Source organism: Pipistrellus hanaki (assembly GCF_964339955.1).
Source record: "Pipistrellus hanaki genome assembly, chromosome: 3".
In the NCBI taxonomy this organism is placed as follows: domain Eukaryota; kingdom Metazoa; phylum Chordata; class Mammalia; order Chiroptera; family Vespertilionidae; genus Pipistrellus; species Pipistrellus hanaki.
In genome coordinates, this window is record NC_140505.1 from 87,821,418 (window position 1) to 87,931,699 (window position 110,282).

At 40.4% G+C, this 110,282-nt stretch overlaps 1 protein-coding gene across 8 annotated transcripts; it reads right to left on the reverse strand.

Moving 5' to 3' along the window:
• Nucleotides 1-10,198: 10,198 nt before the first annotated feature.
• SPART (spartin) lies at nt 10,199-83,264 on the reverse strand. Of its 8 annotated transcripts, XR_014794674.1 has the most exons (10): nt 83,090-83,264; nt 64,656-65,467; nt 58,337-58,534; nt 47,143-47,310; nt 45,170-45,293; nt 38,616-38,810; nt 36,926-37,084; nt 36,754-36,844; nt 10,363-12,643; nt 10,199-10,321 (listed from the first exon to the last, which is right to left on the reverse strand). XR_014794674.1 is itself a non-coding variant. In XM_084879556.1 (9 exons), the coding sequence occupies exons 2-9, from the start codon at nt 65,463-65,465 to the stop codon at nt 12,370-12,372; spliced, it is 2,019 nt and encodes a 672-aa protein (XP_084735682.1). In that variant the 5' UTR covers nt 65,466-65,467; nt 83,090-83,264; the 3' UTR covers nt 10,199-12,369. The 8 variants fall into 8 exon arrangements, 7 of the variants coding, with proteins under 7 accessions (XP_084735682.1, XP_084735686.1, XP_084735683.1 ...); XM_084879556.1 differs by having other exon boundaries at nt 10,199-12,643; XM_084879560.1 differs by lacking the exon at nt 83,090-83,264 and adding an exon at nt 82,904-83,055 and having other exon boundaries at nt 10,199-12,643.
• Between the last annotated feature and the right edge of the window lie 27,018 nt (nt 83,265-110,282).

Here is a 110,282-nt window from a genome sequence, read left to right on the forward strand (position 1 = left end):
GCTGGACGGCTAGCTGAGAGGAGGCTCTGCAATCTGGGAAGGAGAGAGAAGGCACGCTGAACCTCAGGAACTGTGAAGGTACGGAGAACTGTGTGCCCGAAAAAACGCTGGCTTACTCCTGGCGCAGGGAGAGGAAGAGCCGGACCAAGATAGCCGCTGGCTGACTCCCGGTGCTCGGAGAGAGTGGGCCGGGCTGAGTTCGCTACTGGCTTACTCCCGGCACACGGAGAGGGCGGACAGCAAATGAGCGGCTGGTTTTCTAGTTTGAGAGGAACACAGAATCACCCTATTGCTCTGATAGACGGCCCCAGACAGGGAGAGGCCAGACTGTCAGGCAGTGGGCAGAGATCTCTCAGAGGTGTGTGAAACCAGAGGCCATTACTGCGGGACTTGGGGAGGAGCTGAAGGGAAAACAAAGCTTGTCTGCACCAACCCGAGACTCCACCCCATCCAAGCTGAGCACAGAAGCTCTCCCAGAGGCTGGCTTTCTCTAAGGAGAGACTGGCCGGAATCCAAAGCTTGTCTGTGCCTTTACCAAAGAGGTGCACGCGCCTGCAACCAATCTTCCAAAACTCTCTGCGAACAGGACTTTTCTAAGGCGAGACTGACAGGGAACCAAAGATTGTCTGTGCCACACCGAGACCCTGCCCCATCCAAGTGGAGTACAGAAGCCCTCCTAGTTGAGACACTGCTGATCCTCACAGCCCATTGGCTTGGAGATGAACGCTTCCCAGTGATACCAAAAATAAGCAAGGCTTAACAACAAGAATGCACACACAGCCCACAAAGGGCTATACCAAGACTGTCCACCACTGGTAACTGGGAAGGCTGTGCTACTGGGCTCTACCAGAACACCTAGCACACAAAGCTATTCCATCAAATCAGGGAAACAACTAAAATGCAGACAAGAGGAAAGGACTCAAAGGAAGGAGATGGAGGAAAAGAAAAGATTGGACATTGAGTTCAAAATTACAGTTATAAGGTTATTCAACAATATCCTTAAAAAGGCCGATAAAATAAATGAGACCTATGAAGTTATGAAAAGGGAGCAACTAGTAATAATAAGGGATCAGCTAAATAGAAATGAAGAAAACATTGTCTGAAATAAAAGATATTATACAAAGTCCTAAAAACAGACTGGAAGATCGCAAGAATCAAGACAAAGATTTAGAACACAAAGAGCCAGAGGATACTCCTCTGCAGAAGCTAAGATAAGAGAATCCAGAAAGTTGAAGATAGTGTAAGAAACCTCTGGGACAATTTTAAGCGAACCAATATCAGAATTATGGGGATTCCAGAAGAAGAGAGAGAGCAAGATACCCAAAGAATACTGGAAGAAATAGTGACAGAAAACTTCCCCCACCTGGGGAAAGAAATAGACTTACGAGTCCAGGAAGCCCGCAGAACCCCAAACAAAAGGAATCAAAAGAGGACCACACCAAGACACATCATAATTAAAATTCCAAGAGCAAAAGACAAAGAGAGAATATTAAAAGCAGCAAGAGAAAAGCAGGTACTTACCTATAAATTCACATAAGATTGTCAGCTGATTTCTCAACAGAAACCATGCAGGCCAGATGGGAATGGCAAGAAATATTCAAGGTGATGAAGAGAAAGAATCTACAGCCAAAAATACTCTACCCGGCAAAGCTATCACTCAGAATCAAAGGCCAGATAAAGAGCTTCACAAATAAAAAGAAAAGCTAAAGAAGTTCATCACCGCCAAACCAGAATTATATGAATTGCTGAAGGGGGTTCTTTAGGAAGAGGAAGAAGATGAAGATAAAAATTATGAACAACAAATAAGGAACTATCAACAAGTGAATCTAAAAACCAAGGGAATTAAAAAATCTGATGAACAATATTAACTGGTGAATACAATAGAATCAGAGGTATGGAAGGGGAGTGGACTGACGATTCTTGGGGGAAAGGAGAGTGGGAGTGTGGGAAGAGACTGATCAAAAACTGTGCACCTATGGATGAGGACAATGGGGGATGGGGAAAGGACAGAGGGTAGGGTGGGAACCTGGTGGAGGAGAGAAATTTAGGGGGGGAAGAGGAACACATTTGTAATAATCTGAACAATAAAGATTTATTTAAAAAAATAAAATAAAATAAAAAAATAAACTGTAAAAAAAGAAAGAAAGAAAGAAAGAAAGAAAGAAAGAAAGAAAGAAAGAAAGAAAGAAAAGCATTTTAGAATGGATAGTCATGTCCTAGGCCAGTATCTTCCCAGACAAAGATCAACTTCAGAGGGGGGGGCAATGTTAAAATATGTACACAGATAATAATTTAATAAAAAATAAAAAAATAAAATAAAATAAAACAAAAAAACAAACAAAAAACAAACTAACAAAAAAAGTTCAACTTCAATCAGTACTGTGCATCTAAGATAACATATATCGTATTTTTCGGACCATAAGACGCACCGGACCATAAGACGCACCAGTTTTTAGAGAAGGGAAATGAAGAAAAAAAGATTCTGAAACAAACAGTGTCCTAAAATATTTTATGTGCATTAAAACCCAACATCACAGTCATAAACACATGTAATCAACCCTGTAAAGTAAACAGCAGCATTTAGAACCATTTTAGAGCCGGGCAAGCACACAGAGACCACACAGAGCCGGGCAAGTAAAAGTATATGTGTAGGCTATATTTGGACCATAAGACGCAGGGACTTTTTCCCCCCACTTCTGGGGGAAAAAAAGTGCGTCTTATGGTCCGAAAAATACGGTACCTGTGGATTGTCAGGGTAAGTCCCTTTTCTGGGCCCTTCAGGGCACAAACCACAAATTCCTTTATTGTCAGTTATCTTGTCAATTGTTGACTTTTAACTATCCTGTTACCCACCCAAGTAAAATAAATGTGTCTATCATTTTACTTTTTATCCAATCTGAGAGGTTTCCTCAGTTTGCTTACTTCTGCCTTCCTAATATATCACCAATGAATTTCATGTAACCCATTTATACTTCTCCTTTGGTTTTAATGTATAAAACAAAGTGAAAAACCATCATTCTCCAGAGCACTATCTCCATAGTTTGAGATCCTGTTTCCCAGCAATTGTCAATCAACAGTTTGGCTCAAATAAATTCACAAAAATTCTTTATAGGTTTCAATGTTTTTTGTTTTTGTTTTATATGTTGACAAAAGCAACATTTTGGAAATATTGGAACATTTGAAAAAGCCTAATGAGAAAGTAAAAAGTATCTGTAATTCCACCTCTCAGGAATAAACACTACCAACACAACACCTTGGTATAGATCTTTTAAGTATGGGCAATTTTTATAATGCAGCATCCTTGTCACCAATGCTCGTGGATCCACTCCGTCTGATTACTGGGATTACAGTAGCATTCAGTCTCTAGATTTTTAAAATACCTGATTTCTATTTGCAATCTACCCCAGGCTAAACCCTTAATTAGTAGCAATTGGTGCTCAAGTGCTTCAAGCCAATGGCTTCTACATTTTGTTATTTATGTCACGCTATCACCTGGAGCAGCACTGACACTCACAGGAGGGGCTGATACTCTCACCTGGCAATCATTAGCCTCCATTTTCCCCAGGAGTCAAGGGCTTAAACCAGTGTTTCCCAAACTTCTCTCATGATGAGAATCACCTGGTGGAGTTGTTAAAACACAGATTCCTGAATCCCAACTAAGAAGTGCTAAACTAGAATTTTTGGGAACATATAGGTAAAATTATATACTTAACTAGTGCTCTAAGACAGATGTTATATACAGAGCACTAAGTTAGGTATGCAATTTTACCTATATGTTCTCAAAAATTCTAGTTTAGCACTTCTTAGTTGGGATTCAGGAATCTGTGTTTTAACAACTCCACCAGGTGATTCTCATCATGAGAGAAGTTTGGGAAACACTGCCTTAAACATTTAGCTCTATGTGGAGAGACTAAATTGCTCTTCAAACAAAGGGTTCATTTGAGGCTTCGGACTGTCTTAAAGGTAGAAAACCACAATTATCTATTTACTACTAATCCGACATTTTATTCAGAATTCCATTTTGTGCACCACAAAATACTATTTTCCTTTTTGTTTTAGTAGGTGCCTCCATTTTGAAATAATTAAGAAACCCAATTAAACTGATCCACTTCCAAAAGGTCATAATTCCAGTTCAGAAAGCTTGTTCCTAAGGAATAAGTTCCTAAGGAATGTAGGTCATTTTAAGAGGTAACAAAACTTCACACAGCCCAAAAGGTTTCCCTCTCATATGGGAAATAAGAAAGCCAACACTATTTGCCCTACTTGCTGGGACGGGTGAGGTTTTGTTTACTCCTTCCTATTGGGCTAATAATCACCCTTCATTTTTATCTAAAACAGCTACACAAGTGATTGTGTGGTTCTGCTACTGGACGATAAGGCAGTTTCAAAGAGGCCTGTGGGCTTTTGAACTTCCATGGAGGGTGCGAAGAAGTGTGAGGAGAGTAGCGGCTTTGGTTTCCACACAAACCTGCCCTTGTGCATGCGCTGAGGAAGGCTGCACGGTCACTTGGAGGCGCCATGCCAGAAAGTAAACTAAAGAAGAGCATCCAAGTTGTGCCCAGACAACAGCACTTTCCTACATTACAGAAACTTTCCTATATTCAAGCTAAAAATGTCATTCACATTTTCTAGGCCACCAGCCCCACTACTAACTTTTGCTCCTATACCAGTCGTCTCCTGCCTGAAAAATGCTTTTAAGTTTGGCAGGTGCCAGGGCTAGAAGGAGGTTTCTTTGTAAAACACTCTTCTCCTTCCCGCTCGTTTCCTGGGAGGATACAGCTGGTCCTAACCTCGAGTGGGGTAAGTGCCCAGCGTGGGACTCCAGGACCTTGGGCCTGGACAGCCTCAGGAGCCCTGCCTACCCTCTGCCCTAGGCTCGCTCCCGCCCTTGAAAGACGCCCTTCCTGCCCCTGACCTCCTGAGATGAGGCAATGAGAGACGCCTGTGCAAGGCTGTGCAGCCCAGGGGCCACCGCTGCCCCGGACCAGCGGCAGTTACGGACGCAGCTGCCTCCCCTTCCTCCTCCTCTGCCTCTTGCCTCTTACCTGACTAGAGATTTGGCCAGGCTCCTGGCGGATAATTGAGGCCTCCATGGCCCGTTGTCCACGTGCCTGGTGCTGGGACAGCCTCCCCGCGGGAGGAGATCAGCTCCCCCGGGCGACCAGCCGGCTAATGGTTCTGGGCCAGCAGCTGCGGCACGTAAGCCCGGCAGCCCTTAAAGTGGCCTTGCCCTCAGGCCTGGCGCCTGGGGAAGCAGCAGGAGGCTCTGAGGTCGAGGAGGGAAGGACTGCGGGAAGCGGGTAGGAGGACGTGGGTTGAGGGCAGGCGGCAGGGCTGCCTGAGAGGAGCTGCCCAAGGTGCCCTGGAGGGCCTTAGGGGACAGGACCCTGGGACTGGCCCATTCCCTGGGAGATGGATTACACAGACCTTAGAACTGCCGCTCCTCTGCCTCAGGCCTGACTACTAAATATCATATGAGTATCTTTCAAGTTTTAATGTTAGGTATCAGCAAACAGGCTTATTTTCTTTTCCTGGACAAACGTATGTGAGGACAGAGAATGCGGGTGCTGCGCTCTTTCCCACCCTTAGAAAAGTTGAAAATTGTAGAGGCATCTCATTTTGTCCCATGATTCAACAAATATTGTCCCTAAGTGGGAAAGTGAACCAATAAGAAGTCTCCTAGAAGTGCTGCTATGTAACCCAATTTATTCAGCTTTCACTAGACATTTTTTAAATATATATTTTATTGATTTCTTAGAGGAAGAGTGAGGGCTAGAGAGTTAGAAACATCGATGAGAGAGAATCATCGATCTTGCACACCCCCTACTGGGGATGTGCCCGCAACCAAGGTACTTGCCCTTGACCGGAATCGAACCTGGGACCTTTTAGTCCGCAGGCCGACGCTCTATCCACAGAGCCAAAACGTTTTTGGCATTAGACATTTTATTGAAGTCTGTTGAGTGCCAGAATCTTTTGTAGGTCTTTACTGCTGCTCCTGATTTTCCCATTGCTAGAATGGAGGAGGTATGTGTGTGTGTGTGTGTGTGTGTGTGTGTGTGTGTCGGGGGGGGGGGGTTGGGAAGGGAGAGAATGATATCTGATAGTGTTTGTCAGTTTGGATTGCCTAAACTCTTGATCTCACTTGAACCATCAATACCCTCTGTCTCAGGGCAAACTCCTGTATGTACTGAGCGGGTCCTGGTGTGTTTGGGGGGCATGATTTAGATCTTGAGGACATGCAAAATTATTATTGTAGTTCTTCATTATTTTAATGGGTAAGGGTGCAGATAAATTTCTGATGAGATCATTCTGCATTATTTTTGAAAGTAAATGTACACGTTTTAATTAATATTGTTAACGAAGAAACCATTGAAACCTGTAAAGAAATTTTGTGAGTTTATTTGAGCCAAACTATCGACATATGCTGGGAAGCAGAACCTCAACAAATTGAGAAAATGCTCCGAAGAATGGCGGGTTATGTTTCTATATTTATACATTGCAATCAAAGGAAAGGGACATAGGTGAGTTACATGAAATTCATTGGTGATAGATTAGGGAGGTGGGACAGAGCTAAGCGGGGAAACCTCTGGGATAGGGCAAAAGGTTAAATGATGGACATGTGAGCTTCTTTTACAGAGATGGATACAGGATACTCTAATGTAATTAACAGTTGACAATTAATTTGATAACAATAACAATGAGGAAATGTCTCAGAGTCATTTGTTGTGCCCTGAGGGGTCCGGGGTAAAAAGGAAGTGACAAGTTACCCAGACATCTCACAGATATGTTATCTTAGAGGCAGGAAGGCAAATGGGCTCAGTAAAGTAGATCAAAGTTGATCTTTGTCAGATGAAATATCGGTCTAGGACATGACTGCCCACTACAACCTATTTGTAGTTAGATATTTAATTTTCAAACCATCTTTTGTGGTTATTTTAGGTCTCTGAGTTTGCAAGACTGCCACGCAGGCCTCCCCTGAGCTTGTCAGGTTAGCATGTGGCTCTTTTCATTCATATATGTCTTGCCTACCACCTCACCTTTCAATTCAAAACTCTCATCACTTTAATTTCCACTCCAATTCCACAGCTTTATTCTCAATACTGTATTTAGAGTAGCTTCAGCTCAGAAATATTTAATTTAAAAACCACTGTCTATATGAAAGGGTTAAAGAGAATAAAACAGGGCAGAGAAAGACGTACAGTGCTTAGCAGATATCTTGCAGAAATCTTGCAGCCTTGAGTCCAGCATAGCTCAGATAACCAGAAGACATCTGGCATGGGAAGAACCAAGGATGGACCAGACCTTTACGTCAGCAGAGCAGCTTGCAGCCAGCAAGGATTAATAAAAACCTCCCTCTCCCTGCTCTCTTTGCTGATGCCTTTCTCAGTCTCAGCCTAGGTAGAGGAATAACATTATGGCCTCATGTCATAGATGTGTGGCCCTGGCCCACTCTGAACCTTTCATTACCAAAGCCCTACTTTATAAAATACGATGTTGTCTGTGCAACAAGCAAAGGACGGCTGGGACCCCTGTCTGTTATGTCAGAGATGTTCTTTGATAGCACTCTAGCAATTTGCTCTTTAGCTAGTTTCCAAATTTGTCTTCTAAGTTTAAACAGAACAGACTGGGAAGGGGGTGGGAGTGTCCAGAGAACACTTTACTAGTCACCCTTTCCTCCAGTTAATAATCTCTAAGGTGACCAAACTATTTCTTTCTTTTTTTGTTTTTATTTCAGAGAGGGAGAGACAAAAAATTCAATGAAGGAAAATCATTGATCAGCTGCCTCCTGCGTGTTCCCCACCACGGATCGTGCCTGCAATCTGGGTATGTGCCCAGATGGGGAATTGAACTGTGACCTCCTAGCTCATGGGTCAACGCTCCACCACTGAGCCACACTGGCTGGGCAAAACTGCTTCTTCACATGACAACTTTCTGCATTTAAAGACATTATTTTTTGTTTTTAAATTTGATCTATGTTCTTAAAACATATTTTTAGTTCTAGCTGGTTTGGCTCAGTGAATAGTGTTGGCCTGCAATATGAAGACTCCCAGATTTGATTCCAGTTGGTGGCACATGCCCAGGTTTCGGGCTTGATCCCCAGTGTGGGATGTGCAGGAAGCAGCTGATTCTCTCTCATCATTAATATCTTTTCCCCTTTCCCTTCATCTCTGAAATCATTTAAAATATATTTTAAAACATTTTTTTTAATCTTTCTGGATCTGTAAAATATATTGTGATTAGAAGAAAAATTTGGAAGGAAGCTACTTAAAAATAATGAAATGTTTTCTTTTAAGCATTTCTGTTGCTAAACTGAATGCAAAATGGAAAAATTCATTAGGAAATCCATTTTTTAAAAAGCCTAGACTTGAATTTGCCAAGAAGAGTCCAGAAAACTGGTTTCATATATATATATATATATATATGCGCCAGATTATGATTTCTGAACGCATAATAATCTGGCCACTCAGTGTATATCCTATATAATAAAAGACTAACATGTAACTTGTCCCCTTGATCAAGAGTTCGACCAGCAGGCAGGCAGGCCGGCCAACTGCCTATGTCCCCTCCCCCTGGCCAGGCTGGCTGGACTCCACCCAAGCGCAAATTCATGCACTGGGCCTCTAATATACATATATATACACTGAGTGGCCAGATTATTATGCATTCAGAGATCATAATAATCTGGCCACTCAGTGAGTGTGTGTGTGTGTGTGTGTGTGTGTGTGTGTAATGGAAGAGATAATAGAAGAGAGATGGAAAGACAGAAATACTGATGTGAAACACATCAATTTGTTGCCTCTTGCATGCACCCTCACCAGGGCCCTGGCTGAGGAGGAGCCTGCAACTGAGGTACATGCCCTTGACCTGACTCGGACCTAGGACCCTTTGGTCCACAGGCCAATGTTCTACCCACTGAGAAAAACCAGCTAGGGCCATTTTCTGGCTTTTAGCTAACAACTCCTAAGGCTGGCTTAGGCATATAGACAGAAAGACAATAGCTCATTTTATCATCAAAACCTAGCACTTACGATCTATCGATCTATTTGCTATCATCTTGGGATATTTTCTATCATCAAGCCAATGGAACTATAATTAAAAATACTCATATTAGGAGCTGGAATCAGAGGAAATCTATAAAGATCATTTATCCTTCCCTACCTCTGTTTAGGAAGGACAAGACAGAGTCTGGCCTAACAACTACTCTCCTGTGTACAGTCCTTCCTTTTTGAGGCTAGTGTGTGACCTCTTCTTTCATACTATTCTCTTCCATCTTGCGAGTTACTTAACTTCTCTACAGCTCAGTGCACTATTCTATAAAATAAAGATTATAATAGTATACATAGTATATACCTCATAGGAATGTGAGAGGTTAAAATTAATTGATATAAAAGCACTTGGAACATTATTGATTCATAGTAGTGAGAGGAATTAGAAACAGGGTTAGAAAGACAGGGTAAAGGTTGAAAGGAGGGAGAAAATATGGATGTTAACTGTTGGAGCCAGCTAAAACCACAAGAATGCTAGTTTTGTAGGAAAACAGGATGCCACAAGAATGCTTATAAGGACAGGAGGTTACAAGAGATGGGGAGGAAGAGGAAAAAGAGGAGGGGGGCATGAGATGGATTTTAAAATTGTTACTGGACAAAGAAGATAGAAGGAACCAATCAGAGAATGACATAGACAAAGTATGGGTCCATAGCAAATAAAAACCCTTAGACAAATAAGCTTCGATGACAACCCATTCTCAGGTCTTCCCCTCATGTGGGGAGTTTGTTATTTGCTTATAATAAATTTCCATACTTTTGCTTAAAACTTCTGCTTTACTGCTTTAGCTAGAATGTTTGTTTTCAGCCTTGGGACTCAGTCTGCAAGGGGTTCTTCTTGGGTCTCTAGCCTGCTAACATTCAAAATGGAACTGACACCTTGGCTCTTCTGGTTCTCAGACCTTCAGACTTGGACTGGAACAAACATATCAGCTCTCCTAGCTCTTCAGCTCACTGACTGCACATCCTTCAGATATCTCAGCCTCCATAGTTATTGGGTGTTATAGTAAATCAATGTGTGAGTGTGAGTTTATGTGTACAAAAGAAATATCAAAATATCCAAACCTGTAGAGAGATTTTGAGTTTATTTGAGCCAACTGATGACAATTGCAGGAAAAAAATTTCAACGGATTGAGAAAATACTCTGGAGAATAGCAATTTTACTGCTTATTTAATACATCAGAATACAAGGAGAAGACATTAAGGGAGGGTTATATAAAATGCATTGGTGGTAGATTAGGGAGGCAGGAAAAGACAAAGCAAGGAAATCTCTGGAACTGGATGAAAAGTAAAATGGAGAGAGACATACCTCTTTTACATTGGTGGGTAGATAACAATTCACATTTATAGCACATAGATGGTATTAGGGGAAGAAGATAACAATGAGGGGTTCTGTGGTCTCAGGTTATGGTGGGCAACAGTACCCTGAGAGATCTAGAATATAGGAGATTACTCTGACATTCCAAAGGCATGTTATCCTAAATGCAAAAAGGCAATAGACAGGCTCAATGAAGGTGAAGACGGAGCTTTGTCAAGGAAGATACTGGTCTAGGACTAACTCTCCACCATGACTCGCTTTTAGTTAAGAATTTTTATGTTCAAACCATCCTTTGTGGTTACTTTCTGTCTCTGAGTTTATAATGCTCACCATGTAAGCCTTTCCTGGGCTTGTCAGGTTTAGTATGTGGCCCCTTATTCATTATACACACACACACACACACACACACACACACACACACACACACACAAGTACACATGTACATATATATTCTGTTGAGCTCTAATATAGAAGCTGTTCTTATCCAAATTTTGTCTAGCTATTACTCTGAAAAGGCAAACTACAACCAACTTAACAGTAATGAGGTAAAACAATCATCTAGATACTTGCTGACAAAACCAATTTTGCTGACCTCTGGTCTAAGGTTACTTTTTAAACTTTAAGCTCCACTATCTGTCATTCCATTTCTTAAACAAGGCAGAGACTGACTGAAAGCTATTTACCAATTCAATTCCTTGGCCTTAGGGACAGACTCCACCAATTCTATGTGTTTCCAAAATACAAACCAATGAATATATTTGAGACTAAGTAATTCAGGGACAGTTTGTTCAAAAAGTGCATTATTTAGACAGTTTCAAATAAGGTCTAATAAATTAAAGGCCATTAGAGGTTCAAAAAATATTAGAATGGATGATAGCTATAAAAACCAATGGCAATCTTTCAAAATCAATAAACAAAAATAAAATGCTATTATTTACCTACATATCTGTAGCTTATATGTCTGTGAATATCTTGTCTTCTGCCAAAGCAGAAACTGTGATGCCCACTCACCACAGATTAAGCCTAATGTCTTCACATTTATTACATTAATTATAAAAGCTTTTCTTTCTAATAATTTAATTTATTGGCTTTTTAATATATAAAATTCCAATGACTGAATTCCAAAATAAAAATATATTTATCATCCATAAACTCAATACTGTTTATATTTGTTTTTATAAAAGTTTAGCCTTTTGGAAAAACTTAAAGAAATAGATATGGCAAAATAATTTCTTAAAGTATTTTTTTTTTTTGCCCAAATTAAGCTGATTAATAATCACTGCAAATTTTAATGCAATACTAATCATACCCCCAAATTTCCCAGGTTCTTACTTCTTGAAATCCAGAAGACTTATGTTTCTATCTGTATTCATTTTAAGTCTAAAAGACTTCATTTGCTAATGAAGAGTAAGCTACTAAATAATTTCATAAACCTTTTTTTTTCTCCATTGGTCTGTACCCTGTTTTGAAAAAGTCTTTTTAAATGTTATCTGAGAATTATTTTAGTTTAGGAATATAGTTTTTGTTTAGCTTACATACTGGAAATACTGAAGAAAGAAATGCACAATTAGTGTAAAAAGAGAAAATAATATTTTAAGTCATTCCTTCCCAGTACAAATAAAATTAAGGTTATTAAATGCCAAATTTTATATAAATATATAATAATATCCTACTTTGCTTTCTGAAGGATAGCAAATACAAAAATAGTTTAACATTAGGTTTAATGAGGGCACATGAATTATTAGTTTTAACTGCAAGAATATTAGCCACATTTAGAAAAAAATAAACTATAAGAATATAACTATATTTCTAAAAGCCAGATGAAAGAATACTAATTATTTTCCTTATAAGTAGAATACATGCCATAAAACTTATTAAACAGTCAATCTGTAGAAATGAATACATTTAAAAACTACTGGTTAATCTATGGGGAATTTCACATTTGCCTATCAACACAACTGCATCCATCTTGTAAGTATTTGGTATAGGTGATTCATAGCATATCCGTCATTTATCTTTCTTCTTTGCTTCATTCTTCTCGAGTTCCTCTGTCTGATCATCCTTCGCCCCCTTCATGTTTACATTTGCTCCCCCTGTTTGGTTTCCCTCCTTTGAATTATCAACTATTTTATAGTCCTCAAGGATTGTATGTCCAGTTTGTTTAGCAGTTTTCTTTACCATTGCTTTGATGCCAATGTTATCAATATTATAGGCAGTTAAACCAACATTGATGGCAGAATCTACTGCATTGTGTGTAGCTTCTCCTGCAGTATGTCCATATCTTTAAAAGAAAGATTAGAGAAAGTACAATGAAATTATAAATATAAATTAAAGTCTTCTGAATAGTCACACGATTAGCATTTTATCACTGAAAGTAAAATCAAAGGTTAGGTTTCAATTTAATTAATAACTTAAAACATAGGAAAGAATAAAATCATACTGTATAAGGCTGTATTTCCTCCTTTAGCAAAAATTGTGTGTGAAAACAAATTCTAGATTAACTGAAATTACTGTAATATTGTTTATGTCTTAGCTAGTTTGGCTGAGTGGATAGAGCATTGGCCTGTGGACTGAAGGGTCCCAGGTTCTATTTTGGTTAAGAACACATGCCCAGGTTGCAGGCTCCATCCCTAGTGGAGGAGCATGCAAGAGGCAGCCAATCAATGATTCTCATCATTGATGTTTCTCTTTCTCTCTCTCTCTCTCTCTCTCTCTCTCTCTCTCTCTCTCTCTCTCTCTCTCTCTCCCTTTCCCTTCCTCTCTGAACTCAATAAAAAAATTTTTTTAAATAATTTTAAAAAAGATTGTTTATGTTGAAAATAAAATCTCTATATATAAAAGGCTAAGTGTCCATCTGACCAGTAGCAATGACACGTACTGACCACCAGAGCCCAGATGCTCAATGCAGGAGCTGTCACTATGCACAATGAACATTTAAAAATAAATGGCACCACAGACCTGGTGTCAACAAACCAACACTCAGCTTCCCCCAAGTGGGACACAGGCCCCGCCACCACCCCACCCAGAGTGACACACCATCAAATCGCAGCCAACACTCCCAAGACTCCATGGCGCAAAATACCTGGGTGCCGGGTAATGACATCACGTAGGAACACCCAGCTTCCTCTCCCTAGCAACTAGCCTCCTTGGAGTTTCTTCAACCCAGGAACCCAACTTGCTTTATAGCCAGGTGCAAACATTTTACAGTTTAACCAAATGTCTGTGAAGCATTTTCACGTGCCTCATCCCATTTGATCCTCTCAGAAGTCCTGGAATAGGTAGATAGGAGACTCAGTAGAATCCTGTTTTCTTTTCATTAGCCAGAAAACAGAGATTTAGAAAGTTTAGAAACTTGACCTGACTGAAAAGAAGAAATGCAGAAACGAAGATGGCAGCATAGATAAACACCTAAACTGCTGCCTCCCGTAACAATTTCAAAACTAAAACTAAACGACAGAATGAACATCATCCAGAACCACAGGAAAGCTGGCTGAGTGGAAATTCTATAACTAGAAACAAAGAGGAAAGCTCACAGAGATCAGAACTGCAAAGGACTGAGGTAGGGAGACGTGCATGTGGAGAGGAAGGACAGCTGAGTGCCTGGATGATGTACTTTGGTGGGAGAGGGAAGAAAGCCCCTGACTGCACTGAACCCCAGTTCCAACTGCATTGAACCCCAGTTTTTGGTGAAAGGCCAGGCTCATACGGGGGGAATATGGACTGTCAGGTAGAGAGAGAGAGGCACACGGAGACTTGGAGAGGAAGCCGGGGCGGGCAAGGGTCTGGAGGTGCTCACGTATGAGCGCACGCATGACTGGCTGCTGAGGTTGCTGCTAGCTCTCCCTAGTGGAAGGGAGTCAGAAGCTCCTGACTACACTGAATCCCAGTTCCGACTGCACTGAACCCCAGTTCCGTGTGAGCCTGGGGGAATCTGGACTGTCAGACGGAAACTCAGGGAAGCCTGGAAGGCAGAAGTCTGAAGGCGCAAGCCCAAGGGCAAGGCTGACGGGAAGCCACAACCTTCTACACAGCTCTGAGACTCTGCCCCATCCAAGCTGAGCACAGAGGCTTTTGCAATTTTGCAAGTCTGGTCCTATCAAGCTATGTCCAGCACAGGTCTCCTGACATAGACACAGCTGATACATATAGCCAATTGTCCTGGAGGTCAATTCCTCCCATAGATACCAACAACAATCAAAACTTAACTACAACAAGGCTGTACACACAGACCACAAAGTGGTGTATCAAGAGTGTCGACCTCAGGTGACTGGGAAGGCTGACCCACTGGGCCATATATAAGGTGACCAGACGTCCCGCTTTTGGAGGGACAGTCCCAATTTTTAACAATTTGTCCCACGTCCCACGGTGTTTTTAAAAAGTCCCAATTTTTGGAAAGATTAAAATCAGGACTTATTTATTTTTAATATATTTTACTGATTTTTTTATAGAGAGGAAGAGAGAGGGATAGAGAGCTAGAAACATTGATGAGAAAGAAACATCGACCAGCTGCCTCCTGCACACCCCTTTGGGGATGCGCCTGCAACCAATGTACATGCCCTTGACCGGAATCAAACCTGGGACCTTTCAGTCTGCAGACTGACACTCTATCCACTGAGCCAAACCAGTTTTGGCAAAATCGGGACTTTTTTAAAACACTGCGGGACATGGGACAAATTGTTAAAAAGAGGGACTGTCCTGCCAAAGGCGGGATGTCTGGTCACCTTAGCCATATAGGAAACCTACCACACAAAGCTACCCTACCAACTCAGGGAAGCAGTGAAAATATGGAGACAAAGTAACAGATCACAATCGAAAGAAATGGGGGAAAATAAACAACTGGATATAGAATTCAAAACCACTGTTATAAGGTTTTTCAAGAATCCCCTAGAAAAGGCTGATAAACTTAGCCAGGATATGAAAAAGGACCAACTAGAAATTAAATATATACTGACTGAAATAAAAAATATTATTCAGAGACCCAACAGCAGAGTAGAGGAACACATGAATCAAGTCAAAGATTTGAGATACAAAGAAGCAAAAAAGACTCAACCGGAAAAGCTAAAAGAAAAAAGAATCTGCCGAAACCGGTTTGGCTCAGTGGATAGACCATCGGTCTGTGGACTGAAAGGTCCCAGGTTCAATTCTGGTCAAGGGCATGTACATTGGTTGCACGCACATCCCCGGTAGGGGGTGTGCAGGAGGCAGCTGGTCGATGATTCTTTCTCATCGATGTTTCTAGCTATCTATCCCTCTCTGTGAAAAATCAATAAAAATAAAATAAAAAAATGTTAAAAGCCTATGTGTTAAAAAAAAAGAAAGAAAAAGAAAAAGAAAAAAGAATCCAAAAAGTTGGAAGATAGTGTAAGAAGCCTCTGGGACAACTTCAAGCATACCAACATCCAAATTATGGGGGTGCCAGAAGAAGAGAGCAAGATACTGAAAACCTATTTGAAGAAATAATGACTGAAAACTCCTCTTCTCTCCTCCTCGCCCCCCCCCCCCCAATGAAAGAAATAGACTTACAAGTCCAGAAGTGCACAGAACCCCAAACAAAAGGAATCCAAAGAGGACCACACCAAGACACATCATAATTAAAATGCCAAGGGCAAAAGACAAAGAGAAAATATTAAAAGCAGCAAGAGAAAAGCAGGTAGTTACCTATAAAGGAGCACCTATATGATTGTCAGCTGATTTCTCAACAGAAACCATGCAGGCCAGACGGGAATGGCAAGAAATATTCAAAGTGATGAATAGTAAGAACCTACAGCCAAGATTACTCTACCCGGCAACGTTATCATTCAGAATAGAAGGCCAGACAAAGAGCTTCACAGATAAGGAAAAGCTAAAGGAGTTCATCACCACCAAAACCAGTATTGTATGAAATGCTGAAAGGTATTCTTTAAGAAGAGGAAGAAGAAAAAAGTAAAGATAAAAATTATGAACAACAAATACATATCTATCAACAAATTAATCCAAAAATCGAGTGAATTAAAAATACGAGGAACAGAATAAACTGGGGAATATAATAGAATAAGGGGCATAGAAAAGGAGTGGACTCATAATTCTCAGGAAGAGACTGGACAAAAATTGTACACCTATGATGAGGACAGTGCAGGGGTGGTAAGGTCAGAGGGTAGGGTGGAACTGGGTGGAGGGGAGTTATGGGGGGGAAAGGAGAAACTATTGTAATAATCTGAACAATAAACATTTATTCAATTAAAAAAAACTATTGAAAAGGAGGAGAAAATGGGAGATATCTGTAATTTAGCAACATTAAAAAATAAAATAAAAATAAACAAAAACCTTCAAAGATTAAAAAAAAGAAGAAGAAATGTTGGAACTTGAAAATGACTTCAGGTTTTCTCACTGCATAGAATATAGTCAAATACTGCTGTAGTTAAATATTTTACCCTTTTTCCTCCCTGCATGTGATCTACAATAATAATCTGCTGCATGTTGATACTTACTGCTGTGTTGCTAACAATTACCTGAAAGAGAAGTTGGGATGCTTCACTGGGCTGGAAAAAGTTTAGCTAAATCAGAAAGCAGGTATAATTAAGCAAGTTTATTATATATAATAATATATATATGACTAAGCTGACTCGCCCATGCATGATAAAGTTCTCGCCAATTGCATGCGTTTCGATATTTCGTTGTTAATTGTGAATTGGTTGACACTTCTTTTATAGATAAAGGGCGAATAGCAATATTAAAATATTTCTTCTAATTAATTTTCTTTCAATGTGCACGAATCTGTGCACCGGAACACTAGTATGAATTATAATAAAAATTGTGCATTAGTCATTATTTCCTCTTTTTTTTTTTTTTTTTTTTTTTTTTTTTTTTTTAAGCTGTCCCTTCTGGAGATATAAGGCATTTCCATTGAAGCAACTGTAGGACATCTGGAGTCATGATATATGTTTTGAGTTCCACCTTAACTAGATTGGTTAAAACATTTATTTATTTTTAATTGATTTCAGAGAGAAGGATAGAAACATTAATGATTAGAATCATCGATTGGCTGCCTCTTGCACACCCCCTACTAGGAATCAAGGTGGCAACCTGGTGATGTGACCTAAATGGTAATTGAACCATGACCTTCTGGTTTGTGGGTTGATGATCAGCCAGTGAGCCAGACCAGCCTGGCAAGACTGGTTAAGTCTTTTAAACAATCAGAGTTTGTCTTTAAGCAAAGATTCTACATTACTGTCTCTCCCTCATTCCAGTCCACTGCAACTCACTGGCCTTTCTGCTGTTCTTTCAATCTACTAAGTGCCCCTGTGCCACCTTAGGACTTATGTACTGCCTGGTATTTGCCAAGCCTATTCTCATCCCAGGTATTCAACATGGCTAACTGCCACACCTTCAAGTAAGCTATTATCTTCTCAGTATCAATTTTAAATCTATTTGAAATCGCTATATCCCACTGTCAGCCAATCACCCCCTTAAACTGCTCTTTGTTCTTTTATAACTTAGCATCTGCTATATATTATAGAATTTATTTATGCCCATTCTTTTTATTGTCTTACTAGAGTATAAACTCCACTAAAAAAGAGATTCTTTGCTTTTTTCATTAATGTATCCTAAGCACTTAGAACAGCATCTGACATTCAATATTTGTTGAATGAAATGAGCACGTCCTGCCCTATCCATATCACAGTTTCTTGAGCATTAAATGTATAGCAAAGTGCTTGGGAAATTATAAAGCACTGCTATACAAATGTAGTTATTACTGTAATAATAAAAATCTGTTGTATAAAACCATTTCTATGAGAAAATAATATTTGAGATCCTATACAAGGATATGAAAACTTACCCTGTTTTATTTTACCATTTACCTTTTTTAAATACCAGACTGTTAAAGCCTTTCTTATTCAGGGGTTTCCCCAGGTAAAGGGTTGCTTAACAAAAAATAACAATAAAAAGACCAAATTATATAATTTTCTCTACAATTGAAGTGCTTTGTGACCTGTATCTGGACATTTTTTACTAATGCCAGGTCTGTCCTTTGAACTAACAAAGTCTGGCCTAGAACCGGTGCTTTGTGATCCTACTGGCTTGTTCATGCTTGTTTCAACCTCAGGACTAGGAAAGGGAAATAATCTACCATGCTCCTGAAAGATTCTATTTTGTCCTTAGCCTAATGTTAATTCTAGGAGAATCTACAGTCTGTCAAACTTTACATCTATAACAGTCTTGATTAGGGCTTTCTCTCTTTAGGGGTGTCGAACTCAATCAGAGAAGGGGCCAAAATCTAAAATCCAGCCTAAATCGCGGGCTGAATGGTTTACTGAACAGTCATAAACTGACAATGTCATAAACTGACAGCGGAGTGCAGTGATGACAGTGCAGTGCGGGCCACATTGCAAGGCCTGGCGGGCTGGATTTGGCCCGCGGGCCTTGTGTTTGACACATGTGCTCTAGATACTGGACTACAGAAAAGCTTCTCGAAATGCTTTCTGCCAGTCCCTGTTGCTTTGCAACCCCATAGAATTCCACAGGATTTGCTGATCTTGCAGAACACATGAGAACTCTCATAATCAACCAAGCCTCAGTCACAATACTAACATCAGATGGCAATGTCTAAGGATAAATGAGAACAAAGGGGCAGTGGCAGTTTTAGCAATAGAAGAGTGACCACCAACAACTCTTGGTTAAGCAGCTTTCTCTTAGGGCAGATCTCTCCATGACTATGAGCTACAATGAACTGACATGATAACTTAAACTTTTGAATATTTGGAATGTTCCCTATTCTACCCAATTAGTTTCATACCTCTAAATTCCTGTTCATTTGGAAAAAAAGTGCCAAACTAAGAGTCAGAAAACTAGATTCTAATACTAACTAACCATATGACCTTAGTTAAGTCTTGACCTTTATACACTTTATAAATTTCCTCTTTTTCATAAATGAAATTTGTAAATTTAACATTTAAAATTTCCAGAATACTAAGTATTTAATTATTTTTAAAGACTTTGTAAAGTAGTTCAACAGCTGTGTTTATATTTTAAAAATACATTCTCACCAATCACTTCTCCTTCCCAATAAGCCTCAAAATCAGTATTGCTGGCAGGCATCTATTCTTCTTTTCCTTGATAAATAACTGTTCAATGCTTTTCTTCATTTAGATTCAAACTATAATGCTAAAAACTTCAAGAAAACCTATCTCTGAAAAAATATATAGCTTATTTTTGAAACGTTACTTTTTAAAAAGTTAATTTTAATTAGAGCTTTTAAAATAGATTTTATATACAGAGTACCAGTACCATACCAATTGAAGAACAATAAAAATATATATATATATATAAATATGCTCTAAATAACTCAATGAGGTTCAATTTATAATTCAAGTGAGATTTTTCTGAACTTTTTCCAGTGCATTCAGTAATGCCTCCAAAGAGCACATTGTCAATAATTGTAAATTTCACTATAACAAAATTTTAGTCATAAAAACTTCCAAATAAATCAGCCTAAAATTCAATTTGCATACAAACTTCAAAATTATTCTCAGAAATATTAACAACCTTAAATAATTAGAAAGTAAATAGCTTCATATTAGGCTATTCACCAAATAAACTAATGGCAGGTGGGTTGTGGCCAATTTATGAAGAACCTTGTAAGTGAAGTTGAAGAATTTAAACTCTATCTTGAAATCAATGAAAATGGCATGACCAAAGTTAAGTTTTGAAAAAATATAACTCAGGTTACATTGTGAATTGTAAGGATTTAAGGAAACAAGCTGTGAACTAGATGAGGTATATTCTAAGGTAGTGGTAATGAGGCTGGAGAAAAGGGATGGATACAAAAAACAACAACAAAAAAGGTTCTGGTGACTGAATGGCTGTAGTGGATATTTTATTGGGACATATAAACCTGAAGACTAAGAGAAAAAGCTAATAAGGACAGAATTGAGAGTTGCTGGCATATAGGTGGTAACTACAGTCATAGGTATAGGTAATATCCAGGAAAAGTATAAAGGATAGGGCATAGAGTAAAACTTAGAACACATATTTAATGAATGAATGTGGAAAACAACAACCCTGGAAAGTAGTTTGATAAGACAAAACTGAAAGGTGAGTGACATGAGAATATACTATTAGGAGATTTGTAAACACCAATCTTAGAAAGCATTAAATGGAGAAAAATCAACTAGGAGAACAGGTTATAGTAAACATGTGATTATATCTTATCCATGAAAAGTTGTGAGGGGGAAATCCAAGATGTAAAAAAGACATGTCTTTCAAATCTACAGAGAACACAAAATGAAGGTTAATATGACAGACACACATCAAAATCTGAAGCTAAAATGAAGAACAGACTTAATGATGAGTCAAAATTAATGAAGTGGAATTAAGCAAGTGTAAATCTTCATATTCTAAATTTTAGGTACAAATATCAACTGTCCAAAAAATAAGATGAAGATTTAAATTTTAGGAAAAGGAAAACCAAGATGGCGGCCTAGGGTAGACACCCGAATGCAGCCTACCACAACAAATTTGAATTTAGAACTGGAAAACTGGGGAGGCATTGCCCTAAAGCACCAGACAGCTAGCTGAGAGGAGGCTCTGCCATCTGGGAAGGAGAGAGAAGGGACGCTAAACCTCAGGAACTGTGAAGGTAAGGAGAACTGTGTGCAAGAACAGGCGCTGGCTTACTCCCGGCACGCGGAGAGAGGAAGGGCCGGACCGAGATTGCTGCTGGCTGACTCCCGGCATGTGGAGAGGGCGGACAGCTAACGAGCGGCTGGCTTTCTTGTTTGAGAGGAAAACAGAATCACCCTATTTCTCTGATAGACAGCCCCAGACAGGGAGAGGCCAGACTGTCAGCCAGCAGGCAGAGATCTCTCAGAGGTGTGTGAAACCAGAGGCCATTACTGCGGGACTTGGGGAGGAGCTGAAGGGAAAACAAAGCTTGTCTGCACCAACCCGAGACTCCGCCCCATCCAAGCTGAGCACAGAAGCTCTCCCAGAGTCTGGCTTTCTCTAAGGAGTGACTGGCCGGAATCCAAAGTTAGTCTGCGCCATTACCAAAGAGGTGCGCGTGCCTGCCACCAATTTTCCGAAACTCACTGCGAACAGGACTTTTCCAAGGCGAGACTGACAGGGAACCAAAGATTGTCTGCGCCACCCCGAGACCCCACCCCATCCAAGCGGAGTACAGAAGCCCTCCTAGCTGAGACACTGCTGATCCTCACAGCCAATTGGCTTGGAGATCAACACTTCCCAGTGATACCAAAAATAAGCAAGGCTTAACAACAAGACTGCACACGCAGCCTGCACACACAAAGGGCTACACCAAGACTGTCCACCACAGGTAACTGGGAAGGCTGTGCTACTGGGCTCTACCAGAACACCTAGCACAAAAAACTATTCCATCAAATCAGGGAAACAACTAAAATGCAGACAAGAGGAAAGGACTCAAAGGAAGGAGATGGAGGAAAAGAAAAGATTGGACACTGAGTTCAAAACTACAGTTATAAGATTATTCAACAATATCCTGAAAAAAAAAAAAAGGCCGATAAAATAAATGAGACCTATGAGAATATGAAAAGGGCGCAACTAGAAATAATAAGGAATCAACTATAAATGAAGAAAACATTGTCTGAAATAAAAAATATTACACAGAGTCCTAAAAACAGACTGGAAGATCGCAAGAATCAAGACAAAGATTTAGAACACAAAGAGCCAGAGGACACTCCTCCACAGAAGCAAGAAGATAGGCCGAAACTGGTTTGGATCAGCGGTAGAGCATCGGTCTGCAGACTGAAAGGTCCCAGGTTTGATTCCGGTCAAGGGCATGTACATTGGTTGCAGGCACATCCCCGGTGGGGGGTGTGCAAGAGGCAGCTGGTCGATGTTTCTTTCTCGTCAACGTTTCTAGCTCTCTCTCTCCCTTCCTCTCTGTAAAAAATCATATAAAAAAAAGAAAAAGAAAGAAAAAAAGAAGCAAGAAGATAAGAGAATCCAGAAAGTTGAGGATAGTGTAAGAAACCTCTGGGAAAATTTCAAGTGAACCAACATCAGAATTATGGGGATCCCAGAAGAAGAGAGAGAGCAAGATACCGAAAATATACTGAAAGAAATAGTGACAGAAAACTTCCCCCACCTGGGGAAAGAAATAGACTTACAAGTCCAGGAAGCCCGCAGAACACCAAACAAAAGGAATCCAAAGAGGACCACACCAAGACACATCATAATTAAAATTCCAAGAGCAAAAGACAAAGAGAGAATATTAAAAGCAGCAAGAGAGAAACAGGTAGTTACCTATAAAGGAGCACCCATACGATTGTCAGCTGATTTCTCAACAGAAACTATGCAGGCCAGATGGGAATGGCAAGAAATATTCAAGGTGATGAATAGCAAGAACCTACAGCCAAAAATACTCTACCCAGCAAAGCTATCACTCAGAATCGAAGGCCAGATAAAGAGCTTCACTAATAAAAAAAGCTAAAGGAGTTCATCACCGCCAAACCAGAATTATATGAATTGCTGAAGGGAGTTATTTAGGAAGAGGAAGAAGATAAAGATAAAAATTATGAACAACAAATACGTAACTATCAACAAGTGAATCTAAAAACCAAGGGAATTAAAAAATCTGATGAACAATATTAACTGGTGAATATAGTAGAATCAGAGGTATGGAAGGAGAGTGAACTGACGATTCTCGGGGAAAAGGGAAGTGGGGTGCGGGAAGAGACTGAACAAAAACTGTGCACCTATGGATGAGGACAATGGGGGATGGGGAAAGGGCAGAGGGTGGGATGGGAACCTGGTGGAAGGGAGCAATTGAGGGGAGGGGGAAGGAACATATTTGTAATAATCTGAACAATAAAGATTTATTTTTTAATAAATCAATGAAAACATATCCTCCGGTGAGGATAAAAAAACATTAAAAAAAAAAAAAGATTTAGATTTTAAATAAAAGGATCATTTAAAAAACATCAACTTTGATATGGGTCAATAAATAGCTACTAAAAACATATATTCTTTGTCTTGTGTGCTGCATTTATTAAATGCCAAATATGACCAAAACGAGGGTGACAAATCCGACTGTATTAATCTGGAATATTAGATTCAATTCTGGTTCCATATTTTGAAAAAAATGCCCATGAATAAATGACCTGGAAATCATACTATATATAGAATTATTAAAGGAACTGAGAGTATTTCAAAAAGAAAAATAAGTGAAGGATATAATGATAGTGTTTAAAAATTTGTATAGTTACCAATAGAAAAGAGAAGACTGCTCCTATATAACACGCCAGAGTATATAATATACTAAAGGCCTGGTGCACAAATTCGTGCATTGGTGGGACCCCTCTGGGTGGCCTGCGGGGATCTGGCCAAAAGCTGAAGTCCAACACTACCTGCAGCTCCTACCTGCTGCTCCCACTCATTCCAGTCCCACTGAGCTTGCTGTGGGCTTGCACCCAATCAGTCCCAATCAGCAGAGGCTCGTGCTGCCCCAGTAGCACTGGTGAGCCATGTGTGTCCTGTGATAGCGCTCTTCTGAGGTGAGTGGCCTGCAGGATGAGGCTAAAACTGGCGCTCTGACATTCCCCGAGGGGTCCCGGATTGTGAGAGGGAGCAGGCCAGGACTAGGGAGCCCACCAGTACATAATCAGGCTGCAAAGGGACTACGGGAGGGCTCCAGGGCATGTCTGGCCCATCCCACTCAGTCCTGGTTGAATGGATCCCAGCAGCAAGCTAACTTACCGGTCGGAGCACCTGCCCCCCAGTGGTCAGTGCACATCATAGCAACTGGCCAACCAGTTGACTGATCCCTCGTCGTTAGTGCATGTCATAGCAAGCAGTTGAGCAGCCTTAGCATATCATTAACATTATTACACTCTGATTGATTTAACAGTTGACCAGTCACCAGACGACTGGATACTTAGCATATTAGGCTTTTATTATGTAGGATACAACTGGTTTTGAATCATTTGATATTTGCCAAAAGAGTTACCCACAAGGGATTTAAATTTGCACCATTACCAAGTGCAAATCTAAGGGGAATTTTAATTAAAATTCACTAAACTAATAAAATATTATACCTTAAAAATGTAACAAATTCTTTATAGGAAAATATTTTTGCTAAGCTTATTCTTCACAAATGTGTGTTTTATGACAAAATATTATTGAGGGATAAGCAAAAATGAACCTAACTTACTTAAATTATTTTCCTCTAAACAATTTAAAGTGGGGAAAAAGGTGCTAATGTGAATTCAGAAGTTATGTAGAACAGTGATGAATTATTTAGTAGATATTATACTGAAATTAAGTACAGCAGTTTTGAAATTACTTATTGCTTTTCATTGCTCCTGCAGGTCTTCAGGTTCCTAAATCTAAAATAAGACAAGCCGAAACCGGTTTGGCTCAGTGGTAGAGCGTCGGTCTGTGGACTGAAAGGTCCCAGGTTCAATTCCGGTCAAGGGCATGTACATTGGTTGCGGGCACATCCCCTGTAGGGGGTATGCAAGAGGCAGCTGGTCAATGTTTCTCTCTCATCGATGTTTCTAGCTCTCTATCTCTCTCCCTTCCTCTCTGTAAAAAATCAATAAAATATATTTAAAATAAATAAATAAATAAATAAATAAATAATTAAGACAAGCCGAAACCGGTTTGGCTCAGTGGTAGAGCGTCGGCCTGCGGACTGAAAGGTCCCGGGTTCGATTCCGGTCAACGGCATGTACGTTGGTTGCGGGCGCATCCCCGGTGGGGAGTGTGCAAGAGGCAGCTGGTCGATGTTTCTCTCTCATCGACGTTTCTAGCTCTCTATCTCTCCCCCTTCCTCTCTGTAAAAAATCAATAAAATATATTAAAAAAAATAAGACCAAAGTATTAATGTAACTGACAAAAATAAATAATTTTAATAGTTCCTATACATTTACCAACAAATTTTAAGAGTATAATTAACTATATAGATCCTCAGGTAAATAAACCATTCATAATCAATGAACATGGTCCTGAATCATAATCAAAAGGATAAAAGACATAGAAAATATACTTATCTTAACACAATCTGCTTCTAAATATGTCTAAATGATGCCGAAACCAGTTTGGCTCAGTGGATAGAGTGTCGGTCTGAGGACTGAGAGGTCCCGGGTTAGATTCCGGTCAAGGGCATGTTTCTTGGTTGTGGGCACATCCCCAGTGGCGGGTGTGCAGGAGGCAGCTGGTCAATGACTCTCTCTCATCGATGTCTCTGACTCTCTATCCCTCTCTCTTCCTCTCTGTGAAAAATCAATAATATATATATATTTTTTAAAAATAAATATGTCTAAATGAAACTGATAATCCTCTGTATTGACTTATACCACCAAAAATCAGATTAAGAAAATTAATATAAGACATTTGTTTTTCTCTTAAGTATAAGAAATAGAATTAAGGAAAATTTAAAATAACTACTGGGAGAGTAATTTATTATAGGTAATAAAAATACAAATTTTCTTTTTTATACCATCATCAGTTGGATTAGAGTACAAAAACACAGATGCTCACTCTACAAATACTTTTTCATAGTGTAAATTAATAAAAATTCATAAATGTAAATAAATATCAATTACATTTATATTCATACACGTTAATAACTATCAATTTATATAAATAAATGAGGACAAAATTAAATGAGAGAAAAACTAGCTCTTCCAATTCTTCAGTGATAAATATACGGTTTAATATTTGCAGTGATAAATATCTGGTTTAAAATTTAAAAAGAAAATTTCACCCATACAGCGTGGCTCAGTGATTGAGCACTGACCTATGAACTAGGACAGTGGTCAGCAAACTCATTATTCAATAGAGCCAAATATCAACAGTACAATGATTAAATTTCTTTTGAGAGCCAAATTTTTTAAACTTAAACTTCTTCTAACACCACTTCTTCAAAATAGACTCGCCCAGGCCGTGGTATTTTTTGGAGAGCCAAACTCAAAGGGCCAAAGAGCCTCATGTGGCTCTCGAGCCGCAGTTTGCCGACCACGGAACTAGGAGATCTTGGTTCAATTCCTGGTTCAACATACCCAGGTTGTGGCATACAGGAGACAGCTAATCAATGGATCTCTCTCATTATTGATGTTTCTCTCTCTCACATTTCCCTTCCTCTCTGAAATCAATAAAATATATTTTTTTAAAAACAAATGCCTACTTCTGGGCCAGATTATTGAGTGATAAAATAGTATTCCTTGGATAAAACTCTTTATTCCTTATTTCCCCTCCCATCTTTGCAAGTTTCTATTTAAATCACTAATCTGGTTTATCTTCAGGTCGTATAAATCTTTCACCTTTTACTGCTAAGATTAAAGTACCCTTATAGTTAAAAATACAAATCTATCTAACTACAATATATGCCCATTTATCTACTTTTTTTCATTCCACAAGTCTTTGGAGGAAAAGGATTAAAAGAATAGCAATGCACATCATAACAGAAATAAATTAGTTCAGAGCCACTGCTAAATATCTTATTCATCGTATTAAATTCTCCTCACATTGCCGAAACCGGTTCGGCTCAGTGGTAGAGCGTCGTTCTGCGGACTGAAAGGTCCCGGGTTCGATTCCAGTCAAGGGCACATACATTGGTTTCAGGCACATCCCTGGTAGGGGGTGTGCAAGAGGCAGCTGGTCAATGTTTCTCTCTCATCGACGTTTCTAGCTCTCTATCCCTCTCTCCTCCTCTCTAAAAAAATCAATAAAATATAAAAAATAAAAAAACAAAAAAAATAAATTCTCCTAAGAACCAAAAACACAAAACCAACACCAAAACCTATACTTCCTTAGTTTCGAGAATCCCAAAGCTTTAAGAAGGCTCTACTTAATGGTACTTAGGTAAGCTTTTTTTTTTTTCTATTAAAGTAGGAAATGGACAAAATCAATAAAGTACTTCCTACTTTCTAATATGACTGACTAAATATGTTCTAACAAATGATACTGTTAATCTAAAAATAATTCACTTTGGACCTAAAAGCACTTCTTACCTTCTCATGGTCTTGCAACAAAAGAAGAAACTATTTTCTAATTAGAGCTGGTCCATCAAAGTAATCTCAGAGGTATAACACAGAGTATTAGTCAAAAGTCAATGCCAGAAGTAGCAAGAAGTGAGCAGGGAGACTTGAGTTTTATACTTTCATCTAAAGAGTCTCAGATCTGCTTTGTATTTTCTTTTCCAATTTTGATAAAACTGACAGTCCGAGAAGATGTGCCAACTTGCTTTATTTCAAAGGTATGCATGTCTCAGAATGAACAAATCAAATCAACTTAGGAAATTAAGTTAGTATTTCCTAAGCCAGTGGTAATGTACTGTTGTGGGAAGGAATCTAAAATACATGCTAGGCATCCCAGCCAGTTTGGGTCAGTGGATAAAGCATTGGTCTGTAGACTGAAGGGCTGTGGGTTCAATTCCATTCAAGGACATGTACCTTGGTTGCAGGCTCGATCCCCTGGCCATGTGTGAGAGGTAACCAATCAATGTGTCACTCACATTGATCTTTCTCTTTCTCTCCCCCTCCTTTCAACACTCTCTAAAAATCAATGAAAAAATGTCCTCAGGTGAGGATTAACAAACAAGCAAAAATATCCTATGTAATCCTATATAATAAAAGGCTAATAGGAAAATTGTCCCCTTGGGAGTTCAACTGACCAGGAGTTTGATCACTCTCTCTGAGGTGTGTTGACCATCACGGGGTGACACAGAATGAAGGAAGGCCCCGGCCTACAGCTGGCAGCCAGGGGAAGGAAGGTCTCTATTGGCCTGGATTGCTGGCCTGGTCTAGGGACCCTAAACGTGCACAAATTTTGTGCACTGGACCTCTAATATATAAATAATAATGACAATAAATACATTGTAGGCAATGGTGAAAAATAACTCTTAAATACTAAACTTGCATAGATGTCCCACCAAGGACAATGGTACCCTAATGCCATTCTCTGACACAGCATGACAAAGAACACCTGGCTACATCCCAGCTCTACTACTTACTGGGGGTATAATTTTTAACAAGGTATTTAACAGCTCTATGCTTTGGTTTCCTCATCTGTAAAATGGAGATAATAGCATTAAATAATACAGAAAGATTAAATAATACAGTACACATGAAAAGCACTAAGCACAATGTCTGTTACAAAACTATGAATTCGAATGTTGTCAGTGAATAGATAACTACACAAGTAACTAAGAGTTGAGAACACCATTATTATTTTTTTTTCTTTAAAAAACATTAAATATTAAGATCTAAACTAATTCAAAACCAAGAAAGCCATTGAGGTCTTTTAGACTAGATTTAATTTTTAGTTGATCTTGTACTTATAAAGAATAAAAAGGCAAAATCAGAATATCTTGTTTTAAGTCTCATTTTTAACAAAATCACTAATCAGTTGAGCTTGCAAATCATTAACTTCTGTCTATTCATCCTTTATAATAAAAGGCTAATATGCAAATAGATCCAACAGTGGAACAACCAAAAAACCGAACAACCAAACAACTGGTCGCTATAATATGTACCGACCACCAGGGGGCGTGCAGGGACCATGGCTTGCATTGGCAGCAAGCGGCAGAGTGGGAACATGGCAGGAGTCAGCAGCAGTTGGATGGTGGAGTAGGTGAGCGGGGGCACCAGAACAAGGCAGAGCACGGGTTGCTGTCATTGGGGCATGCCTCTGGTGGTTACTGAAAATTCTTTGCTGCTGTGCACCACAGTCCTGCCCGGTGCTTGCACCTGCTGCCAGCATCAGCCCCATTTGCACCTGCTGCTGGTGCCCAAGCCGCTACACTACTTGTACCCGCTGCCAGCACCTGGCACCGGCCCTGATATCTCGGCACCGTCAGTGGGTGCAAGTGGCAGTTGCTGGCCCCAATTGCCTCTCAGGGCTTCTCCACCTCCCCCTGATCCTAAGGGGCAAGTGGGGCTGGCGGCTGCCTCTAGCACCTGCTGCCAGCGCTGGCCTCACTTGCACCCACAGCTGGCACCAGAGCTGCCACTCACACCCACTACTAGCTCCTGGCGCCGATCCTGATTGCTTGGCGCCATCAGTGGGTACAAGTGGCAGCTGCTGCCTCAATTACCCCTGAGGGCTTCTCCACCTCCCCCTGATACTAAGGGGCAATTGGGGCAGCAGCCACCACTTGCACCTGCTGCCAGCGCTGGCCTCACTTGCACCCACAGCTGGCACCAGAGCTGCCACTCACACCCACTACTAGCTCCTGGCGCCGATCCTGATTGCTTGGTGCCATCAGCGGGTACAAGTGGCAGCTGCTGCCTCAATTACTCCTGAGGGCTTCTCCACCTCCCCCTGATTCTAAGGGGCAATTGGGGCAGCAGCCACCACTTGCACCCACTGACAGCACCAGCCCCACTTGCACCCACTGCTGGCGTTGGCCTCAATCGCTCCATATCACCAGGGGTATGAACAGGGCTAGCACCATCGGTGCATGGGAGTGGCAGCAGTGGGAACAGGGCTGCCAACAGACAAGGGACTAGGGGCCGCGGCAGGAGGGGCCAGGCAGGGGTACAGAGGATGGGCCAAGACCTGCCCCAGTGCCCACCACAGCCTCGCGGCCCACAGTTCCTTTAAAGATGTACAAATTTGTGCACTGGGCCCCTAGTTAATATATGAACCAGAAGACATACAATCTGTCCATTCCAATACAAATGTACAATGGAAGATTCAAATAAGATATACATAAAGAGCTAATATTTACAAGGCATAATAGCTTAATTATAATTTAATTTGCCTATCAAAACTACAGACAAATATCACCCATCAAGAACATGCAGTTAATAAGATATACAAAAACTCCAGGCTTTATAAAAATAATCTATTTTTTTTTTTTGCATTAATGATGAACAGATATATTTATATAAAAATTAGTAATGTGCAGCAAAAATCACAGTAATTCTATGATTTGCTAAAAGTATTCTTCTCAAGAAAAATAACAAGTGAAAAAAAAAGGTCTCATATACTTACTAAAAAGAACTACATAATATTTTAACTGTGCAGGATTTTACAAATGCTATAAGAGATTTAGTCATTAAAATGATAAAATTAGGCCTGGCTGGTGTGCTCAGTGGATGAGCATCTACCTAAAAACAGGAGATAACAATCTGATTCCTGCTCAGGCCATATGTCTGGGTTATAGGCTCAATCCTTGGGTGTGAGGTGTGCAGACAGCAGTCAATCAATGATGCTCTCTCATCATTGATGTTTATATATCTCTCTCCCTCTTCCTTCCTCTCTGAAATAAATACAAATTAGAAATAAACTTATAAAATTCAACTTATGAAGTTAATATGGCAACCGGCAGAAAAGTAGGGAGGGAGAGAGTGTGAGAAAGTGAGAGTGCGATAGAGGAGTCTGTGGACCTGTGTGTGTGTGTGTGTGTGTGTGTGTGTGTGTGTGTGAGAGAGAGAGAGAGAGAGAGAGAGAGAGAGAGAGAGAGGGAGGGAGGGAGGGAGGGAAGGAGGGAGGGAGGGAGGGAGAGAGAGAGAGAGAGAGAGAGAGAGAGAGAGAGAGAGAGAGAGAGAGAGTGCGAGCGAGCTAGGGACAGATTCTGAAGGTCTTCCAAGGGGCTGCCAAACCAGGCAGTCTTAGACGGCGGAGCTCCGCTCCCACCGCGGACACTCCAGGGCGGCCAGTGTGGGCACAGAGACCATGCCATCTTGAGAAACAGCTGCTTGAGACTAGGATCCTGGCTTCAGATGCAAACCCAATCTGGTCTCAGATGCAAACCAGGACCCCGGCAGCCACTGGGGACAGAGACCTGCAACCACAGCTGCAGACCCACAGACACCAAGAATCCAAACATCCCGGCCGCAGATTTCTGTGAGTCACAGACCCTACACCCCTCCCTGCAGAATCTCGGGCAGCACCATAGTCACTGATAGATCTGCCCCTCACACGGGCCACAGCGCCTCTACAGGAATTTGAGCCTGGGAGCCCACGGACACAGAGAATCTATTCCCCACAATACAATTGGGCAACCAAACCTAAAGCCCACGCAGGGTGGCAGTGCCACCTGACTTCTGTTTTCCACAGGGCAGAAGTGGACCTCCTGCCAAAACAGTGTTTCTGTGCAACCCAGTCCCCCAAGCTGACAGGGACCCTAATTCTCCAGGCGGGAGGCAGCACTGAGCACCAGTGACTTCACATAAGGACCAGCGACTCCAATTCTTGGTACATGCACAATAGGGACCTTGATTCTTAGTGAGAGGTCACATGAAGCAACAGAGACTCTGATACTCAATTCTTGGTGCAGGCACAGGGGAACTCTGAATCCTGGCATGCACTAGAGGATTCTGATTTTCAGTATATGCCAGTGGGGTCTCTTAAGCGTGGTGCAGGTGGGGTTCCTGATTCTAGGTGCGTACACAAGACCACACTGAGCGCTGGTAATGCTGACCCTGGGCAGGCCTGGTTCCCACCAACACACAATAGCCACACATTTTAGTGTTGGAGCTCTTCAGGGACACTCACTGCACATGGCACAGGCCCATGCAACTCGACAACTGAGACAACACAATCCCCAGAGGGAAAAAAAATGAGGAGTTGCCAAGAAAGGAAATTAGTGAAAATGAAGCATGCAACATGACAGAAAAAGAACTCAGAGTAATGGTCATATAATTTATATACTAGATGAATGAGAAAATCAACAACGTAGGCAAAAATCAGGAAGAAATAAAAAATGATATAGCTACAATCAAAAACACCATGGAAGGTTTCAACAGTAGACTCAAAGAAACAGAAGACCAAATAAGTGAATTAGAAGATAAGGTAGAGAAACAAGCTCAATCTGAACAGCAACTAGAGAAAAAAATTAAAAAGCATGAGGAGAGTCTAAAGGAGCTTTGGGACAACATAAAACGAAGTAACATAAATATAATAGAGCTGCCAGAAGAACAAGAAGAGCAGCAAGGATTAGAAAATCTATTTGAATAAATAATGACAGAAAATTTCCTGGATATGGGGAAGAAAAAAACTATACAAGTACAGAGTCCCAAGCAAGATGAATCGCAAAAGACCCACACCAAGACATGTCATAATTACAATGGCAAATGTTAACAACAAAGAAAGAATCTTAAAGGCTTCAAGAGAAAGACATAGAGTTACCTATAAAGGATCCCCCATCAGATTATCAAATGATTTCTCGTCAGAACCACATCAAGCTAGAAGGGAATGAAAGGAGGTATATAAAGTCTTGCAAAGCAAAGGACTGAATCCATATCAAAATTGAAGAGGAAATCAGGAGCTTTGCAGACAAAAAAAAGGCTAAGGGAGTTTATCACTACCAAGCCAGCAATGCAAGAAATGCTAAAGGGAATGCTGAAAAAAGAAGAAATAAAAAGTTAAGAAGTAACACAGGAACAAAAATAGAAATGACTATTATACAAACAAGTACCTTTCAATAATAACTTTAAATGTAAACAGACTAAATGCTCCAATCAAAAGACATCGAGTGGTTGAATGGATAAAAAAAAAACCCGACCCATATATATGCTGTGTACAAGAGACCCACCTCAGAACAAGGGACTCACATATACTGAAAGTGAAGGGATGGAAAAATATATTTCAGGCAATCAGAAATGAAAAAAAAAAAGCTGGGGTAGCAATATTTATATATGACAAAATAGACATCAAAGTGAAAGCTATAACAAGAGATAAGGGCGGCCACTTCATAATACTAAAGGGATTGATACAACAAGAGGTTATAACCCTGATAAACATATATGCACCCAATGCAGGAGCACCCAAATACATTAAAAAAAATCCTGGAAGATATCAAGGGAGAGATCGACAACAATACAACCATAATAGGATACTTTTAATACCTCACTATCACCATTGGACAAATCATATAAACAAAAAATCAGCAAAGAAACATCAATCCTAAATGACTCACTAGACCAGATGGAATTGACATCTTCAGAACATTTCACTCCAAAACCAAGGAATATACATTCTTCTGAAATGCACAAGGGACATTTTAAAAAATAGACCATATATTGGGTCATAAGCAAAGTTTCCCCAAATTCAAGTATCTTCTCAGGCCATAATGGCACAATATTAGAAATAAACTACAATAAAAACAAACCAAAAAACTCAAACACTTGAAAGCTGAATAGCATACTATTGAATAATGATTGGGTTACCAATGAGATCGAAGAAGAAATTAAAAACATCATGGAAACTAGTGACAATAAAAACACAACCATCCAAAATCTATGGGACACAATGAAAACAGTCCTGAGAGAAAATTTATAGCTCTACAGGCCTACCTCAAAAAACAGGAAAAAATGGTAGTAAATCATCTAATGCTACAACTCCAAGAATTAGAAAGAGGGCAACAAGAAAAGCCCAGAGTGAGGAGAAGGAAGAAGATAATAAAGATCAGAGAAGAAATAAATCACACACACACACACACACACACACAAAAGATCAATGAAACCAAGAGCTGTTCTTTGAAAGGATAAACAAGATTGATGAACCTCTAGCTAGGCTCACTAAGAAGCCAAGAGAGAGGACCCAAATGAACAAAATAAGAAATGAAAGAGGCTAAATAACAACAGACCCTATAGAAACACAAACGATGGTTAAAAATACTATGAACAACTCTACTCCAACAAACTAGACAACCTGGAGGAAATAGACATATTCCTAGAAAAATACAACCTTCCAAAACTCATTCAGAAAGATTCTAAAAATCTCAATAGACCAAAAACTATGGAAGAAACTGAAGCAGTCATCAAAGAACTTCTAGCAAACAAAAGTCCAGGACCAGACAGCTTCACAGGGGAGTTATACCAACCACTAAGGAAGAACTAAAACTTATATTCTTCAGACTATTCCAAAAAATTGCAGAGGAAGGAACACTTCCAAGCTCATTCTATGAAGCCAGGATTACCTTACAGATAAAGATAACACAATGAAATAGAGAATTACATGAACATAGATGCCAAAATCCTCAAAATTCTAGCAAATCAGATCCAGCAGTACATCAGAAAGATCATACACCATGACCAAGTAGGATTTATCCCAGGGATGCAAGGATTGTACAATATCTGCAAATCAATAAACATGATACATTACATAAACAAATTGAGGGATAAAAATCACATAATCATATCAATTGATGGAGAAAAGCATTTCACAAAATCACAACACTCGTTCTTAATAAAAACTCTCAGCAAGGTGGGAACAGAAGGATCATACCTCAATATAATAAAAGCCATATATGACAAACACACAGCCAACATCATATTCAATGGACAAAAACTAAAACCATTTTCCCTAAGAACTGTAACAAGACAAGGATGTCCATTCTCACCGCTCCTGTACCACATAATACTGGAAGTACTAGCCATTGTGATCAGACAAGAAGAAGAAATAAAAGGCATCCAATTGGAAAAGAAGTAAAACTGTCCTTATTGACAGATGACATGATACTGTACATAGAAAACCCTAAAGACTCCATCAAAAAATTATTAGACTTAATAAATTCAATGCAGCAGGATACAAAATTAATGCCAAGAAATCTATAGCATTTTTTTCACCAATAGTGAACTTACAGAAAAAGAGACTAAAAAAGCAATCCCATTTACCATTGCACCAAAAAAATTAAAAGATACCTAGGAATAAACTTAACTAAGAAGGTAAAAGACCTATATGTGAAAAACTATAGGACACTCAAAAAAGAGATAGAGGAAGACATAAACAGATGGAAGAACATACTGTGTTCATGGACTGGTAGAATCAAAATCATCAAAATGTCCATATTACCCAAAGCAATCTATAGACTCAATGCATTTCCCATTAAAATACCATTGACATATTTCACAGACCTAGAACAAATTATCCAAAACTTCATGTGGAATAAAAAAAGATTCCGAATAGCTGCAGCAATCCCGAAAAAAAAGAACAAAGTAAGTGGGATCTCAATACCACATATCAAGCTGTATTACAAAGCCACTGTTTTCAAAAGAGCCTGGTATTGGCACAAGAACAAACATATAGATCAATGAAATAGAATGAATAATCCAGAAATTGATCCAAACCACTATGCCCAATTAATATTCGACAAAGGAGGCATGAACATACAATGGAGTCAAGACAGTCTCTTTAATAAACGTGTTGGGAAAATTAGACAGATACTTCCAAAAAAAATGAAACTAGACCACCAACTTACACCATACACAAAAATAAACTCAAAATGGATAAAGGACTTAAACGTAAGGCAAGAAACCATAAAAATATCAAAGGAATCCACAGGCAGTGAAATCTCGGACATATGCCGAAGCAATTTCTTCACTGATACTGCTAGGACAATGGAAACTAAAGAGAAAATAAACAAATGGGAATACATCAAAATAAAAAGCTTTTGCACAGAAAAGGAAACCATCAACAAAACAACAAGAAAACCCACTGCATGGAAGAACATATTTGCCAATGTTATCACCCATAGGGTTTAATCTCCAACATTTACAGGGAACTCATACAACTTAACAAAAGGAAGATAAACAATTCAATCAAAAAATGGGCAAGGGACCTAAGTAGAAACTTTTTGAAAGAAGAAAGAAGGAAGGCCAAGAGACATATGAAAACATGTTCAAAGTCACTAATTATCTAAGAGATGCAAATCAAAACGACAATGTGGTATCATCTCACACCTGTTAGAATGGCTATTATCAACAAATCAACAAATGACAAGTGTTGGCGAGGATGCAGAGAAAAAGAAATCCTTTTGCACTGCTGGTGGGAATGCAGACTGGTGCATCCACTATAGAGAACAGTATGGAGTTTCCTCAAAAAACTAAAAATGGAACTCCCATTTGACCCCATGATTCCACTACTAGGAATATATCCCAAGAAACCAGAAACACCAATCAGAAAGGATATATGCACCCATATGTTCATAGCAGCACAATTCACCATCACTAAGATTTGGAAACAGCCTAAGTACCCATCAGCAGAGGAGTGGATTAGAACACTATGGTATATCTATACAATGGGATAAAAGAAGGAATTCTTACCATTTGCAACAGCATGGATAAAACTGAAGAGCATTATGCTAAGTAAAATAAGCCAGTCAAAGAAAGATAAATATCACATGATCTCACTCATTTATGGAATATAATGAACAATATAAACTGATGAACAAAAGCAGATCCAGAGAAGCATAGATCAAACTGTCAAACCTCAGAAGAAACGTAGGGGAGGGGAAGGGTAAAGGGGAGAGATCAACCAAAGAACTTGTATGCATACATATAAGCCTAAGTAATGGACAGACAGCACGGGGGTGAGGGCATGAGTGGGAGGGAGTTGGAGGGGGGTAATGGAGGGATGAGGACACATATGGAATACTTTATTCAATAAAGAAATTAAAATGAAATAAAATAAAATTCAACTTACTTGTATCTGACAGTTTGTACTGTTTCTGCTGAAACATTGTTAACAATGCATTTAGCAGCACATTCCAATCCCTGCCAGACAGTTGAAAATCCTGCAAATATATTTAAAAGTAAGTAAAAGTAACCCATAGCAAATAGACCTTCCTAGTTTAAATTTCTGGCCTTTATGTTACCTTGAACACTACTTGCTGCTACGACCATAGCACCATCCAGGGGAGACTTCCCATCTCTGTCTTTTTTAAGAGATTCTGGAACAAGTTTGCTTCCATGCTTCTTGACATGTGGAGCTAGTTCCTTCCCAACACAATTTGCTACAGTGCAAACTCCATCAACTATATAATCATAAAAATAAAAACTTTTGAAAAAAATGTATTCTTCCCTTAATTTTACCACTCTTACTTAACAAAATTCTTACACAGGCATCTAAAGTTGTTTTACTGCATGTTACCATTTTTGTTTAAGGATAAGAACCAAGACTGGCTATTTTTTAAACAAAGTCTATTGTTTGGTGTAAGGATGTGTCTGCAGAGTCTACTGATGTTTTAAATCCTGCTTCAAATATATGTTCTTTTTGGCAATTTGCTTAAAAGAGAAGGACCTGCCCTAGCTGGCTTGGTTCAGTAGATAGAGTGTTGGCCTGTGGACTGAAGGGTCTCAGGTTCGATTCCAAGGTACATGCCTGGATTGCAGGCTCTATTCCCAATGGGGGACGTGCAGGAGGCAGCCAATCAATGATTCTCTCTCATCATTGAAGTTTCTATCTCTTTCTCCCTCTCCCTGCCTCTCTAAAATCAATAAAAATATATTAAAATAAAAAGAGACAGAGAGAAGGATCTACCTTTTCTATCTGATTGCTACAATGCAAGACGGTAGATCCAAACTTTTATGTTTTCCAGCTAAGGGTATTTGTATTTTCTCTCCATATCCACAAGTATCTCACTGAAATAGTAGTAAAGTATTTAAATCTACAAAAGTAAACAAACCAAAATCTGATTCAAAAGAAAATTAGATAACAAAAAGATAGTCTTTCAATATTTATAATCTGTAAGAAGCTATCTAACCATCTTAAAATACTAAACTTTAGAGCTATCAAAGAAGGAAAGGTAGAAGCATATTTCTTGGGAAGGCTGACACCAGAATCACTAAATCAGCTTTTTCAAATAATATATCCCTTTCTCTTGACCCTCAACTACCATGCAGTGAACAGTCCTTAAAAGAATGTGTCATATTTGCCTAGTGGCTCAGTGGTTGAGCATAAACCTGTCGACCAGGAAGTCACGGTTTGATTCCTGGTCAGGGCACATGCCTGGGTTTCAGGCTCAATTCCCAGTGGGAGTTGTGCAGGAGGCAGCTGATTAATGCTTGATGTTTGTATCTCTCTCTGTGCCTTCCTCCCTGAATCAATTTTTTAGAAATCTATAAAAAATAGAAAGTAAAGTCAATAAAAAATAGTTTTTAAAAGGATATTTAAAGGATATTATATATAATGTCATATTCTAGGATATTAAATACATATTCAAGACCATTCCTTTTCAAAGATACAGATGTTCTCTTCTTTAACTTGATCAAAACAACCCTTTAACCAGTGTTTCTCGAACTTTTTATACGCAAGTAAAAAATCACCTAAGGAGCTCATAAAAATGTAGATTCTGAATCCGTATGTCAATTTCAGAAATATTGTTAAGGCTCTGATAGGTTGATGTTGCTGGTCTATAGATTCTACTATGAACTGAAAGATGAAACTGCTTTGTTCTAATTCTTTACTCTTCAAGATAAACTAAATTGAGCATTCATATTAACTTGAATTAAGAGATTACTTGTCATTTAACTGAAAAGAAGTAAAGCCATCTAAAATCATCTTACCCAGGAACTGACTGACTTTCGCTGCTCCTCCGGTAGCCTGCTTTGCTATATGAAGTCCCCTGGTCACAGCTGGACTAACTTCCACTGGTTTTTCTTCTGGTTGAATCCGTTCTCGGAGTTTAGAAGCACCTTTCTGGATTGCTTTGCCAGTAAATTCAGCACCTTTGACTAAACCCCAACTTACCCAGGAGGCACCTTTTAAAAGATAATTTTAAAATGCATAATATTATAAGGTGATTATGCCTTTAAACCCTTTAATAACTAACTAATCAGTAGGAAAAAATCCAAGAAGTTCAAATATCAGATTCCAAACATGCCATAAACTTTCCAACCAAATTTTTGCATTTACAGTTTTCTGTCTGGAATATACACATTTTCTAAGTAAACTCATCTTTAATAGTTATATCACTCAATAAGAGTTCTGTACTACTCTTTGCTGCCACTACAGCTTATATATGCATACCACAATATACTATTGTTAGGGACTAATTTGGGCAGTGGTGCCATTAAAATAGTATTTGGCTAAAGACTCAGGTATCATTGTTCTTTGTGCCTTAGTCCAAGCATCCTGTTCTCCTCATGGAGTCCTCTAAGGTAATAGACACACAGTGTCTATGCTAACCGGAAACCGAGGAATTGACATCTAAAACACAAAGAATTCTTGCTTGCTTGCTTTAGTCTAAAGGCAAAAGACAGGGGGCCCTGTTGCTCCTTCAATCTTAAACCCAAACTTCTGAGTCTCAGCACTTTTTACCTTGCAACATAAACCTAAATGACAAAGACATGAGATTGCCAAAGGAATTCATGAGGAGAAAAAACCTAGAGAAGAAAATTGAGAGACCTCGTTGGTGTAACCATTTCTCATGAGAGTAGGCTCTAGTTCTTTGATTTGCTTGGGCTTCTTGCAGCATGAATGAAGAGACTGTCAGAGGGAAAGCAGGATGGCAGAGACTTCTCTGGTGAATAGGCCCCCAAGGTGGAATGTGGGGGAAGAAGTGGGAAGGAAATGAGAGAAGAAAAAATACACAAGGAGAAAGGTTCCTCCTAAGAGGGGTAGGAAAGTGTTAACCTGCCCTGGAGAGAGCTTATAATTTTAACTATATCCTTTTTGACAATACCCTGAATCTAGTTTTTAAAACTGGACATATTAGATACTTATGTTCTGCCTACTACTGTAGCATGATTCTTACTACTTCAGCCTATGAGTGAACAATTATCCAGTGATCATATGAAAACCATAACTATTTTAAAATGCTAGCAACAAAAAGTGCCAAGTATAACTGATTAGAAAAACTGATGTATTTATTTTCCTGTTTCAGTAAACATGTCTACTTTCAGTTCTAACTTTGCCACCAGTGTCCTACCCTTGAGAGAGAATCAGATTTCGAACTCAGGCAAACAGGTTCCATCCATGAGTTCCCATAACAATAAAGGGATTGAAGATGTCCAGTAAAACAACAACAAAAAAAGTGTGTGTGTGTGTTTCTAGAATTAAGTTGTAGGTTGAAAAGTTTTAAGAAATAAAAACCAACTGAACTTGAGAGAGGAAGAGAGAGATACCATAAAATAAATGACAATGAAACAAAGGAGAGCTCAAGTAGACCAAACAACTACAAAAAAAACAAGGAAAAAAGTCCATTAATGAATGAGAAAAATAAATTGAAGTGAGATAAATGAAAAGTCATGGGACTAATGAGAAATACTAGATGCAAATTATAAACAAACCATCACCATGGAAAAGCATAATAGAGGTAATAAATACATTCAAACTGTAGACACTGCAATAGAAGATAAGGAATACAGCATTCACTAGTAGCCATTAAGAGCTTTTAAGTTACAGTGGGAAGTTTAGGGAGAGGTGGGGGAGATAGATCAACCGAAGGACTTGTATGCATGCATATAAGCATAACCAATAGATGCAAAACTCTGGGGGGTGAAGGCATGTATGGGGTAGGGGGGATGCAATTGTAAGATATGTACACATATACCGGTAATACCTTAATAAAAAAAAAATGAAAAAAGAGCTTTTAAATGGCATGTATAATGCCAGATATAGATTTATTCTATCCATATTTGCATCCTATGCATCCAGTTAATGCTGAGATATATCAGGCCACGAATATTTGCTGAATAAATGAGAGGTTGGCAGATGACTTAAAATGATGTAACTCAAATCAGTCTATTATCACCTATCCTCTACCTCCTCCCAAATTAGTTTACTAGACTACTCCATCTAAAATATTTGACAGCTGCCTTTTTAAAATGTAAGTCTAGACTTCTCAAGCCAATATTCTACACAGGTAAATTTTAAGCAGTTATTTAATTTTTTTCACCTTTTACATTTTTAAAACAAGACTATAAATTTTACTAATTTTACTTATCCTTTGACAAGTGAACTGAAATCAATCTTGGGCTATGATGAATGAGCTCAATTTGGATACTTGGTTACTCCTCTTTGTACAGAATCTGCATGAGTCAGGTAGAAATAGTCTCTTGACAAACCAGATAATTTTCTCTAGAGTAAATCTTCAGTCTTTTCTGCATCTTTCTTTGTCATTTGTGCCTTAAGTATTTGGTGAGCTAATGGCATTTCATCCACTTATTAAAAGCACATAAGGAGACATATATTCTGATCGGCATTTAAATAGTTTTAATGTCACCAACTGTAGGGGTATTCCTAGATCTCTAGTCCTAAGGGTATAATATGAAATGAATAGTATAGTATAGCCTGAAGACACTGAGAGTTCTTCTGAAAAAGCTCTAAAGAGATCTCTCCCCAGGATTAGATGCTTCTAAAGATGATTCACTTCCCTGAGTAGAACTAGCCTGTAGAATCTGTAGGATATTTTCTAAAGATGTCCAAAATCAGTATCTCTTATTCCACATTTTCTTTCAACATAATCTTGACATTCTTCCCATTAAGAAGTGGGATCTATGTCACAGCCCCTTGAATCTAGACAGGTTTGTTATTTGCTTGTAATGAGTGACGTTGGAAATTTCCAAGAAAATGTCAGAAAGGGAAATGCAGCTTCTGCCTGCTGGCAGGACCATTCATGCTTGAAACTCTGAGCTACCACAGAGAAGCCAGACTAGCTTAAGGCCTTCATGCTGAAGTCAAGCTGCATGGAAAAGCTATGTGTAGAAACTATATTTGGCAGTCCTAGATTTTGAGTTCTCCCAAACTGGATGCCAGATGTGTGAGTGAAGGAGCTTCAGGTGTGATGTCAGTCCCTCAGTTATTGAGATACTAATCAGCCTCAGTCTTCCTAGCAGATATGCTGTGACCTTTTGGAATACCTGGCCCACAGAATTCCTAAGCAAAAAGAAATGTTTGTCATTTCATGAGATTAGATGTGGTATGATTTGTTATACAGTGATAGTAAATGGACAATCTTATAGCAGTATAAACTCAAAAAACTTAAGAAAATGACCTTTGAATTTAATTATCTACATAAGTGTGGATACAGGCACACATGAATACTGACCTAGTAACAGCTTAGCAGCCTATAAAGGTAAGGGACAAATAGTAAAGGTTTTTCTTTACAACTTCTTTGAAAATCTCTTTCAAGGGTCAATTTTAACTGTTAGAATTATATATTTTTTTATTTTTATTTTTTTAATAAACCTTTATTGTTCATAATATTACAAAAGTTCCTCATTTTTTCCCCCTCCACCAGGTTCCTACCCCACCCTCTGCCCTTTCCCCATCCCCCATTGTCCTCATCCATAGGTGCACAGTTTATGTTCAGTCTCTTCCTGCACCCCCACACTTCTCTTTTCCCTGAGAATCATCAGTCCATTCCCCTTCCATACCTCTGATTCTATTATATTCAACAGATAATATTGTTCATCAGGTTTTTTAATTCCCTTGGTTTTTAGATTCACTTGCTGATAGTTACGTATTTGTTGTTCATAATTTTTATCTTTATTTTCTTTTTCTTCCGAAAGAACCCCCTTCAGCAATTCATATAATTCTGGTTTGACAGTGATGAACTTCTTTAGCTTTTTTTTTTTTTATTAGTGAAGCTCTTTATCTGGCCTTCGATTCTGAGTGATAGCTTTGCTGGGTAGATTATTTTTGGCTGTAGGTTCTTGCTATTCATCACCTTGAATATTTCTTGCCATTCTCATCTGGCTTGCATGGTTTCTGTTGAGAAATCAGCTGACAATCGTATGGGTGCTCCTTTATAGGTAACTACCTGTTTCTCTCTTGCTGCTTTTAATATTCTCTCTTTGTCTTTTGCTCTTGGAATTTTAATTATGATGTGTCTTGGTGTGGTCCTCTTTGGATTCCTTTTGTTTGGGGATCTGTGCGCTTCCTGGACTTGTAGGTCTAATTCTTTCACCAGGTGGGGGAAGTTTTCTGTCACTATTTCTTTCAGTGTGTTTTTGATATCTTGCTCTCTCTCCTTCTTCTGGGGCCCCCATAATTCTGATGTTGATTCGCTTGAAGTTGTCCCAGAGGTTTCTTACATTATCTTCAACTTTCTGGATTCTCTTGTCTTCTTGCTCCTGCAGAGGAGTATCTTCTGGCACTTTATGTTCCAAATCTTTGATTTGATTCTTGCGATCTTCCATTCTGTTTTTAGGACTTTGTATAATATTTTTTATTTCAAAGAATGTATTCTTTATTTCTTGTTGATCCCTTATTATTTCTTGTTGATCCCTTATTATTTCTAGTTGATCCCTTTTCATATCCTCATAGGTCTTATCGACCTTTTCTAGGAAATTCTTGAAAAATCTTATGAGTGTGGTTTTGAACTCTATATCCAGTCGCTTTTTGTCCTCCATTTCTTTCATTTGTGATCTGTTTCCTTGTCTCAGCATTTTCGCAGCTTCCCTGAGTTGGTAGCCTTAAAAGTCTACCAGCTTGGATGGGGCAGAGTTTCAGGGTGGAGCCTACAGTCTTGGCTTCTGTCAGCCACGCCCTATGAGGCTCCTGAGTCTCAGTATTCCTCAGGGTCCTTCAGTACTCGTTGCAAGCACCTCTGAGAGAAAGGCGCCCTCGAGTTTCGCCTGCTACCAAACAGTCTGGGCTCTCCCCCAATGAGCCCGGAACTGGGGTTCAGTGCAGTTGAAAGTGGGGTTGGAAGTGGAGTTCAGAGCAGTCTGGAGCCCCTGTCTCCCTCCCGCCAGGGCAGTCCAGCAGCACAGTCAACCGCCCATACTCTGCGTGCAATGTGCGCACCTCCAGGACTTCCTTTTGCCGCTCCCCTGGGTTTCCGCCTTACAGCCCAGGCTCCCTCTGTATGAGCCTGAGTCCCCAGGGTCTGGCCTAGAACTGGGGTTCAGTGCAGTCAGAACTGGGGCTCAACACAGTCTGGAGCTTTTCTCTCCTTCCTGCTAGGGAATGCCAGCCAGGTACTCAGCCTCCCCCTCCTCTCCGGCTCCATCCTCTCCACGCGCACAATGTGTTTCAGTACCTTAGGCTTTTACAGCTCCTCTGATTTTCCTTCTGGTTTTCTCTTTCCTTCTCGTTGTAGAATTTCCAGTCAGTCGACTTTCCTGTAGTTCTGGGTAATGTGCATTTTATATTTTAGTTGTATTTTATTGAAATTATTGTGTGAGGCTGCAGTTAGGTGTTACCTATGCCGCTATCTTGGATTCTCCCAGACCACTTCTTAAACACTCCAGGCTCCATCCACCCTCTGTGCCTTTGCACTGGCTGTTCCTGTTACAATTATATTTTTAAAAATTAGCTTTACTTTTTTTTCTTGACTCAAGCAGCATTTTGAAACTTGGCAAAATAATTTGTTAGCTCCCAACTAATGGTTATTTTTCACTTATTTTAGTTTGGTGGTTTTTTCATGTTGGTGATTTCCTACACCTTTATTAGTTTAATGAATTTTTACTACAAGATGGAAAAGACTATCCATACTCTTTTAAATTACTGGTGAAGATCCCATTATTGAGTCATGAATTTGGCTTACTGAATAGTGACTGGCAATGTTTTTTAAAACTAAAATAGGTGGTCTAAATTTGAGAGCTATTACAGTTGAAAGGCTCAAATAGTAACTAATTAAAGATATATGTCAGCAATGGCCATTCTGGTTTTAATATAATTGGTCTGAAGCTCATTTTAACCATAATTAAATAGTAGGGACTACTTCCCTAACGGCTTCGCTGTAATCCTTAGATCTTCTCATGCTTGCATGTCTGTGTGGTTAGGGAATGCCACTTTGCTTCTCAAGACAGATGAATATCTTACCATTTGTTGGTTGTGGAGAGAAAAGAAGGGGGGAGGAGGGGAAAGGATATAAAAGGATTAAGAGGAAATTTCAAAGGGAAATGGAAAATAACTAATTTTATGTTCAGAACTATTTGAGAGTTTGGCGATTCCTGAAGCTTTTCACTATCAATTTTTCCAACAATAAAAAATAATAGACGAAAAAGAACCTACATCTATATGTCAATATGTTCTTTCAATTTTTGTTATAACTGTTTACAAACTTATCATTTAGAACCAAAATATAAAACATTATCTTCCTAAATGCTTTCTTATGAATCCCAAAGGTTTCACATTCAAGGGGGAAAAGTTACCATTACTGTAATACCTGACAAAATGTTTTGAGCCACTTTCTCACTCCATTCAGGTAATTCCTTTACTTTTTCTTCTGCAACTGGCTCATATGGTACCATGTGACTCAGATTGACTTCTTCACTTGAAGTACCTTTACCCTAAATAGTAAACATGTTTCAAATGTGAAACAGGTAAAGTACTAAGAGGGGAAAATTTTTAGCCTTATGTAATAAAATATTAAACCAACAAATATTAGATATAATTAATGAAATTCCTCCAGTCAAACTAGTTATCAGTACATTTTTATAATATAAAGTGCAATACCATAACTGTCATGAAGTTAAAAACTTTCTGGTCTTTTATTTAATCCCAGTGGTAAGATTGATTTAAAAACCAACGTACCTCCAATACAGCATTTATCAAATCATATTTAAAATGACATTTTTCTTTTCTTGACTAACTATGAGTTCCTTCATTCTGCTATCAACCCTTAGATATTAATATGTATATGGTACTCAGTAAGGTTAGAAGATTTCTGTTAAATGACTCAATCAGTGAGGAAGGATGTATCCAAATAAACTGGTTTTGACAGAAATCAAGAAAAAGCAAATAAAAATATATAAACACAAACAACCTACCATTAAATTTGAATAAAAATGGGAACACAGAAATACCTGTACTTTGATAATTCAACAGTTATGAGAACAAGAGCCAACACTCAAAATTTCAAAGCTAAATTTATTCATTCTATGAACTTAGAAGCAGGATAACTCAGATCTTATAACTTAAAAATCAAACTTCTCAACAGAAATAAAAAGAGAACTTCATTTAAAATAAAAACTTCTACACGGGCAAAAAGCCACTCATAAGTAAAAACTCCCAACTGCTTCACACATCAGCAATATGCCCACACTTATTTCTGAGGCCAGGTTGTACATTTGAGAGAAAGTACAACTTAGCTTTCTATACAATTTATGTACCTTCATCTAATAATCACATTAGACAGAAATGATCTCTTTGCTAACTAAATGGTCAATTACTTGAGATGAGAAATTTAAACTTTTCCAGTATGCTCAACATTCTAGCACTTAATATTTACTAACTTTAATCCTGATGTACCACTTACAGCACAGTAGAGGCCCAGTGCACGAATTCATGCACCATGGGGTCCCTCAGCCTAGTCTGTGGGAACAAGCCAAAATCGGCTCTCTGATATCCCCCAAGGGGTCCCAGATTGCAAGAGGGAATAGGGCAGGCAGAAGGACCCCACTGGTGCATGATCGGGGCCAGGGAGGGAGGCGGGAGGTTGGCCAGCCAGGAAGGGACCGTGGGAGGACTCTAGGGCATGTCCAGCCCGTCTTGCTTAGTCATGATTGGCTGGACCCCAGCACAAGCTAACCTACCAGTTGGAGCATCTGCCCCCTAGTGGTCAATGCACATCATAGCAAGCAGTTGAAGGGCCTAAACATATCATTAGCATATTATGCTTTTATTATATAGGATCATATACTTAGAATCTAAGAAATTAAAGAAGAAATCACTAAATAACTACAAAATATGTTAAATAACCCATCCTCTGTCTTGTTGACCATCCATGAATAAATAAGGAACTGAATAAAAATGGCAGTCTAAGAAAAAGCATACCTAGCTCCAAGATCTCGGTGTATATAGGAAGGTGGAAAACAACACAAAACAAAAAAAGTATGTGCAGCATTAAGGTAAACATAAAAATCTTTCATAGTTGAAAAAAACACACCTATCCCTCAAAACATAGAATATCTTTTAAAGCATTTTAAGTAACAAACACTTGGAAAGGGAAATATTAAAACTGCTAATAATGTTTACTAATAATCACTTTGTAACTCTACAAGTTGTGTTTTTTGTTTGTTTGTTTGTTTGTTTTTAGTAAATGGGGATAAGATCTTATAAATAATTGAAACTGGTTAAAGGTACCTTTGATTAGAACACATAAACAGACTTCACTGCTCTTTTACTTAATTTACTTACCTTTTTACCCCGTTTTCCTTTATGACGTACATCCTTAATACCTTGGTCCAAAGAAGGATCCAACTGTCCCACATCAAAGCCACTGGCTTCTTTTAGTTGGTCAGAGGGGCATCTTACTCTGCCAGGGATTTGGAATTCATTTTCTCCTTCAGCCTGGTTCCAGTTTGCCTAGGAAGTAAAGGACTAAGGTTAGCTCAAATCCTACTTTTTCTAGATGACTTCCCTCTGAGATATGGTAGTACAACATGGTCTAAAAATACAACTGGTCAGATGTCAGTGTTTGACAGTCTTATTTTAAATACAATTATTTCTGTTTGTCTTTCCCCTATACTTCAGTTTTATCTCATTACCAAACCTCAAACCTTTCTTTTATAAATATATTTTATTGATTTTTTTACAGAGAGGAAGGGAGAGAGTTAGAGAGTCAGAAACATCGATGAGAGAGAAACATCAATCAGCTGCTCCTGTACAGTCCCTACTCTGGATATCCCGCAACCAAGGTACATGCCCTTGACCGGAATCAAACCTGAGACCCTTCAGTCCACAGGCCGACACTTTACCCACTGAGCCAAACCAGTGAGGGCAAACCTCAAACCTTTGAGTTTGTTAGTTCATAGCATATGACCTAAGTCAAATTTCAAAAGACCAAGAATAAAATATTTACATCAGTTTGTTGGTATAAGCTATCATAAAGTCAGATGCAACTACATGTGAATTTAATTACATAACTAATATGTTTTAGGAAACATATATAAGACTAAATAAGTTTAAAGCCAATTAACAAAACTCATGTCCAGTTTAACTGAGTTGTTAGAAAGCTAATTGCTGATTTTAAAAAAAGGGGGTGTTTTATTTTGTTTTGTTTTTTTTGTGTGTGTGTGTTTTTTTTTGCACTAAAGATATTCTGCTAGCATACATTTTGCTGAATGAATACTTAAAGACTGAAAAAGACAGGTCAAAATTATTGCTGGTAACTAACTTCTATTTACAGTTGGAGTTTTGGGACAACAGAGAAAACAAACCACATGCAACCAAAAATTAAAACTCAAGCCGGAACCGGTTTGGCTCAGTGGTAGAGCGTCGGTCTGTGGACTGAAAGGTCCCAGGTTCAATTCCGGTCAGGGGCATATACGTTGGTTGAGGGCACATCCCTGGTGGGGGGTGTGCAAGAGGCAGCTGGTCGATGTTTCTCTCTCATCGACATTTCTAGCTCTCTATCTCTCTCCCTTTCTCTCTGTAAAAAAATCAATAAAACATATTTAAAAAAAAAAATTAAAACTCAACAGAGATAAATATGTAACCTAAAAGTCAATTTAATTTCTTTTCTAAAGCCCCAGTAATATAGAGCCTATGAATGTAAGGGTGAAGAGAAAAACAGCTCCATCACTGGTCTGGAATACTAAATATTGTCATTTAATTCTGCTAGTAAACAATAAAGCTAAGACACTCATATACATTTCACCATGTTCCTGCCTTTGTAAACTCCTCTCAATGGCACACAGTCTATCCACACTTCTATGGGGATCATGTTTCGTTAATATAGATTAAATGTTTAGCATTGACTATGATAAAGTATATGTTGATCACCAGGTCATTTACATTTACACAACTTAATGATGAGATGACTCTCTACCCTTTTACTTAGCTGGTGAACTGCTCCCATTATCTTTGATATTTTAAATATAGGTATAATAATAATTTTAAAAAATGTGTTCTACTTCCTAAGAAAACAGGAACAAATCTTTCAAAAGTTAAACAAAAGTGAACTATAGTTGACCTTTGAACAACACAGGTTTCAACTGGTAAGTTACTTTAATGTGCATTTTTGTCAATAAATACTGTAAATGAACTTCTGGCCAAGATGGTGAAGTAAACACTGTGTTCATCTCCACTGTGTTCATCTCCACTCTTGCCCACATCAAAATCATAACTAAATTGCCCTGGTCAGTATTCTCAGTGGTTAGAGCATCGGCCCATGCACCAAGGGCCTCAGGTTCAGTTCCTAGTCAAGGGCACATACCTGGGTTGCAGATTTGATCCCCAGCCCCAGTCAAGGCCCATGTTGGAGACAACCAATCAATGTGACTCTCTCACATCAGTGTTTCTCTCTCTCTCTCTCTCTCTCTCTCTCTCTCTCTCTCTCTCAACTCTAATTCTCTCTGAAAATCAATGGGGGAAATATCCTCAGGTGAGGATTTTAAAAATAAAGTTACAACTAAATTATAGAACAGCAACCCTGAGAATCACCTGAAGACTAGCTGAACAAAATGCCTATAACTAAGGATATAAAAAAGACATGTCGAGACTGGCAGGAGGGATACAGATTCAAAATGGGCTGGTCCCACACCCACATGTGGAGGTTGAGAATCAGGAGAAGTATCTCAGGTGTGGAGGCTACTCCTGAGAAGCAAGAGGTTCCCACAATAGCTGGTTGTGAAAATCAGTGAAGATTAGACCCAGGCATGTTCTTAAACAGCCTGGGTACAGATAGACAAACATTCGCCCTAAGCTCCAACAAAGGGGCAGCAGCTTGAAAAACACCAGGAACATACCGGGAAGAATTGAATTGTCTGGCTTCAGAACAAGGGCTATCTCCCAGACAGAAGTGCTGGCATTGTTACCATTGTTCCTTAGTTTAGCCCTCCCCCACAGTAGACACCATATCTGTCTCTAATAAGCCGAATAACACCTTTCTTCTTCATGCCTCTCTGAGATCCTGCCCCACCCAAATCTTGCACCTCTTGAGGTTCTTTCAGCAATTGCTCTTCAAAAGCGGCTAGCCTCTGCCTGTACTGCAGATTTCCTTAAAATCTCTCAAAGGTCCATAAGCCCCAAATAAGTAGCAGATGGCCTCAGTGGCCCTGTACCTCTTGCTAAGTGGCCCCAAGCCTGGCCACTGGTGGCAACTAGCCTGGGGTTGCAGCATAGCCTTTCATAGGCCCCTCCCAAGCCCAGCACAAGCAGTTACCAACAACAGAAAACTGTCTTCCTCCTACTAGATAGCCCTGGACTAAGCACAAGCAGCAGCTGACTTTGGAAATTACCAGTGTCCCCTGGAAAAGGCCCCAGAACCAACAAATCTGGTGGTTGGCTTCAAAACAAACCAGAGCAATACCCAATTAGCATTACAAACAATACACCTATAGACTGAACTCTGCAGACACCAGAGGTCAGATACAGCAAATTCTGCTCTGTAGGATCACATTCCAGCACAAAAGCTGGCCAACTATAGTCATGGCCAGTCCTCACAAACAGCCAGCCTCAGGGTCAATCTGAATCACTGGGTTAATAGCAATCAAGGCTCAACTATAACTGGAGAGTACACAACATACAAAAATGACAACCCCATTGGCTCAAGAAAACAGAGAGGCTGTGCAACTGGGACCCAGAGGACAACTGGTACTACAAAAGGTGACTCTACAAGACTGGATGACACAGATATACCTAACTTACAGAAGCAAACACAAGAATGAGGAGACAAACAAACATGTCTCAAATTACAGAAAAGGACAAAACTAGAAAAAGAGCTAAACAAAATGGAGGTGAGATAGGAACCAAGATGATGGAATAGGTAAATGCCTGTACTTGCCATCTCCCACAACCATATCAAAATGACAATTAAAATACAGAACCACCACCATTCAGAACTGCCTGAAAACTGGCTGAATGGAAGTCTCACAACTATAGAAGTAAATAGAAAGCACATTGAGACTGGTAGGAGGAAAAGAGGTGCAGGATGGGCTGGTCCAGCACCCATGTGTGAGGTTTTTTAACTGGAAGAGAGATCATCTCTGCAGAGGCTACTCTTGAGGAGCAAGGGGTCCCAGTCCCACACCAGACCCCCAGCCCAGGGTTCCAGAGCTAGGAAGACAAGTCCAGGTGTAAAAATCAGTGGGACTTATGGTTGGTGGACATGGAGGCTGCAAGAGACCCATGTGTCCCTCTGAAAGGGCCAGCACATGAACTCACTCAGATTTGAACCCTCTGAGCCAAGAGGCATTGGGAGACCCAGACACATACAGGGAGAAACTGGATTGTCTGGCATCAGGGCAAGAACTTGAGGGTGGTTTTCTCATAGACAAGAGTGCTCACAGGGGTCATTATTCCTGGCCTGGGATCTCTTCCGCAGCACTGTTGACTGGCAGCCATATATGAGTATCCATCAGCCCGTAGCATACTGATTCCTCCACCCTGGTAACTCCCTGAGACCTTACCCCATCAAATTTGCAGCCCCACCCAAGCTGTTTGCAGTAACTTTTCCGTATGAATGGACTGTCCTGGCTCAGGCTCTAGACTTTGCTAAAATCTCTCAAACAAGCCGCAACTCATATCAGCATGACCCAACCCTATCAATAAAAAGCACAAGAACCAGCACTAGTACCAGTGTGCCTTGCTTCACAGGTGGGCCTCAATGATAGCTATCTGTAGATCCCTCAAAGTCAGTGGCTGACTTTGTACCTCCCTGGAGGTCCTAGAGCCCATTAACCTGGTGGACAGCTTCAAACCATATCAGATTACACTTCATACATACACAAGTGACACACTCAAGGCAGACTCAATGAGCACCAAAGCTCTACTGAAGCAAGTCCCGCTCCATAAAGGTGTTTCCTGCACAACAACTCTACCACTGCAGTTGCAGCTGGTCCTTACAGCCAGTTGGCTTGGAGGTCAATTCCTCCCAATGACACAAACAGCAATCACAGCTCAACTACAAGACTGTGCACACAGCACACACAGGGGTGCACCTAGAGTACCCAAGTAGGTGATTAGGGAGGCTGAGCCAATGAGCCCTGGAGGACACATACTACCCAAGGTCACCCTACCAATTCCAGGAGATATAGCAGCTCTACCTAATACATAGAAACAGAGGGAAGCAGCCAAAATACAAAGACAAACATGTCACAAATGAAAGAAACAGAAAAAGCAAACTACTGGATACAGAGTTCAAAACTACAGCTATAAAGTTATTCAAGGATCTTCATAAGTGCTTCAAGGGACTTAGTGAGACTTTCAAGTATGTTAGTGAGAATGTCAAAAATATAAAAAAGGGCACGTCAGAAATTAAGCATACACTAACTGAAATAAAGAATAATTTATAGGGATTCAACAGTAGAGTAGAGCAGTGGTCACTAACCTTTCGAACCTCGTGGACCACTGGAGTAAAAAATTCTGAGAAATCAACAATTTGAAATATGAGGATGCAAAAAAACATCCAATCAAAAAAGAAAAAACAAAACAAAACAAAAAGCTCAAAATATAAAGATAGTGTAAGGAACCTCTGGGGCAATTTTAGGAATACTAACACCACAGTAGGAGTGCCAGAAGGAGGAGAGAGAGAACAAATATTGAAAACCTATTTAAAGAAATGATGACAGAAAACCTGTATCACCATGACCCAACCCTATCAATAAAAAGCACAAGAACCAGCACTAGTACCAGTGTGCCCACCTGGGGATAGAAAGAGACACACAAATCCAGGAAGCACAGACAGTCCCAAACAAGAGGAACCCAAAGAGGACCACCCAAAGACAGATTATAATTAAAGTGCCACAGATTAAAGACAAAGAGAGAATCTTAAAAACAGCAAAAGAAAAGCAGTTAGTTACCTACAAGGGAGCTCCCATATGACTGTCAGGTGATTTTTTAACAGAAACTTTGTAGGCTAGAAGGGAGTGGCAAAAATATTGAAAGTGGTGAATAGCAAGGACCTACAACCAAGATTATTCTACCCAGCAAAGCTATCATTTAGAATTGTAGGTCAGATAAAGAACTTTACAGACAAGAAAAAGCTAAAGGAGTTCACCACCACCAAACAGAGGAGGAGAAGGGGGAGAGGAGGAAGGGAGGGAGGGATAGAGGGAGTGAGGGAGGGAGGAAGAAGAAGAAGGGAGAAAGGAGGAAGAAGGAAAAAGAACGTGAACAATAAAATGGCAATAAATACATATCTATCAATAACTGAATCTAAAAATACAAATAAGTGAGCAAGAAATCTAATGAACAAAATAAACTGATGAATAAAATAGAATCAGAGATATGGAAACATGAAATGGACTGAGGAATCTTAGAGGGAAGAGAGGTTGGGGGGCCAGAAGATGCTCAATGAATTAAGAGATGAACTGATGATCTTAGTAAGAACCTCAACAAGACAGGAAACAGCCAAAACCAGTTTGGCTCAGTGGATAGAGCGTCGGCCTGTGGACTGATAGGTCCCGGGTTCGGGCACATCCCCGGTAGGGGGCGCGCAGGATGCAGCTGGTCGATGATTCTCTCTCTATCCCTCTCCCTTCCTCTCAGTAAAAAGTCAATAAAATATATATTTTTTTAAAAAGACAGGAAACAGAAATAATAAAAAAAGAACCAGTCAGAAATGAAGAATGTATTAGATAGAATCAACAGTTAGATTAGCTGAAGCAGAGAAACCAAATCAGAGATTTGAATGACAAGGTAATAAAAAGCACTTAATCAGAACAGCAAATAGAAAAAAATAAATCCAAAATAATGAGGATAGTTTAAGGGATCTCAAGCATAACAATATTTGCATCATATGGGAAACGGAAGAAGAAGAGAAATAACAAGGGAATAAGAAGCTATGTGAAGAAATAATGACAGAATACTTCCCTAACTTGGTGAAGAAAACAGACATACAAGACCAAAAAGCACAGAGAATCCCATATAAGATGAACCCAAAGAGGACAACACCAAGATACAACATAATTAAAATGGCATAAAGACAGAGAATCTTAAAAGCAAGAGGAAAAAAAGCCATACAAAGGAGCTCCTATAAGTCACTATCAGCTGATTCTCAATAGACATTCTGCAGGCTAGAGGAACTGGCATAAAATATTCAAAGTGATAAAAAAAGCAAGGACCTACACCCAAGACTCCTCCACCCAGCAAGGCTATCATTTAGAATCAAAAGAGAGATAAAGAGTTTCCCAGACAAGAAAAAGCTGAAGAAATTTATCACCACCAAACCAGTATTATAAGAAATGTTAAAAGAAAAAATGTTAAGAAGAAAAAATTTAGCCCTAGCTAATTTGGCTCAGTGGATAGAGCATCAGCCTGCAGACTGAAGGGTTCTGGATTTGATTCCAGTCAAGGGCACATGCCCAGGTTGCAGGCTCAATCCCCAATGGGGATTGTGCAGAAGGCAGCCAACCAATGATTCTCTTTCATCATTGATGTTTCTATTTATCTTTCCCTCTCCCTTATTATCTGAAAAATCAATAAAATATATTTAATAAAAAGAAAAAAAATTAAAATATGAGTAAGAAGATATCACAAAGAAAAAAATTCTCATTGACAAAGGCAAACACATTATAAAAGCAGTGGATCAGGCCCCAGGCGGCAGCAGCCACACCCGGAGCAGCTGGTTGTGGAGTGGACCGGACTGGAGCAACAAAGGCCAGGCCCCGGAACAGCTCGCTCCTCAAGCCCCAGGGCTGCTTCTCAGACATGGCTGGAAACTTTTGGGGGAACTTGAAGGTCTGCTGAATCAGGTGATGAAGGCTTGGATCTGGATGTGTTGAGTTGTTGTAGCACTGGGGTGTTGATCTGTGGGTGCTTTGTGTGGTGTCTGGATGAGGTTGGTTGATCTATTTGGAAGTGTCTTTTGTGTGAAGTGTATCCTTGGGCATGTGGAGGTATTATTGATTTGAGAAAATGCTAAGTAATTGATTTACTACCTAAAAAATTTAAAGTTCTGAAAGTTTAAGGTCTCTTGCTAAAAAGAGGTTTTAAAACTAACACCTTAATTTTAATGGAGAAGGGAGGACAAGCCCTTCCCACACAGAACAGGTAATCCAATTCCAGCCAGCAGCTATCTTTAAACAATGTGTTCATTTACATTTGAATGGCTACGCCTTTTGATAGCCTAAGGGCAAGTTTACATGTAAACAAGTTTGCTTCTCAGTTCCCAGGGCAGAAAAAACAAGGTTTAAAATTATTAGATTTTAAAATTTATTCTTAAAAATATAAAAGTTTATTAATTAAAAAAAAGGAAATTAAAAAACCTGATGAACAATATTAACTGTTGATTATAATAGAATCAGAGATACGGGAGGGGAGTGGACTGACATTTGGGGGGGGAGGGGGGAGAGGTGGATGCGGGAAGAGACTGAACATAAACTGTGCACCTATTATGGGTGAGGACAATGGGGGGTGGGGAAAGGGCAGAGGGTGGGGTGGGAGCCTGGTGGAGGGGGGAAGAAATGAGGAACTTTTGTAATAATATGAACAATAAAGATTGATTTTAAAAATAAAATAAAATTAAATTAAAATTTTAAAAAAAGCAGTGGATCAACTAAAATAAAGGCAAATGTAGGAAGATCATATGTAATTATAACAGTAAATTAAGGGACATATACAAGCACATACATACACACAAAAGACATACAAAACAATGATGAAAACATAAACATGGAGGGACTAAATAAAAATGATAGTGATTTTAAAATATGTTTGAATTTAAGTGGCCTTCAACTTAAAATAGACTGCTATAAACAAGCTTGGTATATATGAAGGACATGATAACCACAAACCAAAAATCTACAAGACATATACAAGAAATAAAGAGAAAAAAAATCCAAGCATAACACTATAGAAAATCATCAACATACAAGAGAAGAAAGCAAGAGAATAAGAAAGGAATACAGAAGAACTACAAAAACAATCAAATGGCAATAACTACATACCTACTAATTACTGTAAATATAAATGGATTACCTGCTCCAATCAAAAGATGGATGGATAGTGAAGAGGTGGCTCATATATACAATGGAATATTATTGTAACATAAAAATGAAATCTTACCATTTGTGACAATATGCATGTAGAGATTATTATACTAAGTGAAGTAAGTCAAACTGATAAAGACAAATACCATATCATTTCACTTACATGGAGGATCTAAAAAACAAAACAATCGAACAAACAAAAACAGGAACAATTTGGAAAACAATCATTTTTCCCTGATATTTATAAAAGATTTCAGAGTTACAGAGGGCAATTATCAGCCCGGGGTTTGTATTTTTTGGTCAAACCTCACTCAAGTGTGTATTTTTTGGAGTTTTTTTTTTTTTTCTTTTCTTTGTCAATCCTCATCCAAGGTTACTTTTTCCATTGATTTGTAGAGAGTGGGAAGGAGGGAGAGAGACAGAAAAAGAAACATTGATGTGAGACCTATATTGGTTGCCTCCTGCATGCTGGGGATTGAGCCTGCAACCGGGATATATGCCCTTGACCAGAATCAAATCCACAACCCTTAAGTCTGCAGGCCAATACTCTAATCAATGAGCCTAACCAGGTAGGGCCAGCCAGTGATTTTGATAGGAGGAGGTAGGTTGTCATTGATGAAGGTTTGCTCATTCTTTGTCAGGCAACCTTCTGTGACCCCACACCTGGGTTGATGCTCTCTGAATTCTCGTTACCCAGATGCATATCTTTATCTTGCACTTAGTAGATTGTTTTGGGATTATCATTTCACATACGTGTACCTTTGGTTGAATTGCAAGCATTTAATAAAAACCAAAAAAACAAAAAAAACATTTTATTGATTTTTTAGAGAGGGAGAGAGATAGATAGTTAGAAACATCGATGAGAGAGAAACATCGATCAGCTGCCTCTTGCACACCCCTACTGAGGATATGCCTGCAACCAAGGTACATGCCCTTGACTGGAATCAAACCAGGGGCCTTTCAGTCCGCAGGCCAATGCTCTATTCACTAAGCCAAACCAGTTTCAGCTACAAGCATCTTAAGCAATAGATATGACCCCAAGCTGACTGAGTGCTACATCCTAGGTACCCAGCACAGAGCCCACAAAGTAGTGGACAATTAATACATGTTTGATAAATGAATGAATGGATAATAGATATAGACTCTAAAATCTTGATTAATTGCTGCAATAAAGCAGGATGTAAAATTCAGTGTGTGGCTTCATGTCACCTTGTGATCTGAGATGCAAGCCAAGCCAAATGAATTGTAAGATCATGGTTTGCCTTTATAAATGGCCTCTCAGCCAACCTCACATAGAGTAGGTCTCTCAGCAATCTTTTAACATGAGTTCATACACCATCACTGAACCAATGGGTCACCTTCAAGTTTTAACATTACCTTCTCAATGAGGCCCACTCTGATCACCCTATTTACAGTTGCACCTGCCCCACCTACACCAGAACTCCTTTGTTTCCTGTTACCCTACTCTCCATTTTTTTCCATAGCTCTTTAACTCATTCTAATGTGTTATATACTAACTAGAGGCCCGGTGCACGAAATTCATGCATGGGGCTGGCAAGGGGGTGGGGGAGGGAGGGTGTCCCTCTCCAATCTGGGACCCTTCAGAGGATGTACAACTGCCAGTTTAGGGGATCGGGCCTAAACTGACAGTGGGACATCTCTCTCACAATCCGGGGACCACTGGCTCCTAACCACTTGCCTGCCTGCCAGCCCGATTACCCCCTAACACAGTGTTTTTCAACCTTTTTTGGGCAAAGGCTCACTTGTTTCATGAAAAAAATCACGAGGCACACCACCATTAGAAAATGTTAAAAAATTTAACTCTGTGCCTATATTGACTATATATAAAGTAATTCTCTTGAATAGGAATCAAATAAACACAAAGAAAGTATTTTATAATTACTTTATTATGAAATATTAAGTAAACAAAATAGTGAAAAATTATAAAATTCTTGTCTTGTCTGCACCTACGGCACACCAGGCAACATCTCGCGGCACACTAGTGTGCCGCGGAACAGCGGTTGAAAAACGCTGCCCTAACACTTTCCTGCTGGCCTGATTGATGCCTAACTGCTCCCCTGACAGCCTGATCACCCATAACTGCCCTTCCCTACCAGCCTGATTGCCCCCAACTGCCCTCCTCTGCTGGCCTGATTGCCCACAACTACCCTCCCCTGCTGGCCTGATCACCCACAACTGTCTCCTCCTTGCCACGCAGAACTGCAGGACCCCCAGGCCCCACCTCCACTATGCATGTGGCCATCTTGTGATGGCCATCTTTTGATGACATGAGGGTGTGACGCCACCTAGGCTATTATTAGTATAGATTTGCTTGTGTGTTCACAAATACAAGTTTGGAATTTACTGTAAATAGTGACTAAGATTGTGAATTCTAGAGTAAAACTGCCTACGCTTATGTTAAAGTAGATTTTCATCCTGAAGACAATCATACAAGTTACCTGAAGCCGAAGGTCAGACATTTGTCTTAACAGATCTTCAAAGAGTTCTCTATCATCTTCTGGTAATTCAGAAGACAAGACGACCCCCACAAAGCATCCTGATGCTTGTAACATTGTATCAGGAAACATGTAGGCTCCTACAGTACATTTAAGAACTGGAGATCTATCCGGAACTAGAGGGTACAACCAGTCACAAACCTGAAAGGATTAGTTAAAAAGAAAAAAATCAATGAACAGAACTAGGTTTTCACCAAGGTTTTAAAATTGTTATACCGGAAAGCAAACATTTCAAAGTTTGAAATGCATCTTTATAGAATCATCAGCATCAACAAGTCCCCAATAAAAATTAGCCATTTATTAGTCTGATCTTCTGGCAAACTATTCACAAGAACTATACTAAAAATGTTACTACTACGCTCTTTATATAATCTTAAAACTGGTGGCTTTAAATAACCCACTGTTAACCAATCATGAGTCTAACTTTAAATAAATAATGGTCAAAGTAAATTAATGTTTTCTTTATCATATAAATTAGATATTCCTTTGTAGAAATAAATAAAATCAAACTGTTTTCAAGTACTCTACTTGTACTTACGGATTTACTCCTCACACCAATTCCATTAAGTTGGTTAGTATTGGTTAACTAGAAATAATTATTTTAATTAGAAACTCAGCATTCTAAGAGAACCTAACATGACAGAGACTAAACAAAACACTTGAGTTATGTTTATTGGATTTACTACTGGGAACCATGAGAAAGAAGATACCTACTACAGAGGGCTCCTGGTGGCTAACTAGGCTCAAATTAAAAAAAAAAAAAAAAAAAAAAAAAAGCCAAGCAGCCATTTCTGTACAGGCCTCTCATGCAAACTGTAATTTAGGGAGAAACAGCCTGCCTGCACTCTTGCACTAAATTGCCTGCCTGCACTCTGTTCCTGGCATAGTCTGACAGGTCTTATAAAGGAGTTCCTGGAATTCTATTTCAACCAGTACTACTGAGGCTTTCTCCATCCAATAGGAGCTGTGCAGCTATAGCCCTTCAATTTCCTTACCAACCAATCAGAGCGGTTCCATTCTAACCAAAGCAGGGCAGTGTTTTCTGGTCCAACCAAACTTAAAGGTTGGAATCATCATTTGCTTGAGTACAAACCAGAGGCAGGAACTTTGATGTTAGGCAGCTACCCTCTGGCTCTAGGAATGCTTTGTTTTCCACCAAAGACTAAAAGGTGGAGCAGACCACCAGAGGGCAGAGCAGAGCTATCTAGCTTGAGAGGGGCCTGGCTCTAGGCCACCTAATAGCATTGCTGTTTTCAAAGCCCTTGCTGGGTCAAAACTGAGCTACTTGAACTGAATAAATTTCCTTCTTTACTGCATCCCAAACTAGGGATTCCTGTTCATTTGACACTATCTATTGTGAAGTAAAATTAAAATGACACAAAGCTGCCCTGCAAAGTCAGATTGTCAGTACACTGATATTTGAGACTTAAGCTCTAAATTCAAAAGAGACTATTTTAATTTGGAATAACCAAATTTATTCATTTCCATTGAGATACATTATTTGAGTGACCAGAATATAATTGTGCCCCTCACCCAGGACATGGCTCTAACATTAAAAAAAAGAAACTTGCTAGAACAATCTATTAAATGTGATGAACATAAGTCAAAGAGCACAAAAGATTTCATATAAACAAATGGAAAATTCTAGCACACTATCACCATTTCTGACCAACAGAATATAAACAAACAGGGATTCAAGTACTCAGATCTGACTCTTTCCTGGAAAGTACTGAATAAACATGTTCAAAATCTTTTTCTTTATTTTTCTTTTTTAAATACACTGAGAGGCCATATTATTATGATCTCTGAACACATAACAATCTGGCCACTCAGTGTATATCCTATATAACTATATAATAAAAGGTTAATATGCAAATTGTCCCCTCGACCAGGAGTCAGCAGGCAGTCCAGCCAAATGCCCATGTCCCCTCCTCCTGGCCAAGATGGCTGGACCCCACCCATGCCCAAATTCATGCACCGGGCCATGCACAGAGTGGGGGTTCCCTCAGCCCAGCTGCTCCCTCTTCACAAGACTGGGAGCCCTCATGGGTAGCGAGCCTAACCCATAGTCTGGCCACCCTCTGTGGGAGGTGACTGGTCTGATCAAGGGAAGGAACCAGCCCCATTACCCCACTGCTACAGCCACTGCCAGCCACTGCAGCCACCAAAGTGTTTTCATCAACACGGACTCTAGTCCCTTCACTGTGAAAAAATGACAACTTTCTTTAGGCATTTTCAAGATGTGTCTTTCATAGAATATGATACTTTTCTTTTTTATCCTCACCTGAGGGTATTTTTCCATTGATTTTTAGAGAGGGGGAGAGAGAGAAACATCAATGTGAGAGAGACACTTTGATTGGCTGCCTCCTGCGTGAGCCCTAACCTGGGCCCTGGCTAGGGAGGAGCCTGTTACCTAGGTACATGCCCTTGATCAGAATCGACGTGGACCCTGCGGTCGGAAGGCAGAGGCTCTATCCACTGCGCCAAACCGACTAGGGCAGGATATGATATTTCTTAGCCCTTCCAGCATCAGACCTTTTTTTTTCCTCCAGGAGTGAGGTGGAAAAACCCTAGATCACCTTCTTGGATTCTTATTACCCAAGTTTCCAAGAACACTGCAAGTGGGAGCTTAGCCAATGAGCTGTCAGAAAAGATATTTACTCTCAAACTGGTTTGGCTCAGTGAATAGACCGTGGGCCTGCAGACTGAAGGGTCCCAGATTTGATTACTGTTAAGAGCATGTACCTTGGTTGGACGCATATCCCCAGTGGCGAGTGTGCAGGAGGCAGCTAACCTATCTTTCTCTATCATTGATGTTTCCGACTATCTATTCCTCTCCCCTCGTCTCTGTTAAAAAAAAAAAAAAAAAAAAATCAATAAAAAAAATATATATTTTTTTAAAAAGTGTTTCCTCTGTAGCTCATGGGGCAGAGGATCCTGTACGTTGTGTCCACTGGGCTCGGGGCATGTCCCCACCACCCGGGAGTGGGGTGGGGTGGGGTGGGGAGGCATGCTCCTGAGGCTGGCAGCCAGCCCCACGTCTTGGGTCTTGGATGCTGGGCTGGGGGATCTGTGGAGACCCCGGGCCATGCGGCACCAGCCGCCGAGGCCTCCACACGCCCCCAAGGCCAGCATTCAGCCCTGCTTAGTGGGCGCTGGGCAGGGGGGCGTGTGGGGACCCCTGGGCCTCCTGCGACAGTGGCCACCGGGGTCTCCACACACCCAGAGGCCAGCAGTCAGCCCCCCATAGTGGGCACTGAGCTGAGGCGAGTGAAGCTGAACCACTGCTTGGGACCAGCGCACGTGCAAGCAACTGGGGGCAGGAATATCCCTGTCTCTACATGCCTGCGCCGTGGGTGCCAGGCTGGAGGGCATGTGGGGACACCTGGGCCACACACTGCAGGGTCTCCGCATGCACCAGAAGCCAGCAGCAAGCACCCTGTTGTGGATACCAAGCTAGGGGCATGGACCCGAACCGCAGCTTGGTGCCGGTGCACACCCAAGCGGCTGCACCCATAGGCCCAGAGCAGTGGGGGGGCATTGTGGGACTTCTCCTGCTCAGGACCTAAGCACAGACCTACAGGCCAGGAGCGGCCTGGGGTCCTAGGATGTTCTAGGGGCCCAGGTGGCTTGGCACCTGCATATGCAAATTAACCACCATCTTTGTTGTGTTAATTTGCATATTCATTTCAGATTGGATGGTGAGCGTAGCAGAGGTAAGGTCAATTTACATGCTTTTCTTTTATTATATAGGATGTATACACTGAGAGGACAGATTATTATGCATTCAGAAATCATAATAACCTGGCCATTCAGTGTATGTTTTTATTGATTTCAGAGAGAGGGAGTGGGAGGGAAACATCAATGATGATAGAGAATCAATGATCAGCTGCCTCCTGCATGCCTCCTGTTGGTGATCAAGCTTGCAAACTGGGCATGTTCCCTGACCAGAAATTCAATGGTGACTGCCTGTTTTATAGGTTGATGCTCAAGCACTGAGCCACACCAGCTGGGCGAATTCTTTTTCTTTTAAGGAATCTCTGTTTTTTCTCTAGTTGTCTCAAAGTCACTGTCCATCTTTTATAAAAGTCAAACTTCAGGCAAGTTACAATAAAACTGATTTTTCCAAAGTACCTACACTAATAAAAGAGAAATATGTAAACTGTCATTTCGTGACACCCACCAGCCTATCAGGAGTGAATATGCAAATCAGCAGGACAAAGATGGCAGCAGCCATGGAGCCAGCCAGAGCGAGCAGGAGGCTTGGGTCGCTCCTGGCAATGGAGGAAGCCACGCTTCCTGCCCACCTCAGCCGGCCATCGAAGGAGGGGCCTGTGGGCAGTGCCATGGAGATAGCCTGAGTGTGTGGAGGCTTGTGTCACCATCACCGAAGCCGGCCACCGAGGGAGGGGCCTGCAAACGCCCTCAGCCCCTCACCCAGGCTGGCCATGCCACCATCAGGGTGAGGGTCCCTGCTGGGGGGCATGGCCAGCCTGCAAATAGCCATCAGCCCCTCATCCAGGCTGGCCACACACTCCCAGTGGGGACTCTCACCCCATGAGAGTGTGGCTAGCCTGAAAACTGCCCCAGCCCTTCGCCCAGGCCAGCACTGTCCCCAGTGGGAACCCTCACCCCAATGGGGGCATGGCCAGCCTACAAACCACCACAGTCCCCTTGCCTAGGCCACCCTGCTCCCCATCCTGATCCGGAACATCCTTCAGGGCAAACCAGCCAGCCCCCACCCGTGCACCAGGCCTCTATCTATACTAATAAAAGGGTAATATGCTAATTAGACTGGAGACCTTCCAGGAGACCTTCTGGACATTCTTCTACACAGAGCCACGGTGGTGGGGCCAAGGTAGAGGCAGTTAGGAACCAAAAGAGGAGGGCAGCTGTGGGTGATCAGGCCAGTGGGGGGGGGGGGGGTTCATTGGGGGTAAGCAGGCCAGCACGGGGGCAGTTGGGGGTGAGCAGGCCAGTGGGGAGGGCAAATGTGGACAAGCAGGCTGGTGGGGGAGTCAGTTGAAGGCAAGCAGACCAGCAAGCAAAGTGGTTAGGGGCAATCAGGCAGGTAGGCAGGTAAGCGGTTAGGAGCCAGCAGTCCCAGATTGGAGAGGGTGCAGGCAGGGCTAAGGGACACCGTCCCCGTAAATGAATTTCATGCACTGGACCACTAGTGATATATAACCATCTATGGCATATGAAACGACTGCAAGTAATACACAAATTATTTAAATGAGTTATTATGCATTTTAATATGTATTAGGAAAAAATACAACTTTCCCTCAATTTCATAGTTCTTATTGTTTAAGACAAAATTAACAAATAAGATATCCAAATAAAATATTAAAGTAATAGCAGAGATATGTATTTGACCAATAAAACAGTAAAGATTATACTTAAATGACTAAAGTTTGAATGTTTGGGTTTCTTACTATACCATGATATTCCTCTAATATTAACTACATTCTCATCACCTTGATTCAACTTGAGCATTCCCAAATCTTCTCAAATAAAGCATTGCATACATTTCTCAGGGTAAATTATTATGGATTGATTAGCCCTAACAATAATATCACCAGTCTTTGCTCTTGGGCCAAGAGTATCCTGGTAAATTTATCTGCTTGTAATATTAGAATTATATCCTAAGTTATCATTAGTCTCTTCTTCTAGATCAGGTTTCTCAACCTTGGCATGATTGATGTTTTAGGTTGGATAATTTTGTTATTGATAGGAGATGCTCTGTTTAAATGTGAATAGTACCCCTAGCCTCTACCTATTACTCCCCCTTTTCAATTATGACAATGAAAATTATTTACTATAGACATTGTCAGAATATCCCAGGGAAGGGGGAAGGGAGATCACCCCTGGTTAAGATCCATTGTTCTATCTAGACAATGGGCGAAGGTTCAATCCAGCTCAGCCCCTCAGCTGGAGCTTGGTCTCATTAGTAAAAATTTACTATTATACATCCACGTGTTACACAAATTCCTTTTTAAATTAAAGTTATTAGGTTTCTTCTTCAGATAAAGAATTAAAAATTTAATACCTGTTATAAATTTAATACTAAAATAAAACTATGTTAAAATAAAAAAAGAAAAAGGCTATCATTCAAAGCTCAAAATTTTCATAAATATATTTAAAAGGAACTATAACTTATAATTATCTTTTTGCACTTACTGTCTTAGACACATTATAAATATTAACAAAAATGATGTACTTTACACATATTTCAAATTGTTTACATTTTTCTTTGGCTTACCTGAAGAAACCCAGGAGGACGGTTGAGAACTGTATCAAGAGAATTATCCAAGAATCTCACAATTCGAAGATATCCAGGATATGAAGGTGCACTAACCTCCCCTGCAGGATTTACAAAAAAAATCTGTACTCCATTTGGTATCAAAATCAACTCATCTGCATCTAGCCCTAAAGTCTCAAGAGGAGGTGGCTGAGAATGATTTCTGTAGAAGTCTTCTCCAACTGATGAAAATTCCCCAGATTCTGTCCCATATGATACAGTATAGTGACCCTCAGCAGCTTGAGGAGTATAAGCAGGAGGTGCTTCTGCTGGATGACTTTGAGATGGTAAGGATAGAGAACTAGGTGCAAGAACTGACTCTGTATTGGTAGCTGAAGTGTTTCCATTTACCTCAGTGGGCTGAGGAGGTGAACTAAAAGACTGAGGTGCCAGTGACTTTTCAGATATGTCTTTAGGTGGAAATTCTGGATATAACTTGGGCACCTCCTGAAGATCATTCTGTAGAGAAGTGGCAAGACCCTTCTCTAGAATTTCCAACCTGGTACGTACATTCTGTAGTGTTTCTTTCATTTTCTGTTGCATCTGCCTAGCAGATTCCCACTCAGGACCTGTATGCTTAGGGTCTGTTGATGAAATGCTGATTCCTCTGAGCAGGTGTCCTATTCCTTGCTTATAGCAGTTCTTTGCTTCTTCCTTCTGACCTAATTCATCTGTATTCAGTCCTTTATCAACAAATAAAAAGGCTTTTTTGTATGATTCCTTGATGATCTTTATTTCAGCAGGTTCTCCATTTTGTGCCTCTTGCTCCATTTCTGCAAAACAGGAAATTATCTTTAATTATCTTTGGTACTTGTTTACAACTTATATCTTACCTGAATATATACTGAGTTGCCAGATTATTATGATCTCTGAACGCATAATAACCTGGCCACTCAGTGTATATCCTATATATTAAAAGGCTAATATGCAAATTGTCCCTCCACCAGGAGTTCAACCAACAGGCAGGCCAGCCAACTGCCTATGTCCCCACCCCGGGCCAGGCTGGCTAGACTCCACCAATGTACAAATTCATGCACTGGGCCTCTAGTACATATACTCTGAGTGGCCAGATTATTATGCGTTCAGAGATCATAATAATCTGGCCACTCAGTGTATTTCAAGAGAACAGGAGCTTTACTGTCTTGTTTGCTATTGTATTCCCTAAACCTACTAGTAAATTTGACATAAAGAAAACACTCAATATGTGTTTAATGGATAAATAAAGAATGCTCTTGGTCCTAAATATCATTTTAATTAAAAACAAAAGAATAAGACAGACTAAAATTACTGAATAATTTTCTTGTTCCAGTTTCTTAGAAGACATAAAAATTTCCTATATCATATCTTTAATATTAGAATCAAAAAGTGTCATTCTATTATAAAATTCATTATAATATAAATACAAACTATGTCCAACTAACTTAAAATGAAGTTGAATCATACATTGGAGATTGCAAAAATGAGAAAAAAAATATCTGGATGAAGCTTGAAAGTTACCTCACTTCCATTTAAAGGTGGCAGGTTACTCACATGCAGTTAAACCCTACTATCTCCCAAAAGTCCATTAAAATAACTCTAACATAACCATTCTTTTTAATGAGAAAAAGGAATGAATAGGTACTTCATAAAAGAACATATTTAAATGGCATATTTAAAAGGTAATTCTATGAAAAGGTAATTCAACATATTATTCCTTCATGGAAATTAAACTAAAATCCACAGCAGTATGACTACACACTTAGCAGATGGCTAAGTTGAAAAGACTGACTAATGTTAGAGAAGACAGCAACTGGAACTCTCATACTTTGCTGATGTAAGTAAAAAATGGCGCAGACACTTTGGAAAACTGGTCATTTCTATTAAAACCAAATATTTACTCTACAATCCAGCAATTTCCCATCAGTATATAACTAAAATAAATTAATAAATACACACACCCAAAACATGAACAATGATATTCATAGCGGCTTTATTCACAAAAGCCAAAAACTTGAAAGAACTCAAATGTCCACTCACGAGAGAAGGGATAAATAGTGGTATATTTATATAATGCAGAAACTAAAAAGTAAACCGACAAATTTCACTAACATCATAATTAAAATGTCAAAATTTCAAGACAAAGAGAGAATCTTAAATGCAGCAAGAGAAAATGAAACTGTTACCTACAAAGGAGCTCACATAAGGCTGTCATCTGATTTGTCATAAGAAACTGTACAGGCCAGAAAGGAATGGCATGAAGTATTCAAGGTAATAGAAAACAAGGATCTGAAACCAAGATTACTATATCCAGCAAGGCTATCATTCAAAATAGATAGTAAGATAAAGAGCATTCCAGACAAGAAAAGTTTAAAGGAGTTCATCACTACTAAAACAGTATAACAAGAAATGCTACAGGGACTACTATAATGAGAAGAAAAAAATACAGCAAGAAACCTAGGTATACAGAATTAAAATGGCAATAAACAAGTACCTCTCAATAATAACCACAAATGTAAATGGTTTAAATGCTCCAATCAAAAGGCATAGGGTAGCTGAATGGATACAAAAACATAACCCAACTATATACTGTCTACAAGAGACCTACCTCAGGTCAAAGGACTCACATAGGATGAGAGTGAAGAGATGGAAAAAAACTTTTCCATGAAAGTGAAAAAGAGAAAAAAGCTGGGGTAGCAACACCCATATGGAGTCACTACATAATACTAAAGGAATCGATCCAACAAGAGAATGTAACCCTGGTAAACATATATGCACCCAATATAAGAAAACCCAAATATTTTTTAAAACTTGTAGAGGAATTTAAGGAAGAGATTAACAATATAGTCATAGTAGGGATTTTAACTTCCAGTGAAGTAGATGACTTCACTGGATAGATATTTCAGACAAAAAATTAACAAGTAAACAGTGACTCTAAAGGACACACTGGATCAGATGAATTTAACTGATATAGAACAATTCACCCCAAGTCTGCAGAATACATATTCTTCTGAAATACACATGATCATTCACAAAGATAGATCACATGTTAGGACCCAAAATGTTCAAGAAAATTGAAATCATATAGAACATCTTCTCAAATCACAGTGGAATGAAATTAGAAATCAACTACAGTAAAAACACCCAAAAATATTCAAATACATGGTGGCTAAATATCATGTTATTAAACAATGAATGGGCTACCAATGAGGTCAAGAAATTAAAAACTTCCTGGAAATAAATGAAAATTAAAACACAACCACCCAAAATCTCTGGGGCACAGTGAAAGCAGTCCTGAGAGAAACTTCATAACACAGGCCTAAACTTCATAACACAGGCCTACCTAATAAAAAAAGAAAGAAAAATTAGTAATAAACTAGTTAACTCTACAACTTAAACTACAAAAAGAACAACAATTAAAGCCCATAGTAAGTAGAAGGAAATAATAAAGATTATCGCAGAAAGAAATGACATAGAGAATAAAAAACAATACAAAAAAAATGAAAACAAGAGCTGGATCTTTGAAAGGACAAACAAGATTTATGACTAATAACTAGACTCATAAGAGAGAACATGTCAGAGGAAACCAATACGGCAGCGTAGGTAAACAACTGGTCTGCCGCTCACACAACAATTTAAAAAATTAAAACTAATACAAAGACATCTATCATCTAAAACCACAGGAAGGCTGGCTGAAAGAGAAAGGAGTGCAAGCGCTGAAAAGCTGAGGAGCCCAGGTATGGAGGCACGCGAATCGGGCTGGTGGCGGGCAACTGGGCGCACGGCGCAGCTTTTCTTTTCAACCTGAAAGGAAACAAGCTCCCTATCGCTTTGAAATCCAGTTGCTGGGGTCACATGGGGGACCTAGACTCCTACGAGGAGAAGCTGGTCTGTCGGGCCTCGGGTCCGAAGTGAGGGCGACTCTTCCAGAGGTGTGAACAGCAATCATTGTTTACTGCGCTGGATAATAGGAAAGCGGGGACTTTGAAACACGGAAGGGCAGGGATGGCTGATGGCAGCCATCGCTGTTAGCCACACCCCAACCTAGTGACGCCCTGAAATCCCGCCCCACCCTGAGGCCCCGCCCTGCCCTGAGGCCCCACCCGCAGATTCTACAGACCTGCCCAGGCACCACACAGCTGCTTTTACATATGAATGGCCTGTATTGAGGCAGCTTAACCAGATATAAACTGCAGCTCCAGCAATAAAACCAAGTCCCAAGCAAACAGGAGAAAACTGTAGTTCTCGCTGTAGCTCCTGCAGGGTGGCTTCAGACAGTAACTGAACTGAATCCCATTGGATATCCAGAAGTCAGTGTTCCTAGTGGTCAATTTCAACCACTCACATCCATTAAGTGACACATTTGGGAGACGGACTCAGTGAGCACTTAAGCCCCACTGAAACAAACCATGACTTCAGCGCAGCCGTTCTTTATAGACAGAGCAGGTCCTCACAGACAATTGGCCTGGAGATCAATTCCTACCAGAGTACCAACAGCAAACAAGGCTTAATTACACCAAGACTTTGCACTCAGCCCACAAAGGGATATACCAAAAGGTGATTGGGGAAGCTGATAGGTCACCTACCACACAAAGCCACTCCATCAACACAGGGAGGAGACACAGAAACATGTCAAGAATGGGAGAGATGGAGGAAAGTAAACTACTGGACGACAGAGTTCAGAATCACATTTATAAGATTACTCAAGAATCTTCTAATAACCTTTGAGAAACTTGATGAAACCTCCAAGAAGCTTGGTGAGACCTTCAAGGACCTTAAAGAGAATACCAAAAAAATGGGAAAGGACAAGTCAGAAATTAAGCATACAATCTCTGAAATAAAGAATATACAGAAACTCAACTATAGATCAATGTACCCCAAGAATCAAACCAAAGATCTGGAATATAAGGAAGAAAAAATCACACAACCAGAGAGGCAGAAAGAAAGAAGAATCCAAAAGTGTGAGCATAGTGTAAGGAGCCTCCAGGACTGCTTAAAACGTACCAACATCCGGATTTTTGGGGTGCCAGAGGAGAGCGAGCAGGATATTGAAGGACTATTGAAAGAAATAATGATAGAAAACTTACCCTACCTGGTAAAAGAAATAGACTTACAAGTTCAGGAAGCATACAGAACCCCACACAAGAGGAATCCAAAGAGGAACACACCAAGACACATCATAATTAAAATGCCAAGGGCAAAAGACAAAGAGAGAATCTTACAAGCAGCAAGAGAAAAACAGCTAGTTACCTATAAGGGAGTACCTATAAGACTGTCAGCTGATTTCTCAACAGAAACTATGCAGGCCAGAAGGGAGTGGCAAGAAATATTCAAAATGATGAACAATAAGAACCTACAACCAAGATTACTCTACTCAGCAAAGCTATCATTCAGAATTGAAGGTCAGATAAAGAGCTTCACAGACAAGAAAAAATTAAAGGAATTCATCAATACCAAACCAGGATTACATGAAATGCTGAAGGGCATTCTATAAGGAGAGGAAGAAGAAGAAGAAAAGTAAAGGTAAAAATTACAAACAACAAAAAGACATAAAATACATACCTACCAACAAGTGAATCTAAAAATCAAGTGAATAAAAAATCTGAAGAACAAAATGGACTGGTGAACATAACAGAATCAGGGACATAGAAAGGGATTGGACTAACAATTCTCAGGGGGAAGGGAGTCTGAGGGGTGAGGGAAGAGATTGGACAAAAATCTTAAACCTATGGATGAAGGCAGGGGCAGGGGTAAGGGCATGGGGTGGAGTTGGGAATCAGGTGGAGGGGAGCTATGGGGGAAGAGGAGGAAAAGAGGAACAACTGTAATAATCTGAACAATAAAGATTTATTATAAAAAAAAAAAAAAGAAGAGAGAAGACCCACATCAGAAACTAAAGCAGAGAAGTAACCACTGACACTACAGAAATACAAATGATTTTAAGAAAATACTATTAACTACTATATGCCAACAAGCAGGACAAAGTGTATAAAATAGAAATATTCCTAAAAAAAATATATAATCTCCAAAGACTAACTCTAGAAGTAAAATAATACTTGATTAGGTCTATAACAAAGGATGAAAAAGAAACAGTATTCAAAAAACTCCCAGCAAACAAAAGCCTAGATCTAGACAACTACATACTGGGTAGTTTTACCAAGCATTCAGAGTACTACCACCTATCCTCAAACTATTCCAAAAATTCCAAGAGAAAGGCACACTTCCAAACTCTTTTTATGAGGACAGCATTACCCTAATTCCAAAACCAGATAAAGACACTACAAAGAAAGAGAGTTACAGGCCAGTATCCCTGATGAACTTAGATACTACAACCTTCAAAAAATATTAGTAAATCAAATGCAGCAATATATTAAAAAGATCTTACACCATGACTAAGAGATTTATTCCAGGGATGAAAGGCTGGTACAATATTCACAAATCTATAAATGTGATACATCACATAAACAAACTGAAAGACAAAAATCGCATGATCATATCAATAGATACAGAAAAAGCATTCAACAAAATCCAATATCCTTTTTTGATAAAAACTCTTAGCAAAGTGGGAATAGAAGGGACATATCTTAACATGATAAAAGCCATTTATGACAAGTTTACAGTGATCATCATACTCGATGGGCAAAAAACAAATCATTTCCCCTAAGAACAGGAAGATAGGGACGTCTGCTTTCACCACTCTTATTCAACATAGTACTGAAAGCCCTAGCCACAGCAATCAGATAAGAAGAATAAAAGGCATCCATATTAGAAACGAGTAAGTAAAACTCTCATTATTTGCAGATGACATGATATTGTACATAGAAAACCCTAAAGACTCCATCAATAAACTACTGCTTTTAATGAATGAATTCAATAAAGTAGTAGGATACAAAATCAACACCCAAAAATCAATGGCTTTTATATATACCAACTAGAAGCCCACTGCATAAATTTGTGCACCATTGGGGGTCCCTTGGCCTGGCCTGCAGGATCAGGCTGAAACTGGATTTCCGATATCCCTGGGTCCAGGATTGTGAGAGGGCACAGACCAGGCCAAGGGACCCCACTGGTGCATGATTGGGGCCAGGGAAGGACCCCAGGAGGGATCCAGGGCATGTCCAGCCCATCTCACTCAGTCCCAATCAGCTGGACCCCAGCAGCAAGCTAACCTACCAGTTGGAGCATCTGCCCCCTGGTGGTCAGTGCACATCATAGCAAGCAGTTGAGCGGCCTTAGCATGTCATTAGCATATTACATTTTGATTGGTTGAACAGCTGACTGGTTGACTGGACACTTAGCATATTAGGCTTTTTATAAGATAATAAATTTTAGAAAGGGAAACTAAACAAACAATCCCATTTACCACTGCAACAAAAATTAAGATACTTAGGAATAAATTTAATCAAGAAGACAAAAGACCTGTACTTGGAAAACTACAAGACAATGAAAAAAGACATAGAAGATATAAACAAGTAGAAGAATACACCATGTTCATAGATTGATAGAATCAACATTATTAAAATGTCCATACTCCCCAAGGCAATTTATAGATTCAATGCAGTCCCTATTAAAATACCAACAGAATATTCCACAGATATAGAATAAATACTCTATAAATTTTTATGGAACTGTTGTATTGTCAATCAGCAAGCTAGACAAGATGATTTAATGAGCCAATTAGTTTAGGAGTCATCTTTATTGTGCACAGGTTCAGAGCAGATTACCTCTGTCAAATTCTGAACACCTAAAGGAAGAAGCATTCTCTTTTTATATCTTTTCAGGTCCTTGTGTAAGTTATTTTTACAGACAACTTGTAACGTTGAGTATATATCATATCTAACAAACACTTGTCATATCTATACAGACACCTGGAATTAGTATCAGCATATCAGCCCCTTAAGCTAGATGGCAAGTTCAGACAGTTAAGTTAATGTTTTCTATTATTCAAACTAAAAAACAAAGTTATATTTTACAGAATAGGAGACTATCTAAAAATAACAGAGTAGTTCAAACAGCAGTTTTCCAAAAGAGGGACCACCATGCTTTAGAGACCCTGAAGAGCTATAGCAAGAAGACCCTGAATAACTGCAGCAATCTTGAGAAAAAAGAACAAAGTTGGAGGAATCACAATATCAGATTCAAGTTATACTACAAGGCCACTATAATCAAAACAGCCTGGCCTTGCCACAAAAACATGTATATAGGTCAATGCAATAGAACACAGACCCCAGAAATCGACCCAAGCTATTACACTCAATTAATATTTGGAAGTGGCAAGAGCATTCAGTAAAATCAAGAGAGTCTCTTCAATAAATGGTGTTTGGAAATTGGACACATACAAAAAAAAAAAAAATGAAATTAGACCACTAATTTATACTACACACACAAATATATTCAAAATGGGTAAAAGACTTAAATGTAAGTTGAGAAACCATAAAAATCATTAAAAAAAAAACAAAAAAAACATTGGCAGCAAAGTCTCAGATGTCTCTCATAGCAATATGTTTACAGATACATCTCCATGGGCAAAGGAAACTAAGGAGAAAATAAACATATGGGACTACATCAAAATAAAAAGCTTCTGCACAGAAAAAGAAACAATCAACAAATGAAAAGGGAGCCATTGCCAAATATCTTCTCCCATTGTATGGGAGAAGATATTTGGCAATGATACATCTGATAAAGGTTTATATATAAGAAACTCCTACAATTTAAAAAAAAAAAGGGGGGGGGGGGGGAGAAATAATCCAATTAAAAAATGGGCAAAGGACCTAAATAGACACTTCTTGAAAATGGGCATACCAATGGTCAAGAGACAAATGGAAAAATGCTAAAAGTTACTGAATATCAGAGAGATGCAAATTAAAACAACTATTGAGTATCACCTCACATCTGTGAGAATGGCTACCATCAACAAATCAACAAATGACAAGTGCTGGGGAGGATGTGGAGAAAAGGAAACCCTAGTGCACTGCTGGTGGGAATGCAGACTGGTGTAGCCATTATGGAAAAGATTATGGTATTTCCTCAAACACTTAAGTATGGAACTGCCATTTGACCTAGTGATCCCACTTCTAGGAATATATCATAAGAAACCTGAAACACTGATCAGAAAGAATGTATGCACCCCTATGTTCATAGTAGTACAATTTACAATAGTTAATATCTGGAAACAGCCCAAGTGCCCATCAGTACATGAGTGTATAAAAAAGCTGTGATACATTTACGGTATATCATGGAATACTATGCAGCAGTAAAAAAAAGAATCTCTTATCCTTTGAGACAGCATGGAGGAACTTGGAAAGTATCATACTAAGTGAAATAAGTAAGTCAGAGAAAGAAGTATCACACTATCTCACTCATGTGGAATCTATTAAAATGAATGGATGAACGGAGTTGATCCAGAGACATGAAAGCATGAAAGAGAGTAGGGAATCTCGGAGGGATGGCTGGGGAGGTTAGATGGGTGGGTGGGAGGTAATCAACCAAAGACCTTATATGCATTCTAGAGGCCTGGTGGACAAAATTCGTGCACAGGGGGAAGGAATGTCCCTCAGCTCAGCCTGCACCCTCTCTAATCTGGGATCCCTAGAGGGATGTCCGACTGCCCACTTAGGCCTGTGGGAACGGGCCTATACTGCAGTGGGACAACTCCTCTCACAATCCAGGACTGCTTGCTCTCAACTGCTTGCCTGCCAAACTGCCTGCCTTATTGCCCCTAACCACTTCTGCCTGCCAGTCTGACCAGCCCTTAACCACTCCCCTGCAAGCCTGATTAATGTCTAACTGCTCCCCTGCCAGTCCGAATGCTCCTAAATGCCCTCCCTGCAGGCATGACCACCCATAATGCCCTCCCCTACCAGCATGATCACTCCCAATTGCCCTCCCCTGCAGGCCTGGTCACCCCCAACTGCCCTTCCCTGCAGGCCAGGTCCTCCCAAATGCCAGCCCAGTCACCCCTAACTGCCCTCCCTGACAGCCTAGTCACCCCTAAGTGCTCTCCCATGCTGGCCTGGTTCCCCCCAACTGCCCTCCCTTGCCAGCCTGGTCCCCCTAACTGCCTTCCCCTACAGGCCTGGTCCCCCCCTAATGCCCTCCCCTACTGGCCTTGTTTCCCCCAAGTGCCCTCCCTGCAGTCCTGGTAACCCTTAACTGCCCTCCCCTGAAGGCCTGGTTGCCAACTGCCCTACCCTGCAGGCCTGGTCCTCCCCCCAACTGCCCTCCTCTGCTGGCCAAGTTGCCTCCAACTGCCCTCCCCTGCAAGTCTGGTTCCCCCCAACTGCCTTTCCCTACTTACACAGTCACCTCTAACTGCCCTCCCTTGCCAGTCTGGTCCCCCCAACTGCCAACCCCAGCAGGCCTGGTCTCCCCCAACTGCCCTCTCCTCAGGCCTTGTCACCCACTACTGCCCTCCCCTGTAGGCCTGGTCTCCCCCAACTGCCCTCCCCTCAGGCCTTGTCACCCACTACTGCCCTCCCCTGTAGGCCTGGTTTCCCCCAATTGCCCTCCCCTGCTGACCTGCTCGCCCCTAACTGGTCTCCCCTGCTGGCCTGGTCCCCCACCTCAACTTCCCTCCTCTACAGGCCTGGGTCACCCCCTAACTGCCCTTCCCTGCAGGCCTGGTCTCTCCCAACTGCCCTTCCCTGCTGGCCTGAACGCCCACAACTGCCCTTCCCTGCTGGCATCTTGTGATGACCATCTTTGACCACATGGGGGCAGCCATCTTGTTCATTGGAGTGATGGTCAATTTGCAAATTACTCTTTTATTAGATTATTAGGTAGGATATGCATAACACATGGACAAAGACAACAGGGTGGTGTAAGCGTGGGGCAGAGGCTGCCTGGAGGAGTCAATGCATGGGGGTGAGGGAGGCAGAAGGGCGGGGACATATGCAATACTTTCAAAAATTAAAATAACACCTCCTACCCCTCAAAAAAAAAAAAAGAATCAATCAATTGATTATAAAAAATTTTTTTAAATTAAAAAAAAAAAAAAGTTCTGGCAGTTTGGTACCTCTCCAGACAGAAGACTGGAAGTGTCTTCTCTGAGGCATTTGATCATCACCCAAAATTAATAACAAAAAATAATGATACTATCTCCCCCCCTCCACCTCCAAAGAAAACTCTTCAGGCAACAACCTCCCAAACGAAGCCACAGTTCCTATATTCTACCCCAGAGAGTCTCCAATTAGCTTTCTAGTGCTCCAATCTTACATATAAGTAAATAGCTAAGGATCACAAAATATTTGAGAAAAATATCTAGAAATCCAGAAAAAAATAAGAGCAATGCAATTTGGTTATAATACGGACAATATGTAAGGCAAAGAAACTTAAAAAAAAAAAAAAAAAAGCCTATCATCTATATAACATAAAGGAAATACTGCACTCTTAAAACAAAAACAGTATACACACACACACACATACACACACACACACGACATTCAAATAAATACAGGAGGCTTAATAAACTATAAAATAGATGGAAACGCAATAGAGAGATGTGAAGGTGATAAATTACAAAAAATGCCTGGAAAGCAAAGGGGGAAAAAAACAAAGACAAGGATGAAAAATAGGAAAGAATAGATAAGTTAGAGAGAACCCAGTCTAGGAGATCCAACATCTGATTAAGGAAACCTTAAAAAAACAGAATAGATTAAAAAAATAAAAGAGTTGAGGAAACAATACAAAGAATAGCCCAGAACTAGAAAACAGAATTCCCAGATTTAAAAGGATTGTTTGTCAAAGGATAAAAAAAGATTCATACCAAAAAATGCACCATAAATTTCAGAACACTATACTCAAAGGGCCCCTCTTTTAAAAAATGAGAAATAAGATTACTAAGAAACTCCTTAAAAACATTGAAGTTAGAATAAAATAGTACAATTCAAAATTCTGACTGAAAATAATTTTCAAATAATTGCTCAGATATTACTGAAAGAGTTAATCAAGAAACAGGGCTAACTTAGCAGGGGCTAACAAAAGAAAGCATGTTCTGCAAGCCTAAGCCTTGCACAAACATGTTCCCTTTGAGTGATTATTTACAGAAATTTCTGAAGACTATAACTCCTGCACAGCCCCCAAGAAGGATGTCTGATGCCAGCAGAAGGCCAAAGAGCAAGAGTAAACTATGACCAAGAAGGGGGGGGGGGGGGGGGGTGTAGAGACACAGTCCTGATACATGTCAAGCTAAAAACCCATCTGTAGCTCTCCCTGAGCACATAAAAAGCCTGCCCCCCCGCCCCCTTCGCCACTGATTTCTTTTTTGGAATCAGTCCACCTGCACCCAGTGCCTTGAATAAATATCATTTTGATTACATTGAGCCTTGAGTCTGTTTGCCCCAAACCCAAACCTTTCAATTACATCTTCTATTTTAGATTCCATGTTTGGTGAAAGGAATCCCAATGCTAATAATGACAGGAGTTCCCAAGATGACAATGATGCAACCAGTTCACACTGGAGTAGAAGAAAGAACTCCAGAGATTTCTTTAAGAAAATAAAATTAATTGATAGACTATCTAATGTGTTTCTAACTGTGAGGACTCAAGAGTTTAATCAGTGATCAATCAATTAAAAGGTGTAAAACTAAGAAAATAACTAGGGAAAACAAGATGCTCAGCTAGAAAGAAAAAGGTAATCATAATATAACTCATGTTTCAGTTTCAATTTATGTCATAATAATGTAAATAATGAATCTTGATATAGGCAAAATTATGATACAACCATATTGGGAAGGTGGATGGATACAAAGTTTGTACACATATGGTACAGGATGAAACTAAAATTTCACCTTTCCTAGTAGGAAGTTACTGGACAATGCCTAAAACTGAAAAATAAAAACTGGTAATAGAAACATCCTGTTTGAAGATATAAACAGAAAGACCAAAAAATTGGGTAAGAAAATTGATGTAATCTGCTTTTGGGAGGAAAGGGGCAAGTCTGGGTGGCGGAACCTCTGGTTTTCCTTGAAAGCCTTATAAAAACATTTAATTTTTAGTACAATGTGCATAATTTTTAAAAAATTATGAATTTTAAAAATAGATGGTTTAGGGCAGCCTAGTCTATTCATATATAAGGCTAATATTCAACTTGACCAAATAGCGGAATAAGCAGTTGCTATGACGAAAACTGACCACCAAGGGGCAGATGCTCAGTGCAGGAGCTGCCTCCTGGTGGTCAGTGCACTCCCACAGGGAGAGCGCTGCTTAGCCAGAAGCCGAGCTCACAGCTCTCAAGGGCAGCAGCAATGGCAGGAGCCTCTCCCACCTCCGCAGCAGCACTAAGGATGTCCGACTGACAGCTTAAGTCTGCTCCCCAGGGAGTGGGGACATTCCCCAGTGGCTCCTGGACTGCAAGAGGGAGTGATAGGTGATCAGGCTGGCAGGCAGACACGATTAGGAGCAATCTGGTAGGCAGGCAGGCCAACGGTTGGGAGCCAGCAGTCCTGGATTGTGAGAGGGATATCCGACTGTCCGTTTAGGCCGGATCCCACTGGAATCGGGCCTAAACAAGCAATCAAACATCCCTCATGGATTCCCAAACTGGAGAGGGTGCCAGCTGGGCTCAGGGACACACACACCTCCCATGCACGAATTTCATGCACTGGCCTCTAATGTATGTCGGGCCTACACAGGCAGTTGGACATCCCTCTCACAATCCAGGACTGTTGGCTCCCAACTGCTCGCCTGCCTGCCTTCCTAATTGCCCCTAACTGCTTCTGCCTGCCAGCCTGATCACCTCCTACCACTCCCCTACCAGCCTGATTGATGCCTAACTGCTCCCCTGCCAGACCAATTGCCCCTAACTGCCTTCCCCTGCAGGTATAGTCACCCCTAACTGTCCTTCTCTGCAGGTATGGTCAATCTTAACTGCCCTCCCCTGTAGGCCTAGTCTCCCCCCTCCCCCCAACTGCTCTCCCCTGCAGGTCTGGATTCTCTCCCAAGTGCCCTCCCCTGCTGGCCTGATCACCCACAACTGCCCTCCCTTGCAGGCCTGCTCCCTCCCAATTGTCCTCCCACATGGGGCAGCCATCTTTGACCACATGGGGGCAGCTATCTTGTGTGTTGGAGTGGTGAATTTGCATATTACTCTTTTATTAGATAGGATAGAGTCCTGGTGCACGAGTGGGGGCCAGCTGATATGCCTGAAGGGTGTCCCAGATCAAGGTGGGAGAGGGTCCTGTGGTGGTTTGCAGGCTGGCCACACTCCCCGCCTCGGTGACTCAAGTGGAGGTCCTGGGATTTATTTATCTTCTATAATTTAAACTTTGTAATCTTGAATGGAGTCCAAAGCCCACTAGGGTGTGCAGAAAGCTTTGCTTCCTCCATCGCCAGGAGAAACTCAAGCCTCCTGCTCTCCAGCTCCGTGGCTGCCATCATTTTTGTTGGGATTTATTTATCTTCTATAATTGAAACTTTGTAGCCTTGAATGGAATCCAAAGCCGGCCAGGGTGTACAGAAAGATTGGCTTTCTCCATTGCCAGGGAAACCCAAACCTCCTGCTTGCTCCGTGGCTGTAGCCATCTTGGTTGGGTTACTTTGCATACTTGCTCCTGATTGGCTGGTGGGTGTGACTTGTGGGTGTAGCAGAGATATGGTAAATTTTGCATATTACTCTTGTATTTGAGACCTAGCCTTTCCCCTGGATAATCAGCCAGCCCTCCGAAAGCAGAAGGCACCATGAAGTAGAAGACTAAGGGTCACATGGTCACAACCTCTGTAAAGGTAATATCTTTATCTAAATTATTAGAGGCTTGGTGCACGAATTTGTGCACTTGCAGGGGGTGGTCCTTCAGCCTTGCCTGAACCCTCTCCCAGTCCATGAGCCCTCAGGGGATGTCCAACTGACGGAATAGGCCCGTTCCCCTATGCCAGCAGATGGACATCCTTAGTGCTGCCGCTGTCGGGAGAGGCTCTCACCATTGCCCTTGCGCTCGCCAGCTGCCAGTCATAGCAACCAGTAGTTCTACCATTCGGTCAATTTGCATATTAGCCTTTAATTATATAAGATGTTTAAGCTTGTATGCCCTGATGTAGATGGTATATCCCCTGGCTACTTTGCCATGAAAACAGATAAAGGGATGTCAGAAATATCCTCAAGACCTGAAAAAATGACTCCTCACCCTTACCTTACCTATGATCAATCAGCTCCCAGCACAACTTCCATCCTCTAATCTACTGTGTCTTGTGATTTTGCCCTAAATAATCTATAATGTACAAACCATTGGAGAGTTCTAACTTTTGAGCACTAGCTTCCATCCTCCTGGGTGACACCATCTTTATATACAAAAGCCTAAGTGAACATTACAACTGAACAACCGGAACAACCAGTCGACCAGTTGCTATGACGTGCACTGACCACCAGGGGGCAGACGCTAAACACAGGAGCTGCCCCCTGGTGCTTAGAGCGCTCCCACAGCAAGAGCACCACTCAGCTGACAGACCTGTCCCAGTGCCCCACCAGCCTGGCAGCAGCCATTCCCTCCTTCAGTAGATCTACAAATCCAATCTCCAAGCACGATGCCAACAAGTCCAATCTCCTGGAAGTCAGCCTTGGGTACTATGGCCACTTCCTCTCCCTAGACGCTCCACAAGAAAGAAAGGATATAAAAGTGGCCACCAGTTGGCTCCTGACAATGGGCACCAATGTTAGCCTGATAGATCCGGATCCGGGGCCTGCACGGGCATCCCAACCCTGCCCAGAGGGCTGATCACATCCCATGTCACCCCTCTCCCCCTGGGGACCTCACCATGCACAAATCCATGCACTGGGCCTCTAGTTCATAATAAAATAACCAACCTTCTCATTATTTAGTGTTTGACTCTGCTAGTGCCAGGTAAACAAACCCTGTTTAATAACAGTGTCAATTTTCATTTAGGCACTCCAAGTATCCATGTCAATAAGACAATTAACACTAAACTTTTACTTTTCATATTTAATTATCAAAATCCATCAGGCATATACTTTTCTGAGCAACTATTACCACTTCTAATAACTCCATCCAGAAGAAAAACAACTCCTAAAGTTAAAAAGTTGTAAGAAACTTTAAAAACTAGTTTCACTTATATAAATATTTTTATTAAAGGCACATATGACAGAGAATAAAAAGCTTTCAAGCATAAATAAAATATTATGTATTTTTAAAATTGATGGTGATGGATATAAAAGTGCAATATTATACTCCTTTGGATACAATTAAGAGTGATGTACCAACTTTATATTATATAAATGTTAGTATGTGGGAAAATGCATTCTTTGCAACCACCTAAAAGTATGATATAAAATCTTATAAATGAACCTAAACATGTGCAAAAGGGCAATTTTACAAAAATTATTTTGGGGTTCAAAAGCAAATTAAAAGCACTGCTCTAAAACAATTCACTACTATACATTGCAATCATAAAATGCACATAATCTCTGGCCTTTAGAAGCACCATACTTTACTACCTTTTATTGAACTCTTTGGATGTACTTGGCACTGTTCTAAGCTTATTTAATTTTTAAATCCTTGGAAGTTAATATCTGATTACAAGTACTGAGCAGCTCGCTGCCCAGGGCAGAGGTAGTACATGGCAGACATTCAAAGAGTCAGGTTCCACAGATATTTAACAAGAAAATGAGATAAAATATCAAATTCTAAAGCTAAAGCTGTGACTATGCTTACAAGTTAACAGAGTGAGGGAGGGGTGAAGGAAACTTGGGGTGTTTAGTAAAAAGGCATTTGGCTTAAGCCTTAATAGGTAGTAGTTGAAGGCAGAAGGAAGGCATGAGAAAGGAACTCTAGATAGAAGCATTAAATTTTTAAAAATTACTTACGCTAATATAATTTTCTCAAAACCTGGTTCCTCCCCTAACAGTGCATTTGTTATTTTTTAAGTATATTTTTATTTCAGAGAGTGAGAGAGAGGGAGAATCACTGATCAGCTGTCTCCTAAACACCCCCATATTGGGGGATCCAGCCAGCAACCTGGGCATGTGCTGGGGGAGGGGAGGGCGTTGTCCAACCCTGCCTCATGGTTCATAAGTCCACATTCAACCACGGAGCCACACTAGTGGGGCCATTTAAGTTATCTTTTAAATGTCCTAATGAAAGAAGTAAAATGTATGCTTGTATGCTCCAAACAAGTGTATATGTGTGTGTGTTAAAAAATATTCAGGAGCAAAGTAAAATTCTGAACTAAACAGTTGGCAAATTAATGAGTCCCATAAACACTGAAAGTAGTAACAACCATTCTAAAGGTTAACATCACAAGTAGTCTTTAATAACATAGCATTTATCTCCCTACAGTGAGCAGAAGTTGCCCCAACACCCTATCTGGCCCTTTATTAAAAAAAAAAAAAAAAAAAAAAAAAAAAAAAAAAAGAAAAGAAAAGAAAAGAAAAGAAAAGAAAAAGGAGAGGGATTTTTTTTCCCCCCAAATAGCTGCATGCAATTCCCTCCCGTAGCTTCTTACCCCATTCTGGCTGGTTAAATAAGCTGTACACAATGACACTTCAGAAAGCCCCACAGATGAGAGGAACCCACTTAAAAGCTTCCACTTTCAAACAGGTTTCATATAAAATCGCCGCAAGATATTTATTTTCAGAAGAGTAGAGCCAAATCAAAAACCACCTCTTTATTACCGGGGGCATTCTTATGTTAATTTTTGGTAGTGCGATGGGAAATTTCAAAGAAAAACTGTTGAGTTCTTAAATACTTAAGGCCATATTTCAAAGACAACAGTCTTTAGGCAACTTCATTAAATTACAACACAATAAAGCCAACCTCAATGATCCTCAAAAGACAAGAGTAAAGCAATTCGTTACAATTAGAGGCAAACTGGGCCACACACACACACACACCCAGGCGGCAATGCCGCTGCGTCACAAACTGCGCATTCCAAGGGAAACTCTCCAGACACAGGAATGAGGTCGGACAATCCTCTGCGGTGCTCAACCCTACAACCTACAACTCTATTCAGGAACAAATGTATTCAAAAGAGAAAAATCGCGCATTACCCACTGCCAATAACACTGCTGTTGGCTGTTGACCTTTTTGTAAAGAAAGGGTATGAACTCTCACGAAACTGTAAGCGCTGGGAGAAGAATCACTGCTATTTTCGAAGCGAAAGTAAACAGCCTGGACAGGCAGCAAAAATGGCCAACAGATGCTCCGGGAGGACCGCCCGAGATCCCAGGCCCGAGGGGCGGGGCGGGGCGGAGCACGAAGTTTCCATAAATATGAGATGGAGGTTACCTAAGAACTTCTCTATTTTCTCTCGAAATTGCTGCCTTCACAGAAAACTTCATCTCCAATCCTGGGATAAGGGTATTGGGCCTTCCCTCCCCACGTCCTTCCCGCCAGCCCCGCCAGGCGCTGACCCGGGGAGCTCCCGCCGCCCGCCGCGGCCCGGGGCTCAGGCTCCCGCCGGCGGCCGCCCACCTGCGCCTGCCGGGCCCGGGGCGCCCGTGCGCCGCCAGAAGGCTCCCGCCGGCCGCCGGGCCTCCGGCTCCGCAGCCGCAGCTCCTCGAAGCCTCCGCCCGCCCGTCCGAGGCTGCCGCAGCCCAGCGCGGCCGCACAAAGCTCCAGCCCGGCCCCGAGCGCCCACGTCACGCGGCCGCCCTCCCGCCCCGCCCCTCGCGTGACGCCGGGGCCTGGCGCCGCGCCGCCGTCCCCAGCCCGGGGGTACGTGACGTCCCCTCGGCGTCTTTCCCAGGGACTGGCCACAGCTCCCGCAGCCAGGACCTTGGAAACAGTACCGGGGGGACGTCACCGGAGTGCCTAAACCCCTGGAGGAGGGAAAGGAGCCGGCGCGGGAGGCTTAGAACCCGGGAGCCACCCCACCAGTGTCTCTCCCGGCCGCGGGCGGCCCTGCACTTGCCCATCTTTTTCTCCCAGGCCGAGCCTGGGGGTCTGGAGGGATGAGGGAAGAGCAGTAGGTGGTAAGAGCTGTGAGGACCAGAGGCAGCCCTGGGCATAGTGCAAGTGGGAGAACAAAGGCTGATTCTCTCAACAGTTCTGGAACCAAATCTTTGGGACTAATGTATGTTACTGGAAGGACAGGAGCCTAAGCTGGTCTGCGTATAGAAAATATTTCACAACAGGAGTCCGGGTGGGATTGAGAGTATTAATCCTGGGGAAAGTGAAGCAAAAAAAGAAGTAAGGGTAGAAGAAACAACAGGGGAGAGTCGGTGTTGCTCTGCTTTGGTTCTCTAGAAATGTTAGAGAAAATAAGTGAGCCCAGGTGGGGCTGCTGTTAGCTCTCTGAGAAGTGAAAGTCATGGTGATGGAAGTGAGCCAAGTTAGCTCACTGGTAAGTCTGAAAAAAAGGGACCTTGGAGACAAGATCAGGTAGTGAGCCCAGGTGTAGTTGCTGAGGCCCACTGCTTCCCTGCTTGTTTGCCAGTCTCCTGGGGACCCTTAGATGTAAAAAGTTCATGCTCCAGGCATAGGCATGCACTCAAGAGAATCCCCATTGAGTTTTTGTCCTGGGGAGGGGGGGGGGGGGGGGGGCGGTTCCCCTGCAGGCTAAAATCTTAGGGTAGAGTTTCAATAAAATATTCATCAGCTTTCAGGGTGCGTTTTTTAACATTCTGATGCATTAGAATGAGTGTTAATTGGTCTGTTTTATTTTTATCTTAGGTTTATCTGGCTTTAAGGGGATTTTTGTTATTTCTTCCCCATTTTCATCTCTCCTTGAATTTAGCTGGCACAAATGGCATTAATTGGGTCTTTGTGTTGTGGGGTTAACCCCTGGGTTCAAAATAAGACCACCAGAGGCTGAAGATTGATTAAAAAAAAGCAGGCAAGGATTTATTGAAAAACTGGCCAGGATGGCCACAAGAGCACCACACGCAGGTGGACTCCACATGACCGCGCTGTTTCAGGTGTATGCAGTCCTTTTAAAGGCCTAAACCACAAGAATTTTCCTTTGTTCTAAATTCTAAATCCTAAAGACTAAATTCTAAAGACTGGGAACAGCCCACAGGGTTGTTCCCAGTCACAGCCTGCTGGACATTGGAATATGGCCCTATCTTGTGATAGCAGTAACACAGAAGCAGAGCTCAGCATTTAGCCTCTAAAGGTTATCTACAGTTTCTATCCCTGAAGTTAGTGGGAATCAATCTCCTGTGGTCCTGGTCCCAGGCAAGGGAAAATTGCCTTAGCCTCCAGGTCTTCACCTGGAAGCTGAGGTAAATATCCTGTGTTTAATCAGGTGCAGGAGCCAGACTAGAGGGGTTAAAATTCAAACAGCAGTTTTTACCTGAGTATGATTGCTACTATATTTCATTTGTTCTCTATTTTCCCAGGCCAGGGTGATTTAAGCTATGCATTCTCTGGTTAGGGAGGAGGATATGAACCATTTACTCTCAAGTGTCCTTGGTAAGGGAAGGAAAGGTCTTGCAACTCACAAGCTGGCTGCCCAATTGGCCTTGTTTCATTTTCTTGTCTTAAGTTTCCCCATTCCACTTACCCAGGAATTTTCCTAGCTTCTTACTATCTAACCACATATCCAGAGATAACACTTAACTTCCAAAAGCCCACATACACTGATTAAAGTTTCAGTAGGGTGTATACATGTGTGTGCTAAAAGTCTCTAGCAATGTGGTAAAAACAAGACAAAACAAAAACCCACAAACACATTACTCACTCCTAAGGATAAATAGCAATTGCGCTAATACCATTGATTATCAAAAGCTGAAAGATGGGGGAGGGGGAGGGAGGCGGCGGGAATCAAAGTGGACATACTTAACCTTTCTTAAAAAATTCTTTAACATTAGGCCGAAACCGGTTTGGCTCAGTGGTAGAGCATCGGTCTGCAGACTGAAAGGTCCCAGGTTCGATTCCGGTCAAGGGCATGTACATTAGTTGCGGGCACATCCCCGGTAGGGGGTGTGCAAGAGGCAGCTGGTCGATGTTTCTCTCTCATCGACGTTTCTAGCTCTCTATCCCTCTCTCCTCCTCTCTGTAAAAAATCAATAAAATATATTTTTAAAAAAAATTCTTTAACATTAGTAAAATACTATAGATGACAGATTTTATACTCTTGAATAGATCTGTCTTAACAAATTTTTGTGTGTGTGTGTGTGTGTGTGTGTGTGTGGTGCCTATGCGTTTAAGACTAGCTAAGTGACTTCATAATTCATCTGGAATTATTATTCCTCTCAATCAAAATTAATGATTTGGATTGTTGGATGACTTTTAAAAGTAGGGGTTAGTTGATAATTCCCACAAATCTCAGGAAGGTAACAGTCAGTCATCCCAAACAAAAACTTATTAGGGAGGTATATATACATTAATACAGAAGTTTTTCAATGATTTTGCTTTGCTCTTATACACTCTAAAAGAATTCTGAAAACTATGATTGTGTACCTTCCTCATTTTTTAGATTGACCAGCTTTTCATCTGACTTACATAGTTGCAAAGGATACAAAATGTTTTATTGTACCTTGACACTTTAAAATAGAATTTACACAACTCTTAAATGTAGCCATTCCAGGCAATTTGATATCCATCATCAATTTTTAAAATTAATACCTTATAAGTTTTTCTTTAATAGGAAAGTTAACATCATTTTTTTCTCTTCTGGAATTCATATTTCCACAACATTTTATGAATTTTTATCCCAATGTAATATTTTTTATTCCAGAAAGTCTTTTATTGATCACCTATCATACTTCTCTGAAATATAAATAAGTATATAAATTTAAATCTAATTTTTTAAATTTGCGATATCCATACAAGTTAAAGTGTTTAAAATATAAAATTTTTATATACAATACCATCTGATATAATAGAAACCCCTAAATTTTACTCCAAAGCTGCTAAAACAAATTAAGTCTATCAAAGTTTCAGGATAAAAGATCAATATACAAAAATCAACATTACTTCTATACACTAACACTCCAAAAATTAAGTGTTTCATTGACAATATACAAAAATCAACATTACTTCTACACACTAACACTCCAAAAATTAAGTGTTTCATTGACAATACTATAAAGAAGAATAAAACACTTGAGAATAAATTTAATAGCATAAGTGCAAGACTTATATGTCAAAAACCGTAGACCATACCTGAGAGCAGGCATATCAAACTCAATGGCTAACATGGGCCAAATAAACAAGGTTGGTTTATGTGGGCCACAAAAAAAACAAAAGCTTCAATTTTCATAGAAATGTAGGTTTGTTTCAATGGAGACATGCTGAATGCAAAGGGCTGAAATAAATGAGTAATTGTTAACAAAATAATAGAACATTTTAATAAAAATTAATATTTTTTTCTTGAGCCTAAACCAGTTTGGCTTAGTGGTAGAGCGTCGGTCTGTGGACTGAAAGGTCCCGAGTTTGATTCCGGTCAGGGGCATGTACATTGGTTGCGGGCACATCCCCAGTAGGGGGTGTGCAAGAGGCAACTGGTCGATGTTTCTCTCTCATCGACGTTTCTAGCTCTCTATCTCTCTCTCCCTCCCTCTCTGTAAAAAATCAATAAAATATATATTTAAAAAATATATTTTTTTTCTTGAACATTAACTTACCAGACACTGAATAATTGTACAAATTAATAAGTGTAATTCAAATAAACTTATTTTTCTTGTTCTCTGAAAGCAAGATATTTCCTGTTGTGCACACCTAACAAGTCAGTACAAGATATTCACTGCAAGTATTAGTGGAGAGAAATGTTGCTCTTGCACATAAGGGAAATGAATGCAACACGATTATAATAATGAGTCACTAGCAAATGTTTCAATTGTACTAGAGGACCAGTGCACAAAATTTGTGCACGGGGGTGGAGGGGAGACCCTCAGCCCAGCCAGCATCCTCAAGCTGTCTGGAACCCCTCAGGAAATGCCACCTGCCAACTTAGGCCCCATCCCCTAAGCCAGCAGTCAGACATCCCTCTTGCAGTCCAGGCCCCTCGCTCCTTACCCCCTGCCTGCAGCAGAGGCAGGAGAAGCCATAAGCCTGGCTTCTGGCTGAGCAGCACTCCTCCTGTGGCAGCACACTGACCTCCAGGGGCAGCTCCTGGTGGTCAGTGCACGTTACAGCAACCAGTCATTCTGCCATTCAGTGGGTTTGCATATTAGGGTTTTATTATATAGGATTATATCTAACAGGATATTATAAAAATTAAGTTATGAAATTTTTATTAAAATGTTTCTTACAGAGGAGAAATCAAGATGACGGCCTAGGTAAGCACCTAAGCTACCCCTCACACAACAATTTCAAAACAACTAAAAGACAAATTGAATATTATTCAAAACCACAGGAAAGCTGGCGGAGTGGGAAATCTACAACTAGAAAGGAGGAGAAAGGCTCACAGATTGGATTGGGAGCTGCAAAGCGCTGAAGTAGGGAGACACTCATGTGCAGAGAGGAAGGGCAGACGAATGCCTGGCTGGTGGGAGGGGAAAGAAAGTTCCCGATTGCACTGAACCCTTTCTGACTGTACTGAATCCCAACACCATCCGAAACCCCGTGGACCCAGGCTCATACGGGTGGAGTCTGAACTGTAGAGAAAGGCACCCAGAGACTCAGAGACTGGGAGACTTAGGAACCAGAGCAGGCAGGGTCCACAGTGGCACGAGTGAGTGCGCACAGAGAAGTCTGACTTTGGAGGTTGCCGCGGCCTCTCCATAGTGGAAGGAGTCGGAAGCTCCAGACTACAGAGACCCAACCCAATTCTGGAAAAGCCCCTGGGGCACCCACACTCTAGCATGGAGAATCTGGACAGTCAGGCCAAAACTCAGGGGAGCTTCAGAAGGCAGAGGTCAGGTGGAAACTCAGATGAGCGCACAAGGGCAGAGGTGATGGGAAGGCAAGACTGTCAGCTCAGCCCTGAGATTCCACCCCATCCAAGCTGAGCACAGAGGCTTTTGCAATTTTGCAAGTCTGGTCCTATAAGGCTGTCTGCAGCACAGAAGGTCTCCCAGCATAGACACAGCTGATACATCCAATTGGCCTGGAGGTCAATTCCTCCCAGTGATACCAACAACAATCAAGACTTAACTACAACAATGCTGTACACACAGTCCACAAAGGGGTGCACCAAGAGTGTCCACTTTGGTGCACCCCTTTGTAGACGCACCAAGGTGGACACTCTTGGTGCACCCCTTTGTGGACTGTGCACCCCTATATGGCCTAATGGAAACCTAGCACACAAAACTACCATACCAACTCAGGGAAGCAGCAAAAATACAGAGACAAAGAAACAGATCATAAACTAAATAAATGGAAGGAAAAAAATGACTGGATATAGAATTCAAAGCCACGGTTATAAGGTTTTTCAAGAATTTCCTAGAAAAGGCCAATAAATGTAGCGAGACCCTCAAGGATATGAAAAAGGACCAACTAGAAATTAAATATACACTGACTGAAATAAAAAATAATATACAGAGATCCAACAGCAGACTAGAGGAACACAAGAATCAAGTCAAAGATTTGAAATACAAAGAAGCAAAAAACACACAACTGGAAAAGCAAAAAGAATACAAAAAGTTGAAGATAGTATAAGGAGCCTCTAGGACAACTTCAAGTATACCAACATCAGAATTATGGGGGTGCCAGAAGAAGAGAGAGAGAAAGAGACTGAAAACCTATTTGAAGAAATAATGACTGAAAACTTCCTCCCACCTGGTAAAAGAAATAAACTTACAAGACCAGGAAGTACAGAGAACCCCAAACAAAAGGAATCCAAAGAGGACCACACCAAGACACATCATAATTAAAATGCCAAGAGCAAAAGAACAAAGAATATTAAAAGCAGCAAGAGAAAAACAGTTAATTACCTACAATGGAGCACCCTTACAATTGTCAGCTGATTTCTCAACAGAAAATAGCAGGCCAGACGGGAGTGGCAAGAAATATTTAAAGTGATGAATAGCAAGAACCTATAACCAAGATTACTCTACCCAGTAAAGTTATTATTCAGTATGGAAGGTCAAATAAAGAGCTTCACAGATAAGAAAAAGCTAAAGGAGTTCATCACTGCAAAACCAGAATTATATGAAATGCTGAGAGGTATTCTTTAAGAAGAGGAATAAGAAAAAAGTAAAGATGAAAATTATGAACAACAAATATATATCTATCAACAAGTGAATCTAAAAATCAAGTGAATTAAAAATATGAGGAACAGAATAGACTGGTGAATATAATAGAATCAGGGTCATAAAAAGGGAGTGGACTGATAATTCTCAGGGGGAAAGGGAAAAAGGGGTTCTGGAAGAAACTGGACAAAGATCGTACACTTATGGATGAGGATAGTGGGGAAGAGATAAGGGCAGAGGGTGTGGTGGGAACGGGATGGAGGGAACCTATGGGGGGGAGAAAAGAGAAACAATTGTAATAATCTGAACAATAAAGATTTATTAATTTAAAAAAAAAATAGGAACGTTTTCTATTTGCAACAGCATGGATGGAACTGGAGATGATTATGCCAAATGAAATATGCCAGTCACATGATCTCACTCATATGTGTAACATAATGATCAACATAATTTGATGAACAAGAATTGATCCAGAGACAAATGGTAGGGCCGGGATGGGGGATTAGAGAGCAACCAAAGGACTTATGCATGCATAAAAACCTAACCAATGGATTCAGACACTGGCTATAGGGGCTTGCCAGGGGTTGGAGTGGCTGAAGGTGGGGGTCAATTGGAGAAAAAAGAGACATATGTAAACCTTTAGACACACACCAAAAAAGATACTATAAAGAAAATTACCAGCCAATGTCCCAGGTGAATAAGATCTTAAAATCCTTAAGAAATTATTAGCAAATTGGACCTAGAAATATATTAATACTAGAGGCCTGTTGCATGAATATTTGTTCAATAGGCCCTCCTTCTCCTGTCTGCTGGCACTGGTTTTCCTCTAGCACCTGGGACCCAGGCCTTTGCTCTGGCCGCCACCTTCAGTCTTTGTTTCAGCCGAAGTGTCACTCCTGTAGCTCCCTCTGTCCCCTATCCTCCTCTCCTAGCTGGTGTCCCACACTGCCCAGCCACTCCACACCTGCATGTGTGCTGCCCAGAGGACTGGAGCGGCTGGGGGCTGGGCTGCCACCATCTTTGTCAGGTTAATTTGCATCCTCACTCCTGATTGCCTAGTGGGCATTGTGAAGTGATAGTAAATTTGCATATTTCTCTTTTATTAGGGTAGAAGATCATAGACCATGACCAAGAAGGATTTATTCTAGACATGAAAGGCTGGTACAATATTTGCAAATAAATAAATGTGACTTGTCGCATAAACAAAATGAAACCCAAAAATCATATAATCCTATCAATAGATGGAGAAAAGTATTTAACTAAAGACAACACCCATTTTTTATTAAGAAAAAAAACTCACAGAAAAGTGGGAATAGATGCATCATATCACAACATGATGAAGGCCATATACGATAAACCTACAACAAACATGACACTCAATGGGCAAAAACTAAAAGCATTTCTACTAAAGACAGGTATGTCTGTTTTCACCACTCTTTTTCCACATAGTACTGGAAGTCCTAGCCACAGTGATCATAGAAGAAGAAAAAATAAAAGGAATCCAAATAGGAAAGGATGAAGTAAAACTCATTATTTGCAGATGACATGATATTATATATAGAAAACCCTAAAGCCTTCACTAAAAAAAGTACTAGACTTAATAAATAAATTTGGCAATGTAGCAGAATACAGAATCATACCCAAAAATTAATGACTTTTTTATACGCCAGTAATGAATTTTAAAAAGAGAAACTAAATGAGCAATCCCATTTACCACTGCAATAAAAAATATTACAATAGTTAGGAATAAACTTAACAAAAGAAGTAACAGATTTGTACTCAGAAAACCACAGGATGTTCAAAAAGGAGGTAGAAGAAATGTAAATATGTGGAAGACTATTCTGTGTTCATGGATTGGTAGAATCAATATCATTAAAATGTCCATACTACCCAAGGCAATCTAAAGATGCAATGCAATCCCTATTAAAATACCAACAGCATATTTCACAGAACTAGAACAACTAAACACTCCAAAAATTTATGTGGAATCAAAAAAGACCCTGAGTAGCTGCAGCAATTTTGTGAAAGAAGAACAATGTTGGATGATTCATACCAGATTTCAAGTTATAATACAAAGCCAACATAATCCAAGAACAGTCATATACACTGAGTGGCCAGATTTTTATGATCTCTGAACACATAATTTGGTCACTCAGTGTATATCCTATATAATAAAAGGCTCACATGCAAATTGTCTCCTTGACCAGGAGTTCAAGCAGCAGGCAGGGCAGCCAAATGCCCATGTCTCCTCCCCCTTGCCAGGCTGGCCTGAACCCACCCATGAATGAATTGATGCACCAGGCCTCTAATATATATATATATATATATATATATATATATATATATATATATATATATATTTTTTTTTTTCACACATACACACACACACACAAAATAAATGGCCAGATTATTATGTGTTCAGAGATCATAATAATCTGGCCACTCAGTGTAGATCAGCGGAACACAATAGAGAACCCAGAAAGTTAAGCCAAGACATTATGCTCAATTTTTATTTATTTATTTTTTAATACTTTATATTTTTATTTTTATTTATTTTTTAAATAAATCTTTATTGTTCAGATTATTACAAATGTTCCTTTTACCCCCCTCCATTGTTCCCCTCCACCCTCTGTCCTTTCCCCACCAGGTTCCCACCCCAACCTCTACCCTTTCCCCACCCCTCATTGTCCTCATCCATTGGTGCACATTTTTTGTTCAGTCTCTTTCCGCACCCCCCACTCCCCTTTTCCCCAAGAGTCCTCAGTCCACTTCCCTTCCATACCTCTGATTCTATTATATTCACCAGTTAATATTGTTCATCAGATTTTTTAATTCCCTTGGTTTTTAGTTTCACTTGTTGATAGTTATGTATTTGTTGTTCATAATTTTTATCTTCATCTTCTTCCTCTTTCTAAAGAACCCCCTTCAGCAATTCATATAATTCTGGTTTGGCAGTGATGAACTCATTTAGCTTTTTTTTTTTTTTTTGTGAAGCTCTTTATCTGGCCTTCAATTCTGAGTGATAGCTTTGCTGGGTAGAGTATTTTTGGCTGTAGGTTCTTGCTATTCATCACCTTGAATATTTCTTGCCATTCTCATCTGGCCTGCATGGTTTCTGTTGAGAAATCAGCTGACAATCGTATGGGTGCTCCTTTATAGATAACTACCTGTTTTTCTCTTGCTGCTTGTAAGATACTCTCTTTGTCTTTTGCTCTTGGCATTTTAATTATGATGTGTCTTGGTGTAGTCCTCTTTAGGTTTCTTTTGTTTGGGGTTCTGTATGCTTCCTGGACTTGTAAGTCTATTGCTTTCACCAGGTGGGGGAAGTTTTCTGTCACTATTTCTTCAAATATGCTTTTGTTTTCTTGCTCTCTCTCTTCTTCTGGGACCCCCATAATTCTGAGGTTGGTTCGCTTGAAATTGTTCCAGAGGTTTCTTACACTATCTTCAACTTTCTGGATTCTCTTATCTTTTTGCTTCTGCGGAGGAGTGTCCTCTGACTCTTTGTGTTCCAAATATTTGTCTTGATTCCTGCGATCTTTCATTCTGTTTTTATGACCCTGTATAATATTTTTTATTTCAGACAATGTATTCTTTATTTCTAGTTGATCCCTTTTTATTTCTAGTTGATACCTTTTCATATCCTTATAGGTCTCATTTATTTTATCAGCCTCTTTTTAGGAAATTCTTGAAAAACCTTATTACTGTAGTTTTGAACTCAATGTCCATTCTTTTACTTTCCTCCATCTCCTTCCTTTGTTTCCTGCCTCTTCTCTGCATTTTCGCTGCTTCCCTGATTTTGATGGAAGAGTTTTGTGTGCTAGGTGTTCTGGTAGAGCCCAGTAGTACAGCTATCCCAGTTACCTGAGGTGTACAGTGTTGGTGCAGCCCTTTGTGGGCTGTGTGTGCAGTCTTGTTGTTAAGCCTTGCTTGTTGTTGGTATCACTGGGAAGCGTTGATCTCCAAGCCAATTGGCTGTGAAGATCAGCAGTGTCTCAGCTAGGAGAGCTTCTGTGCTCCACTTGGATGGTGCGGAGTCTTGGGGTGGTGCAGACAAGCTTTGGTTCCCCGTCAGTCCAGCCTTAGGAAAGTCCTATTCGCAGCGAGTCCTGTAAGATTGGTTGCAGGTGCACTTACCTCTTTGGTATAGGCACAGACAAGCTCTGGTTGCCCGTCAGTCCCACCTTAGGAAAGTTCTATTCACAGTGAGTCCCGCAAGATTGGTTGCTGGCACGTGCACCTCTTGGGTAAAAGCTGTTCTCAATTTTTCCTGGTCCCTGACAGCCAATTTTTTCCCGGCTCAGAGTTGTCTCTCAGTGCAGTTGAGAGTTTTTTGTTTTTTGTTTTCTCCCTATTTTGAAAGCCAGCCTCTTGGAGGGCTTCTGTGTTTTGCTTGGATGGGGCAGAGTCTCGGGGTGTTGCAGACAAGCTTTGGTTTCCCGTCAGCCCCTCCCTACAAGGTTCCGGTCCCTGAGACCTGCAGTAATGGCAGCTGGCTTCACCCACTTCTGAGAGGTCTCTGCCCGCTGCCTGACAGTCCGGCCTCTCCCTAACTGGGGCCGTCTATCAGAGCAATAGGGTTGTTTGGTTTTTCTCTCAAACAAGAAACCCAGCTGAGTGTTAGCTGTGTGCCCTCTCTGTGCCGGGAGTAAGCTAGCAGTGAACTCGGCCCGCCTTCTCTGCGCACCACAAGCAAGCCAGCAGCGAACTCGGCAGCTGCCTTTTCGCATGCACAGTTCTCCACACCTTCACAGTTCCTGAGACTCAGAGTCCTTTCTCTCCCCTTCCCAGATGGTAGAGCCTCCTCTTAGCTAGCTGTCCTGCACTTCAGAGCAATGTTTCCCCTGTTTTCCAGTTGTAAATTCAAAATTGTGATAGGCTGCATGTCTACCCTATGCCGCCATCTTGGTTTCTCCCTATGCTCAATTAATATTTGACAAAAGAGGCAAGAGCATACAATGGAGTTAAGACAGTATCTTCATTAAATGGTGTTGGGAAAATTTGACAGATACATGCAAAAAAATGAATGTAGATCACCAACTTACATCATACACAAGAATAAACTCAAAATGGATAAAAGAGTTAAATGTACATAATAAAACCATAAAAATCCTAGAAGAAACAATACACAGCAAAATCTGACACCTCTCATAGCAGTATATTTACAGATATATCTCCTAAGGAAACTAAGGAGAAAATAAACAAGTGGAACCACATAAAAATAAAAGGCTTCTGCATAGAAAAATTAACCATCAACAAAATGAAAAGGGAGCCCACTGTATGGGAGAACTTATTTGGCAATGATAAATCTGATAAAGGTTTAATATCCTAAATATATAATGAATTCATACAACTTAACAAAAGAAGGCAAAAATACAATTAAGAAATGGTAAAGGATCTAAATAGACACTTTTCCAAAGAAGATATACAGATGGTGAAGAGGCATATGGAAAAATGCTCACAGTCATTAATCACTGAAGTGTTGCGAATCAAAATGATAATGAGGTACCATCTCACATCTGTAAGAATAGCTACCATTAACAAACAAATGACAAGTGTTGAAGAGGATATGGAAAAAAGGGAACCCTAGGACACTGCTGGTGTGAATGTAGACTGGTGCAACCATTATGGAAAAGATTATGGCATTTCCTAAAAAAATTTAAATATGGAACTGCCATTTGGCCCACTGATCCCACTTCTAGGAATATATCCTAAGAAACCCAAAACACCAATCAGAAAGAATTCAGAACAGCACAATTCATTATAGCTAAGATCTGGAAACAACCCAAATGCCCATCAGTAAATGAGTGAATAGAAGACTGTGGTACAGCTGAAGCTGGTTTGGCTCAGTGGATAGAGTGTCAGCCTGTGGACTGAAAGGTCCTGGGTTCGATTCCAGTCAAGAGCATGTACCTTGGTTGCGGGCACATCCCCAGTAGGGGGTGTGCAAGAGGCAGCTGGTCAATGACTCTCTCTCATTGATGTTTCTAACGCTCTATCTCTCTCCTTCCTCTCTGTAAAAAAAAAAAAATCAATAAAATATATATTTAAAAAAAAAAGACTGTGGTACATTTAAGGAAAGAAAAGAAAAGAAAAGAAAAGAAAAGAAAAGAAGAGAAAATGAAAGAAAAGAAAAGAAAAGAAAAGAAAAGAAAAGAAAAGAAAAGAGAAGAGAAAAAAAGGATATCTTAACTTTTGGGACAGCATGGAGGGACCTGAAGAGTATCATGCAAAGTGAAATAAATCAGTCAAAGAAGACAAGTGCCACATGATCTCAGTCATATGTGGAGTCTAAGTAACAAAATAAATTGATGAATGGAGTGGATCCAGAGACATGAAAGCATCAAACAGTGTGGGGAATCTAAGAGCGATGGTGGGAGAGGGTTGGTGAGTGGGAGGTAATAAACCAAAGACCTTGTATGCATATTTGTATAACCCAAAGACACAGACTAGGGTGCTGCTGAAGGCCTGGGTTGGGTGGCAGTCTGGAGGGGGTCATTGTAGGAAGAAAAGGGACATACATAATACTTCCCACAATAAACAATTATTTTTTACACACAGCCCCCCCCAAAAAAAAAAATCTTAGGCATTTTCTGATTTCTTTAATAGGCTGATTTAATAAAAACTTAAATTTCTTAATTAAAAAGGAAATGAAAGAAAAGAGAACAATCTCATAAAAAATAATATGTAGAAAGAAATTTAACCCAGGAGGTAAAAGACCTCTATTCAGAAAATTAAAAGATGCTGAAGAAAGAAGCTGAAAAATATACAAGTAAATGAAAACTCATTTACTAAGAAGAATTATCATTGTTAAAATGTCCATACTACCAAAAGCAATCTATAGATTCAATGCAATTCCTTTCAAAATACCCACAGCATATTTCAGAGAACCAGAACAAATAATTCAAAAATTCATATGGAACCACAAAAGACCACAATTAACCATAAAAATCTTTAGGAAAAAAAGAACAAAGTTGGAGGAATCACACTACTTGATATAAAACTATACCACATAGCTATATAATCAAAACATGATATGGGCATGAAAATAGACACATAGATCAATGAAACAGAAAGGAAAGCCCAGAAATAAACCCATACCTATTTGATCAATTAACATTTGTCAAAGGAGGCAAGAACATACACTAGGATAAAGATAGTCTAGTCAATCAATGGTGTTTGGAAAATTGAACAGATTCCTGAAAACAATGAAAATGGACCACCTTTTTACACCATTTACAAGAACATTCTACACTAATAAAAGAGAAAGATGCAAATTGTCCATACCTTCATGATGCCCACCAGCCAATTAGGAGTGAGTCTGCAAATAAACCCAACAAATATGGCAGGTTAATTTGCATATGCAGGCATGGTGGCCGAGGGTGGGGCTGGATGCTTGCATCATCACCATGGCAATGCTGCAGGCATTCCATACAGCCACAGCCGCTAAAGGCCTCTAGGCAGTGTGGGAAGATGGAAAGGCAGCTCCAGCTGGAGCAAAGGCAGTGCTGGCAGCCAGGGGAAGGAAGACTCATTCTTGCATGAATTTTCATGCATCGGGCCTCCAGTATATTTATAAAAGCTCAGCGACCAGAACAGCAGAATGACCAGAATGCCAGAACAACCAGTGACTATGACACATGCTGTGGCAGCCAACTGACCTGATCCGGGCTCCTATTGGCCTCTGGCTTTCCCCTCTCCCCCACTAGCCCAGCCCTCAATCAGCCCCCAACATCCCAGTGAGGAGCGGGGCCTACCGAACCCCACTCATGCACAAATTTGTGCACTGGGCCTCTTGTAAGCTAATGAAGACTCAAAACCATAAAACTTTTAAGAGAAAACAAGTATGTAGTAAAAATTTGGACATTTCTCTTAGCAACATTTTTTGTGCTATATCTCATAAGGCAAGGGAAACAAAAACGCAAATAAACAAATGGGATTCTATCAAACTAAAAAGTTTTCCACAGCAAAGGAAACCATCAACAGTCCTGGCTAAGTAACTAAGACAATGGTTGGACCATCATCTCAATGCATCGAGGTTTTGGGTTATATCCCAGTCATGGCACATATAAGAATCAATCAATGAATGCATACATTAGTGGAACAACAAAATTGATGTTTATCTTTTTCTCTCTCCCCTTTTTTCTCTTTCTCTAAAAATCCTACCTAATAAAAGAGTAATATGCAAATTAACCATCACTCCACTACACTCACCAGCCATGCCCACCATCCACACCCACCAGTCAATCAGAGTGAGTATGCAAATAAACCCAACCAAGATGGCTAAGGCCACAGAGAGCAGGAGGGAGGCGTGGGTTCCCTAGACAACAGGAACATCCTCCGGACCTAGGCTGCTCCTAACCTATAGGCCTATAGGCCCTGAGTGATGTGCAGGTGCCAAGTGGCTGGAGGCGGGGCAGGAACATCTGCCTAGAGCCACTTGGAAATGCTCCAGCATCAGGCAGTGGTTTGGGTCCATACCCCCAGCCTGGGGTCTCAGTCTAGCAGCAGTGCCTGCACCCATGCAGAGATCCCCTGCAGGCCCAGCCTGAGTTTTCAGCCTCTAAGTCACACCAGCCAGGCAGATACAGAGGAATCTTAAATGTTTCTTTTTTATATATATTTTATTGATGTTTCATAGAGAGGAAGGAAAAGGGATAGAGAGCTAGAAACATCTATGAGAGAAACATTGATCAGTTGCTTTCTGCACAGTCCCCACTGAGTATGTGCCCCCGACCAAAGTACATGGTCTTGACTGGAATTGAACCTGGGACCCTTGAGTCTGCAGGCCTTTGCTCCATCCACTGATCCAAACCAGTTAGGGCTACCCAAAATGTTAAAGAAAAGCCCTATCTAATAAAGAAGGTATATGCAGGGGAGGGCATTTGGGGGTTACTGGGCTATCAGGGGAGGGCAATTGGGGATGATCAGGCTGGCAGGAGAGCAGTTAGGCCTCGATCAGGCTGGCAGGGGAGTGGTTAGGGGGTGATCATGTTGGCAGGCAGAAGCGGTTAGAGTCAATAAGGCAGGCAGGCGAGCAGTTGGAAGCCAGCAGTCCTGGATTGTGAGAGGGATGTCCGACTGCCTGTTTAGGCCCGACAGTCGAACATCTCCCAAGGGGTCCCACATTGGAGAAGGTGCAAGTTGGGCTGAGGGACACACGAATTTTGTGCACCAGGCCTCTAGTCAATAAATACAAGTGAAAGAAAGAAAACTATCAACAAAACAAAAAGATAGCCCAATGAATGGGAAAATATACTCACCAATGATGCATCTGATAAGGGTTTATATCCAAAACTAAAAACAACTCTTACAACTAAACACCAAAAGACAAATAATCCAATTAAACAATGGGCAAAGGACCTGAATAGACACTTCTGCAAAGAGGACATACAGATGGCTAACAGACATATGAAAAGATACTCAACATCACTAGTCATGAGAGAAATGCAAATTAAAAGCATAGGGAGACAACACCTCACACTTGTCATAATGACTACCATCAATAAATCCACAAATGACATGTGTTGGCAGGGATGTGAAGAAAAAGGAACTCTATTGGTAGGAATGCACTATTGGTAGGAATGCAAATTGGCTCAGCTGCTATAGAAAATAGTATGGAGGCTCCTCAAAAAATTAAAAATTAAAAATGGCCTGATAATCTAGCAATTCCGCTTCTGGATATATATAAAAAGACACACAAAACATTAATTAAAAAAAATAAATGCACACTATGTTCATTGAAGTGTTATTTACTAGTACAATAGACAATATATGGAAGCAACTCAGTGCCTATAAGTAGACAAGTGGAGAAAAATCTGTGGTACAAATATACAATGGAATATTACAGCATAAAAAATCATGAAATCTTATCATTTGCAACAGTATAAGTGGACCTAGATGGCATTATGCTAAATGAAGTGTCAGTCAGAGAAAGACAAGTACCACATGATTTCACTTATATGTGGAATCTAAAGAACAATATAAATGAACAAACACAACAGAAATAGACACATAGATATAGAGAACAGACTGAGGTTTGCCGGAGTGAATGGAGATTGGGGGACTTGGTGAAAAAAAGTGAAGTAGTTGAGAATATAGACTTTCAGTTAAAAAATAGTCATTGGGGCATAAATTACAGCACAGGAAACATAGTCAATAATACTGTAATAACTATATATGGTGCCAGATAGACACTGGAAATATCAGGGAGAAACTATGTGAAGTATGATTGTCTAACCACCATGCTGTACATCTGGAACTAATACAAAATAATATTGAATGTAAACTTCAATTGAAAAAATAAAAGATTAAACAAACAAAAAGAAATAAAACACACAGGGTTGAGAAAGCAATTTTAATAAATCAGTGTTTTATCTCTTGCACAGATACAATAAATATTGCAGTGAAGTCGGGGACTTGGGAACTCGGGGAAAAGACATGACCACAAAGTGGCAGTAACACACAAATAAGAATTATTTGGGTGGCGCTTTGAGAGGTTTGCATGGGGTTGTGGAGGGATTGATGGAAAGGCCCTACAATCATGGGAACTTTCAGAGACAATGATGTGAGGACAACACTCCAAATAGGAAGAATGCAAATAAATTTGGGGATAAGGGGGTGATGTGTCAAAAGGGCTCCAAAGGGCAGCAGTGACTTAGGGGCTTTTATAGTCCCAGGGTGTTGTTTTTTTTTAATCTAAGGCTAACCAATATTGAGTGTAATTTCATGGGATATGCAAAGCAAGCTCTAAATGACTAAAAAGTATCTTTATTTGAACCATTTAAAACAATTGGATATGCCAGAATTTGAGTTTGGTTCCAGTGAGCTTCTGAGCTAATGGTCCTGGCCTTCTGTGAAGAAGTAAACAACATAGGGCCAATGTGCAGGGGCCATCTTTGGCTTATTTATGTATGAAATGTAAATTGCATCATATTATTTAGTCATTTAATCAACAAACTTTTAAGTGTCTGCTATGTTCTGGGCACTATTCCAGGAAATGATCTTACAAAGTTGAGGAAGATGCAGTCCCTGACTTCAATGGGCTTCGTTCTTGGAAGAGGACCTCTTAAATGGAAGATAGGACTCTGAAACAATAGATAGAAAGCTGCTGATCTTTTATTCTTCATGTGTTTTCCTCAAATAACCATCTAACTACTATTAATTATTTTACAATGGGGATACTGGACAAACACTTAAAAAAGGTATTTTAATCAACCTTTACCTTCAACTACATTATAAACTTCTGAAAACAAGTATAATTCTTTATCATATTTTATACATTCATGATAGAGGTGGAAGGAAAAGTGGTGGTACTGGACAATTATTTGAAGAGATTATTATCATTATAATGTCCAAAAGTAAACTTGTTCTTCACTTCCTTTTTCTTCTGAAGCCAGCAAATTTGGCATTTCTACTTTTGTCAAACCTATGATTCCTTCATCAACCTGATCTATATATTGCAAAATTATGTTTGCATCCATTTTCTCCTTCAAAGCTGACATACAATCAGTTGCTAAATAATGTAGATTCTATGGCCATAATGATGTTATTGTCAGTAGACTAAAGTCAACAGACTTTTTTCCCCTTTTTGAGTCCATGGCATGGTTCAGATTCAGGTTTATATTTTCTCTAGAAACTGTTTCCTAATGCATTTCTTACTCCCACATGAGGTTTCCCCAATGTTCTTGATTCTCCACTATCACCAACTTTCCTTCTATATTTTAACTCCAGGTGGCATAGAACACAAGCATTTCCTAGAATATGTTTTGCAATTTCCTTCTGTGTCTTTACTCATTCAGTTTTCTTTTCCTAAAATACTCCAAAATCTTGCCTATCAAAACTGAATCTAAATTCTAAGGCTAAACACAAAGCCACCAACTTAAAGAAACCTTTCCTGATTTCCTTAATTATCTGGGAAAAAATGTACGTGGACTTAACCAAAACTTTTTTCTGGACTTCCTCATCAGTCTCCCTCTACCTTGTGGCTAACCATTTGTTTATTTTTCTTCCTTTATAAGAGTGAACTCTGAATAAGACTCTTTCTCATTTATGTAATCTCTATGTCTATCACAAATAAGAATGGTTGACCCTGGATGGTTTAGCTCAGTGGAGAGAGTTGGCCTGTGGACTGAAGGGCTCCACATTCAATTCTGGTCAAGGGCATATGCCTAGGTTGCAGGCTCAATCACTAGTGGGGGGACATACAAGAGGCAATTGATCAATGATTCTCTCTCATCATTGATGTTTCTATCTCTCTCTTTCTTTCTAAAATCAATAAAACACCCTACCTAATAAAAGAGTAATATGCAAATTAACCATCACTCCGCTCAAGCCACCAGCCATGCCCACCAGCCAATCAGAGTGAGTATGCAAATTAACGCCAACCAAGATGGCTGTAGCCACAGAGAGCACTTAAGAGACTTGGGTTTCTCTGGCAACAGAAAAAGCCAAGCTTTCCACACACCCTGGCCAGCCTAGGTCTCCACTCCAGGCTACAAAGTTTCAACTGTAGAAGGTGAATAAATTCCAGATAACAGGGCCTCTGCTTGGTTCACCGGGGGGTGTGGCCTGCCTGCAAACCACCACAGGCCCTTCGCCCAGGCCACCCCACACCTCAAGGGAACCCCCACCCTGATCCAGGACACCCTTCAGGGCAAATCAGCTGCTCCCAACCCATGCACCAGGGCTCTCTACTATCTAATAAAAGAGTAACATGCAGATTGACCATCACTCCAACCACAATATGGCTGCCCCCATGTGGTCAAATATCCTGCCCCTATGTGGACACAAGATGGCCACCACAAGATAGCCAGCAGGCAAAGGCAGTTGGGAGGGACCAGGTCTGCAAGGGAGGGCAGTTGGAGGCAATCAACCCAGCAGGGGAGGGCAGTTGGGGGTGACCAGGATGGCAGAAGAGGGAAGTTGGGGGCAAACAGACTGGCAGGGGAGAAGTTAGACATCAATCAGGCTGGCAGGGCAGTGGTTAGGGGGTGTTCAGGCTGGCAGGCAGAGCAGTTGGGGGCAAGCAGGAAGGCAAGCAGGTGAGCAGTTGGGAGCCAGCAGTCCTGGATTGTGAGAGGGATGTCTGACTGCACATCTAGGGATAGGGCTTAAACAGGCAATCAGACATCCCTTGAGGAGTCCCACATTGGAGATGATGCAGGCTGGGATGAGGGATACAACCCTTCCACCCCCGTGCACAAATTTCATGCACCGCACCTTTAATATACACATATATAATTTTTTTAAAGAATGTTTGCAACATGGACGCCTGGGAACTATTTGGTGTGCATCTCCATTATGAATGACCCTAAGTGAGATCCACCAGCAGGCTAGAGTCTAGCCACTGCTGCTGCAATTGCTGAATCTTAAAAGCAGCCAGAGAGAGACAGAAAGTTAGGTATAAAGGAACCCCATCAGACTAGCAACTTATTTCTCAACAGAAACTCATCAGGCCAGAAGGGAATGGAATAAAATATACAAAGTCATGCAAAGGAAAGGTCTGAATCCAAGACAGAAGCTGTGGGCAGCTGCTAAGAGGGAAGTCGAGGCGGAGAAAAAGTGGATCTTGTCAGAGGCCTGAATATCCACAGCTGCAGCTACCACCAACCAGCTGTGAGCACTAGAATGCCGGTCCCAGGTGGTGCGAACACTTGGACTCAAAGGAGTGCTCCACAACACGAGGAAAAGGAGAGAGAGAACTACATAACCAGACATCCTGAAAAGAGAGAACATGTGGAGACAAAGAACAGACTGCATATGAAAGAAAAGCAGGCAACACCAGAAAAAAAAGTAAACAAGTTAGAGTCAAGCAACCTATCAGAACAAGAATTCAGAGTAACGATCATAAGATGGCTAAAAACAATGAAAGACAAATTTGACAATATGAGTAAGAACCAAGAGGAAATGAAGAAGAATCAAAAAGAAATAAAAACTGACATCACTACTGAAAAGAACTCAATAGAAAGCATCAAGAATAGACTAGAAGAAGCAGAGGACCACATCAGTGAGCTAGAAGACAAATTGGGGGGGGGGGGGAAATAGCAAATTAAACCAGCTTCTAGAAGAAAAATTTAAAAAGCAGGAGGAAAGCCTACAGGAACTTTGGGACAATACAAAAAAAACAATATTAGAATAATAGAGGTTCCAGAAGGAAAGGAAACTGAGGAAGGCATAGAAAAAATGTTTGAAGAAATAATGACAGAAAACTTTCCTGAGATAGAGAAGAAAAAACAAACAAACACAAATCCAAGAAGCTCACAGAGTACCAAGCAAAATGAATCCCAAAATACCGACACCAAGGCACATTATAATTAAATTGGCAAACACCAACGACAAAGTAAGAATCTTAAAAGAAGTCAGAGAGAGACAGAAAGTTAGATATAAAGGAATCCCATCAGACTAGCAACTTATTTCTCAACAGAAACTCATCAGGCCAGAAGGGAATGGAATAAAATATATAAAGTCATGCAAAGGAAGGGTCTGAATCCAAGAATACTGTACCCAGCAAGCCTATCAAGAAGGTGAAATCAGGATCTTCACAGACAAAAAGAGACTAAGGGAATTTATCACCACCAAACCAGCAATGCAAGAAATTCTAAAGGGTCTGCTGTAAAAATAAAGAAATAGGAAGCAAAAAAGGAACACTGGTATAGAATAAAAATGGTAGCAAATAAGTACCTATCAATAATAACTTTAAATGTAAATGGATTAAGTGCCCCAATCAAAAGACATAGGGTAACAGATTGGATAAGAAAACAAGACCCATATATCTGCTGTCTACAAGAAACCCACCTCAGAAAAAAAGACACTCAGAGACTGAGGGTGAAGGGATGGAAAAAGGTTTTCCAGGTGAATGGAAATGGAAAAAAAAGCTGGAGTAGCAATACTTATATCTGACAAATTAGATTTCAAAGTGAAGGACAAAACAAGAGATAATGAAGGCCACTTCATAATACTAAAGGGAGCAATCCAACAAGAACAAATAACCCTGGTAAACATATATGCACCCAATACAGGAGCACCCAAATATATATATAAAAAAAACTCTGCTGTAGGACATTAAGGGAGCGATTAATAACAATACAATCATAGTAGGAGATTTTAGTGCCCCACTATCACCTTTGGACAAATCATCTAAACAAAAAATCAGCAAAGAAACATCAATCCTAAATGATGCACTAGACCAGATGGAATTAATCAACATCTTCAGAACATTTCATCCCAAAACCATAGAATATACATTCTTCTCAAGTGCACATGGGTCATTTTCAAAGATAGACCACATGTTGGGACATAGGCAAAGTCTCTTCAAATTAAAAAAGATAGAAATCATATTAAGCATCTTCTCAGATCATAGTGGCATAAAACTGGAAATCAACTACAATAAAAATACTCCAAATAAATCAAACACATGGAGACTCAGCAGCATGCTATTAAACAAGGACTGGGTTACCAGAGAAATCAAGGAAGAAATTAAAAACATCCTGGCAACTAATGACAATGAAAACACAAACAATCCAAAATCTATGGGACACAGAAAAAGCAGTTTTGAGAGAGAAGTTAATATCTCTACAAGCCTTTTGCAAAAAACAAGAAAAAATGCTAACAAATTATCTAATGCTACAACTCAAAGAGTTAGAAAAAGAGCAACAAGAAAAGTCCAGTGTAAGCAGAAGGAAGGAAATAAAAATCAGAGTGGAGATAAATGACATAGAGACCAAAGAAACAATACAAAAGATCAATTAAACCAAGAGCTGATTCTTTGAAAGGATAAACAAGATTGATGAATCTCTAGCCAGGCTAACCAAGAAACAAAGAGAGAGGACCCAAATAAACAAAATCAGAAATGAAAGAGGTGAAATAACAACAATAATAATAACCCTGCTGAAAAACAAAGGATTGCTACAAAATACTACCAACAACTCTACTCAAAAAAACTGGATAACCTGGAGTAAATGGACATATTCCTAGAAAAATATAACCTTCCAAAACACAATCAGGAAGAATCTAAAAATCTCAATAGAACAGTGACTTGGGAAGAAATTGAAACAGTTATCAAAAAGCTTCCAGCAAACAAAAACCTAGGGCCAGATGGCTTCACAGGAGAGTTTTACCAAACATTCAAGGAAGAATTAAACCTATCCTCCTCAGACTATTCCAAAAAATTCAAAAGGAAGGAACACTTCCAAGCTCCTTCTATGAAGCCAGCATCACCCTCATACCAAAACCAGATAAATACAACTCAATGAAAGAGAATTACAAGCCAATATCCCTCATGAACATAGATGCCAAAATTCTCAACAAAATTCTAGCAAATTGGCTCCAGCAGAACATCACAAAAATCATATACCATGACTAAGTAGGATTTATTCCAGGAATGCAAGGATGGTACAATATCCACAAATCAATAAACGTGATACATCATATAAACAAATTGAAAAATAAAAATCACACAGTTATATCAATTGGTACATCTACACAATGGAATACTATGCTGCCATAAAAAGGAATTCTCATTATTTGCAGCAACCTGGATGGAATTGGAGAACATTATGCTGAGTGAAATAAGCCAGTCAATTAAAGAAAAACACCACATGATCTCACTCATTTATGGATAATAAAAAACATTATACACTGATGAACAAAAAGATAGATACAGAGACAGTAAAGAAACAGACTGTCAAATTACAGTGGGGAGGGTAGGGAGATATGGGGGAGATAAGAGATCAACCAAAGGACTTGTATGCATGCATATAAGCATAACAAATGGATGAAAAACTCTGGGGAGGGAGGGCATGTATGGGAATGGTGGGGGATTGGTAATCTATGTACACATATAATAACTTAATTTAAAAAAATGAGAAAAAAGAAAATACTGACTCATTCTCTGTCCCTCTGTATAATCTATATATCATGGTTTAATATATCATGTTCACATGTATGCATATTGTAGCAACCTAATAATGAAAAGGTAAAATAGTAGTAGAAATAATACTGATTGAAAATAATGTAATAATTAAAAAGGTAAAATCAAATGAGGAAAAAAGAAATTAGTTTCTGAAGTAAAAGATAAAAATAAATAAATAATAAATAAATGTGCAGTAGTGAAGGTCATTCACTTCCTCTATTGTTCTGTTTGGCATGCCTCTTTCCAAGTCAGGACAGTATTGCATTTCCCTGCATTCCACTACTCCTCAATGTCATAAGCCAGTCCTGATTTCTAAGCAGGCAGTGTCTTTTTTTTTTTTTTTTTTTTTAAATATATTTTATTGATTTTTTACAGAGAGGAGGAGAGAGGGACAGAGAGCTAGAAACGTCAATGAGAGAGAAACATCAACCAGCTGCCTCTTGCACACCCCCTACTGGGGATGTGCCCACAACCAATGTACATGCCCTTGACCGGAATCGAACCTGGGACCTTTCAGTCAGCAGACCGATGCTCTACCACTGAGCCAAACCGGTTTCGGCAGGCAGTGTCTAAATTTCTTGTATTCCTTTATTTTTGATTACGCAAGAGTCAATTTGTGATTCAGCCCCTGTTGTGGCAGTGTTTCTGGATTGACCTCCGGATCTATAGGTCCTCTCTAGCCTGTCCTAAGATCCTGCTTCTCCTGTGGCACTCAATACTGGTTCGTGGGAGTGGGCTGCTCCAGAGCTGGCTCCCCGATGATCACTCCCTACTCTGATCCCCAGGTTCCAGAAAAACAACTTTCCCATGCAGCCTCCCAGGGTGTCCCCAACTGGGTGATCCTATGTATTGGGCTTAGTAATCAGAAGCAAGGATTTGAAGAAGAAAAAGCCCAAGTGTGCCAACAATGGGGCTGCACACAATCTGCGCAGTCCCCGTTTCCCCCTTGAGTCTAAGCAGCCAGTACACTTTATCATTTTTTAGGCTGTCCTACTGCGTTAGATCAAAATGGATTGCTTTTTAGAGATCCCTTCTGTTAGCAGCACTGAAGACCCCCTTCCACATTCACGGATCACGCAAGCCCCAACAGCCACAGATTTTTCTAGGTGTAGACTTCCCCTGGTCCTCCAGCTCCCGCAGTGCGCATGTTTCTCTGTCCTGCCGGGACCAGAGACCTCACCTTATCCCAGGTGAAATCTGAGGTTTCTGTGGTGGAGTGGAGAGCTACTCTGAATCCATGTGTTTGCACCAATTGGGGACCGGTGTTCTGGGGTTTGCAGCTATTTGGTGGGTGCCACAGTTGTAGATTTTCAGGCTTCCAATAACATCCTCTTACCCCTTTAAGATGGCACAGTCTCTGTGTCCGAGCCAGTGGCTCTGGGAGGGAACCCAACAGCAATGGAGGCTGCCCGGTCAATGGAACCCCGTCCAGCAGTCCCCCAACTTCTCCTGGAGTATAACTGTCCCTTAACTTGCCAACAAACACTCTCAGTGTGACCCTCAGCTCTTCTTTCTTTCTGCTCAGGGACAAGGCGTGGGACACATCTGTCTATTCCACCACCATTTTTCGGTCCCTTACTTCTTATTAAAGGTGAATATTGGTGGAAGAGATTTTTATTTCTCCTTTTTAAGCATTCACTGAGGTATGCTGGGAAAGGGTTACTACTTCTATATATACTTTTTTGTTGTTATTATTTCTACTTAATAATTCCCTGAAGTTCTACAAACCCTCATTTAGTTCAAAGATATGACCTGCTTAGAAGCCTGCAAATTAGAGTAAGACAGAGTCCTTTCCAATGGGACATAAATGCACCAAAGTAAAGCAATGGCTGTCCAATATGACAAAATTCAAAAAGTGGTATGGTTGTTGATTTAAAATTTAATTGATAAAAACTTTTATGTTGTAACATTGAGACAACAACCTTTTAGTACAACAAACAATTCTATCTAATAAAGAGGGAATATGTTATCGCGTTTACCCTCATGCCATCACAAAGATGGTGCACCCACATCCATTAAGGAGGAATATGCTAATTGACTGCTTGCCCTCAAAGATGGTGACACCACAGGCAAGCCTCGAATGACAACTGCCTAGTCAATGCCTGAGGTGCAGGCAAGCTTCACAAGTCCCTGGCCTAGCTGCCCATGGCCAGCCCGAGCCACAGGTAAGCCTCAGATGGTGGCTGCCCAGCTGCCTGGGGCAGCCCAAGGTAACCAGGGTTGGCCCAGGCTCGCACTGCCAGAAGTAGCAGCAGTAGAGATGTTGTGGGGGTGTAGCCTTCCCCTGATTACCGGGTCGCCTCCTGCCCCTGAGGGCTCCCAGACTGTGAGAGGGGGTAGGCAGTGCATTAATTTTCATGCACCAGGTCTCTAGTTTGTATATAAAGAGCAACATGTGGCGCATGGCTTATTGTAGATGGTGTATTAAGCATTGAAAACAATTTATAAACCTCTAATATGAAATGCAAAACACCTGGAGTGTAAGATGCAGAGTGAAAAAGACATCTCACAACTCCCAATTCATTTCACAGAGATCACAATAAAAGTGAGAGGCAAGTGACCTAGTAATTAATGGGCTAACTTAACAGCTGCATCTGGCTGTAACGCTGCTGCACAGTAAGGGGCCATGCCTTCCTCACTTGCAGTGGCCTTGTTCTCTGGTATTACTGTCTGTTGCATGCAGAGGGGCTCCCACCCTAGATTTCTAAGGAGTTTGGAGAGTCTTCCTCTGCCTGAGGAATTAACCCCTTCTTAGGTGCTGCAAACCTTTAATCCTGTCTTTAGTGAAGCAGATTGATTAAAAAAACCATTCGGACTGGGAGTGAATTCTCTGAAAGGCTAAAAACTTCTACAGGAGTACTGGCAAGAGTGCTAAGGGCTGTTCTTAATTCCTGTTACACTTGATGGGAAGATCTAGGGCCATGCTTATATGCAAGGAGTGGAAAATAATTGGCTGGCCTCACCTCTATTAACTCTTGCCTAGAAATTTTCCCTTAGGACCTTTTACTCCCTTTATACTAGAGAGGCCTGCACAAATGGAGACTGAGGAGTTAAGCTTAATGGGACCCGGTCTGCAGACGCAGTGGCCTCAACTTAGATCTTCTTTACTGAGCCCATTTGCCTTCTGGCCTCTAAGATAAAATATCTATGAGATGTCTGGGTAACTTGTAACTTCCCGTTTTCTGGAGCCTCTGGGGCACAACCAAATGTGATGGGCATCAGGACAGATTCCTCAAATTCCTTCTTTATCATGTTAATTGTTCCTACACTCACCTAAGTATGATACCTGTCCATCATTTTACTTTTTATCCAACCCCAGAGGTTTCCCACCGCTTTGCTTTCTTCCGCCTCCTTAATCCATCACCAATGAATTTCATGTAACCCACCTATGTCCCTCCTTTGATTGCAATGTATAAATAGAAATGTAACCCACCATTCTTCGGAGCATTATCTCAATCCATTGAGGTTCTGCTTCCCGGCATATGTCGACAGCTTGGCTCAAATAAACTCACAAAAATTCTTTACAGGTTTCAATGTGTTTTTTGTTTGTTGTTTTTTGTTGTTGTTGTTGTTTTTTCATTAACAGAAAGAAACCTCTTTTGTCTAAGAAGTATAAAGTTGTTACTGACCAGCCAATGAGGCTGCTTGGTGAGGCTAGCTGCTGTTAGGTGTTGCT

Excerpts from the sequence above, each read along its gene's own strand:
- SPART (XM_084879556.1), bottom strand. The coding sequence starts at position 65,465 with ATGGAGCAAGAGGCACAAAATGGAGAACCTGCTGAAATAAAGATCATC. Across the intron at positions 47,311-58,336 it reads TGTCTGACCTTCGGCTTCAG|GCAAACTGGAACCAGGCTGA; the intron begins GTAACTTGTATG and ends TTTACTTCCTAG. Across the intron at positions 12,644-36,753 it reads GTACAAACTGTCAGATACAA|ATATGGACATACTGCAGGAG; the intron begins GTAAGTTGAATT and ends TTTCTTTTAAAG.